The 132,817-nt window shown below is 34.7% G+C and overlaps 4 protein-coding genes and 1 long non-coding RNA gene across 7 annotated transcripts; 3 read left to right on the top strand and 2 right to left on the bottom strand.

Annotated features, from left to right (window-relative positions):
- Positions 1 to 1,550: 1,550 nt before the first annotated feature.
- LOC138134576 (uncharacterized) lies at positions 1,551 to 6,047 on the bottom strand. Of its 2 annotated transcripts, none has more exons than XR_011160772.1 (4): positions 5,909 to 6,047; positions 2,429 to 5,806; positions 2,151 to 2,382; positions 1,551 to 2,100 (listed from the first exon to the last, which is right to left on the bottom strand). It is a non-coding gene; the product is annotated as an uncharacterized lncRNA (long non-coding RNA). The 2 variants fall into 2 exon arrangements; XR_011160771.1 differs by having other exon boundaries at positions 5,905 to 6,026.
- Positions 5,953 to 10,499, top strand: LOC138134572 (probable peptidoglycan muropeptide transporter SLC46). The gene is made up of 8 exons (XM_069052915.1): positions 5,953 to 6,267; positions 6,523 to 6,600; positions 8,625 to 8,719; positions 8,769 to 9,029; positions 9,079 to 9,434; positions 9,477 to 9,855; positions 9,911 to 10,151; positions 10,216 to 10,499. The coding sequence occupies exons 3-8, from the start codon at positions 8,638 to 8,640 to the stop codon at positions 10,328 to 10,330; spliced, it is 1,434 nt and encodes a 477-aa protein (XP_068909016.1). The 5' UTR covers positions 5,953 to 6,267; positions 6,523 to 6,600; positions 8,625 to 8,637; the 3' UTR covers positions 10,331 to 10,499.
- Positions 10,500 to 24,348: 13,849 nt separating this feature from the next.
- Positions 24,349 to 41,078, top strand: LOC138135013 (DNA damage-regulated autophagy modulator protein 2). The gene is made up of 5 exons (XM_069053641.1): positions 24,349 to 24,806; positions 24,868 to 24,989; positions 34,265 to 34,494; positions 34,543 to 34,681; positions 40,526 to 41,078. Exons 1-5 carry the CDS (start codon positions 24,736 to 24,738, stop codon positions 40,702 to 40,704), a joined length of 741 nt encoding a protein of 246 aa, XP_068909742.1. The 5' UTR covers positions 24,349 to 24,735; the 3' UTR covers positions 40,705 to 41,078.
- A 2,343-nt stretch (positions 41,079 to 43,421) lies between these two features.
- On the bottom strand, positions 43,422 to 44,496 carry LOC138135415 (DNA damage-regulated autophagy modulator protein 2-like). Its single transcript, XM_069054138.1, has 5 exons — positions 44,338 to 44,496; positions 44,151 to 44,272; positions 43,877 to 44,097; positions 43,664 to 43,793; positions 43,422 to 43,607 (listed from the first exon to the last, which is right to left on the bottom strand). Exons 1-5 carry the CDS (start codon positions 44,409 to 44,411, stop codon positions 43,438 to 43,440), a joined length of 717 nt encoding a protein of 238 aa, XP_068910239.1. The 5' UTR covers positions 44,412 to 44,496; the 3' UTR covers positions 43,422 to 43,437.
- A 15,133-nt stretch (positions 44,497 to 59,629) lies between these two features.
- Positions 59,630 to 68,043, top strand: LOC138134921 (phenoloxidase-activating factor 3-like). Of its 2 annotated transcripts, none has more exons than XM_069053516.1 (5): positions 59,630 to 59,766; positions 64,375 to 64,610; positions 65,059 to 65,243; positions 66,379 to 67,052; positions 67,734 to 68,043. In XM_069053516.1, the coding sequence occupies exons 2-5, from the start codon at positions 64,383 to 64,385 to the stop codon at positions 67,928 to 67,930; spliced, it is 1,284 nt and encodes a 427-aa protein (XP_068909617.1). In that variant the 5' UTR covers positions 59,630 to 59,766; positions 64,375 to 64,382; the 3' UTR covers positions 67,931 to 68,043. The 2 variants fall into 2 exon arrangements, with proteins under 2 accessions (XP_068909617.1, XP_068909616.1); XM_069053515.1 differs by lacking the exon at positions 59,630 to 59,766 and adding an exon at positions 61,405 to 61,486.
- The last annotated feature ends 64,774 nt before the right edge of the window (positions 68,044 to 132,817 follow it).

A 132,817-nucleotide genomic window follows, 5' to 3' on the forward strand; every position in this document is an offset into this window, starting at 1 on the left:
ATTTTTGAAATCCCTACCTGGGCAAATATTTAAACTTTCTGAAGCCAATTCATTGAATGTTTTTGTCTTTTTATAATCCTTACACGTCTCCAAATAGCATTTTATATGTCATCTTTTTGACATTTATTGTTTCGCGCCAATTTCGGCGCCTGCAAAGTAGTGCCAAACGGCGAACGCCGAAAACTGGCAAATGAACAGGCCGGAGAGAGTCAAGCGTCTCGACTATTTAGAAGGTCGTGCTCACGATCTTATGTCGCGAAATGTAAATATGTAAGCCGTGTACACATCGATTCTTAAATTTAACCGTTCTCGATATGAAAATTATCGGCGTCCGTCGTCGGTCAATCCGACCGTCGACCGTCGACCGTCGACCGAACATTATTCCCGTCCCGTGCCGGGCAATATTGCAAAGAAGTTTGGGTGTGAGAAATTAACCGGATTCTTAAACCATAAACCGGACCAAATTTGACCGGAAAGTGTGTGGCCGGCCTAGAACATTTTGAAATTCCCAAGCAAGTTATTAAAATTTTAGAAAACGATGCGAAATGAAGATGACACGTTTGAGGTTATGTCTCGGTCGTCTCGGTGCGTACGAATGATGAGCAATTTAACCCGGAAAATAATAAATAGAAAGAGTTTGCGGCGTCTCTGTAAGTACAGTTGCGGCCGTTGAAAACTCAGACACTTTGACAACGCCAAACTTTTAGCTTTGTAAATGGTATTGAAAGTGACGTTTCTCAAAATGTCACTCAAACATTATCCACATTAATTTCTCTCGCGTGGATCTTATACTCACACCGTCCCTCAGTCAAACACATTTTTGCAAATCAGATAATTGCGGCATTTCAAAAGTTACGCGCGATTCTGACCTAATATGTCAAATAATGACACTGACTTTATAATCCTTGATGAAAATCCTGTTTACGCTAGTCAAATTTCGGAATTTATACAGAGTGTTTAAATCTTTCCTGTCTGAGATTTCAACGGCCGCAACTGTACATTATTGTAATATTTGAATATTTTTCAACAACTACCAACGCACTTTTCCATTGGAACTTTCAAAGATCCCTAAATTCAACTTGACGGCTGAAAATTTCCCAAAGACCACTCACCAAGATAAAGAATGGATTATAGGTATAGTTTTCCAATGTATAATTTGGTTTTATGACAGTGCATTTGTAATTATTAGGGGCTGGGGTTGTGGTTTTGGCAATAGACGTGAAGATGTTGTAGCCTGGTCAGACAACAGACAACAGACCTTTTACAGTCCTAGGATTTGTGGCGGTAGTTGCCCATTGTCGCGGTATTTAAGTCCCTGACAACAGGGCTGGTAGTAAAACCAAATTAGAAATGGGAACACTATACTGTTGCCTTAAAAGTTGAAAATTGTAATTTTAATATAACTGCAGGAAAAAAAAATTAAGTGAGTTCATGTCCGATTTTTTTTGTGTGATCTGTTTGAAAATAAAATAGTATACAGGTATACGCGCACGCGAGAAATCGCGTAAAATTGTTGAAATTTTTCATACTTACCTGGGTATTGGTAAGGTACAATGGCCGGCAAAAAATTGACCTGTCCAAAGACTTTTTTGAAAAAAATTTTGTTTAATTTTTAAGAAATTTATTCCATACTTTTGCCGCTCACTGTATACTAATTGACCCGACAGACAATACCTAAATTTGTTTGTGATCGTTTTGTGAAAAGCTATTGAAAATGTGTAAATACAGTAAAAATGAGGAATTTTACATCGGAGATGAATTCTATCGGCAGTATTCTACACTGTTGCATTCTACATCGTTTAAGTTATAAAATTTGATCTTAAATTTTTACTAATAATGATGCTAAAATAAATAGGTTAATTCAATCCAGTTTTGTCTTCTTTCTTTCAGAACTGCCACTATGCTTGATCTGTTGTTCAAAACCTACGTCTAACTCCAGCTTTTTTGCAATGTCAAGAATGTTCCTAAAAGTGTTTTCTTTCATTTCGACGATGAGTCGATGAGTCCCGCTCGTGTAACTGCGCTAATACGTTGCAGATGCAGAGTGTATGCACAGGAATCAGGATAAATTTCTTATGATTCCGATTCACTTCACAGGCCCTGCATATTTCACTTTTTACTAAGATTTTTAAGGTAGTAATATTACTCACTTGACGCTACGTCGCCATTTTACCTTCCATCAACAAAGGTTCAATTCATCATATCCCTCCCGTCAATTTCCCATACCCCTCAAGGTTAATATTGCTCTGGAAATTTTCACTCATAACAAACCATATTTCATTCATTGCCGGAAGAAAAAACTTCTTGCGTTCCCAATTTTCTCATAAAGGGAAAATTAGATCGAGCTCTATTGGTCAATTTGATTAATTCATAACTAAAAAGCTGTTTCACCCTGAATATTTTTCTAAACGTTTTTTACCTTCATTACCATCAAGGAATATACAGTTTAAATTTGATCTGCGAGTTCTGGGACATCCTGTATAGATGTCAATAAATTTTCATTTCTACATTTTGTTATAATTATCTTTAATTTTATTTTTATTATAGCGAGGTCTTGAGTAAGTTTGTTGTTATTCACCCTCTCCTTCGGTTTGCGTTCCAGCGGTGGCGTCTTCAGTCAATTCCTGGTCATGACGCTAACGCCTAAATCGTTATTTTATTCAGCCATTGGGCCAGAGTAAAAATAAATAACGTAACACTACCCAGATTCACTTCCTATAATTATTTACGAAATCAGCGGAAAAAAATACCAAATAGATTTTGAATTAAACGCAATTTTACATTTTAACTTGTGCTGTTGCAAATTTAGCTGACAATGGGAATTGCCAATTTTATGGCAAGAGGCTCAAAACGGTCGGGTAGTAGTGGATGGTTCTTTTGTTGACAAATTATAGCATTTGGGCCATAAATCACGCGTTTGGTTTGCGTTTAAATAAAAAAGGGAATTATTTAGCTAACCAAGTCAAAATTTGTAATTGTGCCACCAGGGTTTGGTACGCTAGCAGATACAGATTCATTTAGTGTAAAAATTTTATAGGTAAATTAACAGTTAATTTCAGAAAACTAATAAATCTGTTACGGCCTTATTTATTAACAAAAAAAAAATTAAAAAAATTCTCAAATATACCTTATCAATAATTAGTTAGGTATATAAAATTTCGACAATTTTATTTAATTAGAAGTCACGATTTCTCGCGTGCGCGTGTACGACGCCAGACCCGTATATCATTCAGAGTAGAAGGTCTTTTTGTGCTTCGCCCAGTTGCCGATCTCGCTTCACCTCGGTCTTCAGGGTGGCATGAAACTCCGCACAGGTCCCTAACCAGCGGGGTGTCATAAAATTATGGTTGATAATCCCAAAACGAAACTCCGCACCGGTCGGGCACAGCTAATCTAGACGTGCGGCGCGGCGCCCGGTAAGTAACCCTTAGAAGGACTTTTGGAAAAATGATAAGATTTTAAGTTTATTAAATGTTTTTGAATTATTTTAAACTTCTTCCTTAGTTTTTAGTGAGCCGTTTGTTTTAAAAGATGTATCTCATAGTGAAACCACTAGTCAACGAGGTATAACTCAAATTGCGTGTGATAATTATCGTTGTTGGGTTCGTGTCGAAATGTTGATGATGGGTTTAGACAAGTACGACTGGGATGTTTATACTGGTAAATATACAGCCTGTGCAGCCTCAAACTCGAACATAGGCAATTAACATTGTATTGAACGTTTTTGCTGATTCCTGCTCGCCAATTGAACTTACAGGTAAGGTAATGGTATCAATAGAAAGTACTTACATTTATTTTCACCGTATTCCGTGTCATCGAGTCGTTTATGGATGGCACGGTGGAAGAACAGGAACAGTGGCTTCCTACGAAAAAGGTTAACGCAAAAAAAGTAAATACGCCAAAAACCCAGGCGGATAGGTCTTGCAAAAACTTACTGACACAATTTAGTCACGTCCTTCACCTGCATGCGGCCGTGTTTACAATTTATTGGAAAGTGAATTTCCCGTAATTATCGGTACTTTTAGTCGTGTCAACCGAAATCGAGGCCGTTCAAGATCTCGGCGTGTCTTGGACTTGCATTACGAATGGGCGTTTCCAGTTTCACAATTTGGAGAACGCTGCACTAACAAGGATTACATTCTTATCATCTTCAACGTCTCCAACACTTAAAACCAGAAGATCCACCACGTCGAATTGCTTTTTGTCAATGGCTTCTTCAAAAAATCGACGAAGAACCCAATTTTTTAAGCATCGTCTTAACCACAGATAAAGCAAGATTTACTCGAGATGGAGTTTTCAATTCTCATAATACCCACATCTGGTCAGAAGAAAATCCACACCAAATCCGAGAACGTGGTTTCCAACAAAGATTTTCGATTAACGTGTGGGCAGATATAATTGGGAATCGTTTGATCGGGCCACATGTCTTACCTCCACATTTAAATGGTGAAGGATATTTAAATGTTTTACAAAATGAGCTGAGTGACCTTTTGGATGACGTGCCGTTGCAAGTTCGGAGGGATATGTGGTACTTACATGACGGAGCGCCCGCTCACAGTGCACGAGGTGTTAAAAATTGGTTGGACGCTAATTTAGAAAATCGGTGGATAGGGCTAAACATGTAACAGTAATTCAAAGAAATAAAACGATCAATAAAAAGGACTAATGGACTAAAATGGACTAGTTTTATGGCCAGCTCGTTCACCGGACTTAAATCCTTGTGACTTTTTTCTATGGGGCCATTTAAAACAGATTCTGTATGAGACTCCAGTTAACACCGTCGAAGAATTAACTGTTCGTGTGAATAATGCTGCCGAGTGAATTCGACGAAATTCCGACATGTTGGTGAGAACTCAAGCTTCTATGGCTCGAAGGGCACAAGCGTACATCGATAACGGAGGGCGTCATTTTGAAGATTTAATTTGAAGGTTAGTGCCCTTGATCAAGTGTGGTGCGTAACTTGAATGTCACTCTCACTAACTACGAATAAAGAATTGGGTTTTGCTTGACTATCTAAGTTTTTATCTTCTTTCGCTTTTAATGTACGCACGGAGATTGGCGGGTACTAGAATTTACGATCAAACTAATTAAAATTTTATCTGGGTTTAGAAAGATTTTTCGAAAAAATGGTAAATAGAAAAGTAATTTGTTTTGATGAGTTCTATCACCGTTTAAATTTTCTTAACTCATTTCAATAACATACTGTATAAACTGTATGCACAGTGTTAATTGCCTATGTTCGACTTTGAGAGTGGACACCCAGTATATTGGATGTTTTTCTAAATTTCACCTCAAAGTTTTGACCAGCAACGTATGATCGCCCGGTCAAGGTGCCCCACCCGGACATCCGGTGCTCAGGAATCATACCATGGTATAGGGAGGTTTTACGCATTAAGGTACTGATTTATAGCCCAGGTTGCCCAAACCTGCTATCACCCAATTACCAACACACCTGATAACTGTATCTCTATTACCGGTTATCACTAGCCTAATTCACTACACCACTTCCGGGCCACAATTATTTCACCTGCCGTCATTCTCGTACTCGTACCTTCGACAGCCCGTCGGTTCTAGCTGCCAAGCCACACTGCCCCTGTCTCGCCTGTGGGACTCTTAAAAATCACTCCCGAGTCAAGGACCTTTCAGAACATAATTTATGAGCCACATGTTTGGGGTGGAAGAGGTAGTTTTTCTGTTGCGTTTTTTAAATTCTCTTACACTAGTCAGTAGTACTTTATCTCACTTGTGAATAATATTTGATTTCTATCACCGAAAACAATGGTCTAAGGTAGCTCAAAAACTCCACCTGTAAGATAAAAATGCTTATCTTTAGATTATGCATAAATAAAGAATGTAATCAGTAAATTGTATCTAATAAATCTGTTTGTTTTTTTTTCGATTTACCGACTTGATTGATTGAAGCCTTCGGCAATATGCGATGAGCAGCGGAGCGTATAACACATATAATGTGGCGGCGAGTGAAGTACTGAATCTTGCAGAGAAAATTTTTGTGTTCAGATATTTTGCCAGCGATGCGTGCGGCGCGTCCTTGCGAATTCCCCTCACCAAAGATATTGTGAGTTCGAGCTGCGCTATTAGATGAAAAAGAGAATTAGTAGGTACGAACTACAGTGAATGGATTTTTTGATATACCTAGATATGTGCATAATTTACTTACAATCAGCGAAGAAACAAAAGAGGAATCATATTTAATACGACGCAATACATATGTCATATGTTTGGATAAGTGCTTATTTTTGTTGCAAGGTAAGTCAGTTGATAACCACAATATTGTTGTATAAATATATATTGTAAATATTTATTCGGAAGTTTATTATTAATTATTACATAATTATAAAAAGTTGCTCGGTGATGACCTTGCACATGTGAATGTGTTACATTTTTTTAATTTTGATCCCAATATGTAACGTACATCATTATCATATTAACTTCAACAACGGAATTAGTATGATTAGAGGAAAGCATTATCTGTTTCTATTTTGTCAATGCCATCTGTTTTAGGTCAGTAATCGAAGTAATACCAATGGAAAAACTACACACAATTTGCATTTAAAAGTGTTTTTATCGACTTTATGATAGGTAGGTACGTATACCGGATTCTCGCGCGAAAAGTTCCGGTGGGTTTACAACGTTACAAATTTGAAATTTTAGGATGAGTCAGCGCAGTCAACTTAGTGTAACTAATACGTCACTACTATGCCCCCAGTCGTCCTCAGTCACTTCCACATCAAAATTTTAAATGACACCCTACATTTTTAATGATGGATTATTATTAAAAAGTAATAAATTAGAAACAAAGTTTTTGAAATATTTGAAAAAATACAGGTTGGAAAATAGTCTTGTACAGTTGTTTAAATAATAAACGGTGACCAATTTGAACATTTAATTTGATTAAAATTAGGACATTTATTACCTAACTAGCTTTTACCCGCAGTTCCGCCCGCATTTTTTTTTGTGAAAATACAATCGGCAACGTTGTACGTATAAATATCATGCGTTCAAATGAAAACTTGGACTGAGTAGGCATTGAAAAAGTAAACCGTTTGAAATAATGTTAATGTTTGAATTTCCCACCGTTAGACACGAATGACATTTGTTTATGTTTAATCAGCACATAATTGAACATGTTTATTTATAGCAAAGGGTGTTCTTAGATATTTGTTTCGAGAATAGGAATCGTTGGTTAATCTATTTTTAATGTAAAACATTGCAAAGAAAAAAACAGAAAGACTTTTTGTTTATAAATTTTAGGTTAGCTGTCAACATGATCTAATTACAAATGTCAATTTACATTTTAAAATAGCAAAACAATTGACGGAGTCCAATGCCTTCCCAGACCAGGATTTCATTTGAACACCCGTTACATTCGACGTTTAACATGGAGAAAATAAAATGTTAGGTTAGGCCTTGTGCTGTTCTTTGTATTTGTGTGATTAAAAGATAAGCGACTTCTAAGAAAGTTTTTACTGAAGTAGTTTACAATATAACCAAAAACAGTTAAAAACAACACGTTTTGAGTTATTCAAATTATTTCTTCGTTTGCGCGGTGTTTCAAATAATCAGCACTTGACAACTTTTTGACAGTTTTTAAATTTATAGCTACAGCCATTCTAAGAACGTTAACATAACCATTAGGGTTTTTTCATTGCCAACTTAATTTAAGAGATGGTGGTTTTATAATTTCGGCGAAGATTTTATAAATGAATGTTACTTTTTTTTTAAGTTGGGAACATTTAGCAGACGAAGAATTGGGGGTGAAGTGGCAAAAGTGGGATTTCCAACTTGAAATAACTGTTTTTTCGCTTAACAGGGTTGAAAATGATAGTAGAGGTTGGTGTCTGTGGGGGTGAAAAGCGAAGGTGAGTACCTACACACTCAGATGAAGGAGTGGGGGTGTACCGGCGATGGTGAGGGGATTTCTAACTCTAAAAAACTGTTTCTTTGTCCAGCACGGTTGAAAATGGTAGTAGGGGTTGGTTTTTGTGGGGGTGAAACAGCGAAGCTCAGGATATACTCAGACGAAGAAGTAGAGGTGTAGAGGCAAAGGTGAGGGTATTTCCAAATCGAAAAAACTCTTTTTTTGTGAGGAGGTTTGAAAATACTTGTAGGGGTTGGTTTTTGTAAAATTAAAGAAACAGTAATTTCCCCCCTGTTTTGAAGGTCAAGTGTGCAAAATTTCATCAAGATTTGCATACAAAACAAACAAATATACAACCAGATATTCAATTTTATATATTGGGTGATTCAAAATGATTGTGGATAAATATGGCAACTATGTACGAAAATTTATGTAGCAACTGTGTGGGTGGGGTAGAGTTGATATTTCTTTGCAGTTCATAGGCGTGCCATTTTGAAAATTGTCATGTCAATGTGCAATGGTATAAAAATGCATAATGTCAATTTTGAAACGGAGATCGCTGGAGGCCAAGTAATAACGGGTCATATGGAATAAATTATGTCTCGCCAGCGTTTCAAATTTGTGACGTTAAAGACAAGAGAAGTAAAAGCATACGAACTTTTTGCCCGGACACTCGGTATATCTAATCTAAAATTCATTGTTATATTTTATCTATGTAAATATTAACAGAGTCGTTTGTTGTTAGTCTCTGAAACAACATGCCCGAGTGCGTATTTCGCAATGTCAAAATTCATGTGGAAGTATCCCTTCTCTTGCTATTTTTTGCTTTCCTGCTTTCTGGTAAGTTCAAACTGAAACTTGGACGTAATTATTATAATGAAGTTCGTAGATCCTGTTCAGACAAATTTAATCATCTTTAGAACATGCTATGTAACTTTAGGCTACGCCAAAGATGAATGTGCCTTACTGGGTAGTAAAAACCCCGACAATCAAACAGCCAACTTGGAAAAAATAGTTGAACCCCATGCCGTGCTTATAAACATGGCGAGCACCGTGGCAGAAAGTTGTACTTCGTCAATTGCTTGCCTATTCCTGGGACCCTGGTCAGATCGTTTTGGCAGAAAACCCGTCCTCATAATTTCTACCATAGGTTGGAGTTTATGTAAACTTTGAGTCGTCGATAAGCTGTTAATTTTTAGGATACATGCTGTACTACGTGTTCATCACAATTTTTGCGTCATTGGAGAATTTGTCTCCGTGGTACTCACTGATTTGTTTGTTTCCTGTCCATTTCAGTGGAGGCATCTCTTCGTATCTCGCTGTTGTTTCGTGTTACATCTCTGACTTAACTCGGGATAACAGTCGAGGCATGAGGATGGGCATAGCGGAAGCTGCCCTTTTTATGGGTGTTTTTCTGGGAACTGTGTCAAGCTCGTACTTACTGGCCGCGACTAATTATGCAACTGTTTTCTTATTTTCAGCCATTTGTTGCTTCTTGAGTGTCGCTTTTATTGCTTGTTTTGTACCAGAATCGTTGCCTCATCCAGAATCTGAGGTGAGGCTTTTTTGTAGTTACATAAAACAGTTCATCTGTTAGGGTCGTTTCAAAGGGTTGTTCCAATTATCCAACTTGGATGAAATGCTGAAGATTACATTTAAAAAGAGACAAAATTACGAGAGATGTACGATTATTTGTTGCGTGTTGATGGTGATTGTATCAGTAGTAGCCAGAAACGGAAATAGTGCTGTGATATTTTTATTCCTACGAGAAAAATTCCACTGGTCCTTGCAGACGTATACTTTGTTCAGCGCCGCCGGCAGTGTTACTTCTGTTTTTGGTACTTTAATAGGTCTTTATTTTCTCCACAAATTAATGAAAATTCCAGAAACTGTACTAATACTAGTTGCATTTATATCCTCACTTAACGGTGCATTGGTATTAGGTTGGGCGCAAAATAATACGTCGGTGTATAGCGGTAATTGTTTTGTTTTTTAATTGTCAATCTCATTTTCTCGATAAAAATATTCCAGTTCCATTTATACAGTTGCTAGGAGGTATGTTTGGACCTATGGTCCGTTCGTTGGTTTCAAAAATAATTCCAAATGAAGAGGTTGGGAAGATACTTGCTTTGGTGAGCGCCGCTCAATTTTTCTTCGGAATGGCAGGTTCTCCTATATACTCTGCTATTTATAATAAAACGATCTCTACACATTCAGAAATATTTAATTTTGTGACCGCTGGCTTTTACGTCTTCGAGATTTTAATCACCATGTACGTATTAAACAACATTAAACTAGATCAGAAAGGATTATATTATACGAGAAAATTATTTTAGATGTATTATTTATGTGAGGACTGTTTATGTAACAACAAGTGTTACTTACACTCGAATCATAAATGAAGAAAGTGAAAATTGTGGAACGGTGACCACGGATGAGATGGTTGCTTAGCATTCGCGTCAAGAAAGAAAAGTAATATGGATAATAATAATGAAATACAATAAACAGAAAGAAGGTACCTACTTATAATGATACCGTTCAGATGAAATATTAATTTATTGGAAAAAAATTTTTTATAAAGAAATTGTTCTAAATAATAAATGTTAGTTGCACTAGTTGACATCTTTTTTTCCTTTTCGTAATAATATGGAGCCCCATTCATAAGTTCGTATTTGTCAAGTACCTACATTGATAAGAGAAGTGACATAACAGGTGACTATTAAAATTTTTACTTGAAGTTGGCTTTGAACGAGTTTATAACTGATTATAACTACTTATACCGAGCGATCCAAAAGAATTTCTATCAAGTGAGCCATGACATTATTATAATTTCACCATAAAATAAAAAAAACGTGAAATTAAAAATAAAGGACACGGACAGATTAATAAAACATATTTTTAATTTTCATTTAAATGTGCGCCAAATATGCTGCAGACCAACGACATTCGTTTCCACTGTCATGGCCCAATTGATAGACAGACTTTTGAATCGCTTGGTATTATAACTTATTTGACTTATTATAACTTATTTTCAAAATAAATTGTGCTTATTTGAACGAGTTTATAACTGATTATAACTGATCCATAGCCAACCCTAAGTGAAAATTTTAATAGTCACCAGTTATTTTGTGTCCGGGGTCCGGGGATTTGGGGGGGCTTTTAATTTTTGGAGGTCATGGGGCTCCTGCCCCGGCTGCCCCGTGGTATATCCGGCTCTGGCTATAGAGACAAGAAATGAATTGCAGGAAGTCCGCAATATGTACCAACGTACCACCCCTTATTGGGAGGGGATTTCTGTCATTTTTGTTAGATTTAAGTTAGTTGATAGGGAAATATTGAATCAATCCACATTGTGCGAACGCCTTACGCGTTAAAAGAAAACAATTCGGACACGTAAGTGGCGTGTCATAGTTGGAACTCCCGGATGTGGAACATCCGTCAAACTTCGTAGGAAGCAACGTCGAACAAAACAACTGGTAAGCAGATTTTTCGGTGAAATGTTAAAGAAACATCAGTTCTCTTTCGGATAGGCCTTCCTACTACCTAAACGATGAATGAAAAAATGTGTTACCTTACATATCAATTTTTTTGAAAAAATGACAAATTTTGCTTCTAAAATTTAATTTAATTTTTAATACACGCTCCGGAAAACCTCAGAGGAAAAACTGCGCACTCCTAGCCTTCCGTATTTTCGGATTCGGCCTGAATACCTTCTCCGCCATACATGATCCAGAAATTCTCTGAGGAAAAACTATGCAGCCCTCTGGTCCTCGGGAATGGCAGAATGAAACCTCCGTCACAGATTTTTCTAACTAAGTGAAAACGATTTTAGTTATTTTCTACGATTTAACAAAAATTTGAGAATGATAAAAAAAGTTCATTAATGCACAGTGCTTTATTGACAGTAAATTCCCTAAAACATATCTGAAATCATATTTAAAGCAAGAACAGTCAACTTGATACCATATCTATTTTCAATCGTTTTTATTTACTGACTACAACGGGTGTTTTTTAAAATTTGGCGTTGAAGTAGGCGTTGAACTGTCGATTGTGAACGGACAATACAGGTTACGGATCACGGATCAGCTGTTTAAATCTTACGCTTTTACACGAGTGGTGCGATCTCAATCGACTCTCCAACGCCTACTTCGAGGCCAAATTTAAAAAAACACCCTTTACATATCTACAGTACGAGTCAATTGTGGGGTATTTCTGAAATGGTCTTTGATGCAACCAAAAATACTAATTCCAGCATTCACTAGATCTGTAATTAAAAAAAAATTAAAACATTAATCCATGATTGCATTGCTTTGAGAATTGTCAACTTGGTCTTGACAGTTTTGCTAAAACTTGGTTATGAACTCTTATGACTCAAACAATGAGGAAGTGGACATGGTTTCTCATGTACGGGGTACCTATGTCATAAAAATGCCATGGTCGCTGCAGATCTGTGTCTACAGAAGTATCCAAATTGCAGGCACATTTTTATTTATTTAAATTTTTTACAAAATGAGTTAGCCCTTATTGTTGGAACAGTTGGATGTGAATAAATGAACAAGACAACAACGTAAAGGGGTTCTAGCAGCGCCTTTAGATTTTTTTCTTGTGGGAAAGAGTCTACCAAACACCTGTACTTACGATTGATGAACTCAAAGAATTCGTGATGAGTACATGGCCATAACGCTAGAGACATTACACAACGTTTAAAGGTCCTTTTAAACAGGGTTCACAAGTGTCTACTCCAAAATGGAATGCATGTTGAACAATTTTTACGTTGTCATTTTGCTGATTAAATTTCCCACATTGTCATTTTGACGTTTGTAGCCAAAAATGCAAATTTGATTTAATTTATTATTTATATTAAACACAGTAGGTATCAAGCGGTAAGTGGAATTAGTATTTTTGGTTGCTTCTAAGAAAATTTCAGAAATACCCCATAGTTGATTCATACTGTATTGAGTTCTGATGTCACTGTGCTCTGAGGCTCTGACAGATGCATTTAAATCGGGTAATTTGGTTGATTTTGTTGTGCCATAAGTACCTACTGGTGAACATTAATTTGGTGTTTCTAGTATATGCACCTCGGTGCTTAATCTATGTACTATATTTTTATAGCAAATATTTAAAATCTTGTCCTTCAGTGTGAATGCACGAACGAACTCGACCCTTGACTCGACGCTTCATGTTGTCAAATGCGTTTTCCAATTATTGTGGGGTTATGTTACAGTCAGTTGCAAAAAAATCGAGTACATAAAATTTTCTATATCCTTCTTGTTGTCAATTTTAAGGTTTACCTAGATAAGCAAAATGTCAAAACTTTTCATTTCTCACGTCATTTCTTGTGATAGTAAAAAGCATGCCATTAAAAGTCAGAAAAGCCTGATTTACATGTGTTAAAAATAGGAAAATTCAGTGCTCTTGATTTTTATGGTGTACTCGATTTTTTTGCAACCGACTGTAGCACGAATATCTCTAATAAATAATTTCATAATGTTCTTCGATAGCGCGACGTGTGCTTCTAAAAACTGTGTTTTTGAGATGTGGATAAATAAAGTAATCCATTATTGTAAGATCTAGAGACCTTGCAGGAAATTCCACCACTCGGGTGTCAAAGAATTTCAACAAAAGTTTCCGGACTTCCAAGGCACTTAACCAACAACTTGCCCAGAAAGTTTACAAATGCGTAAACATGTTTTTGGAAACAGGTTGTGTTCTGCGGAAAAAAGGCAGTAGACGACCGACAAAAAGATCAGCAGAAAATATTGAAGAGAGTGAACAAAGAATTATTGCAGATATTAACCCAAGAAACTTGACTCCTTGACAATAAGAGCCCCCACAACCGACAACAAACTCTCTGGATAATATTGATTGATCGATGAGCGTTGGATCGATTCGAATGTAGGTAGAATACCACGTTTTTTTTCTTCATGGCTTTATATGACATGAGCGGACCACAGCGGTCAATCTTTAGGTAAACGGTTTTCTCTGATGGTCCCAGTTGATCCATATCCACGATTATCTAGTAATTTAGTTCGTCTTTGCAGGCAGTGTCTCCAACTTTTCGGTTTTAATTTTTTTCGGATTAAATTTGATGCATTGTAGTATGAAGATTGCTATTGTATTGGGTGATTCAAAATGATTGTGGATAAGTATGACAACTATGTACGAAAATTTATGTGGCAACTGTGTGGATGGGATAGAGTTGACATTCGTATGACATTTAATTAAATTTCATAATTCACATAAGTCAAAATTTACAAATTTGCATGGTTTAAATACAGCTTTATCACAAATAGGTTAACTTTGGTGTGACATATTAATCATATTATATAGACACTGACAAATATATTAACAATTCAATGGTCTGATTTACATAGATTAAATTTTAAGTGTCCCAGTTTTATTTGTCCAGCGACCGTACATACTATCGACTAGCAAAAAAAACTGCTACTCGATAGTACGCTGACTTGACAATTTTCAAAATTGCGCGACTATGAACTGTTAAGGAAGTGTCAACTCTATCCTACCCACACAGTTGCCACATAAATTTTCGTGCACAGTTGCCATAGTTATCCACAATCATTTTGAATCACCCAATAGCATTTGTAGCAACTGAAGAATATAACATCAATTCGTCACCGCCTGTTTCGAGTTAAGTATTTAAAGATCGAAACGACCAATAAAACCGTAAAGCTACACTATTTTTAAAGGTTATGTTGCTGCCAGTATCGGAACTGTCAGATGCTTTGATCAATTCCTCCTCATCGCGCATGAATCTGCGCATTTTTCACACAAAATTCTCATAATACATATTTAGAATAAAAATTATTCAGCACGAAACTTTCGTGGATTTTTTTGTTGAAAATGTGTATGATTCGATGCAAGAAATTTTCTACAAAATTTCGAAATACATTTTCTATTAAATTTAGCACCGTGTGAGACAGCCTTAAAGTGTCGTTTTTTCACTCATGGCATTGACGCATCGCCTGCGTAAAGTATAACTTTTTGTGCGATCGGTCGTTTTCACGTGCTTACCCATTTAATTAACCGACTAGTAAATCATGTTTATTGCCTTCTGATCGGTAAGTGAAGCTTACTAGTAAAAAGTTTTGTAAAATCTACAAAAAAAAAAAATTCCAATCATTCATTTTTTAAAATTTGTAAATTATCAGAATTTTTAATATTAGAAAAAAATTTCAAAATCAAAATACAGGGTGATTTTTAAAATTTCCAAAACGCTGTAGCACCTTTATTTATTGTCCAATTTCAATAAATAAAGTATCAAATAAAATGGCTTCTAAAAGACTATAAATTGTCATATTTCATTTGAAATAGAATCGTTAATCTAAAATATCTGTTATAGTATATTTATTCCTAATAGACTAAAATCATAAATCACACTAAAAAAGAAACAGTTTACAAACCACTTACAGTCTTCCCAGAATTACTTTGCCTGCTTTCGTCGTCAAATACCTCGATAGGGTCCAAAGATAGATAGAGTACGTCCACTGATAGAATGCAGTATTTTAAATATCCTTAGATAACAAAATCCCCAAACTATAACATCAAAATATTAACAAAGGATCATAGATTGTGTTGGTAATATCTTGAAACATTCGCGCCACTGATTCTTATTGGTTGTTTGAAACCCACGCGAAAAATAAATTATATGACATTTCAAATTTGAAATTGTCAATGCTGTCAAGTGATTTAAGCATTTAGATTTCCGATTTTTCATCTTTAGAGCTTTGTTTTGCGCTTCTCTGGTTTTAAAAGTTATTAGTTTTGATCGTGTTGCTGTTTTGATCTGTTCCGTTGCGACTTTTTATTGATTTTTTTAAATTTGTTAAGTGAGTGCGTGCCTCAAGAACATTGTATAATGAACACTTTAAGTGACATTACAAACATCGCAAATGATAGAGGTAATTTTTGTTCATGCATTAAATATTAAATAATCTCTTGTTTGTGTTTAGCCATTTCCGAAAAAAGCTGGATATCTTAATTTCAGTAGCCAGCTTTCTTCAGAAATTCGAAAATGTATTGTGCGTTGCATTTTTAATTCCGTCGGGGACATTCTCACTCGTGAAATACCCTGTATTAATAAAACCTAATATATATTCCTACTATATTGAAGTTTTCTTTCGTCTTTCCTATATAAGTGCAAACATGCAGAATAATAATAAAACATCACGTGTAAACCTGCTCTTTCCATCTACTTGTTGTTGCGTAGAGTGAACATTTTTAGTAACATTTATGTCAAGCAATCTATGAGTGGACAGAGTTTATTAAAAATATTTTTCTGAGGTTATTTAACACCCTGCCATAATTTGCCGGGGTGGAGTGCTTCAAGATCTGTTTCTTTGTTGGTGTGAATTATGATTTTAGTCATATCTTTTAATTTGATTATCTGTATCTGATTTCAAAAGAATTCTGATCTGTTTACTGTATTCAGGTTTTATAGTATTTATAAAATTTTCAGTTTTTAAATTTGTCTTACGACTTCACCTGTGGTTTGATAAGATTTTGTTTTTAGGATATCAGTTTGATGTTTTACTTCATGAGCGTCTTTGACTAGTGCTCCATACGTTTCGCGAATTTCTGGTTTTATAATACATAGTGATACGCTTCAAAACTTTCCCGCCTTCACCATCCCGCGGAAGACACTCGCACCTTCCGGAGCGAGGTTTTTTTTGGAGGGCACGACCATCGCAGAAGGATAGAGAGGAGTCAGTGGTGGACGGGCAGTTCCAGTGTGAAGTGTGACGACGTGATGGGGTCCCAGAAGTAGGGTCGGTGCATGTGTGGACCGACGCCTAGCGCCGGGGGCGGATTAAGGGGCCCCTCAATGTAAAGGTCCACATTTGTTGCGACCGACGCCGGAGTTGCGGAGATATTCTTCCCCTGATCGCTGGGACGCCGTCCCCACTCACCGAGGAAGCGCCTCCACTACCCCGCACCGAAGGGAGGACCTCCGTCTCCGACACTAACATTCATTTTTTGACCATGTGTTGTTCGTTCCGACGAGAGCGTGACCTCGTCAGGAAACGACCCGTTATCGGGACGGACAACTTTTTGTGTCCTCCTTATCTTGCTTCGCCTCTGCTGTTTTTTGTTTTTGTAACAGGGTGGCGGCGGCGAAGGCCGGGGCCGGGGCCGGAAGAAGTTCTCCCGGAGTAGTTCGGTTGGATCCTCCGCGGCCGCGGTCACAGTCAGAGCCGGCGGGCCAAGGAGCAGGATCCAGCTCGGCAGGTGGTGCGGTGGTGGTCCCCCTTTCCAGAACTTACTTCGAAGACGACGACGAGGGGTGACCAGTGGAGAGACGCGAGTGTAAAAGGACCACCGTGAGGTGCAGTGTAGTTTTAAGGGTAGTGTAAGGTTTAGGTTAAGGCTAGGTGTAAGTCTAGGGTAAGTTTTAGTTTTAAGTTTAGTTGATTAAGTCGTTGTAAATAGCTCTCGACGAGAGAAATGTAACCTGGAGGTTAATAAAGAATTTTATTAACGGAACAATACTTACAATAATTGCTTTAACCGTTGAAAATTTAGACCAGAGCGTGGAACTAGACATTTTCTTAGACTATAACGAGACTGACTAATATTTCACCAAAGAATTCGAAAAAATAAACTTACCAAATCGAATAGCTACGCCAACATTACTTCCTCGGTGACTTCATTAACTGCATTCTCCTTCTTCCATTATCCAACACCTGTTTATTGTACGGTTTTGTCGCGGACGAAATAATCCGATGAGAATACTGCGTAAGGTGGGTAGTAAGAGACAGTGGACACGGAGACCGTTGCCAAACACGGGGATGACGGAGCGAGAATGGAAGCTTGCTGTGCTTCTGGAGAAGAAGCGCCAGATGGACTCGGAGATCGAAGTGCTCCAGGGGGATCGACCCGAGACCGAGCCCGATTCAGGCTCATCTACCGTCGAAGAGTCGGCTGGAGAAGTGGAAGACCCGGAGACCAGGGACTGGAGGAAGATCACCTTGGCCCTCGCCGACAAGGAGAAACCGGCACCCGTGCCCGTCGCTACGATACAGCTTCCCTCGCTGGAAAAACCTAAGTTTTGCAGTTTTTCACTCGGCAGTACGGCCAGTTGAAGATGCTGTTCCCGGAGCAGGATGAGGAGAAAGCGATCGACCTGATGAGGCGCTCCCTATGGCCGAGAAAGATGCTTGGACCGCGGTCTCGACGGAAGGGGTAAATCTCCGGAGGACGCTCGAGTTCCTCACCAAACATTCGCGATTACGTCCGGCAAAACGGAGTAGCGGTTGGTAATCATCGGCGAAAAGGAGTAGCAGGTGTGACCTTCGAGACAGGTAAACGCAGGTGGCGTCCTCTTCCGCGCAGGCGCAAGGGTCGCGGTTATCTGGCCCACCTCCGAAAGTCTCGGTACCGCAGGTTGGATTTAACCCTTTTTCGTTTCCGCCACCGAATTTCAATTCGGGAAACGGGAAACGAACATGCTAGGCGGGCAAACATGTTCATCCGGTTGTTCAAGACCTTCAAAGATAACTTGCCCCCTCACTGCGTTTGTGCCTGCTGGTTTCGAGTCCGCTGATTCTGATCATGGAAGTTCAGTCGTCCGTTCTGGACGATGTTGTCCCGTTTATCCAGGAGAACTCTGGAGAAGTCGTACGACAGGGGTTTCCGTCAGATTCGAAGCATGGTGTGGAAGGGCCACGGGTTTGGAGTATCAGGTAACGGTTCGCGCGAGCCTCTGGGCGTGATCCTGGGACCGGGGATTCCAGTGTCGCGCCGGGATCTTCTTCGTAACAACAGCCGAGACCTAGATGTCACCATCCTTCACTGATCCAGAAAAGGTAAAGGCCATCCAGGAATTCCCTGTTCCAAAAACGGCAAAACATCTTCGGGCATCTTTGGGCTTGCGTAGATACTATAGACGGTTCAGTGACCGCTATAGCGATGCCGTCGTGCCTCTCACTAGGTTGCTGCGGAAGGACGCCAGGTGGCAGTGGATTCCTGTTGAGAACCTTAGTTGAGCAGGGGGCGTTTAACAAGACCAGGGAACTCTTCTTAGACACCGTATCATTGAAATTCCTGTATTTTAGTAAAACCTTCTATTTGCAAACAGATGGTTCCGGGGTCGCTTTAGGTGTAGAAATTTATCAACTTCCAGATGACGGAGAATATGGTGTGATTGGGTTTGCGAGTCGTATTCTGAGGGGACCAAAACTTTTGTACACGGTGACAGAGAAGGAACTTTTTTTATGCCCTCAAGTTCCTCAAGCAGTGTCGTCTTCTAAACGATCGTCTCACTCGGTGGTCGTTACTGCTGAACAAATTCGATTATGACATTGAACATATTCCAGGGAAACAAAATGTCGTGGCGGACACACTTTCCAGGTACCCACCGGGGTCTAGTGGCCTTTCCGGGCGTTCCCAAAATTGTCCCGTTGTTGCTCCGGTTCTGACAGCTGGGGGCGAGGCCATTTCGGCCGTCTTCGAGGCTTCCGGTTTGCGGTTTGCGAGACCTGAGTGATCATTTCACCAATTTGACACAGTTCCAACTGGACGATATTTTTCTCGGACCCATGTTCTGGGCGAAGTTGGGCGGAAGGGTCGCATTCGAGGGAAATCGATTCTATGACAATTTGAGGGTCCTTCAAGACATACTCATTTTTATACAGCCGGGTGACAGCACTCCCAAACTTGCTCTTCCCCAGGTGCTGACCGGGGAAGTCATCCAAGCTTTCCATGAACAGTATGGCCACTTTGGAGTTTCTAAGGTCTATTCCATAGTAAGACGTTATTTCTTCTTTCCAAACATGCGGCGCCAAATCGAACGCTTGGTGAAATCTTGTGATCTCTGTCAAAAGACCAAGTATCCGAACCGCGGCCTGTGTGGCGAGATGAATGCCATCATTGCAGAAAATCCTGGTGACTTGGTGACTGTGGATTATTATGGACCCCTTCCTCCAAGCCGATCCCGGGTCTTTCAAGCCGATCCCGGGTCTTTTATATTCTGGTCGTCATTGATGCTTTCTCGACATTTGTCAAGTTATACCCGCTCCGTCGGGCACAGGTAAGGACCTCGATGAGAAGGGTCATGGAAGATTTTCATCGTGTTGTTCCCATCAAGGTTATTTTAAGTGACCATGGAACCCAATTTCAGTCTCGACTCTGGCAGGACACCTTACGCCAGTCGGGCATCACATCCACGATGTCGTCTATTCGCCATCCTCAGTCTAATCCCACGGAACGGGTGATGAAAGAGTTAGGTCGTCTTTTCCGGGCTTATTGTCACAATGCTCATGCAAATTGGGCTTCGGTTTTGTCCAACATTGAGTTGCTTTTCAACACCACAACCCATTCCAGCACGGGGTTTCACCCTATGAGGTCATCTTTGGGAGGAATCCGACCAATCCTTTACTTCCTTTACTTCCAGTGCTGCAAAGCAACGGAGGAATTTCAGGAGGGGTGGTAACGATACTTTTCAGGGTGGAGATCTGGTTCTTCTCCGGGAAGATCCTGTGTCTGATTCAGCTGGTAGTGTATTTGCCAAATTCTGTCTTCTCTATTCCGGACGGTACCTAATATCCGAAAGACTTTATCCTAATGTCTATACCCTAAGTGATCCTACCACAGATACTGTAAAAGGTAAATACAGGGTCTTTCACAACTCGCGTCCTAGGACAAATGAGGAAACGCGAGACGGCATTAAGATTTGTAATTGTAAAGAAAATAAAATCTAACTTGAAAGGTATTCGAGAAAAGACAACTTAAAATTAACAAATCAGAGACAGGCGACCTCAAGTTGTATGTCGTACTTTTGCGCTACTAGGTTTTAATAAAAAAGCAAATCTTTAAACGGGGGTGCCTGGGTTTTTTGAAAAATGTCACTGTCAAATTAAATTTGGTAGAGTGAAGTCAAAACGTTTTAATGTGCCCATAATCATGTATTCAGCCGCTGATTATCTCGAAATGATTATAATTTTTGGAGAATGTGGACGTTACGCCACGGAGGCAGCGAGGGTCTTTTCCGAACGTTTTCCGGACAGAAATCACCCTGATCACAAGGTAATACTGTGAGTGATTGCAAGGACGCACGAGACAGGTCAAGTTCTACCACATCGAAAAGAGTCTCGTGGTCCTCCCATGACTGCGCGTACATTTGAGAATGAAGAAGCCATTCTAAATACTGTTAAAGAAGATGGTACCAGAAGCCTTGCCGAAATTGCTCGCCCATTGGGTATTTCTAGTTGTTGGGTATCATTACATTCGTGTACAACATCTACAGCCAGAGGATTACCCTACTAGAAGAGAGTTCTGCACAGGAGATCGTATGGTATGGCAACAGAATCAATTAATTTAGAAATTTCAATCCTTCCTCTTTAGGTTGGACCTTTTGAGTTTCCTGCACGCTTAACAGGAGACATTTATGCTAATTTTTTAAATATGGAATTTAAACATTTACTGGATGATACACCACTCGTTTTTAGAGTTAACGATTGGTTTCAACACAACGGGGCACCACCACATTTTAGTCGGGAAGTGCGCGGAATTTTGGACCAACAATATCCTGACCGTTGGATAGGACGAGGTGGTCCACGACATTGGCTTCCGCGATCTCCCGATCTAAATGCCTTTGATTTTTTTTCTTTGGGGGCATGTAAAAAATGTTATCTACAGAGAGCCCGTTAACAGAGGAGGAGCTTCGAGATCGAATCCAAGACTAATTTGCTACAATTATCTCACAAATGATTATGGACTCGAAATTAAGCCTCTTAAGAAGGGCACGTTTATGCTTAGAAATGAATGGTGGACATTTTGAGCATCTGGTCTAATTTGTTTTTTTTTTTGTTTCTTTCCATAGTTCCTTTTGACGGTGTTTTTTGGCTGTTATTATAATTTTGAATTGGTTCTTTTCAGAACCGCCAATTGTTGTTTTAATTTTAAAGAATTTAAAGACAAAACCTTGCTAACCTAAAATTGTTGACAGTGACAACTCGGATCTGTCAGACCGACAGACAGACTTGTAATATTTTTGAAACCTAGCAACCAGTTTTATTTTTAGTAACACCTGGTGTTGCCCTTCCGGGATTGGTGGATTTAAAATCCTATTAACTCTGTTATGCAAGCAGCAGTAATTGGGTGGGGTAAATCCCAGCTGCGGAGGCAGGGTTCAACAGCAAAAGATCAACATAGTCGCGGTTTAGACAACCTTCAGAAGCAAGTAAGACGATTCTATATTTATCAAAAACTGAAGGTGCTATATTTTTGACAAGAATAATTTGAAATTGTCATGTATATTGACATTAATACTTGATTTACATTTGAAGTGTCAAAAAGTGACGACCAAAGTATTTTGGCCGCGATAGTATATGATTTAACAATAAATTAAATCTGCTGACGAATTATGTTTGTGAAAATGTGTCACAAATCTGACACATTAACGCACGCCTATGATTGATGTTTCAACATACACTAGGAAAATTTGGCGTTCACATTTCGATGGCGCCGATAGTACTATGGCGGCCAAAAAATTTTGGCCGTCACTTTCTTGACATTCAAGTAAAGTGTAAATAAACCTTTAGGAATCGTAACCCCACTTTCGATTCTTGTCATTTTGACAATCAATTTAAACTGTTTGAAGCTCAGATATTCCAAAAATCCGACATGAATAAACAAAATTAGAGCAATTGTACATAGATAACCTGAGGTAAACGTTCTGTGTAGTAGAAATGACAAAATAATTTTGAGTTTTGAAATTTACCACCCAAAAAATAACGTTCGTAATCAAGATGGTAATCATGATGACAATAAAGTACCGATTACAATTTTTTTTTTGAATTGACAGACAATGACGGCCAAAATTTTTTGGCCGGCATAGTACCGCCTTTCTTTCTTTCATGTTACATGTCGATGCTCCGATTATTTTATTATTATTATTGGTGACGGCTAACAGGCTAGACGCCCAATTAGAAGCCCTGCCAAAAAAAAACGATACAAAAACATATTTATTTTTCACTTTAGTTTAATTGAATGATAACTCCTAGGATACGAAATACATAAACATGTCCATAACAACCGGGGCGTAATAAAAGGGCAAAATGAATTCATTACACCCTCAAAAAAGTTGATTTCAAAAGTGAATATTTAGTTCATAGCAATGAATGAGTGTATTTTCCAGACTAAACACAAAATTAGAAAATAATTTTACTGTGAAACTTACCAGTTGTTGAAAGTACGCCAATAGTACAGTCGCAATTTCATATTTTGACTGCCATATCCTAAAGGTTTCGTACTCTTTTTTATGTTTATCTTGCGATTTAAAAGGTAGCAAACCTTCCATTGTTTTTTGAGTTTTTTCTTGTACACATTCTGGTAGCGTAGGTATTCATAATTGCAACTTAAAAGCAAATTTGACAATTCAAAAGAAAATTTGACAATTAAAAGTAAACAATCTGTTTTTGTTTTATAGGCTACCAGATATTGTATTTATGTAGGTAAAGCGTACACAAAGATGCCAATTCTTTCTTTTTTTTAAAGAACACGAAGTGAAAAATAAAATCTTGTATGCACCACGGCGTCACCGAATGATTACGCCCATCGAACGATATCCATCTCTCGGGCTATAGCCCTCGAGTTGGATTTCATCGTTCTTCAGGCGTAATCATCGTTGTAACGCCCTTGGTGCATAAATAGCTATTTTTGTTCGACACTGTCAGAATTTGAGAATTTTCTCCTGTGTGAATGGATTTTGATAAATGTCACAACTTGTCAAAACGAAACGTCAAGCTAATTTTGAAGATTTTAAGCGATTTGGAGCCTTTAAGGGGCTCGTCGAACAAAAAAACGTTGTATTCAACTCGTTCATGTGTAAATTGGACCTTTTTTGGCATTCGTGAGCCTTTAAAACGCTCGTTTCACTCGCGTTTAATTTACACTCAAACTCGTTAAATAAACTACTATTTCATGTTAGGAGTTTTATTCTTGTTTAATCGTTAGCAGGCTTTTATAATATTGATATTTTTTAAATTTTCTTTCATTGTCATTTTATTAATATTTACGCCCAGAGTATCTCTTTGTGTAGTGAACTGTATAGTAAAAAAAGGTTATTTTTTCATAAAATTCGAAAAAATATTTACTGCGATGACATAGTATATCAATTTTACTTAAAAAAGTTAATGCTAAAATTTAAGAATGCATTTGTTGAATATTTATTTTAAATACTCGTAATGTACGATATAAATGTAAATTTTTCTATGTTGTCAATATTAACACAAATAAACGTGTCTTTATCGTTGTTTTTAATTTAATTTTTATTTTGTTCCATTTTCCATAAGTCATTTAAAGTTAATCATCCTTTATTTATATCCTATTGTTCTATAGCGTTGAAGTTTAATGAACTCATTTTGATTTTTGTTAGTTTGGATGTCAATCAATAGTTAATAAATTTATTATGAATCGTAAATTGTAAGGTAGAGGTGAAAATATCTTTGGCTACTGGTAATAGAATAAGTTTTATGTAGCACTTGTAAAAAACCTTTAAAATTTTTTTAACCACGTAAGTGTTTTATACGCTTAAGCTGATGTGTAATTATTGAATTAATAATGAAGCAGAACAGTGTTTTGACTTGATGTAATTAACCGACTGAATTGTCAGAAATTGATTGTACAAATTGATCAGAATTGTAATAATGCGTATAGATTTCTAATTAGGTCGTAGGTATGACATACTTGACATTTCAGAGATCCCGAGCCGATACCTGTTGTCCATCAGCAAATGTTCGTTACCATTGCCCAGAAGCTACATAATTATTTACCTCAGTACGATACAAACTAGTCACAAATGTAGTCACACATGCAACAGAAAGGAAATTTACAAAATGCCATTCAAATATGCTTACATGTTGCCAATTTTGTGCACAGTTTGGTTTTTCCTGACTTTCATTCTAACGTGAGTATTTATCCATTCCCACTGATTAGATATCGATTGAGAACTGAATAAATTATTCTAGGTATTTCATTGCTATTTATAATAAGGATGTCGCACCTGTTTTTCCTTACATTAGTGATACCGGAACTTGGTCCCCGGAAAGCTGTTTTTTTGGATTAATGTTAAACATCGGTGCGATAATACGTAAGTAACATGAAAACATATCTAAAACTAAACCAGCTAAATAATATTTATTCCTTTATTGAATTTACGCGGAGATAAGTTCAGCACGAAGTGTGCCACAAAAGCTTTAAAAATGCAAAAACGCAAAAGGTCCCGGTTGTAAGTATTATTTTTCGTCCAGGATATTGAATATATGTTTTCACTAACTTTTTAACTTTATGGTCGTAAATTCGAATTCGAATTAATGATTTAAATTATTTTCCGGAAATAGTCTTGGAAACAACATTTTCCTCCTTATTTACGCGCAGGAAAATTAAATTTTCCGGACTAGTACTGTAAAGACTTTACAATACGCAAAATAAATTTTTTCGATGTTTTTTACTTTGTAACTATAGTTACCAACAAAATTGACAAACTTGATTATTCGATCAAAGTTGTCAAACTGATCATTAATTTGTTTACTTCATGATTTCGCCTTATACCGTGCGATGATTTAAATTATAAATTAGAGCAAGCTGTGAATTTTAAATTAAGTTGGCACTACTGACTGTTGACAATTTGATTTAAAATTTGAATTTTCAAAGTGACGTTTCAAAATGTTTGATTTAGAACATAAAATTTTTCTTGCTGAGAATTATTTTAAAAACGGTGGACAACAATAGAATGGCGTATGGAAGGATTCTGTAGAGTACTGCCATTGCCATCTAGAACACAAAACCATTGTTTTTGATCCTGACGTCGCATCGAAAAACGAATGAAACTTCCAGAATTTAATAAAAATAGTAAGATTTTTGGTTAGCACTCTTTTTTTTAGTAGAACCATGTGTTTAGGCTTTAGAATTACTGTCTCGTGGAGTAAAATGACATTAATGAATGACACGAAAATGTATCATTTACAAGTGAGGTTAAGTTTGTGTATTTATTGTTTTTGCGTAATTTTTACTTTGTGAATCATTTAAATATCACCAAATCACAACAAATGCTTGTAATTTCACTTACAACGATTACAATCACGAAAATGTTGATAGAATATAATAGCTATTTATGTAACAAGGCAATAAGGTGACACTTTATCGAACGAGTTTGCAAATTGCGAGGCAAGGCGGAACCGAGTCGAGCAAGCAAACGAGTTCGATAGACAATTTACTGCCGTGTTGCATACAAGATTTTATCGACTACCACTAAAAATGTAAACAAATTTTGACGTTTGGCCTTCTTAATGACGTCACACGCTGCCTGTGTTAAAGCCTTACGTTCTAGATGGCAATGGTACTGCGTTAATGATTTTCAAAATGCATTCCTTAATTTTCCTAAAAAATTATTGATGACGTCATAATTAGGAGACGAAAAGTTGTCAGCATAAGTAAAGTACTTAGGAATATGCATTTCTTAAAAACAAAGTTGAAATTAGTACTTACAGTTTTATCGAATTTATTCCGAACTTTATGAACGCACTGTATAATTTCTTTTGTCTTTTCTAGCTTGCTTCTTTGCTTATTTATCTTTTCCCTTGTATTTCTTGTCTAGGGTTTTTGTTTCTTCGTTTCCTTCTTTTTGTAGCATTTTTTCCTTGATATGTTTCCTTTCTGATATCAGCATTCAGCTGTAGCGTTTCTTTTGTTACACACATTTTCCCGTTTCCTTTTTTTTTCCTATTGTATCGTTTGCAGCCTTTGTTAGTAAGTCTTTCAGAGAATTCCGCAGTCCTTCTATTGATGTAGCTTATTGTCTGCCTGTAGCTGACCAGTTTGTCTTAAATTCAGCCGATAGATAAGGTAATACAGGTGACCTGAATTGTCGTCTTTCTGACTTGTTTCTTTACAATTTTATGTCACATACCTAATAATTGCGTAAACACGTGAAATACTGACAATTTACTACTCTGATCAGCGGGATAATCTTTCACTTATAAAACACTGAAATTTTCAAATTGAGAAAATGCTGTGAGTCAAGAAATGAATGCGTCAAAGTCCAATCAATTAGTGGTACAATATTTTTAAAAGGATTCAATCTTTTACATTTGAAGATGCAGTAATCTCCAGCAAAACAAACATTTATCGACAGTTTTAAAAATACAGGGTTATTCTAAATTATTGTAGTCGAAGCAGGCTATGCCCATGTTATGACATTTTTGCCGTGAACTGTCAATTTTTGTCGCTGTACCTGTCATTTTTTAGGTGAAAAGTGCGGTGATGAGGATTTTATTTATTATTTTTAAATTAACGATTGAATCCAAAAAATATTGAGTTGTTTTGCACCCAGTTTAACTCCTTATTCACATCATTTTGATGTATTTTATGTGGAGCGGCAACAATAGATTTTATATTCAGTTTTCACGCCTGCTTGGACTACAATCATTTGTATTACTACGAGTATTGTGTATTAAAAGTGAATTAAAAGGTAATGTTCGGATGGACGGCCCCAAGGAAAAATCGCCCTTCGTTGTATCTTCAATGTTTTTTTATAGATTCGCTACTTGATTTCGGTACATATTGCTGCAGTTCGTTATGTACAGTCGAATGACAAATAAAACTGGGACAAAAATGACAATCACATAAGTCAAAATTTACAGATTTGCATCGTTAATTACGGCTTTATCACAAATAGGTTAACTTTGGTATGACATATTATACAGCGTATTTTCGAAGTTGAGGCGTTCCTTTTAGCATGTGATTGTATGCGTTGTTCTAAAGAGTTTTAGCCAAAATCACCTTAGTAAAATGTGTACGGCAAGGAAGATACAATAAGTTAATTTTTTTGAAATTTTTGAATCCGGTCCTGCTCAAATTTGCACTGATTTGTTAGAAATTAGAATTGACACAAAAAAAAAATCAAATCTAATTAGTCGGAATGGCTTTACTATTACGAAAATAATGAGCTCACAGATATGTTGCTAATGTATGGGCAATGTTATCACGTTATCAGAATGCAGCTGCGGCATTCAGAGAGTACGCAGATCGATTTCCGGAAAGACGTCATCCTGGGCCATGCCAGTTATTAATCTAGTATAATTGTCCGTTTACTCTAAGGTTATATTGGGGCCGTAAAAGTAGTTACCTCCTAATAAGCTGCCCCTTTGTGTGGGTTTCAGAAGCCACGCGCCCCTGCAATAAATCAAATTTTAAAAGCTGTTGGGTGGATGTACAAGGTCCGGTTTAAGGGAGAATGTTTAGTTTTATTATTTTCTGAACCGAAGTATATGGTACCCTGATTAATTCACTGGTCTCCTTAATAGGATTAGAACACCCCTTGTGACTAGACCTTCATAGCTTATTTTTCAACATAATCTCCAAAAACGAAAATTTATAAATTGCAATTCATATTTCGACAAATTTGCCTCAGTCCCACTCTGAACGAAACAACCAGCCGGGTTTACCTGCTGTTTACAATCACAAAATGTTTTCTATTGTAGACAAATCAACTTTTACACAATGGAATAATTCTACGGCCCCAGTATAACCTTAGAGTAAACGGACAATTATACATATAGCCAAAGATTAAGAATTGGTAAGATGCGACAGTAAGACGAAGAAGTGCTTTCGTGGAGTGAGATGCACGAGATTCCAATTTAAAGGGCCGTTCGGTATTTTCTCCGATTGCGCTGCCGAATTAATACGACTGACTGGTGAAAATTTAACAACTGTTCGTTATGCTGACGAAGTGACGCGTGTCGATCAGTTTGGGTCAGTTAAATTGTTTTAAAATAATAAAATAATTGTTGTGTGAGACTACCGTTTTCACTTGAGTTTGTTCATCCATGTAAACATTTCCCATTAGACTACTTGGTTAAATTATTTATAAGGTTCAGATTATTTTATGTAATGAAATTTAGTAATTTTGATTTGAGTAGCGACAAAAAAATTGAAAACTTAATATTTTGATGAATTTGTAATGATCTCTCTATTATGTATGTACAGTGGGGAGCACGGAATTTCGCACACCAATTTGTATGTCATTAAAAAAAACTATCTAGTCTAAGCTTTATGGTCATTATAATCAATCATGATTGATATATATATCATGGATATATGTTATCATGACTGATGTTTCACCTAAACTGTCACGAAACTGCCGCCAGTATCTCATTTTAATAAAATTATGTCAGTGAAATGTCCAATGTGTGCGAAATTCCGTGCTCGCCACTGTACATATTCTCCTACTGATTATATATTATACAGGGTATTAGGGAATGGTCTCCCAAGAATTTCAGGGTGAGTTTATCAGGGAAAATTTGGTCGAAAACCTTTATACGGTTTTTGGATAAATTAAACCGTTTTCTGAAGATAAAATTGTTCCCTGCTGTTTTGGGACTGCTGAAATATTGCTTTGTGCACGAAAAATCTTATAAATTTCGATTTCGACTTATAAATGATTGCTTGGTAACGATTTGAAATTTACTACTGTCAAAGTTTACATTTTAATTTGATCTATCTTTTATCCGTCGCCTGCGAAGACTACAATCGTTTACAATGCCCTAATATTCTATCAAGGAGTATGCAGATATGTACATATTTTGTGTATGGGAATATAGCGGAAAGGCAACTGCTGCTGTCCGAAGGTACGCTAATGCTTGTATTAGGACAAACGGAGGACATTTTGAACATTTATTATGATTTTTTTCAATGCAAATACAAATAAATAAAGTTACAACAAAATTAACGAATCTTATTAGTAGTATTAGGTGGTTAGTGCCATTGCCATCTCGAACTCCAGGCCTTAAGCCAGACAGCGTGTGACGTCACGAGGAAGGCCAAACGTCAAAATTTGACATTTCTTTACATTTTCAGAAAGTATCAAATACGGTGTTTTAATCATTCTTGGAAAATTATGAGATAAGCAAAAGCTTGGTGGCAAGTGTATATAATAGTTTCAGTTGATACCAGTTGATACTATTCATCGAACGTCGCAAGAGACGTTGAAACCTGGGAAGTATTTTTATACCCTATCAACATTTTCGTGATTACAAGTCGTTGTAAGGGCAATTTAGTTGAAACTATATTTGCTACACATATAATTAAGACGTAAGAAGCATTTGTTGTGATTTGGTGTTATTTAAATGATTCACAAGGTAAAAATTACACAAAAACAATAAATACACAAACTTAACCTCACTTGTAAATGACAATTTTCGCGTTATTAATGGCATTTTACTCCACGAGGCAGTAATTGTAAAGCCTAAACACATCGTTCTACTAAAAAAAAAGAGTGCTAACCAAAAATTTTACTGTTTTTATTAAATTCTGGAGGTTTAATGCGTTTTTCGACGAAGCCTTTACTGTGACGTCACGATCAAAAACAATAAAACAATTGCTGCCTTAAGGCTTTGTGTTCTAGATGGCAATGTTAGTGCTCGATTTCAAATCCCTTTAGAGGTTGATCGAGATGTGGTATCACAAATAAAGCTGCGGAAATAATTTCAGTTTATTGGAGCAATAAAAAAGGACTTACTTCAAGGTTGCAGTGAATCTAGATAAATATTTCGAATGAATTATTGAATTTGACCTTAAAAAAATGCAATCCTGGTAGTTTTTGATGAGATATTATCCAAGGGAAGTATTCAAAACTGAAACGTCATTGTGACAATAGGTACATACTCGATAAAATCTGACAAAGGCATTGTTGTCTCTTAGTTGCTAAGCAATTACCTTTCATTTCAGAACTTTAACTATTTATTTAATTATCACAACAATAAAATGGTGCAAGAGCTCCCAAACAGTGGGGCACCATTTTAAATTTTTACCTTTGAGAAAACCATTCATGTTGGGAAAAAATAGTTTTCGACCATATTTTCCCTCAGAAATTCACCCTGACATTCTTGGGAGACCATTCCCTAACACCCTGTATAGTTATATTAATATTTTCTTATAAAATCGGGTTTTATTTTTGACTTAAACAACCTTATTAAATTTTCTGTAAAAAAACAATCGAATAATGACGTGAAAGTGTATTTCCACTGGTCCTTATGCGTTTTTGCCCTATTCAAATTTCCCGGTTGCATTCCAATTTGAAGGGCCTATGCATTCAAGGTCACTGAGGAACGGCTGGAAACATCAAAGGCACCGCTCGGAGTGACGTATCTTGCCAGTCCTTAATCTTTGGTATAGCGGAGAAATAGACACGACCGGACTCAATATTTTATAAAACAATGAAAATATACAATCAATTATCTCCGTTAATACAAACATTTTACTAAGAAGGTTTAGGCTAAAATTTTTAAGAATAATATATAGTAAGTACCTCATATTACAAGGAACGCCTCAACTTCGAAAACACCCTGTGTAGACACTGACAAATATATTGACAATTCAATGGTCTGATTTACATAGATTAAATTTTAAGTGTCCCAGTTTTATTTGTCCACCGACCGTATTATGGCGGCCAAAAAATTTCAGCCGTCACATAAAGTGTAAATAAATCTACATTTAAATGTGTAAAAAAAGTTGACACTTACATCAGAAAAAAATCGAGAAAAATAATAAAATATGATTTCATTTATTCGAAAGCGTTATTTTCTAAAAAGAGCAAGTTAGCCAAATTCGCATTATGTTGGTTCCCTGCATGTCACTATTTACAAGACAACCACGTAGCCAAAAAATAAAATTATTCGACCTTGTTTGTTTCAAGCCTCGGGTGCGCCTCGGCCAGAAAACGAAGACTTGGACGAAACACCAAATCCATACTGAATTTACTATGCTAAATTCGCGTTATATTGGTTCCCTGCATCTCACTATTTTAAGAATTACATAGCCAAAAAATAAAATAATTTGACCGTGAAATACCCGATCCATCCTGAATTTACTTAATTCGAATATTAGAATTTACATAGTCAGCTATTCAAATATTCGAATAATTCGAATACGATTCCCAAGACTCATCATGTCATTCATGCACTATCAAAATTCAACTACATATTTTCATCGTGTATGCATTCAAAGCGGTATAGTCAGGAAGAAGTTGACGCTATTAATGTCAAAATTCAATTGTCTCCATGGCTAACTAGCTCTTTTTAGAAAATAACACTTTCGAATAAAGTAAATCATATTTTTTTTTCTCGATTTTTTCCCATTGCAAGTGTCAACTTTTTTTTACACATTCAAATGTAGAAAAAAAAGCTTTATAAGAATAGACTAAGAAATGTATAATGTACTATTTAAAAAAAAAAAGTTGACTGTCTTAACTTTGACATATGTCATCGTGGAGAAGATTTGACAGTGTCATCTATTGTAGTTTCATAAGCGATTTACAAATATATATGATTTGCTATACTTTTTTTCTTAAAATAAAAAATATAGGGGCGCAAATACCAATCTGAATCACCCGGTATAGGGTGTGTCAGAATTCCACCGACAAACTCTCAGGGCTGATTCTGTGATCAAAAATAGGCATAAAACTCTTAAGGTATATGGCTAAAAAATGCTTAGTTTGCGTGATAACAGATAAAAATCGCAAAAACAATTAGACTACGTCCACTGATAGAATGCCCTTTTTTAAATATCTTTAGATAACAAAATCTCCAAACCACAACATTAAAATATTAACAAAGTATCATAGATTGTATTGGTAATATCTTGAAACATTCGCGCCACTGATTCTCATTGGTTGTTATGAAACCCACGCGAAATAGTTATTTAATAAACTAATTTGTTAATGAAGGCGATTAATAATCGAAACTGTTTAAAGCACGAACGAGTGTGAGTTGATTACAAAAATTTTTCGTTGACCGCAAACTTTTTTTTTTGTGACAAAATTTCAAATTAAAGCCAAATCAAAACCAATTTCATCTTTTTCGATAAAGATGAGACCTTATAAAATACCTTCATCCTTTTTTTTGTCCTCAGGGTAGGCCATTTTTAAATTTTTCAACACTTTCTATTCACTTTTCCACAAAGAACGTAGGAAGACGTCAATTCCATTTACATTCAATTTCACGTAAAAATCACGGTTGCTAAGAAAACCTAGTTACCTTTGAAAAATATGACATGCGAATTATAACCAAAAAGGTCTACTTTTGAAAAAGTGAATTCGTAATTGTGCAGTTATAGATCTATAAAATATATAGAAAACCCTGCTGCACTACCTCCTGCAGTGTTGGTAAGTGCAAACAATGCATGTTCGAGGTTGTTTATACATCAAAATATCATCAAAACGTCAAAATCGCAAGAATCGTTGATTAATGAAAAATAGTGTATTAATGAGGTCCATTAATATACTATATTTTAGACAAAATAATTCATTAATATTGAAATTAACAAGCGGTCAACGGAAAAATAAATTATATGACATTTCAAATTTGAAATTGTCAGTGCTGTCAAGTAGTTTAAGCATTTAGATTTGCGGTATTTCATCTTTAGAGCTTTGTTTTGCATTTCTCTGGTTTTAAAAGTTATTAGTTTTGACCGTGTTGCTGTTTTGATCTAAGTATTCCGTTGTGATTTCTTGTTGATTTTTTTGAATTTGTGAAGTGAGTGCGTGCCTCAAGAATCTAGCATAATGAACATTTTAAGTGACATTACAAACATCGAAAATGATACAGAGATAATGTTTGTTCATGCATTAAATATTAAATAATCTCTTGTTTGTGTTTAGCCATTTCCGAAAAAACCTGGATATTTTAATTTCAGTAGCCAGCTTTTTTCGGAAATTCGAAAATGTATTGTGGGTTGCATTTTAAATTCCGTCGGGCACATTATCACTCATGAAATACCCTGTATTAATAAAACTTAATATATTATTCCTACTATACTGAAGTTTTCTTTCGTCTTTCCTAAGTGCAAACATCACGTGTAAACCTGCTCTTTCCATTTTTTAAATTTCGCTCAGGATCTATGTGTTGTAGCGTAGAGTGAACATTTTTAGTAACATTTATGCCAAGCAATCTATGAGTGGACTGAGTTTACAATCTGAATCCCTTGGATTTTTTTTATTTATCTGTGCATTGAACAAGGGGGCGATATTTTTACAATTTGTGTACATAGCTCCTTTTTGTGTTTATACGTTTCATCAATAAATTCCCCTCTTTTGTTGTTGGTAAAATGTTTAGTCGATTATTTCGCAAATTAAGCGTTTTTGACTCTATACGTGTACGATCTGTGAATCGACAATTTTCAACCTTAACATTTATATTTCAACGTTGAAAATATAATTTGTGATTCCGCTAGAAATAATAAATATCGAATTTTCATCAGGGTTATTGTATCTTGTATTCTTCGATTACGACTTAGTCCATATCAGTTAGCCTTAACGATCAATTTTGTCATTTAACTGAAACCAAAACATTTCAAAAAACGTTATTGTAGAAGCCTTGGTCACCTATATCCGTTATCGACAAGTAAACCATTTATTGGACAAAGAAACATCATTGCCACCATCAATGAGGAAATATAATTGGATATGTGTAATCTTGAGCACAGTTGCTGCTTTTGGAATCTGTTTAGTGGGTAACTTTCAGGAAACGAATGTCTTATCAATACATATGGTGGGGGCTTTCGCAGCTTTTGGTTTAGGTTCAATTTATCAGTGCATTCAGGTAAAGTCTCCTTTAATGTTTCTGTTTTAATAATATTTGTTTTTGTAGACTCGAGCTTCTTTCCAGCTATACCCTCATCTAGGGAGCAAAAAAATAAACATTGCTAGAATTTGCCTTTCAGCAATTAGTTGTACTGCTTTTATCGTTACCGCTATTTTTGGAGGAATTTCTCTTTTGCAGTTTAGAGGTAAATGAAAGGATTGAATAATACGAGTAATTTATGAATTTTTTCTGTTCTTTCTGTAAAATGTTCGTTACAGTGGGGACTCAACGTCTACTGATTTTGATGTCAATCAGGTCACCCGTTTTGGAAATATAAACAATTTTGCACACCTTTCTACTGAAAATTTTCATATTAAAAATTATTTTGATAAATGATCTTGAAATATGGTCATATACGAGTATGATTTTCTATTTCGATATTTTACAATTAGTAGATCATTATTTGAAACAGTATCAGTCCAAAATTATTATCAGGTAAAAATACTCGGTTGTAGTAATAATAGTAATTCCACGAGAGCTCTGAAATGATCGATTTTTAACACGAAAGCTCTCCTAGGTAACAACGAGTGTCACTTTGACAGTATTAATTTCCCGACACCGAAGGTGGAGGGAAATTATGTCAAAGTGACACGAGTGGTTACCTTTTGAGAGCTTGAGTGTTAAAATAGATCATTTCAAGAGCTAGAGTGTAATTCGGTTGATTATTTCATGAATTAAATAGTACCATTTCACAACAGTATTTATTTTATTGCTTTAGCAATAGGATTGAAAACATCTGTGAAACGTACTTGACGAATTATCGAATTATCACTATAATCCAAAAAATAAAGCCTTACGATTGGTCGAAAACAATGATGAATGAAATAATCATTCTAAATTTCTTTTTGTAATTTGCCTCCATTTGGATTCTCTAATAGACATATTAACGAACGCGACGTCATCATCTGGGATGTCCTTATAGCCATTATTTCACGGAACATTTTACGAAAATTTTTAGGTTGGCATAGCTTGATCCGTCATGCGTGTCAGTTTAAATTACAAAATGTGCAAAGAATCATTTATCAGAATTTATCAGGCAACAAATTCGCGGCCGTATTTTTGGCAATTTCACGTATTTCAGCGGGCGTAAATGAAAGATTATCTTCCATATTCGTGTTTTGTGACAGAATTTGGATACAACAAAAGGCGACTTTGAACACTTGATCAAATTTTTACTTTTAAAATTAAGACATTACCAACCGCCACAAAAATCCCTAAATCGAGGAAAGTAAACATTTTTGTTTAAAAACGGCTTAAAAAGGGCAAATTACAAAAAATAGTATAAAAAACCCGTTTCATAAGACCTTGAAGCACTCATCCTTTAAAATAACTCGTGGCTACGCCACGCATTTAATGCTTTCAACATAAAAAACACATCCAACCTAAAATTTTACATCGCTGCGACTCTCGTCAAATTAAAAGGTTTTGTATATCCTGTTTACGTTGGATTGAACATCAGTGGTGCAAATCGCACACATTTGGCATTAATTTTCATATGAGTTGTCATAGTAACAGGTCAGGTCATTTACACCACTGATGTTCATTCCAACGTGAACAGATATTATTCAATGTTACCAAAAATGTAGCCAGAGACATGTCCTGCTCTATTTATATAAAATAAATTAGTCAAAAATGTTACTTCTTAACTTTTGTCACTGATCTTGTATTAGTCGTTCCGGATTGTTTTAAACACGCAGCAGGCCAAGATATATATATTTTTTTTTTATTAGGTTGGCGTAAGGTCCTGTCATAATGACGTTACGTTTTTAAATATTCGCCTTGTTGTCAATTCCGTCATTAATTTGGTTAATAATAATTTACTCATTTTAATATAAACTAGGCAAAAATGAATAGGGAATTCCACAATTTTTCTTGGAAAGCAAAATAATTGCTCCAATCCTCCCACGTATTCTTAAACACAAGATAAATCTAAAATGTTACAAGTACTTGAAACCTTATATTTAATGTGTATATTAATATATTTGTAACACATTTCATTACAAATTTTAAACGGTATTTATAAAAAATTCAAAAAAAGAAAAATTCCCTATTCATTTTTACCTAGTTTATTAGGAATGTTCTTAAACAAGAACTGCGCTACAAATATCTATGTTTCATTTCAATTAAAGTTTTAGATTATTATTGTTCCTATTGCGTTCACTTATTTAAAAAATGTAGCGAACTGGCAGCAGTGTTCGGTTCAATTATAACCTAAAATAGATTTATTATGACAAATCACAATACCTACTGCCAACTAAAATGTCAGATTTTCATAGATAGTTCGAATTTGAAATAATCGTGAATGCTGTACAAGACATATGTACTTCACAATGTTGTGAAAAATTCAAAAACTACTTGATGAACTTTTCATTGAAGACTCGATATGTTGAACACTTCGGAAAAGGAAATACCACCTATTAAAGATAAAAGAAAGATTGTCACTTCTTCCGAAGAGTAATGAATGATCTAAGTGTCTGCTACTTTGCAAATGGTACTGTACAAAAACAAATTGAAGAATTGGCTGAGAAACTGTTGCTCACTTATCAGACTTGATACTGCGGCTGCCACTTGATTCAGTAGATTTTGTTTTGTATTGGTAAATATATTTTACACGAAACTCAGATAATAAATTGCAAATCGTTAACGAAACGACAAATACACTGTTTCAGCAATATCAGTTGTCATGGTTTTGAATTTGCACCGTCATATCGAGCCTTATCCCTATCAGGTTTCGTGGATGACTCCCTAAGTCAACGATGTAGAAAGTAACTTAAAGGCACTGAAGTTCTACTAGGTACTACAGAATTGACAAATTTCCTGAAAGATGGTAAAAGGTCGTTGTTCCTGAGGGGAACTAATTTGATAGTTGTCGTAGATTGTTGAAATTAAAATAAATCGAAAACAAAGAAAATGTAGTTGCCAGCTTAATGCATGATATTTACCAAATGTCAAATAAAATACCCATTTGTTACGTCCAACTCGTTGTAGTTAGTTGTCTTTCAGTCTCTATATGAAAGAGAAGTAGTTAAGTTCTATAGCCTCCATGTGTTCTGTAGTAATTATTTAAGAATTTGTTTGCTATACTCGTACAATGCACGCCAAAATTGTGAAAACAATGTTTTAAATCTTTTTACGATCATTTTCATTTTCTCGTTTTTTACGTTTTCTTGCAGTGACACCATCACCAATTAATTTTCCAGATGTGGATAGATTATTAAATTTTGATAAATAAGTTTCATTATTAAAAAAACTGAAACTGACGTTTTAAAATTATTATTACTTTGCATATTTGATAACCATTGCATTAAAATTTGGGATTGGACCTCATAAACTAAAGTCCATTCAAAAATCAAAAAACCACCACCTGTTGCTTTAGGTTGGTAAAATTTAAAAAACCCTAGGTAGATATTTTTTTATACTATGTTGGTAACTACAAATTATGACATTTATTTGATTTAAAATAAAATTCACTTGCTTTGAATTTCGTTCATATTGTTTTATTAGCAGCACGTTTCATTTATTTATTGATTCTTATTATTTTTACTTAAACATGCCCAGAAAAACAAGACACTTCATAAACATTTAACCTCAAAATTACAAGTCTCACCAAATTTTACACTAGACAGCGTTGCCGATAGTAATTATCGGGGAAAATGCGACGTTGGTGGTTTTTTGATTTTTGAATGGACTTTAGTTGTTATGATTTTTGCCGTGAATTTTGAAATTATCATTCAACAGGCCGTGGGTAATGGACTCTGTTATCTAATAAAAAAAACACTTTAATAATTACAGTATTATACAATTATTGGAGTCGAAATGAGGAATTGATAATGATTATTCTTTTCGAATAGCAACAGGAATCAACATTTTTCTTAATTGCAATTTTTACAAATACATAATATGACGAAATGGTTTTTGTAGAAAATTGCGAAAAACTCCCAATCGCCAACCGGAACAATTCTTTTTTTAATTGAATTTTGCAATTGCGTATTATGACAAATACCGGGATATCAAAAATTATCTTGGTCAAAGGCAGTAAGGCAGTCATGGATTGGAAAACCTCCGTCTAAACTTATTTCGTGTGACGATTTCTTCGGTGCGAACGATTGCGTCACAGAGTCAGTTTCGCGAAACACAATTTGAAAGGCATGCATAAAAATCCTTCGGCATTACTGCGAAGTGTGGGAAGTGCTCTCAAAAACTGATTTTGACATTCAAAAAATAATTGACACAAGGCTTGGACAATTATTTGAAATGTTTAAAATAAATGAGATCAAAGCTGCATCTTTTGAACTCCCATATCTTCAAATCTACGAGGTATAATTTTTTAATTATTTTTCTCATTATTTTCTAACATGAGTTAACAATGCCCCATTGAGTTGTTCCACGAATTTTGGGGCACCCAATAGTTTTATCCCCGCACCCAATCAAAATTAAAATTTCTATACGTTGTGTTTCTGTTAAATGAGTCATTTTCGAAAACGTTTTGTAAAACAAATAACACATACGAATGAAATTGACAGTAACATTTGACCGTTTGATTTACCTACTTGATTTTTTTACTTGTTTTTGTTTGTTATAAAATTTATTTTTTCCAACTTTTTTTTTTGTCAAAAATTTCCTTATGTAAGATAACAACATTTTTATTATTATGAAATTGACAGTAACATTTGACTGTTTGATCTACCTACTTGATTTTTTGACTTGTTTTTGTTCGTTATAATAGTATTATTATGTTATGAGGAGCAAAAATGAAGTTTTATGTGCTGCGCCTGGTAGATTGGCTGCCGAACGCAGTGAGGCAGACAAACCAGCCAAAGCACATAAAACCATTTTTGCTCCGAATAACATATACTATTTTTTCTTTAAACCTTCATAACAAATTATTTAAGACATGTTAAGAAACCAGGTAGGAATTTCAAATGATTTAGCTAGTTTACTTTACTGCCGCTCATCAGCGTAGATAATAACTTCACGGACGCCCTCAGCGGAGATAATAACTTTATCTGCCGCTCGTCAGCTGGTTAGATGCCATGACAATGAAGTGACACTTTAGCATTATCAATGCAGCAGGATAATGTCATAATTTACGGACATTTGAAGAAAAAAATTTTTTTTTTCCAACTTTATTATTTTTTTGTCAAAAATTTCCTTATGTAAGATAACAAAATTTTTGTACTGTCGTTTAGACAATTAAAAGGGCTATCAGAATTAATAAAAAAATAGGGCCTTTCCATTAAAAAAAATATCCATGACGTGATCACTCGAAAACAAATGACTGCTTGTAATTTTATTTGGAATTAAAATATGTATTTTTATAAACTAAAATTAACCTGTCCAAAGATTTTTTTTTAAATTTTGTTTAATTTTTAAGGAATTTATTTTATACTTTTGCCGCTCACGGTAGAATATAAAATAATGTACAAAATTTAAAATTGCAAGTATTTGTAAGGATATGAAAGAAAGGTGGAAACAGGTTCTGTTTCTAATCCGAACAAATTACATTTTTCCGGTTTATAAGAGGGTTTAACGATGTGTTGCCTGCAGAAGTTTCAAGGCATAAATCAATACATTAAAGCGATTAGAAGAATGGGACTAGAAAATTGTTTATTCATTTTACAAATACCTCGTGCCAGGGAAGTTTTGGAACCTGTGCCAGTAGTTCCTTCTCTTAAAAATTTGAAACATACTTTTAGACTTTATTAGTTGAACTAACTATAAGCTGAAAAAACTATCCCATTTCGTCATACTCATAATAATTTAATAAAAGCTCTTTCTTGCCACCTTTTGGTGGACAATGAAAGTATTACATAAGAAATCCTTAAAAGGATCTCATCATTGTTAGAGTTAAGCGTCATCTGTCAATGGTTAGAGTAAGTACGCATCGGAGAAATTGTTTAATAGAAATCGCTTGAAATCACTGACTTACTGACTAAATAAATTCTGTTACAGTAGGAGGCAACGAAACTAACTGTTTAATTATTTATAGGAGACGATCCCACCAAGTGGACAAAAAATGATGGAGGGTATATGCCTCACTGCATAAGTGTTGCGGCCGAATGGATTTTGGCCATTACAACGATGCTTTATTTGCTTTTGTTTACGAATGAATTTAAGAAGATTTCTTTTTCTGAACCTTTGCTCATCGAGACTGTGCAGCAAACTTGAGTCAGTTCCTGTGATATCTGTGTTTAGTTGATATATTTGTTGTTGTAATAGAATTGTTATTATTTACACCTAGTAATTAATATTATTCCAATCAAGTCTAAAACTTAGTTTGGATTTTTTTTGTTAAAGCATTAATAAAATTTTGTGTTCTTTATTTATAATAACAATGAAGTAATAAATCAAAAGCTTACAATGGTGATTGTGCAACATCTATCTGAATTTTTATTATTTTAATATCTATTTGGCTTTTTATTTTATTTTTTGCATTTTTAATGAATTACACAGATATTAATTTTTTGGTAAACATGAATTCAATTAAAATGACATGAACATTATAAAGATAATACAGATAATACAATTACATGATAAAATATTAACGACACGTCTGGGACACACCTGGGCAGCAATTGAAAAAACGTCAGTCGCTTCGGAACTTTCAACACGTTGAGGAAATCCTTCTGGATGAATGAGAAGAAATGGCTCCTCAGGTTATTTGAAATTTAATTGAAAGTAGGTATGCCTCATCGTTGTGCGGGAGTTTTGCGGATTAGAGGAGACCATACTCATTATTAATTTTGCACTTCTGCTTCTTTTTCAGAATGTTTTTATTTGAACAATAAAGAATTTCAATACACATTTTTGCATTTAATTTTTTTCCTGGAAGCATGACAAATAGATTGTTAGTAATTTTTAGTAAACAGTCTCCTATATTGCGATAACAACAAATTATCATAATAAATTATTCCAGTAAAAAAACCTTCGTAAAAGTGACTCATTTTTCGTTTTGATTAGTGTAGGTATTTAAGCAAATCGAATTTTTGAAATAAGCCTTAGATTAATTGAGAAGAAAATTTCAAACTAAAAATATAAGTTAGCGAACTGTTGTTATTTGTTTTTAAAATTTCATTAAACATAACTTTTGTTTGACTTTTTATTAATCCGAACAGAGTTCACTGTAAGTTAGGTTTTTACGTGCATTTAAAATACCGAGTGATCAAAAAGAAAATAAATCGAGAGCGCTACCTCATCTTTTGTTTTATCGAAACGTTTGTCTGAGGTTGGCTGATACGCATACCGGATGTAGACATAGCATTTTCCATGGAAAAATAAGGACATTCAATTATTTGCTCTCCTAACAATTTTGCGACAAAATAGTTAAGATGAAAGTTAGAGAGAATTAAAATTACTGTCAAATTTGGGTCTTAGTTTTTTTCTAACATCTTGTGGTACTGAAAGAAAAGCAAGAAAGGAATTAAGAGAAAAATTTTGATTTGCCCTTCAAATGAACTACAGGACTACAGGACGAATGAAAAGGTCTCTTTTATTTAATGTTCAAACTTCTCTACAATTCTTCGAATTGTTTCTATGGCCGGAATTGGTCCGTCTGAGAAATCTGAGGCAAACGTTGCTTGGAAGTTTCTTAAAGAAGATCCTCCATAATACCATTTAATAAAAGATGCCTTTTCATTCGTCCTGTAAGTACGAGTTCACTTGAAAGGCAAAACGAAAAGAAAATTAAATAATAGTGATACCATCTGACAAATAATTTTTGAAGTCAAATTACAAGGCTAGTAGGTACTGTTTTTTAGTATTGTTTGTGTTAACTCCTTTCTTACCTTTCCTTCAGCACCACAAGATGTTAGAAAAAAACTAAGATTGAAATTAGACAGTAATTTTAATTCTCTCTAACTTTCATCTTAACTACTTTGCCGTAAAACTGTTAGGAGAGCAAATAATTGAAATTATTTATTTTCACATGTAAAATGCTGTCTCGTAAAACAATTCTACACCTGGTATGTATACTTGCTACGCACAGTCGTTTTATTGGTTGCCTACTTCTCGAAACATCTATTAATAATTAATGCTTTATCTTCAATGATAAAACCCATTTTACCACTTATTCTGGAATAATTGTTGCTTACAATTACAGGAAACGTCTGTAAACGTTGCCGAAATCGAAAATTTGTTTTCTAGGTTAACGTTGACAACCTTTGGCATTATGGAATTTCACCGAAAAATCTGCTTACCAGTGGCGTCGCCTTTGGTAATAAAGTTGGTCAATTAACCATTCTTACGAAGGTAAATTGTTGCTTTTATTTATTTTCTAAATTTTCTCCATTATCATATATTTAATAATAATAAAATGCACAATTATAATTCCAACGTGAGGTATGATTTCTTATACAGTGCCGTTGAGACCACAAATTATCTACGCCCATGACCGATAATTTGCAACGCCTGCTCTGATTTGTTTTCTTTTTGATCACATTGTATGTTATGTCATGTGGAAGACAGTAACGTTTTTTGGGTGAACACTATCATTGATCGTTCTTCATAAAATTGCGTCTGCGTACGTATTCGTATTTATTTTTGACAATCGCGTAAATTCCTTAAATAACAATTATTTGAAACCATTAGCGCGTTGACTCCATTTTTCAAATTCAAATTTCAAACATTACTTTGGAGGTTCTCTGTTCGATCTATTATCTGAAAATGTTTAGAAATCCGGATAAGTTCGGTAACTTTAGATAAAAGTTAATTAATAGGTGTAGAGGAGTATTTCAAGCAGATAACAAATACGGGTAGTGCCAGTTTGTTATCAGTGTTAACTCGTATGTACTAAGTTTGTAAATACACCATTACACATTTTATTTAGATTCTAAGAACTACTCAATAGGCAGAATTTTAATTCTGTATAAACAGATATATCGTTTAAAAAAATACTTATTTTATTTATTCAGTTGTTATAAAAGAGATTTCTCGGAATTTAATTAATCTGAATTCTACGTAGTACGATCCTATATACAAGGTCATAAGTATTGCCATAATCCATTCGGCAAAAGTTGCAACTAGATGTAACTCATACCCTGAATTTTTGTAATTCCATTTAAACTGACTGTTGCCTACAACAAAGAAAGGTATTATTACCGTTAAATATTTACAAAGCTATTAATACAACCGTCAAATTTATTAAACGACAGCATGCTACAGGCAGTTGTGATAATGTAGAAAGGTATCAGCAGACCACTCAACAGTATTCTTAAACATTTTAAAGCTTTGCTCGAATACGACAACCAAGTTAGATATGCCTGAAATAAAAACCAATGTTTTGCGAGTGTCCAAGAATCCTTTTAAACTTTTGTTCATCTGTTTAGAGATACCTATTTTTTACCTGAATAAGGCAGTAGATCGCTCCAACTCCAAATGCCAAAAACGCTCCAACAAAATGAACATTTATTTCTGATGTTTCTTGAAAGTTTGCCACCAGACTTATGCCTAAACAGGAAAGAGCTCCGAAAAGAGTCGACCAATTGTTCAACGTTTTACACTTTTTTATATTTTTATGATCTATCAATTCCACTACTTTGTATCTAACGTACATGGTAATCAGCACTGAAATAAGCTTATAAATTGATGGAAGTTTATTACTGATTTTTGTTAATTACTGAAAACCGCTGCAATGTTTAGCATTTCACCAAAAATACAACTTTCCGGTGGGTAAGCGCCCGTGTCACTGATGTAAGGAAAAAATTCGTAGACATGGTTATTGAATACTGCCACTAAATAACTGAAAATAGGTTTTGAAAGATTATGCACATTTAGTGTTAAGAGAATACATAATATAAAACTTACGAGATTATAAAGGTGCATAAAAGCCAAAGTGCGGTAAAAATTGGCAAAAAATGGAGACGAAATTTTAAATCCATCGTCTACATCGTTGCCGTTGAGAGATTCGACAAATATGAGTTGTTACTTGTTGTTATCACTTGTTATCAAACTTATCTAGTATTTGTTGGTGAGATAATAAAGTGGTTATGACATTTAGATATTTACTCCTAAAAATGTAATATGTGATACCTAGATTAATTTTATGAAATTGTACTTACGTGTTATTAAATAATATTACTCAAATTTATATTTGTAGATATGTATAAAGAGCGATCAAATTAATTTGTAATCGAGTTATCCATGAATCCGAAATCGTATGTCGTTACTTGAACCTCACGCTAGCTTGAAACACAGCTTAGATCTCGACATATCAATCGTAAAAGACATACGGATTCAAATTCATGGATGACTCGATTACAAATAAATTTGATCGCTTGATATAATACAGGTGTCCCAGAACTCGCTCCTCGGAGAAAAGAGGAGAAATCGTCATAAAAGTACAAATAAATAATCCCAGAGAATTTTTTTTCTATCTTGAACGGTATTCAAGAAAAGAACATTTTAATTCGACCAATCAAAGCGTTTTAAGCCATCCAGGTGTATTTTCCGTAATTGTTGCTAGGTTGCATATTTTATTACGTTTTCAATAAATTGACAGACTATGAAACTTTTGAGTAACGTCAGTGTCAAAATTTCATTCAAATCCCTTCAAATCGCTTTAGTACCGCCGTCGTAGTCAACCGTGCTTTTTCATCATGTATTCTGCAAAAAATTATGTGGAAATGTTGATAATTTACGGAGAATGTGGACGGAATGCTAGAGAGCCAGCAAGGGTTTATGCCCAACGTTTTCCTAACAGGAATCATCCCGGTCACAAAACGATCCTCAGTGTTATCGCACGAACAGTCGAGACAGATCAAATTCTCATGACTGTACGCACTGTTGAGAACGAAGAGGCTATTTTAGATGCCTTTTAAGAAGGTAGCGAAAGCATTAGAGAAGTTGCTCAGGAATTGAATATTTCGAAAACTTCTGTAGATCGAGTGATGAAGACTGAACGACGATTTTATATAAATTTGTGGGCTGGTCTTTTAGGGAATCGTGTGGTACATCTTCAATAGAAATTAGTTTACATGTCAGCTAACTTCCCTCTTTAGGTAGGACCTTTTGAAATTCCTGCACGGAGACATTTACGCAGAATTTTTGAACGCAGAACTTCCCAATTTGCTTGAAGACATTCTATTTCTATTTTGTGCTAACGGCTGGTTTCAACACGCCAACGCACCAACACATATCAGTCGACAAGTTCGAGAAATTTTGGATCAACAGTATCCTCATCGATGGATAGGACACTGGCCCGCGCAGTCCCCCGATTTAAATCCTCTGGATTTCTTTCTTTGGGGCCACATTAAAAATATTGTATGTGAGCCCTACAGAAGAAGAACTCAGGGGTAGCGTTCAGGAAATGGTTACGAATTCTAAACTGAGTCTTTTGCGGCACCATTTGTTGTTTTATTTTAAAAAATAAAAATAGATTCATATGATCGATGGCGAATGTGACATCTTGAATAACATTTGCCTTAACCTAACATGTTGATGTTGACACTTTGGCAGGAATTAAATATACGCTTAGTAACCGATTCTATTCATATTAACATCTGGAGTTCCCTTTCTGAAATTGGTGGATCTTAGACGTCTCACAACTTTGTTATGCAGGACATCAATTTTCCTTCGTTGGCATTCTTAGGATCAAGACTGTCGTCAGCATTGGTAAGTTTTCTCTGGGGAGCGAGTTTTGGGATACGCTGTATACTTTTTTTGTTCGACGCTGTCAGATTTTGAGAATTTTTTCCTGTGTGAACGGATTTTGACAAATGTCACAACTTGTCAAAACGAAATGTCAAGCTAATTTTAAAGATTTTAAGCGATTTGGAGCCTTTAAGGGGCTCGCCGGACAAAAAAACGTAGGTGGTATTCAACGAGTTCGTGTCTAAATTGGGCTCTTTATGGCATGAGGGCCAATTTAAAAGTCCACGACAAAATTTTACCACGAATGGTATTCGGAGGACTATTTCATGAATAAAAACGTTTCTGTTCATTCATTTTATACAAATTTTTGACTTTTTATTTGATTGTCATATTAAACCTGTTGCTATGACAAAAATTTTACCATTTGAAAACCCTCTAGCTTCGCAATTTCATTGGATCATACCTCTCGCTTCGCGATTTCATTGGACCATAGGGTCTGGCAAAACTTTGATGAGATTAATTTTTCCAGTTGAGATTTTGTATTCATTGCTGAGTGACGGAATATGATTGGTTGAAAAACAACTATGAATGAAATAGTCAGACAAAAAAATCAATTATTGCAATTAACGATAATGTAAACAAAAATATACTCGTACCTTGCAATGTTGCCGTAGTGGATTTAAGATAATTTTTACTATTTCCAAAGGTTCTAAATTCTCTATTATGCAGGACTAGATATTGGTAGTGAGTGATCTTGTACTTTGTGATAATATGTACGATTCGAGGTAGTTTTCATGACTATTTCCTTCGAAAAATTTAAGCCAATCAAAAAGATCGAATATTTGAATTTTAGCCAATAGCGATCGAATTACAGCGATAATACTGCATTAGTGCAATTATCGATAATTTGCACTAGTGCCAAATTTTCGAACATAAAAATTTAAAGAATAACCAATTTTTAAACAAAGAATTACGTTTATTTGTACTTACTTATCATGTAAATTTTTCTCAGGAAATAGTCTGCCAAAATATCCTCTCGTGTATGTCAAATTGTCGATAATTTGACATGCACTCGGGATATTACTAGTGACAATTTAATACATATAATTGACTTGTTAAGTTAAGTCAAAGACCGCCAATCAGCAAGTAAGTCCAATAGAATGTTGTTAAACATTTTTCTGACGTTAACGGCAATCTCTTCTACACCGTAGTGCACCGTTAGTGCGCCATTTTTGGGACACTCCACATCTATTAATTAATTATATTTTATTATAATACATATTTTTATTATAATAGATTGATTCTTTATACATACAGGTTATTCACGAGAGAGGTATTTCTGAATTTCTTTTTGCCGCAACCCATTATACACATTACAACAATATCTTGATTTCAAATTTTAAAAATAATTATAACTGAATCCACGACGGCTCTTAGTCCTGTCTCTTTGACGTTAAAGCAAAAAATCTTTGTCAATTCGAAAAAATTGTTTTTACAATAACGACGAAAAGACTGATATGATCCTCATTTATGGAGAGCGTGGAAGGAATTCTGTCGCCGCTGCGGATGTTTCCAAGCCGATAGTAGACACACTTCGAACACCTTTTACATTAACTTAATTTGTTAATTTATTTGTTGAGTTTTGATTAAATACAGGTTATCTGCCAATCTGACATTTCTGATAAATCTATTCAACTTACTTTGATTTCTAATTTAAAAGAAATATTACATTTGATTTAGTAGTCACTGCCATTGTATTGTTGGTTGCGGCAAAATAAAAATTCAGAAGTACCCATCTCGTGAATAACCCTGTATAAATAGATAAAATTAAAGCAAATAAAATAATTCTTTAAAAGTAGAAGATAAAGGCACCGTCCCAATAACACTGGCTGCATTACCCCTCTGAATCATTATTATTATTATTATTATTATTATTATTATTATTATTATTATTCTTTACAATGTCCAACAGGTGAAGCCCATTTAAAGGACAAGGTACAAGACAGCAGCTATGATCTGTTCGCCAATGTTCGTTTCAAGCAACTCCTAATACTTGGAATTGAGCAGACAAAAATATCTAACAACTCCTCAACTTCCGAGTAGTTCCTGAGCACCTGAATCAGTGGAGAGCTCTCTCCTACATTAGTTCTGACAGTCGGAATGTAAAATACACTTTTAGTTCTGGAATTAGGTCGAGCAACTCGTAGAGAGATCTTAGATAGTATATAAGGGCAATCATATAAATTATGCAGAACTTTATACAGGAAAATTATTGAATGCTCCACACGTCTTGAAACCAACAACACAAGATTAAATCTTTAAGAAGGAGTTCCTGGGGATAACCTCTAGGAGGATAAACTCCATCTACAGAACAAGCAACAGCCTTGAGAAACCTTCGCTGTACCCTTTCAAGCGTAGAAATGTGACTATTGTAGATGGGTGACCAAACTAGCGAAGAATACTCAAGACGCGATCGAACGTACGTCACATACCTACAGGGTTTTGAGCGTATCAGCGTCAGATATTTCTCGACTATTCCTCATTATAAACCCCAGAGACTTAAATGCTGATTGGGCCACAAGATCAATGTGATCATTAAACGAAAGCTTTGAATTAAAAGTTACACCCAAATCACGAATGGAGTCCGGTTTCTCAAGCATTGATCCATTTATCTTATACACCGTGTAGAGTGGGTTCATTTTTCTCGCGTAGGTCATCACATTACATTTAGAAATATTTAGCAGAAGCCGATTTCTCACACACCATTCATATACTGCATCCAAATTCTTTTGCAAGCGCATAGAGTCTTCAATTGAATTAACCATATTATAGATTTTTAAATCATCAGCAAACAGAAGAAATGGTGTGTCGAGGTGATCTGCAATGTCATCTATAAATATATTGAAGAGAAAGGGTCCCAATACTGAACCCTGAGGAACCCCAGTGCCCTGCCTGAAAAGTCCTGACTTGAACCCATTCACTCGTACAAAGAGATATCTATCGCACAGATAGGAACAGATTAATTTTATCAACTGATCGAAGAAGCCAAACCGATCTAACTTATGTAATAGTAGCTGATGGTCAATCCTGTCAAAAGCTTTGGAAAAATCAGTATACAGGGTGTCCCAGAACTGGCTCCCCAGAGAAAAAAGGGAGCCTTAGGGCAAATATATTAACGTGTATTTTGAAGAAAAAAAGTCCTATCTCAAATGATAACCGAGAAAAGACATTCTGAAGTTGACCAATTAGAGTTGACCATCATTAAAGTGGAATAATCGCAATTTTGCGTTGCCTAGGTTTCCTTTTTATCCGTAAACCTCTATAATTCTGTCCATTTGATTTGGTCCACTACATTTATTAGAATGGTTGTTTACGTCAGTTTGACATTTGTTATAGAATTTCGCTGCAATATTTAATTCAAGTGTATCATTTAATATGTATTCTTCCTCTGAGTACGTAGATATGATTCTTTTGCACGATGTGGGAACAATGCACGTGAAGCCGTAAGGTTGTACCGTGAACAATTTCCGCAAAGACAAAATCATCCGGATCATAAAACAATCGCTCGGAGTCGAGAATCGGGTCAAATGCAGCCAGTTCGAAGAAAAGTTGGGGGTGCTCCAAGAAATGTAAGGACTGTCGAGCACGAGGAAGCCGTATTGAATGTCTTTGAGGAAGACGGCACCCGGAGTATTCGAACAGTTTCTCGTGAAATGGGTTTATCCAAAAGTTCGGTGCAGAGAGTTCTAGCTGATAATAGGAGGCATCCGTACCACTATACACGAGTACAACATCTTCTGCCAGAGGATTATCCAATTAGGCGAGACTTTTATCTATGGTTAATAAACCAAAACGATGCTTCACACTTCTTGTCACGGATACTGTTTTCTGATGAGTCGCTATTTTGCCAGTAAGGTTGTTCCAATTATCACAACCTTCATATCTGGGCAGAGGAAAATCCAAGAGAATAATTCCTCAGAGGTTTTCAACATAGGTTTTCTGTTAATTTGTGGACTGGGCTATTGGGCGATCGTTTGGCAAGTATAAGCGTGGTGGATCCTTCCATTTGTTAAAATTCCGAATCCCCGGCTCTCGATTGGACCGTTTGAATTCCCCGCAAGATTAACGGGGGCAAGATATGCTCAGTTCATTGGAACGGAGCTACCTGATTTACTTGAAATTGTACCTCTTGCTTATCGCATAAATGACTGGTTCCAACATTTTAGCAGAAACGTTCGGGAAATTTTGGATAACCAATATCCACAGCCCTGGATCGGTCGAGGAGGACCGCATCATTGGCCTGCCAGGTCTCCAGATCTGAATCATTGATCGGCGGCCCATAAATTCAGAGGCTGATCTGAGAGTTTGAATTCGGGAGGCTTTGTTTCAGTTACTGAAGAAATGATAACTAACGCTACTACAAGAAGTTTGTTACGTAGAGCACAATTGTGCATATAAATGAATGGTGGTCATTTCGAACATCTGCTTTAACATTGTTACCTATTTAAATAAATGGTTCTTTTTAGAATCGCCGTTTTTATTGTTTTATTTCGAATTTTGCAATTGTCAAGTCTTGACGTTGATGACAGATAAACGTCAACGAATTTTTATATCGGAAAACGTCAAAATTCCAGTTGCCCAAACATTTTATTGATTTGTGCGATATCAGAGATTTTTTGTTGTTGTTTAGCAACCGATCGGATTTTTTAGTAATACCTGAGGACGAGCTTCCGGGATTGGTGAAATTAAAAACTTTGTAACTCGGTAATTTGAGCTAGCAGAAAATTTATTTTAGTCAATTTAGAGTCTCTTTTGTTGGCGGCACATGCCTGTTTTCTCTGGGGAGCCAGTTCTGTGACACCCTGTATATTACATCGACCTGTTTATTTTCATTCAAAGCTTCAGCCAAAAACTGCGTGAGTGAGACAAGATTCGTTTCAACAGAGCGCCCTTTCATAAATCCATGCTGGTGTGGGGATAATGTCCGAGAGACATGCCTATGAAAGAAAGTATGTAGCAGTAGTTCAAAAATTTTGGCAAAATTACAAATGATCGCAATCGGTCTATAATTATTAATATCAGATTTCTCACCTTTTTTATAGACTGTACAAATTCTTGAAGTTTTCCATTGACTAGGAAATTTACCTGAATTGAGAATGAGATTGAATATCCTTGTTAGTGGTCTAACGAAAACATACATACAGTCACGCACTATAAAGGCAGGAATTTTGTCTGGACCTGTTGTTAATTTCGGTTTCAATTGCTTAAAGGCTTTAATTACATCATCTTCAGTTACCGAGGTGATACTTATAATATTAGCATTTAAACTAAGATTAAGACCATCCTGAATATAAGATCGACTGTTGCTATTGTTATTAATAAAAGACTGAGCGAAGTAATCAGCAAAGGCATCAGCAATTTCATTCGGATCACTAAGATTTTTATTACCATAGCGCATTTCTGACGGAATAGCGTTGGAATCTCTTTTCGATTTTACAAAGGACCAAAAACTTTTAGGATTCTGCTTCAATGACTTATTAACATGCTGTAGATACTGAGAATAAGCGATCTTAATTTCAGATTTTATTGAAGATCTAAGAGATCTAAAGTGGTTGTAGTCATCAGCCGATTTCGTTGCGAGCTGCATCTTTCTTTCTCAAACCTTTTATGATGCTCATCGTAAACCAAGTGGGATATTCACGAGATAAGGAAGGTGATTTCTTGGGTACATACATTTGGAAAGTTTGATACAGCACCGAATAAAACTGGGAGACAGCACGTTCAACATTCGACTCAGAATCAAGAAACGACCAATCAACATTTAACAGTGATTCATAGAGTAGGTTAAAATTGCACTTACGGAAATTATAATCGAGGTCACTGGCAGATGAAAGCCTTCTTAAACGTGCCTTAGAAGCAACAAGTTCAATTTCAAGAGCCGGGTGATGAAGATCCTCAGATACAAAGGGCTCATGACTTCTGGACACCCAACATTCATTGCATGCATTCGAAAACACCAAATCCAAAAGTCTGTTGTTGTGGTTAGTAACATCGTTTAACTGTTTTAGACAGTAGAAATTCATAAGGTTATCTATATAATTATAAAGCGCGGTTAGTTTCAAATCACCCGATGAGCAGGTCGCAAATTCAGTGATATTAAAATTACCCAGAATAAGCATGTCAGACCCATACAAGCAAGACAATGAGATCAAAAAATCAACAAACGCACAATAATCAGTATTACTGCAAGATGGTGGTATATAGACCACTGAAATAAAAATTGGACGGAATTTCATACTCAATTTAACAACCAACGAGTCAATACTATGTAAAATATCACATACAATACTAATGCGCTGCTTCAGGTATATTTTCGCCTGAGGAATACCTGTGGTATTAGATAAAAGTTTTCCCAATTCATCCAGCAAAGAAAGTGCATCATTGCTCCAAGGACCCAAAGTCTCCACAGCAAACGCAACAAAAAAGTAATTATCGTATAAGGATTTATACAGGGTGACTGACGAAAAACCTTTGATGCTGTATTTTGCTTATTTTTTATCCGATTTGAATAAATTACACATCAAATGAAATAATTTTGAAAACACTTCAATACCAACTAAATAAAAAAAATATATTGCGTCCAGTTTTTGACAGATGAACATCAGCTTCTTTTTTTCAAATAGCACTGTACATTTTGTTTTATTCAGTATTGTAGAGATTTGTCTTCTGAATATAAAATGCAAAGAACTATACCCATTCATTAACATTAAACAAAAGTCAAGAAATTAAAGAGTAAATGTACAAAATTTAAAAATCAAGTGACCAAAATAAACAAGAGATAAGTTTGTTCTAAATGCTCGAAATGACTAAGTGAGCTCTGAGTATTCATTTGTCAAGACAGTTTGAAATTTGTTACACAGTCTAGGACTGGTTTACAAATCTATGAGGGGCATGATGACCAACTCAATAGACCGGGACCAATGGCTTAACGTGACTTCCGAATCACGAGACAGAATATAGCCTTTTTTTTTAATTTCGCCCTGGGTCGGAATCGAACCCGCGACCCTCGCGTCCCTGAACCGAAACGGACTCCCTTAGGCTATATTCTGCCTAATAATGTTGCTGTGAAAGAAAATTTCCAAAGACGATTTAGTGTTAACCTGTGGTGTGGCATTTTTGGAGATAGAAGGGACTAGTGGGTCCCTTTTTTATTGATAGCAGTCTCAATCAAAAAAATATCATATTATTTATTATAAAATGAAATAAGCAATTTTCTGGATGAGATACCATTAGCAGTGTTGAATAGAGTCGTGTTTCATCAGGACGGCGCCATACCACATAATGCATGCATGAATTTTGTATTTTTAAATCATTTAAATCATTTTGGTGAACGACGAATGGGTGCTCATAGAAGCTATTCGATGGCCCGCTAGATCTCCAGATTTGAAGCCATTTATATTCATTCGAAACTTTCGAGACAATGTTTGTTTGACCCCACCAGGTACCCAAAAAGAGTTAAGAAAAAAGATAGTGCGAGTATGTCAGGAAAAACCCCGAAATTTTTTACAGAATGCAAAGGTGGGCATTTCTAGAAGGTATCGACAGTGTCTGTAACAGCATTGAGGAAATTTTGAGCAACTAGAATAGATTTTGTATTGTTTACAAATTTGATTACTTCATTTTTTATTTTCAATTTTTTTCATTTAAAATAAATTTTTTGTTTTTTCTTTTAATGTAAGAATATTCAGAAGAAGATTCTTTATAAAAATGAATAAAAAAATATGTAGAGTGTAATTTGAAAAAAAAAAGTTGGCTATCGTCTGTCAAAAAATAGATGTCGAAAAAAATATCGAATAGGATAATAATGAAGTGTTTTTCGAACTATTTCATTTGATGTGTCATTTATTCAAATCGGATAAAGAATAAGTACGATACAGCGTCAAAGGTTTTTCGTCAGTCACCCTGTATTTCCTTTTTTTAAGAACTGCTGCTAAGTTTGCAGCTGATTTAGGTGAAATGGACGACTCAGATAAATGGGAACACCAGTCGGTTCGAGAATGCAAGGGATATTGGCAGAAGAAAAAGCACGTTTTAAAATGTCATTAAGGCAACTGTGTCTTGAAATTCTTCCTGCACTTTTTATGCAAGACAATCCATGATGACTCAAAGTATCAACAAGTGAACCGCAAGTACAGATATGAGGTTGACAAATACTGATACCTAGTCTAAGGCAAATGGCAATTTGTAATGTGGTTTTTATTATTTAAATTCTTATTTATTTTCATCATGTGATGATAATTACCATTTTTATTATCTAGTATACATTGTATAGTTCATTTTTCCAGTCCTTAATTCATGGATTATGCAGAGTTAAAAAAATTTCCAGGATTTCCAGAGAGTGATCAAAAGCTTGATTAACATCGTCTGGCGTGGCAGACTGCCAGTCTGCTCATAACAGTACAACAGATTTAAACTGTTTTTAAGTTTGATAATTTTTAGGGCAGGGAAATTTGATTAAAACTAAATAATTTCGATTCGAAGGAAATACAGGTGTCCCAGAACTGGCTCCCCAGAGAAAACAGGCATGTGCCGACAACAAAAGAGACTCCAAATTGACTAAAATTAATTTTCTGCTAGCTCAAATTACCGAGTTATAAAGTTTTTAATTTCACGAATCCCGGAAGCTCGTCCTCAGGTGTTACTAAAAAATCCGATCGGTTGCTAAACAACAACAAAAAATCTCTGATATCGCACAAATCAATAAAATGTTTGGGCAACTGGAATTTTGACGTTTTCCGATATAAAAATTCGTTGACGTTTATCTGTCATCAACATCAAGACTTGACAATTGCAAAATTCGAAATAAAACAATAAAAATGGCGATTCTAAAAAGAACCATTTATTTAAATAGGTAACAATTTTAAAGCAGATGTTCGAAATGACCACCATTCATTTGTATGCACAATTGTGCTCTACGTAACAAACTTCTTGTAGTAGCGTTAGTTACACAAGCCTGCACTGATTTCGATGTTTGCATAAAATTGACAGTTTTTGAACAATTTCGACCCCCTGATTACGAAAATGATTTTGGTTTTGCGCTATCACGTCTAGTTTTTTCACAAATCGTTTTTTCTTAAAATTGAAATGTTCACCTAGAATGAATGAATTATTTCAAAATTTCGATACTGTAATATCGGACAACAATATGGATATTCTAAATTTCCTTGTTTTATTTGCGAGTGGGACTGCCGGGCACGAGACAAGCACTGGACTCAATAGAAGTGGCCTTTAAGAACTAGACTTGTACCGGGAAGCAATAATAAAAAATAATTTAGTTGTATCCTAAAAAAGTAGTATTAGGTACCACCAATGCATATCAAACTTTGTTTGATGAAGCAATTTGTAAAGCCTCTTGATAAAAATGGACAATGTTTCAAGTATTAATGTACAAAGTTACCAGATCTCTCCAATGCCAAATGAAAAGCGGTTAAGACCTCAAATAAGATCTTTGTACAAAGGTAATGATTTTTAAAATTCTATGAATGTTGTTGAAAGGAATGCCTGGACGGCATTTAAGAATGTCATAGAAAAATTGCTTGGAAATCACAAAGATGAAGACTACGAAAATATTGTAAGAATCATGTTTAAAAATTTTCACATCTTGGGATGTAATATGAGTTTGAAAGTGAATTTCCTCTTTTCGCACTTAAATCTTTTTCCTAAAAATCTTGGTGCTGTCAGCGAGGAACAAGGGGAACGTCTTGACCAAGATATAAAACAAATGGAGAGGTGATATCAAGGAAGATGGAGCGTATCAATGATGGTAGACTTTTGCTGGATGTTACAGCGCGATGTACCCAAAAAAAATATACAGCAGGCAATCAATTAAAAGAAGTTTCCTCACAAAGCGTTAAAGATGCCATTCTCATAAGGAATAAAAAAATTAGTTAGATTATTAACCAAGAATTATTATAAACATCTTATTTTCCTAAATAAATTGCTTAATTTTTTTTTGTTAATTGTGAAAAAACCTGACGTGATACAAAAAAAATGAATTGTATTTTTGTAATCAGGGCTCCAATGTTATACAAAATCAGTTATCAAAATCAAAACATCGATTAAAAAGTTTTGTTTTGCAGGCCTGTGTTATCATTTCTTCAGTAACTGAAACAAAGCCTCCTGAATTCGAACTCTCAGATCAGCCTCTGAATTTATGGGCCGCCGATAAATGATTCAGATCTGGAGACCTGGCAGGCCAATGATGCGGTCCTCCTCGACCGATCCAGCGCTGTGGATATTGGTTATCCAAAATTTCCCGAACGTTTCTACTAAAATGTTGGAACCAGTCATTTATGCGATAAGCAAGAGGTACAATTTCAAGTAAATCAGGTAGCTCCGTGCCAATGAACTGAGCATATCTTGCCCCCTTTAATCTTGCAGAGAATTGAAGCGGTCCAATCTAGAGCCGGGGATTCGGAATTTTAACAAATGGAAGGATCCACCACGCTTATACTTGCCAAACGATCGCCCAATAGCCCAGTCCACAGAAAACCTGTGTTGAAAACCTCTGGGAGATAATTCTCTTGGATTTTCCTCTGCCCAGATATGAAGGTTGTGATAATTGGAACAACCTTACCGGTAAAATAGCGACTCATCAGAAAACAGTATCCGTGACAAGAAGTGTGGAGCATCATTTTGGTTTATTAACCACAGATAAAACTCTCGCCTAATTGGATAATCCTCTGACAGAAGATGTTGTACTCCTGTATAGTGGTACGGGTGCCTCCTATTATCAGCTGGAACTCTTTGCACCGAACTCTTGAATAAACCCATTTCACGAGAAACTGTTCGAATACTCCGGGTGCCGTCTTCCTCAAAGACATTCAATACGGCTTCCTCGTGTTCGACAGTCCTTACATTTCTTGGAGCACCCCCAACTTCTTCTTCGAACTGGCTGCATCTGACCCGTTTCTCGACCCCGAGCGATTAATTTCAGGATTGTTTTATGATCCGGATGACTTTGTCTTTGTGGAAATTGTTCACGGTACAACCTTACTGCTTCACGTGCATTGTTCCCACATCGCGCAAAAGTAAGAATCATATCTACGTACTCAGAGGAAAAATACATGTTAAATGATAAACTTGAATTAAATATCGCAGCGAAATTGTGTAACAAATGTCAAACTGACGTAAACAATCATTCTAATAAATGTAGTGGACCAAATCTAATCGACAGAATTATAGAGGTTTACGGATAAAAAGGAAACCTAGGCAACGCAAAATTGCGATTATTCCACCTTAATGATGCTCAACTCTAATTGGTCAACTTCAGAATGTCTTTTCTCGGTTATCATTTGAGATAGGACTTTTTTTCTTCAAAATACACGTTAATATATTCGCCCTAAGGCTCCCTTTTTTCTTTGGGGAGCCAGTTCTGGGACATCCTGTATATAGTGTGATCAAATAAGTTTTAGATCACGAATCCTTTGAAATGTCATTTGCTCATTTAAATACACGGGTTAAATAATAGTTATGTCGTGAATTTTTATATTATGTACATACTTATATCGGGTGTTCATTTAAATTTATCCTCAAAGTAGGAGTTGATTGTGAACGCAGCACGGATTATACAGATCACTGATCAGCTGTTTAAAGCTAACTTCACTTTTTGCGTTGTTTGTGTTTTTACTCTGCAAATGGTCGAGTGGTGCGTTCACAATCGACTCTTCAACGCCGATATAAGTACATACCGGGACATTTTTTTAACATTGAACATAGCCCATACTTATTCCCTATGTTCAGTTTTAAAAAACACAGGTCAATGCATGTATATAATCACGTAACCAAGGTAACGAAAATAAGTACTTGACAGTTTAACAAAATGGTCATGTTGTTTGAAGAAGAAATACATATAATGCAGTTACTCTATGCCAATCAGAGCATTAGAAATGTGCGTGACATTTCCAATGCAACACATGATAGACCAATTCCATCAATCGGAACAATTTTTAACATTATTTCAAAATCTCTCGTGTTCGGTATAGTTGGTTGCAAAGCAACTCACAATGCATTGATCTGTGTTTCTTAAAATTGAACATAGTCCATACTTAGACTATGTTCAGAGTTAAAAAAATGTCCCGGTATATGTATTTCGATATTTTCTTAAATTAAGAAGACAATTCTCTAAAACTACAATAATATCGTGCGTTCATTTAAATTTATCCTCAAAGTTGGCGTTGGAGCGTCGATTGAGACCGCACCACTCCTGTAAAAGCGTAAAATTTAAACAGCTATCGGTGATGCATTATCCGTGTAGTGCGTTCACAATCGAGGCTTCAACGTCAACTTTGGGGATAAATTTAAATGAACGCACGATATAATAAGTAACACTCTGAATGGTAGCTTAATGATTTTTGTCCTGAAAAAACTGTTGTCATCTGTTATTATGTGCTTAGCACCACTTGACGGGATATGAATTTGACGAGTGCGTTGGCACGAGTCGAATTCGAAAGCGCCGTTGACATGAGTAACACCACCGCAAAAATGATCTGCATAACATTGACTACGAGTCGTATTTGGAAGACTATTTAATGAATCAAATTCCTCAAATTTCTTTCAGTTTTTCAAAATGTACACTTCAATTTTTAGAAAATAATAATTTTGTGTTCGTTTTTCGCTGCAAAAAAAAATTTTAATGAAGATTTTCATTTGTTTAAAATATTCACTTCGATTACTAGTACAATAGTCGCTGATATTTGTACTAGTCCAATATCCCTTGCAATTCTTTTGTAACCATGGAAATCACTAAAATTAAGTTTGTTTCATTGGTTGATGAACATTAAGTGACAGATGTATTAAATAGTCATGCAAGTTGTTCTTAATGGCTGCTTTTCTAACGCCCAAGTCATTTTCTATAATTCTCTAGAGGCCGGTTGCACCAATGTGAGTTAAATTTAACTACAGACTAAAATATATGAAAACATTGTTATAACAATAGGTAACTAAGGTAACGAAGCATTTTAACCTACAGTTAACTTTAACTGGCGTTGGTGCAATCGGCCCTAAATTGCTTGATTATCATCCATCATTTATCGTTCCTAGCTATGTTTTCTTCAGTAACAACAAAAGTATATCTTACTTCATGTACTTTAGTTCACTGTGTTAGTTGTAAACAAGTCTTTGGTGTTTCGTTGTCGAAAGAACAGAGGTTTTAGATAATTTGTCTTAGTATGAAAGCTTTTAAATCATGATCAACTAGCTCCATAAATAATTTTTTTAAAGATATTAACGATGATAGTTATTGAACCCAAATTAACTGTCAGTGAGCAAAAGAATAAGTAATAAACTCATATGAATTACTCATTTTAAATCACGTAATCGTAATTATTAAAAAAAAAAATAAATACGTCATACCTTCGCATTACATAACCTTGGAGACTTTTGTTTATCTTTCCTGCTGCAATAATATTTTTTCTGGGTTTCCCTTTTCACATGTTTTTAAGAGTTATTGAAATTAACCTTGATAGTTCAATGCCAGTTGAAGACCAGTTCTTAAGATACCTTTTTAAATTGTTTTTTAACGCACCTCTAGAAAATCATTAGTTCACATCTGTTTCATTCATAGTGTGCACGTTACAGATTATGGTAAGCAATTTCATTAATAATTTATAGAGTGATTTCGGAGTGTTTGTTACACATTAACTGGCGTGTATATATTTCGATTTAGGATAGATTTAATAAGCAATTTAGTTGGATCAGCTTTGGCTAATGGAATTCGTGCAGAGTCGAGAAGCGACATTGAGATGGGCGATTTAAATGGCATTAATGGCTATAATTGAATTTCAGAGATTATGACTTAGAAGAAAATATTTAATATTATTTCATTCAAGCGGTGTCATTTCTTTAAATAAAACTAGGATGTAGATAATACAACACGATAAATAGTTAATTATTTTTAATTTCCTGTTAAGGATTTTATTTTTTATTTATTGCAATAATTTCTTTTTAACGTACTGAGAGAAAAATTGTCACCGAGGCTGCTTGCGGCCGAGGCAGACAATCTCAAGGATGTTAAAGGATTTCGCGGCCAAGATGTACACATTTTTTGTGCAACCGAAAATTTGTAATTATTATAAAATGAACAAGTAAAATTTATTTCACTGTCAATAAATACATATAAATTCGCTATTCACGGTTGCACAAAAATTCTATTATTTTGTGACTTTTACTATCTAAATTAGGGAAGTATACCTAATTGGACACAATAAATACATATTAACATGCTTTAAAAACGTAATTTTAAAAGCAATATTTTTAGTTGCAGAAAGAAAAATTTTCTAGTTAACTTTGCAGAATAAATGCACCTTTAATTCAGTTTTCTGGTTTAAATTTACAAAAGTGTATTAATAACCTTATCATTCTACACAGCTCAACGCTTCGATGCTGCTATCGTCGCTACACATATGCTGTTGGGTATAAACAGAAAATCGATAAATAGTTATTTGAAGGAACCACTTTAACCTCCCAATTTCTTTCGGGATTTTACGATTATGATTGAGTTTTCGAACGTTTAATACGTTTTCTTGAAAAGCAGCTTCTATTGAACTTGCTTTCACCTATTTTCTTCTCCTCGAGGGAATGATTGTAATTTCTTCAAGATTACCAAATGCGCCCGTTGACCAACTTTTAAATGTTTTTTACTCTCACTCTTAGATGGAGTTTTACTACAAATTCACTCAGGAAAAGTCCAACATTGGTGCCTGAGGAGCCACAAATTACAACCGAATTGCCAAGAATCATCTCGAAACTTTGGCAATTTTGTTGGTGTATTATTTGTCACATTTTTTTAATCATCGTTATTTTTAATTCTTTTTTCGATCAACCGTGAATATTAATGTTTATTTAAACGAATAAAAAATATTGCAACAATAATAGTTATATACATTACCAGATGCGTAAGTGAACTTTTTTGGCAAGGAGGTAATTCAAGACCCGAGGCGGTAACCGAGGGCCGTGAAACCTCCGAGGTTAAAGAAGAAACTTACGCAGCGTGTATTGTTTTAAATTTTTCCTACTACGAAGCACCAACATTTTATAAAGTTAAAAGAATAGCAAAAATCGTGCCGTATCACGACCGTCCTTGGATCTTGGAAGTAAAAACCAAAGCAACAGCTTTTACAAACATTTTATTTTTCGTCTTCAAACGGCGTGATTTGTGTAAGTGCGTGTAATCCGTAATAATGTTAGTTTGATAGTTTGTGGTTATTGGTATTTATGCAATAAGCCTTCCCGCAAAATATGGAATGTGACGGAATTGAAAGAGCCGCTGGAATTACGTTAGGCTCATTGTTGCCTGTCAAGTCGGGTGAGCGATAAACCTAACTTTCCAACAATTAATAAATCATAATGAATGTGAATAAGTAGATTAATTTTCCTTTGTTGTATTCAATTGGACTAATTAAACTACATATTATTATAAAATGTGTTGCTGTTTTCCATTTGATGATTTGAGTACCTCAATCGAAGTTGTCACAAAATAAAATAAACCCTCCTCGTGCCGTAAGGAATCTCCTAGTCGCGTAAGTATTTTACTTTCGTAGCTAGCAACCACACGCAAGATAGGTTTCACTTTCGATTACAAGTGTGTTGCTAGGACAGTAGATGAAACTTTTTAGATACGTAGTAGGAAATAGTTATTTACATTACAAGCTGCGAAAGTTTACTTTTATGTGCGAGGTCTTTTTAAATGGTCGAGGCGAGGCGTAAACGTAACCGAGGTTATTTAAAAACTCCAAGCACGTGTAATCTATTAAACTTTTCATTCTCCCATCGACATTTAATAAAATACAATGATTCAGTGATTATAATAAAATTAGTATAAGCTGGCTTGTTGTTAACGTTACTTTAGTAACAATACAAAAACATTATTTTTTATTATACCTGAATCATAATCCCTGTTTTTGACATTAAAATTCGTACGCAAAAGGGCCTTTAAAACACTAAAGCTTTAAGGGTTGCTTAGGTAATAACAACAAATTGACGTACAGTTGCGGAATTAAAATTTCGGGCACTATTTTTCTGTCACTTCAACAAAATCTCTGTAAAGCACCTTCTACTGTCATCATGACTGACATTAAATCATCGCTTTGGTATGTTGCCGACCCGTTATCATGCCACAAATGACAATTTTTGAATGCCAAAAAGACAAAAACATGACAAGAGTAAGAAATAAGGTTATTAACGTAAAGGTTGTTTTAGAGTTTATATCATGACATTGACAATAGTGCCCGAAATTTTAATTCCGCAACTGTACATTTCTATATCAACGATTAATGACACAGATTACTTCGGAAAAGGTATTTCAATTTACTTTTTTTGTTATAATTTTCAGATTGTAATGCGGATATAATAAAAAATATCGTACGATTCACCTTTGTAAGGGTCGCGCGTGCTTTAAAGGCTTCCTTATAAACTTGCATCATAATATACTATTATGGCATTTATCAAATATGTTGTCGTTGGTCATAATTTAGTTTAAAATGCATTTCATTGAAGAAGCTGTATATACTCGTATTGCGTGCAGAAGTGTGTTGCCGGACAATTCCAAAGACCGGTAGGTACAGTCAAGCTTATGAAAATTTCATTCAATGGTGTGCAACGAATCGCCTCAGACTCGTATTAAACCGTAAAGGACCTGAGGGCGGAGCTTAGCTGCGCGGCCTTTAACACGTCAGTAGCGTAGGGAAAATGAGAATCGCTGGGAGCCACAACAGTGGCGCATCATGCAATGGGAAATTTTCACCGTAAAAAAAAGTTTGAGCAGTTTGGGACTTTTGACATATTTGAGATCGAAGTCTAGCATTGTTATTTTATAACTAATGTAATTTATGCGTGCAGAATTGTGGATAAAAGTATTAACACGTAAAATCAACTTTTTATTAAATTGAATAATTTATTGATACATATTTTAACTGGCAACTGATTTCTTTGCACATTTGCCACTTCTATCAGTCCAAGAGTGATTTGATAAATGTGTAGTGTGGACATAGCTCTCATCTGTGTAGAAAATTGGTCGACCTTCGTCTCTGTATTTTAAAATCTGCTTCAAATACTTTATCCTGAGCAGTCGAATGTCATAGGACTCCAATAGTACTTTTCTGTTGTCCTCAGTTTTGCGCCATCTAGAAAAAGTTAATTTTTATAGACTTTCTTAACTGTAAAAGTACATGCTTAAATCCCAGCTTAATTAATCCTAGCAAAGTGGATTCGCTACCAGAGAATGGAATTTCCATATCTTGCATTCGATATAAAATCCTTTTCACGGTAGTTTGCTTTTCCGTAACTGATAGATTATTTCTCTAACAGCATGTCTCTCAGCTTCCACTAATTCATGTCGTTTTTGCTGTGGTCGCTTCTTGCTTGGGGTTGAAAAAGAAATGAAAGCTCCAGCAGGTTTTGATTCTTTTACAATCGTTTTGTACATCTTCTCAGATATACCAGTGGACGCTATAATTCGCTGTTTGTGACGATTGGAATAGTCAATTCCTGATGATTGCTAACACACTGATTCATGTCTTATGAATGCGATAACGTGGGCGATAATTTCGCGAGCTTGACTGTAAAATTTTCCCACGCTGGCCAAAAGTAAGATGGGAAGCCATGTCAATCAGCTACTAAAAAAACCTGCAAAAGTCCGGTGGTGTTAGTTACGTTTTCATTTCATTTCATTTGCTAGTCAACTGTTATTGAAAGTGAAGTTATGGAATTATTTTTCCTTTTAATTTTTTTGTACTTACGAAAACACTGTAAAGATATCTTCAGTTGTCTCGAGAAACACAGATTTAAAGCCTTGGGTGAACTTGGTAAGCGTAAAAAGTAAAGTCGTAAATAAAGTTGCAGTACATGAACATGTAAACAACTCTCTGACAAATCTACCCTATTTTCGGCCGAATGGACTCGACCACACAAATTGGTTTTGCGCGCAGGTCACGTGACCGTCCCTTTACACTTTACGGCAACTCTATTAAAATAGAAATTTACACTTTCGTAAGGGGGAGAAGGAAAAAATGTTTACACAAATTACTAATTTTTCTTATTATCTCAAAAAAGAAAATATTTGGCTTACGCTTTTTTGCCACAAACAATTTTGGTGTTTTTTTATTACCGTATACGTCCTGATAATTATTTTCAAGTTGCAATCGATAAAAATTCCTCGAATTTATTTGCCGAGCAATGATTAAACTGATGTTTCAGTGTTTCAGATGTCCATCACGGGAGCCCTGTTGGTATTCGGTTTGGTGGCGTTGCCGCCGGGATCGATCACGTTAGCTTTAAAATTTAACTCGCCATGTCCTGATCTATTCCATTACGATTCTGCAGATCAGCCGAACCAATGGACCGGAACTGTAACGTTGCTGTCAGATGCTGAACTTCATGGTGTCTGGATTCGACTTATCTTTGATGAAAAGTTAACAGAACTCGATGTTCCTGTAAGTTTAATAGGCCTCTGGAACTTAGGGATTTGGGATTTCACTGTTTAAATAGCTTAACCTCTTAACACTTTCTCTCTGGTTATCCATTAATGACTGCAATCAGGCCAAGAGCAAACGTTCCATTTTTGTTATTATTAAATCAAATCTTTTTTCAAATTACAAAGTATTTTTCTCTTGATGATATTTTTTGTAGTAGAGTGTACACTTAAACTGAACACTTGCACATAAAACGGAACTTGGAATGCGTAGGATTTGACGTTTGCTTTTCATTGTCCTGCTGTCAAATGGAGTGTGTGCTTGTGTTAATTAAATCCGACGCTGTTTTATTTCGCTTTTAATGAAGCAGACAACTGGACAATGTTACACATGATAATTTGCGACACATTTAAAAAACAAAATCATGATTCATGGTATTTTGAGTCTGAAAGTGAATTATCAATTTTAGGGAGGTTTCGGGGAGGTGATTACGCATTCAGATGAGCGTGAATATTTAATTAAAAACAGGAACTTTAAATTAGAAGGTGGCATCCCAAAAAAAATTCAGATAGTTGTTAAATACGATGGTGAAAAAATTCCAACCCTCACTGGATTTCGCTTAAATGCCGAAATGGTTTGTTCTTCGAAACTGACGTAAGTGTTTTCTTACAATTATGTTTTTATTGCAATAGTTATAGTTAACAAGATATTACAATTTATATGAGTAATTAGTAATTTGTATATAACCTGTAGTATTTTTAGTAAAGTTTATTTTACTGGCCCTGGAATCCACCTCTAAAAGATTGATTTCAGCGAGAGATAGAATTAGATTTTATGCAAATTCTAGTCAAATATGCCAAGGTTCCATTTCAGATTGCTAAGTCAAATTTATGAGATTACAAACAGCAACTATTCTGCCGTATTCTCAAATTTAAACTAAAACTTTTAATTTTCAAATTTTGCAGTGAATTTTACAATTATTACCATAATTGTAAACATTTTTACTGTTATTAAATTTAGATGAATTTGAAATTTGTTAACAAGCTATACTGCAAGATTTTCTGAGGAAATTATTTTGATGTAGTAGGTAAATATGGGATGAGGTGTTCATTTAAATTTCTTCTCAAAGTTAGCGTTGAAGAGTCGATTGTGAACGCACCACTCATCAGTCTGCAGAGTAAAAACACAAACAATACAAAAAGTGAGGTTAGATTTAAACAGCTTATCCGTGATCTGTAATCCGTGGTGGGTTCACAATCGACAAATTTAAATGAACAGCCGATACAGGTTATATAGGGTGTTTCTGAAATACGTGTGTTAATTTTAACCAGTGGAAGAACACGCCAAATCATGGAACTTTTCTCTATAACATTTTTACGAAAAAGCAATACAAATTGATTTAAAATTTGGAATAAATTAACCATCAAAGTGTATACCCGCCTATGGGTAATGGCGAAAATTTTCTGTTGTGATAGAAACAGAGCTTTGTTAAAAAGTTCCATTGTTATAGAAAAAAATAAATAATCAAAATTTAGATTCTCATGGTTACAAAAAATAGAAACTAGTTAATCACACAAAACGACTCGTTTGGTAAAAATTGTGGGGCAAAAAATCTTGGAATACTTTTACGAATTTTACAAAATGTTATAGAGAAAAGTTTCATAAATTGGCGAGTTCTTTCACTGGTTAAAATTAACACACGTATTTCAGAAACACCCTGTATACAGGTTATTATAAAGTGACAAAAATGTTTAAAGAGTAAACGGTATAAAAAGGCGTAATGTTTCAGCAATTCCCACCAGTTGTTCCCGGGAGACTTAAACAATAAAGATTTTTTGGCTTACATTACGTCGAGCCTTCCCGCTTCTGAATACAAAGAATTCGAAGGTTGCGGAACTGCTCCCCTGTCGGAAAATCCCAAACCTGCGAATGAAAAGGTGCCAAATGGACAATGGCCCTGGCAAGGAGCTATTTACATTCAGAGAAACGATGGGGAAAAATACGCGTGCGAAGCCACTCTCGTATCACCCAGACACGTTTTAACTCCTGCTCATTGTGTTACTTATCAGAAATCTGAATTAGCTGTGCCCATTCGTCAGTTGAAAGTTTATCTCGGGAAATATAGCCACAATCACGACGAAGAGAACAGAGAAACACAGAAACTGGGGGTGGAAAAAGTTGTTTTGTATCCTGGATACCGTTCGAGAGGGTTATTAAACGATTTATCCGTTATTCAGTTGGATAAACCTGTTATTATCAGTGATTATGTTAGGCCAATTTGTTTGAGTCGATCTTTAGACAAAAAGGAGGGGTTCTTGGTGGGCTACGGGATTAGTCAAGATAAAGTTGAAGACCTTGGTCAGGCGAGAGTCAAGATTATCGGCGACGAGGAGTGTCAGGAGAGACATTCAGATTTGAAGGGTTTATTGACCGACAACGTCTTTTGTACCAGTTACGTCGAAGGTAAGATAAATTTGATTGATAAGGAAGTCGATCTAATCCAATTTCAATTTGAAATGTCTTGAAGTAAACTCACAGCAAAATTTAATTAACGCAATCGAAGGGGAGGAGATCGCTGCAAAAATTATGTACTCGTAACAGTAACAAAAATATAGAAAATAATGAAAAAGGATCGCTCACAATATAAATCATCATTCTAGTTATGTAAAATAGGTTTTATTTACTTTCATCAATAGATAATATCGTAACGACATACTTTACCGCACTTGTGTGATCAAGTGACACCCCGGTGACGAACTGAAGTGCCAATGTTTCTTTTCTTTTGTCGTGATTTCATTCTTATCAAAGTTGTATTTTCGCGATGGTAACAGAACCGTGACATAAATAATAGTTATTTAAGCATCAAGGACGGTAAGTGCGTTTTACCGATCGAGGGTAATAGTGTGAAGACCGACGCGCAGCGACCCATGGTTTGGGTTATCCCATTGTCTGTTTTACTAATAATTTTTGACAATAATAATTGATAACATGTTGTATGATATTCGCATCATAACTGATGCTGTAAAATTCTGTTGCAAGTAACTGTTATAGTTTTAGGTAAATACAAAGATTCTCTAAGTTACACAATTTTGAAAAGTTGTACACTGTTTCACGAGGAAAAAATAAAATGTAAAACATTTCTAGATAATTCAGTCTGCGTTGGAGACTCAGGGAGCAGCTTGGCGTCTTTACGGGATGGACTGAAGCCGGTTTGGGAGTTGAAAGGCGTCGTTACTGTCGGCGTCGTTCTGCAAAATAAATATGTATGTAATCGTTCGAGCACCGTTTTGCTTGTAGACGTTGCCAACTACTTGAAATGGATCCAAGCCGTCATTTCATAAAAATGTTTAATAGACTAACTTTTATGATGCTGTTTTATCTTATGATTTTTTAACCTATGTAGTTTGTCTGAATTTTGAAAAAATAAATAAAGACCAGAATAAAACCAGAAAAATTCAATATCCATTTACATTACGATAACACATTGTCATTAATCATATATTTGAAAGAAACATTTTCCAAAGTTTAAATAGCAAGGTTTTTTCGAAATTGTAAATTAGAAATAACTGTATTAGACTATACTAGATTCTTTTCATCAGTGTCACTGACCAGTTTTGTAGACATCAACCATCTAATGAAAAAAATATAAATATAGTTAATAACAATCTTTCTGTTCATTTTTCTGTCTTTCATGATATAATTGAAATCGCTATACCTCACCTTTATGATTCGTTCTATTTATAAAAATGTTATTTATTGAAAAAAATTCTTGACGGTTCGGATAATTATTAATATCATCTAGCTGCGAGGGCGCTCCCATAATGAATTAGCCTAACCTATTAAGAAACTTAGTTCAGTTAAAATACATATTTTTAGGCACCCTTAATGCAAAAGGTAATTTTACGTGCTCTCATGCGGACAAGAAGTAACTCTTTCTTGCACGCACTTTTTCGGACACACTTTCCAAGGCATCGACCGTGGCGCCTTCAGTTGGTCTATTTAGTAAGTTAACAACAAAACCGACAAAACCGAGTAAACCGACTGAAAATCAACGAATATTTGATAGTTAAATTTACCTAACCAAATTGTTTTATATACAAGTGTTGTATCGTTTACTTTTGGTAGTGGTTATTTGGAGAAAAAGTAAGAAAATAAACGTTGACGGAGTCGATAGCGACAGTGAAATTGACGAACCGATGACTGATACGCCGGCGGACATTGCAGACGCTGCAAAACAAGACTTGCTTCCGAAAAAATCTGGAGACCTGTATAACATTGAAAATGTCGACCATAAAGTCGAAGATTTATATTTCTTCGCTTTTGTGAAAAGAAAGCAAGTAAGACATTTTCACTGTATTTAGTTATTTTCTTCTTGTTGCACCATTGTAGTTAAAATGTATTACTATAATGAATTTGTAATTTTTTCAAGGATGTCCTTTGCTTTAAGTTCGTACGGTTGCCTAAAAAATTTAATGTGCACCTCGGCCAAAAAGATGCACTTTTTGGCATTGATACACAAATAACTATTATCTACAATCATCAGATAATAGTTATTGTAATGATCTAATACATTACTTCTTTCCGGCAAATATTCGAACCTGCGCAAAACTGATACAATTGTGGTGGTGATTGTTATCGAAGCGGAGGGGCCCTACGTTGTGTTTTTCTTTTGGCGAAAAAGGTTCGGAATGCAAACGATGAGGGTTCGAGTTGGAAGAATACCGCAAAATAAAACACACATGTGAGGGACGCAAAATACCTTTTATTGAAAAATGCCTGTAATACTAATAACTTTGATTAAAAATGAAACGAATCCAAAATAACAGAAATTAAGTTTAACGAAGTAAAGTAAATTAACTAGCTGAGACCATTGCAAAGACAAACAACAAGATTAAGGCGGCCACACTTAAAACAAACAGAAAACAGGTAAATGACAGACAAAATGACAAGTTAAAGTTTGCAAAACCAGTAAACAAATTATAATGCAGTTATCACAGACAGGAACGGATAAAAACCCTTTTTAAAACCGCATCCCAGGTATTACTCATATTTTACAATTCGATTAAAAATGGCAAAACTATGCTTAATTAGGAAATACGCAATCAAGGTACACCAACAGGAGCTTACGAGCTGGAGGTAACAAACTCTCGGTCGCGAGGGGACTCAGAAGAATAATCTGAATCGTCTTGAGATCAAGCGACGTTTATAGATACTCGGGGTAAAGCGCGTCGGGCCATGTTACCGACCAATAACGAGTGATAAAAGCGTCTCGGAGTTGTACGATTAGCATTCCTAAACCACATAAAGCAAGGACTAGGTCCGCCGTCCCTAACCAACCGCTTACCGACAAACATCGAGGTCTCTATAACCGCCGCGGGGCTTCACGTCAGCATCCCAGAGCCGCATACAGCAAGGCTTAGGTCCGCCTTCACTAACTAACCGTTGACCCAACAGAAATTTACTAGAAAACCCCACGACATCCTGAACGTCGCCTACCACCCATAGGGTCGTACCTAGAACATTCTAAACTCTGACTCATCCGAAACCTAGCGACACATTGTAAAAACGATTTTTAATGCAACAAACAACAAAAGTTACAATATCATAAATATCAGTAACAACATAAGTAACGCCACCCTCTCTCCGTGACTACGAATGCTACAATCGCTAAATTAAAATGGCGGGTAAACTGCCGTTAGAAAATGTTGGCGAAAGAAAAAAAAAACAAAATGGACGCACGTGAGTCAGACAACCGCTACTAATTTGCAAACTTAACTGATTGCCTGAAAATGACATCTTCCAGGAGAAACTTACGGGGTGAGGCTTAAAATTAACAACTGGGTGCTTCTCGAGAGAAACAGCATTCAACAAAATAATATCTACAAACATATCCTCTACCACGTGGTGCTGGTACCAAAACAAAGACCACGAACGCGGGATAATTTACCCTGTGCGGATTGAAACGTCTAGCTGCTCACGGGGACACAAAATATCTACCCAGGACGGTAGAAAAAATGGATCACTTTCCACACGGTGTGTTATTTTAGAAAACTCCAAAACAGAACTAACTACCCTTACACCCATCCGTCCTCATTAAAGCAACAACAACATAACAGAACCAATTTTTGGGATTGCGAGGGTATTCTCCTTATTGATTTTAAAGAGCGTAGGTAAAACTGCGGTTTCACAGAAATTGACCAAACACCTTATACAAGATGTTAGGGAGTGGTCTCCCAAGAATTTCAGGGTGAGTTTATCAGGGAAAATAAAATTGGTCCCTGCAGTTTGGGACTGCTGAAATATTGCTTCGTGAACGAAAAAATCTTATATGTTTCGGTATCAGTGCGGTAGTTATCAAAGACTACCATTACGTTTTAGTTTTAAATAGCTCCCTCAATATCTCTAATGAGATATTATCCGAAGGAGCTATTTAAAACTAAAACGTCATTGTGGCAGTAGGTATTCCATAAAATCTGACATAAAGGTATTGTTGTCTTTTGGTTTGCTAAGCAATTAACTTTCATTACAAAACGTTAACCATTTATTTAATTATTAAAAGAATAAAATGGTGCAGAAACTCTGAAACAGTGGGGTACCATTTAATATTTTTATTTTTGAGAAAACCATTCATGTTGGGAAAAATGATATTTAACGTTTTCAACCACATTCTCCCTCACACACTCACTTTGAAATTCTTGGGAAAACATTCCTTAACACCCTGTGTATTGGTATATGGAGCATATTCATCAGATTTTTTCCAAATTTAAAATCGCTGCACTAATTTTCAACCATATACGAAAGGAACAAACTCATTTACTCTCGTATTTCCACTTTAACGCACTAGTGTAAAAAAAATATGAGATACATAATCGATTTAAAATTTATTGAAAGCATGGAAACATTTTAGTAATTACTAATTAAGTAATGAAAAGTAGTAAGGAATTAGTAATTAAGAAGTATTTAAGTATGTTTTAATATGTAAAGGTTCGCATAGAGATAAAATCTTGTACGATACGTGAAACGTGTTTTTTGTTCGACACTGTCAGAATTTGAGAATTTTCTCCTGTGTGAACGGATTTTGATAAATGTCACAACTTGTGAATGGCTGGAGATTTTTCAATGAATTTTTTTCAAAAATTTACGTCAGTTTTATTTTGTCTGTTGAGATGCCTGAAATGCAACACTGCAATCCACTGATAACTCCATGTTAGCTGAAAACCGAACACGCACCCCAGTTATAAATTAGTTTGAACACCAGAGCGAACACGACAAATGGGTAATTTATTTTGGTCCGATCGCGTGCGATTAGCCTTCACACTAATACTGTTAGCGTTAATTTTGAGCAGAACTACTTTTATGTCGACTATCGGCGGTCGCTATCCAATTTAATTAACCGATGGTCAGTAATTACAGTTCAGGTGCATAATCAATTAATTAGACGAAACCCAATTGCGCATAATTAAATCAGAATTATAATTATCTACTAGTGCTTCGCTTCGTTTGCAGTTGGTGAACTTTCAGTATTGACGTTGAAAACTTCGAACGGTTCTGCCCATCAAAGTGAAACAAACCAAAACAATTTAATTTTCACGAATGTTTCGCAAGTTTAACTTCAAATAAAAGTGGAGAATTATTATTCTATTTCGAAACAAATGGCGAAATCTGAAAGAAACTTTTGATGAGTTTGTGAACTTTTGAACTGTATATGACTATTATGTTTAAATGGAATTCAGGAAAGTTTTGCGAATATCTATTATTCAGCATTACAATATCTCATCCCTTGGCGAAGCGAGAAACAATGTCGTTTTTAATAAAAAGTGAATTAATGTGTAGCAAGGATCATTATGCAATGCGGTCTGAGAGTGATATTTTCAACAATTTAAGGGTTAAAAATTATATTCTCGTGTGGTTAGAACGTGTTAAAAAATCATCAACCACCGATTTATCATGAATTATGTAGGCAACAATTATTTTTGGTAGTATAATGGCGTTAATTAAATTTTAATATTTTATAAAAGTAACATTTCACAGAATTTAGCTTTTAAAATTTTAGCTTAACACAAAAATGGTTTTTGTGCTTTGCAACATTTTATTTATTTTTATAATAATTGTAATAATGTTTCTGTAATTCAAATCTTCAGTTGTAGGGTTACATTTACGCACATACGCTTTTATGTCATGTCTTTGTTAATTAGAGAAGGCTTTATTGAAACTAAAACAGAAAACACGGCCTCTTTTCAAACAAAAGGAATATTTAGAATCGTTATCATTTATAAGGAGCTATGAACCGAGGATGAAAGAACTTAAAAATTATTTTTAGTTTGTATGTTAACTAAAAGTATTATCTGTTTCAAAATCAAAAATCCACCACCTGTTGAATTATGTTGGCAGAAAAAATAAATCCCTAGAAAAAGTTTATTTTTTTTTGGGTTGGCTCAAGCTCCTGCCAAAATTTGACACTGAACTGTTGAAACGAAACACAAAATAATTATTATGTACAAAAGGGTTTTAGCTACCAGTACCATATCATACTTTTTGAGTGAAATAATAAAATGAGAATAAAAAACACGATGAACTACGACCAAAACAACTGACCAACAGTTTTCTTTCATAACCCCACTTTTTTCTGACACTTGCAGACACACTAAAAACAAAAGTCGGCGACGTTGTCGGTTGTATTTTCGAGGTAGAATGCACTGTTGGTGGATTTTTGATTTTGAAACAGATTATACGTAGTAGTTTAAAAAAATAGTAGTTTATTTGACGAGTTTGTGTATAAATAAAATACACGAACGAGTTGAATACAACGTTTTTTTGTTCGACGAGCCCCTTAAAGGCTCCAAATCGCTTAAAACCTTTAAAATTAGCTTGACGTTTCGTTTTGACAAGTTGTGACATTTATCAAAATCCGTTCACATAGGAGAAAATCAGGGCGAACTCTATTTACCAGGCGAGAATATGGTCGTGGGGGTGTGACGTCAGCCGTCCAACGTTCGCACGTGCGATCACAAAAAATGCAAGTGCATCAATTAGCATTTTACGTCTAGCCAGTTTATTTTTATTGTTGTGATAGGCTGTTTACTGCTAATTAATTTGGTTTTGAAAAATCTTAGTAATGGTATGTTCTTTTACCCTTACAAATATGAGACATAATTGCTAGTTAATTTTTTTATTAGGTATAAAATGCCCGATAGATGCTGTGTTCCGTGTTGCGAAAGCAATTATTGTTCTACCAAAGAAACTCAAGGTTACATTTCTGTTTTTCGCTTTCCAAGTAACCCCCAGTTATTTAATAAATGGGTAAAGTCGATTCCGAGAGAGAATTGGGCGCCATCTAAACGATCTGTGGTGTGCATAAAACATTTTGAGCCACACTTTATTTTGACCAGTTACCATTATCCAACCGCGTCAGGACAAACTCAAACTTACCACTGTGATCGGCCCAAATTAAAACCTGAAGCATATCCAACGATTTTTTTGGGTGCGCCTAAGTATCTAACTAAGCTGGTAAAGCCACCCAGGAAATCACCGGACGAACGAAGAAATCAAATAAAAGATCGAGAAATTCATAGTCAAAATGAGTTTCAAGACTCAAGAGACACGGAGAAAAGATGTTATTTTAAATTTTGATTTTTTAAAGCAAGATTTAGCGTCATGCATTAATAAATTTAATACGGACAATAATTTACACATCGAATTTAAAATAAAACCAACCGGCGGAGTAGTCATTTACAAAATGAATTATGAATTGATGAAGTGTGATTTCTACGTAGAAATTTCTGAAGACTTGGTACCAAAGATTTATGTACAATATACAATTATGAGTATTGAAGAAGTTCAACTTATTATTGGAGCCAAAGTTCTCTCTAAATGGTCTAAATTAAAAGAAGTTTTGGAGCACATTTGCCTAAAAAATTACGCCCTAACCATAGATTCTGCTTTAGAAACTTTAAAAAAGCATTTTCAAAAATTGATAAATATTATATCAAAAACAACAGCCAGTGAGATACAAATTGCACAACTGAACTTTCTGGAAGAGCAGATATTTCTTTTATTTAAACAACAGAAACGTTATTCCTCAAAAATACTAATGATTTCTCTACTAATTTCCCTCCAGTCAAAAAAATATTACGAAGCTTTGAGGGCCAACAGTATTCTTCAGCCACCTCATCCTAAATATCTTCAACAACTTACTTCGTCTCTTAAGGTTTCACCAGACAAGTCACTGCACAATAATCATTTTCTTAAGGTTATTAGCAGCAAATTGAGTGACTTAGAAAAGTGGGTAGTTTTAGAAGCTGACGAAATACAGTCGCTACAAAGTATGGCAACAGTTAAATATTTCGAGAATACTTTCTTGGGAATCTTTGAGATTTGGTATGGAGTTAAGAGCATTTAAATTCTATTCTTTGCAATTTTTTCAGTTTTATACCATCATTTATTTTCGAGATAGAAAGCTAACTAGAATTTTTTTAAATGGCAACAAGGGTTAATTTTATGATTTTTGAAGAGATTTTTTTTCTGAATTCAATGATGTATTACATGTAATAATAGTTTACATAACAACCCTAAAAAAATTTTTTAAAATTTAATTCAAAAATAAATAAACGTAGCTACCGTTTGAGGCTCTTTTTATTAAACCTATCAAACCGTTTGTTGGAATTCTTTGAAATTTGCTACGGAGTTAAGAGCATTTAAATTCTATAATTTGTAATTTTTTTTAGTTTAATACCTTCATTTGTTTTCGAGATACAAAGCTAACTTGAATTTTTTGAAATGGCAACATGGGTTAATTTCATGATAAAGAGTGTTTTTTTTTTTTAATTCAACACTGTATCACATAATGACCGTTTAATTTTTTGTGTGGCATCAAAAGTGTCATCACTTCAGCACAGCTTCGTTTCCTATCACCATATCCAATCATCATTAGAACTTCTATCTGCTCGGTTTCACTTAAATGAGGCATTTTTATAATAAATAAATAAGTAATAAATAAATTAATAATAGAAACTGTTTTCAAAGATAACTGTTTATTTACTTTTGAATTAAAATTAAAAAAAAAATTTTGACCATTCTTATGTAAACTATTATTACATGTGATACATCGTTGAATTCAGAAAAAAAAAAACCTCTTTTCAAAAATCATAAAATTAACCCCTATTGCCATTTAAAAAAATTCAAGTTAGCCTTGTATCTCGAAAATAAATGAAGGTATAAAACTGAAAAAATTGAAAAGAATAGAACTTAAATGCTCTTAACTCCTTACCAAATCTCAAGGATTTCCGAGAAACCATTCTCGAGATATTTAACTGTTGCCATACTTTGTAGCGACCCTGTATATGTTAAAGAAGCCGTTGAATATAAGTCTGGAGCACTTACAGGTTTCGCTAAAAATTCAAACGAAATTATTCAAGCAAAAACCATTCAAGCTTTTTTAATTTCTTCATGTTTCTCCAGTTATGAACACGTGGTTAATTTGACGCCAGTAAAGAGTATTTCTGGTTCCCAATTGGCCGAAATTACCAAGCAAGTTGTTTTTCTTCTTGAACAAGCAGGATTTAAAGTTTTATGCGTTATATCTGACAACAATCGTATCGATCAAAACATGTTTTCAATTTTACACCAAAGTGCGAAAGATGATGCCACTCTATATTTTCCAACTCTTGAACATCCAGTTTTTTATATGTTTGACACAGTTCATATAATAAAGTGCGTTCGAAACAACTGGATTAATGCAAAAGATACTGAGAAAACATTGATAACACCTATATTTGGTAATTATTTTGAAACGATTGATACAAACAAGGAAAATGTTGCCAAAGTCAAATTTACAGATTTGAGAACAATATATAAAAATGAATCTAGTCTTTTGCTCAAAAAGGCATTTCGATTAAATCACAAGACTGTATATTCTAGTAGTTTCGATAAACAAAAGGTGATTTTAGCGTTAAATGTTTTTCATGAGAGTACTTTGCCGCATTACTGTCACATGGATTTGAAAAAACTGCAGAATTTGTAAATATTATCTGGAAGTGGTGGTCGATTGTAAATATTCAAAACTGTTTGTTTGGACAAAAAAAAAGGAACCATCTTAGTGAACCATTTACAACAGTAAATGACCAACGATTCGATTTTTTGTCAAACTTTGTTACGTGGATTGAAAAATGGCAAAAACTTTCACATAAATTTAAGGGGCATTATATTAAGTCCAGATACCAGTAAAGCCCTTATTCAAAGCACAAACGCTTTAAGTTGTATTATTAGATATTGTTTGGAGACAATAAAAGTACCATATGTCTTACTGGGAAAGTTTCAGACTGATAAGTTAGAAAAACGATTTAGTATGTATCGACAGTTTAATGGAGGCAATTATAATGTAAGCGTTACACAAGTAATGGAAACTGAAAAAAAAACTCAGAATAAAAAGTGTGCTAGGCATTAAATCCGCCAGATATGGAATGGTTCCTTTGGATGTTAGTAATTTAGAAGTATCTAATGATGAACCAGATAAGGACACGCAATTTAGCATTGAATACATTCAACGGTTATATGAATCCGATATGCTTCATTTAAACTGCAAACTAAAGTTGCTTGCAAAAATTGTGTTGAATTATTATTGGGAACTGAATTTGACAGCACATATGTGCAAATTATCAACCGAGGCGGTCTAACTGTTCCCTCAAATTTGGTGTTAGGTATTGGAAAACACTCTTTAAATATTATGCAACTCCTAGTTTCCTCAAATTTTGAAAACAGTTTTATAATGCAAGAAATAAATCATTTTAAAATTTTGAAAACACTAATCCAGAAAAGAATTAATGATGACGAAGAATTGAAATTTGCATTTTCTGTATCTTGTGTCTGTAACAACACGTTTAATATTGTGCAACAAGTTATCAGCATGATGTGCAATATCTTATTATCCAATTATAAAAAAATTAGAAACAATCGATCAGCAGCGCAAAAAATGGGTGTTGATAACCGTAAAAGAAAACTACAGACTTTAAAATAGATTTTTCTAATTTTGACATATAAAGTGACACTTTTCAAAATTAATTGAGGTTGGGAAACGTCACACTTTTCGTAACTGGTTACGAAAAGTAAAATCTTTCCTAACTGGTTAGGAAAAATTTATTGTATCATCAATTTGACACTGTCATATTTTTTGTTTTTAAGCAAAATAACCGTGCCTACTTACCTACTTGATATTTTAACACAATAATAATTTATTATTAATGAAATTCATTACTTCGTTTAACGTTTGAAGAAACTTTTTTTTTGTCAAAATTAGAAAAAATCTTGTATGTAACACTTTAGGAAATGCAATTTTGTGTAACTCGTGTGATTTTGCGGGATCTCGCTGCGCTCGTCCCGCAAATATTCCACTCGTTACACAAAATAACGCATTTCCTAACTGGTTACATAAATAGCTATTATTTATTAATTTAAATTGTATGCACATATTATATATTTTTTTCTTATTCTGTCTGAATCACTTATTATTTTTTAATATATGTTTACTAGTTTCCTCTTAATATGCCTTGTTTTGTTTTAAATTAATCCATTTTTTACTTTGGTACATACCTACTGTAGGTGGGAACTCAGAATAACCTGTTTGACTTCTTGTAACAACCATTATTTTTTGAAAAATGCTATAATAATTACTTCTTCATTTACTCTATTTTTTGATCAATCGTACAAAGTTTTTAAAGTTCTAAAACATCAGAAAATAGCAAAATCTGGGAAATTTGCGCGCCAACCTATGTTAAAGTCGGACGGCTGACGTCACGCGGACCTTGCGAAGTGGGGGTTACACTCTCGTCTGGTAAATAGAGTTCGCCGTGAGAAAATTCTTAAATTCTGACAGTGTCGAACAAAAAATTTATATAAGAGATCACGGAAGAAATGCTACAAAAAAAAAACGAACCGAATAAACAAAAACCCTAGAAAAGAAATACAAGTAAAAAGGTAAAGGAGTGAAGAAACAAGCTAAAAGAGACAAAAAAATTATATAAATAGAAAATTGGAAATGTGTGAGAAAGCAGCAAGAAAAAACGATCTGCAGACACAGTACAACCTAATACGCAGCCTGAAAAGAAGTAACTACATAAGAAATAGAGAAGTGAGAGATAAGCAAGGAAACAAACTCAAAGCCGATAAAGAAATACTAAATAGATGGAAAGAATTATTTGAAGAAATCTATGCACAACAGGAAATTAATCAAGGGGTCAAAGACGAAAACAACATAGAGATTCTAAACATAGACACGGAAAAAATTGGTAAAGACGAAATCAGAGCGGCATTGAAGCGAATGAAGGATGAGAGAGCACCAAGAGGAGATAATATACCAACAGAATTACTAAAATCAGACACCGAACAAACAGTAGAAATCTTACAGAGATTGTCCAATATGATATGGGAAAAGGAAGAAATACCGAACGAATGGAAGGAGGGAGTAATAATAAAAATACCAAAAAAAGGTCATCTCACCAAGTGCGACAACTGGAGAGCAATAACATTACTACCCCCAGTGTCAATCGTAATAGCAAGAATACTACTAGAAACAATCAAACCAGAGATATGGAAAAAGCTGAGGAAAAATCAAGCAGGATTCCAAGCAAGATGCTCCACGATAGACCACATAATGCACATTGAGAATAATAAATTCTGGAACACTGACCGGCACAAAAAACGACTCATTTTGATTTCTTTAATAAATGATCTTGAAATTATATTTGTGTTTATTTTTCTTTAATATAGGTAAATTAGGATATTTTCAATGATCGGAAGTGCTATGGACACCATTGTAACCGAATTGTTTTGTTTAAATAAATTATTACTTAGAAAATTTGCGCTACTTCCATGTTGTGTTTTTGTCGGTTGATTTACGTGTTAAAAGATTTAATTTGACAATACGAGATACTAATTCAAAATGCTGTTTTTTCATAACATTATTTTTTTTCTAAAAAATTACTTTTATTTTTTTTTATTAAAATTTTACTTGCTGTGTTTAATGTTTTGTTTGTCGGATATTCTTTGGCAAAGAATAATTTAAATAACACTTATCAATACAACATGATATCAAAAAGTTTTTCTAAGACAATGAATTACTTGATTATGATTATATTAATAAAATCAAAGTGAGTCGTTTTTTGTGCCGGTCCGTGTATTAAAGGCACTCACTCGCTACACTCGTTCGTGCTTTAAACAGTTTCGATTATTAATCGCCTTCATTAACAAACTAGTTTATTAAATAACTATTTTTTAATTCCATTAAAATAAGTTAATTTTTTTCATTGATTTTAGTGTTAGAAGTGTCACTTAGTGGAAAAAAGTTATGACGTCATCAACTTTTTTAACTGTTTGGTTTTAATCCATAAATGAACGATATACATTTTCTACAAATGTACAAATTATAACATTATTACACCCATTCCTAAAATTTTTCATTTTAGTGTCTATACTCGTCTAAATGTGGTGTACGAATTTTTTGACAAATTGTCTTAAAGTCTTTCCTTGTTGAAATTGTTGAAAAATCAACTGGAGAGGAAGACATTGTAGGTTTATTACGCATATACACTAATGGGGTTGTAGGTATGTACTGTTATATGATGTCTATCCAATTGTTGATTGCAAAAATATGAAAAATAGGGGTCTGTAGGTACAAAGGAAAATTAAAAATTATTTGAACGTGGATAAGATGTTGTTGATAACAGTATGGTTATGGTTGAGGATATTGTGATTAACGACAACAATGATGAGAGCGATGATTTTATTATTTTGTATAATGAATCTGGGATTAGCAACCATTTAGATGTTATACCTTTACACAGACACACTCCATGGGGAAGAGGTCAAATTGGGTTTTGGTCAAGAAAGTAACCAAGCCCCGGGTGACGGAGGTGAAGGTTTCCCATTCCTTCGGATCAGTCTCCATGTTAACCGGTTCGGAGAGCTCACGGAGGGGGGGGGGGTCGATTTTGACCGGGAAGACGGGGGTTTCGTCGGTCACTTCGGCTTGCTTGAGTTTGGGGCACGAACAGGACCATGGCAAGAGGGCTCCTTGCCGGAGTACTTGTTGGGAGGGTGACATACGGGACATTTGGGGTTTGTTGGTGGTTTCGGCTAGCTCGTGGCCGAATTGGAAGCACCTGGGACACTGCAAGGGTGTTGGGGTCGGAAGGTGGGACGTCTCGCACACGAAGGTGCAGCCATACAGGTCGACGCCGTTGAAGAGCGTGTCATCAACGGTTTCTTCACCAGTGCTCAGCACCCGAATAAAAGACGTGGACTTGTTTGTTTCACTATCGACAGTGAGGGACAGAGGGTGGAAATCTCTTCTGCGGTGATGTTCTCGGAGACGTCGCGGATGACAATCGAGAAGGTGGGTTTTTTGGGGACTGACTTTAGTCCGGGACTTCTCCGGTTGATGGGGGTGATAATTGTCGAGGGACAATTTGTGGCGATCTGAATGGTCTTCAGGAAGTTGGGGGAGAGAGGGGCGTTGGTGATTAGCAGGGTTGTCCTGTTGTGGTTCACCTTCAGCACTGAAATTGATTTCAGGCCGAGCACGGTGATCAGAAGGGTGTAGAATGCTTTTTGGGTGGAGAATTTCTCCGGGATTTTCCTAATGGTGAACTTGTATTTAGGGGCGGCTTGGCTTGATGGGGATGATGATGGATACTTGCTCGTCGTTGACAAGGCAGGTGATGGGGCTCTTGATGAGCAGGGCGAGACCTTCGGGGTTGGGGAGCGTTTTGTTGGGCTTTGGTTGAGTTTTTTTTTATTGGTTTGGACATTTTGATCTTTGTTGGTTATGGTAGATCAGGAAATAACGTGTGTGGCTCCAAGAAAAGAATAACTGCACAACGTATAATGTATAACTAGAGAAAGGTTTACTAAATAATGTATTCGATACAATGCAGAATCGTTGCTTTAATATTCCAACAATCTTCGACCTGGTTAATGGTGTGGATGGGGTCCCTTGTCTGGTGGCTGGAATGGTTGGGGCTCCTTCTTCGTTCTGATGGTTGGGGTGGTTGGAACCTCTGCTTCGGCTCGCTGCTGCTTGATGGGATGGTTGTGGCCTCCTCTGCGGCCATGGTTAACTCCATTGTTACTGTACGCCTTCGGCGGTGCGCCGAGTTTCGAGCATACATGCTTACTTGGCTGCCCTTTGCGAGGGGAGGAATTTGTATGGGACACACTTGAGACACACAGGTAGTGTTATTTTTTTTATTTTTTTCTTATTTGAGGTTATACTTGTGACACATTGTTGTTTTCAGAATAAAAATCTCTGTCATAATTAATGTGTTCGCAGTTGAAAAAAATATTTTGACGGTTTAGCCTTGAAGCCCTTGGGGCTATACGTGAATTTATTAGGCCCTTTTATAGCTTATTCAATTTAGTTTAGTGTATAAATAATTGAAATCCTGCTATAAATAAGGGAGTTATGGACTCGTCTTTTTTTTTAGGGACACCTGTATAAACCTTGGTCCCACGGCTGGTTACTAATTTTAAATATAGATAAGTACACCGTCTTGCATATTGGGAACAAAAACTCAAGCCGATTCGATTGGGAACAGGAAGCTGTGAATCATTGGTTCTTACGACGATTTTTCTTGATTATACTATGCCTCACGTCATTTGACGCTTTTTCGTCTAAGCACACAGTTTGCCAAAGCAAGCCTTACAGTTTTATATAAAATTTACAACACGTAAAATTCTTGTTAGGAAAAACGGAACATTCTGCTTTTGGAGTCAATACAACGTAGAGCAACCAGAATTGCTTTTGATAGAAATCAACCCTTATACCATGAATTAATTGCTCTCTTTTTTGACAGACGCAAACGAAGATACCTGATAATAACTTATCACTATCAGGTTCTGCGCAGTGTTCACTCGCCGATTAGACATCCCATTTTTCTTAACACACCAGACCATACCAGAGGATATTCTTTCAAATTACTTATAGAAAACTTTGCATTTCTGCTAGACAAAACGTTTTTATTTCTAGGCTCCAGAATTGGAGATTGAACCTGAAATAAGCGCACCATATTTCTAATGAATAGCGTTTCTGATAACTGGAGCACTGAATTTTCTTATTTTCATTATTTATTTTAGAACTCTTAACCTAAAAAGCGAAACAACAGACAACTCTTTGACAAATGACTAGGCGTACCAATTATTCGGGAGTGCCAACCCACTAAATTTGTCTCAATCATTAAAAGTTACCCAGTATGTATCACGACAAGGACAATATTATCTTCTGGCCTAATGTGACAATATGTCAATACTCGAGTGCAGTAACTGCGTTTTTGCAGTCTCAAAAAATTAAGTTTGTTAAAAAAAGATTAATGTACCGAGCGAGAGAAAGAACTTCAAAATTTGTTAGAGTTCGAAAATAGGTGCACCTTAATTAATGAAAAGAATGTTTGAAATAGCTGTAACGTGCAAAGCGACAGTAAATTTACAAAAAATAGCGTGTTTAAAAGTTTTCAAAGTCAATTTCGTATGATTTGAATGAAGTATGGTTAGGTACATATGTCAAAAAATTAATAAATCGATAAAAGGAAAAGATAATTTAAACATATAATTCAAAAAATGTTGTGTTTTTTTATAGATACAGAAATTGTTATTTTAACATTAAATGTTTGTGTTCTAGTGTTTTTACTATGTGTAGAATTAAATATAAACGTAATGTATTGAACGTCATCCGAGTTAATAAAATGTATTCTACCCTGGTGCTTTGAATAGACTTTCACTAGTAACTTAACGTTGTTACTTTAAATTATGTCGAGAAAATCTAAGGTGATGATTTAAATGAAATATGACTACAGATTTTGCATTTTCAGCTGGACTGTCAGGCGTAAAAAGCAGACACTTTCAAAGTGTTAAAAGCAAGAAAGATTACATAAAAGCTGTCAGCTGCCGAGTTACTACCGAAATTCGATAAAAGCTGGTTTTCCACGGCTTCACACGATAATAAAATTATTCACCACAATAAATTTCCATACGCACAATCACCACCACGTTTCCCCTGCAAAATCGACGAAATTGAATTTTAAATTGTTTGCACGCATATTATAAAAGTAATTCTGCCAGTAAAGATTTGCGTTAAAATTCACAACGAAAGCCACTCACGCACCGGGTAGAACGTTGCGAACTGTCAGTAACGCATAATTAAAGACACCATATCATGAAATATGAGGAAGTAATGAAAAGCCCGGTTGGTCATTAATCTTCATTGAAAATCGAACCGGATTTTGCTCACATATTGGCAAAATGCGGAAAGAAAGGATTGCAACGGACGTACATATACAGCGTATCAAAGACAAGCAATTTGTATATTTCGTATATTATGTATATACACATAAAATATTGGGTTATTCAAAATGATTGTGGATAAATATGGTAACTCTGTAGGAAAATTTATGTGGTAATTGTGTGGGTGGAATATACTATTGTGTGATTTAACTATAGCAGCTCTATGTACGAAAGGTTATGTGGTTCTCTGTAGGTAGGATCGAGTTGGCATTTGTATGACATTTCATATGCTTTTTTATAAAATTGTGAGCCTATGAACTGTCAAAGAAATGTCAACTCGATCCTACCTACAGAGAACCACATAACCTTTCGTACATAGAGCTGCTATAGTTAAATCACACAATAGTTCGAAAAACACTTCCATATTTTTCTGGACCTCTATTTTTTAACAAACGATCATCAACCTTTTTTTTCAAAATACACTGTATAGGTGTCCTCGAAATGCATGTCAAAAAAATTGGTTGGTGACGATGAATAGAAGTTAAATACAATTTTTTTTCTAGTAAAAGTCTTGGTTTTTGAGATATAAATACCTTAAGCATTAAAAATTTGCTCGAAATTTCTAGTATCTTTTTCCTTTTTTATCAATTACTTCAACTCAGTAGCGTATTCATATTGGTGTCTTCAAAATTATCTCATTTGATGAATTTGATGTGTCATTTATTCAAATCGAATAAAAAATAAGCAAGATACAGCATCAAAGGTTTTTCGTCACGCGATATACCGGGTGTCCACTCTCGAAGTCGAACATAGGCAATTAACCTTGTGTATTCAGTTTATAGGTATTATGCCATTATGTCTATAGATTATTAAAGAATTAATAATAATAATATTGAAGTAATTAACAATTTAAGCAGTTTTTATTATAAAAATTACATTAGTAAAGAAAGATAAAATTACAATAAATGCTCAAATAAATAAACAATACCCCAGTTTGTTGTAAAAACCATTTCTTACACTGGCCAACTGAATCTCAGTAATTAACGCGGACTCGGCAGGTATTGCTTCTCTCAAAGAATTAATATCTGGGTGGCGTCTTTTGTAAATTTTGCCCCACAAGCAAAAGTCGCAAGCTGCTAAATCAGGAGATCTTGCTGGCCAATTTATAGCACCAGCTCTACCAGTCCAACAATTTGGAAATGAATCGTTGAAAAAATTTCTAACTTCTAAACTGAAATGCGCGGGACAGCCATTTTGTTGGAACCAGATTTCCTGATTTTCTCTTGCAACTGCAGGTTCTACCTTAGTTATTAATAAATCTAAATAAGTTGCTGAATTTAAATTTCCCTCTATTTCAAATGGACCAATAACATTGTTATTAAAAATTCCAGCCCAGGTATGATTTTTTTTGAGTTTTAGTAGGAATATTAACTCGACGGTTTTCCTGAGCTCAATATCGCGTGTTTTGAGCATTTGGTTCGTTATTTAGTGAAAAAGTACATGCGTCTGTGAAGCAAATTGCCGATAGAAAACAATGATCCTTGTTAGCACGCTCCTACATTTCATAACAGAATGCATTCCTACTTTCTTCATCAACAGCAAAAATCTCTTGATGACACTGTACCTTGTAGGAATGATATTTGCATTTCGTGAGGATATTCCATATCCGCGATTTACATAAACCTACATTAAAAGAAAAAGAAATGTATCTTAAACTGTATATTGGTCCAAATTTACCATCACCAAAATACGTTGTTGAATTTAGCAATAAAAATATTATTCCTTACCTTACCTTACCTTCTGATTCTACAGAAATATTTGCACATTTTTGTACAAATTTCTGAATAGTACTAACAGAAGGTCTGGTATTAAACTTAACGGCAAACAAATCTCTAACTCTCCGCAAACTAACACCACTGTAATAGTTATTTAGGTACCTAACGTATGCGGGAAGTGAATTTTCCTGCGTGAGCATTCCCTGCGGTCGTGCCGCATTAGTGCGAACGCGGGAAATTTCTTCCCGCAAAAGTTAGGTACAATATTGTTTGTAACGAATAATTAAAAAATATTTAAAAACAAAATTAAAAATGTAAATCATTTAACAATGGTAAATTTTTGCTATTGGGTTTATAGCACCTTCCGCGCTGATTGCTAGATTATTAAAATTTAAAGCGTCGCGTCGGTGCCGTCTACTACGATCACACAACACGCTGAACAAATTCTTTCCGTGTTATTACTCTTACCTTTTTAAATTGCTTATTTTTTATGTTGATAGGAATTAATTTTATCCATTTTGCTCAAAGTGAATTTCCGTCTGTCTAGGTTATTATACCTAAATGCTAACCTTACACTGCAATTTCCTCTAGTTTCTGCTTGCAAAATAAAAAACACGGCGTGCGGGAAATCGTTGTTTCCGCACTCCGAGGACAACCGGGAAATACCGATTTTGAGGCTGAGTACAAAAAAGGTTTTTATCCAAAAAAATCATTCTTCGTTAGAGTGACTATTGATTTTTCTGTAAATAATCTTGACAGTAATTTACCAAATTACAGGCTGGGTGCACATAAATATACAGAGTATTTATAAATGATTGTTTGGTCCAGGTTTCTATGAAAACTTGTCAAAATATGTAGAATAAATTCCGCAAATACTAAATGTCACATTTTCAGGTTAGATTGTTGGATTTTAATCAGAGACAAGTTTCCATTGTGTTTTGCTCCCGCTAACATTAATATAACGGGTGTTTTTTTAAATTTGGCGTCAAAGTAGGCGTTGAACTGTCGATTGTGAACGCACTATACAGGTTACGGATCACGGATCAGCTGTTTAAATCTTACGCTTTTACACGAGTGGTGCGATCTCAATCGACTTTCCAACGCCTACTTCGATGTCAAATTATAAAAAACACCCCTTATTTAATATCAATACCATCAACAGGGGAACACTCATCTCCCCATCACACCGCAACGCAGTATATCTACAGTGTGAAGGTAATTTAAGTTCACACAGTTCACGCTGTATATTCAGGAATTGGTTTGATAACAAATCCTAACGGATAAATGTTGAGAGCACCTTGTACCTCTATGCCATTATACTGTAGTGCCTTTTTGTTTACTTTCACATTTCTTGTTTTTTGCTAGTGATAAATACGACCTAGACTGGACTGTTGAATATGTTACTGATTCCATCTTTTCTTTCAATATAAATAACAGCGTTTTTCAGGAGAAATAAGTCTTAGGCACAGGTTTTTCGATAAAATCTGAAATTTATTCAACAACATACCCAAAACAGATTATCCAGAAGATTGTTGAGATAATCGATCTATGGATATTTGTGGAGTCCTTTCCACCCTTCCTCTCAAGTTCTCGATAATTTCATCAGATACTGGTGGCCGTCCTGATGATTTACCTTTTCTAACTGTTCCAGTTGTTAAAAACCTGTTCACAATTCGCCCAAAGTGAGTTAACAAACAATCATCCTGAACGTTATATTTTGCCCGGAAATTAGTTTTACAATCAGATAATGAATATGTCCATTCACCATCCTTCTATTTCGAAAGAAAGAAACAATAATGAATGTGTTCTGTTCAACAGAATAAACCATAGTCAAAAAATAAAGCTAAAATAAAACATAAACATTAGAAGTTTCAGTTGCAGATGTTTCCATTTTCATAAAATGTTATTCCTTTGGCATTTTTTATAAAATAAAAAAGGCTTTAGTTAATTTTAATTGAAGATTTATCCATTTTGAATTAAGCAATATTCATTTTTTGCATATCGTAATGAAAGTGGCACTTTTTCACACGAAAAATCGTAATGAAAGCAGTACTTTTTTGCATCATTTTATTCCATCTCCTTAGAGATGATTGTCAAAGCGTACCTATTTTTTTTTTTTGTAATTTTTCGTAAATCCTTTTAGACTAAATTGCTCAATTTACATCGATATGCAAAAAAATAGTGTGTACAACACGTTATGAAAGTTTCTTTTTTTCACCTACATATTTGCAAATTCGTGAAAAAGTATGACTTTCATAACTAGTACAAATAACTATTGTCATTTTTTGTAAAATTTGAATTTTTTTTTCCTCTTGTGCACTCAATCCTGGGACATGCTGAATAGTGACTGTTCTATTGAAATGAAAATACATTTTTAGATAATGAAAACTTCAATAATTGAATCTTCACCCATAATCGTATTTGTGAATTTCTAAATTAGAACTTTTTTGTTTGGAAGCATTTTATTTACACAAGATAGAACATTTGATAAAGTTGAAAAGTTGATAAAGGAAAGAGGCTGCAAAAAGATGTTTTTTTTCGGAATTTTAATTAATACTTGAATTATGGCCATTTGCACCGACGTTCCTTATTTTTAAACCAAGCTTAAAAACAATTGTTGCTACGATTTTAATAATTGTAACCAAGGTTTTAAGCTCTTCTTAATTTTAAACTACGACGGTAAAAACGGCTATTAGTGAATCAATTTATTTGATAATTAACTGATGAAATATTACATTAATTAACATTTTTAACAAACACATTTACATTTACTGCTTGTAATTCCTTAAGATGTGATTTGTAATTAAGATACGTTTTTTAAGGTTTCGTCACGTCTTGTGTTTTATTGGACTGTTTCCTTATAAATAAATTTGGACTCATTTTAATAACTAACGTTTAAAATTGCAGCAAACATTAATATTGACTATTAGTGAATATCATGTTAAAAGTGTGATTTTTTAACTTATTTTATGGCAGTAATAATTTGAAATCAATCACACCCCCAAGGTGTGTTCATCGATCTGAAAGCATCGCAGGCGACCTCTTTTCGCATTTTCATCTTGTAAAAAATCGTCTTCTGAGTGTGCACAGTCATAAAATTCCGACGCGTTTGAAACTATGCATAAATTATCCTGAAAGCTTTAAGCTTGCCCGTTTCATTTACGTAAGGCTATTCAAAGCGGTTCTTGTGGTTGGTTCTCAGCCTAGACACAAACTGGTGCATTTGCTAATGGACACTGTTAGAAACACTTCATTTATTTAGTTTCCGCAAATTCGCTAAACTGTAAAAACTAATGCGAATGTTTCGTGATCTGAGTAGAGGTTTTGGGTCGAACAACGTAATAGAAAATAAAGTTTATTTGTAAAACATCAAACCGGTTTTACGATTTATTTTCACAAAAAAGTAAAAGGTTGTTGTTGAATATGCAACACAACTAGTACTTATGTAATAGTTATCAGGAATTTTAATAACATTTGTGTAAAAAATTTCTTAGGGATATTTATAGAAGACAAAGGAATAAACTTGTAAAAGGTAACTGCTCGATTCGAAGAGTATTCGACTTCTGTGGCAATTTTACCCAACTCATGACTGTATTTATTGAATGATTTCTAACGATTAATAAATGTATCACTTTTATGGAGAGTCAAAACATTCAGAAGTCAGTAGTACAAAAGTAAGGATTACTCTATTACTTTGAAAATTCTCCGCAACCACCGTTTCAGAAAAACTGGGTAATGTTATGTAAAATCTTCAAAATACGAGTATGCCACCAAGGCAACAAGGAAAGAAAAATTGAGAGGGAGTGTGATTTTCCATCATGTATTTTATAAGTGTTGTCATAATGCCATTTCAAAATACTATTCCAGAAATATTTTTAGAATGTATTGTTAGAATATATTTCGTAATTTAATTTTTTATTTGATGCGTCATATACATATTTTTTTAACGTCCGTCAAAAAAGCGCAAGTTTTTTCATTCGTTTGCGTTCATAAAATATGTGATTTTTGAATCGGTCAAGAAGCGTTAAAAAAAGTACCACAGCGGTTCATTTTTGCACGCATTTTGTGTTAAAAAAAGTACCGTAGCGTGTCATTTTTTAACGCAATTCTAAAATTTTTCATTCATAATTAGTAGTTTTTTTAACGAGTTTGTATGTAAATTGGGATTTTTTTTGGCATGAGTGGACGAGTAAAACGAGGGTTTTAAAGGTCCACGGGTTCACACAGGAGAAAATTTTCGAATTTTGAGTGTCGAAAAAATTGTTCCCATCTAAACTTACGGGCGCCAAAAAATTTTTGTATGCAACTCGTTAGTAAAGTATCTTTTTTTACTCGGCCGATTTGCGTACTCGCTTCGCTCGAGCGGCAAATTTTCCTTCTCGTAACAAAAAGTATTACTTTACTCACTTGTTGCAGAATATAGCCTAAGGGAGTCCGTTTCGGCTCAGGGCGAAATTTAAAAAAAAGGCTATATTCTGTCTCGTGATTCGGAAGTCACGTTAAGCCATTGGTCTCGGTCTATTGAGTTGGTCATCATGCCCGTCTTTTCCCATTTCGTGCGTTCCCGTTTCGTGCGTTTTTGGGTTCCTACCTGTTTTAGTGCCAGTTCGTGCGTCGTCCTTTATAGGGCTTTCTCTGCAATGGTACTAAAGGGGTCCAATTTATATCTGTACCTGAACAGGTACTAGCTGAGGGAATAGTTATTATAAAATCTCTTCACGTCTAATGTGAAAAGTGAAAAACACATTTATTTTGAACTTAAATGAACTCAGAGAGGTAGGTATAAAATAAGTAGAAGTTTGTCATAAAGCCTTTACAAGGCTAAGTGTACCTTATTCTATGCTAAATCTATAGTCAAATGAACGAAATCAATCCCAACTTGAAGAGTTTTGGAGAACATTATTTGACAGCGAAACATAGTAAATACGAGTATGTAGTAAGGTATAATGTATCCGGCGTTTTATTTTTTCACCCCATCCCATAGTAGGCGTTGAAGTGCCGATTGTGAACGCACTGTACCTACTGGTTACGGATCACGGATCAGTTGTTTGAATCTTAATTTTTACACGAGTGGTGCGTTCACAATGTAGTGTTCAAGGTCTACTACAAGGTGAAATTTTAAAAAACACCCAATATAATGTCTTCGATTAAAAATATTGGGTGGGTATTCCGTACATGACCCTATCCCGCATTGTCAGCGGACCAACGCACGAAACGGCACTCGCCGCAGGTAAAGACTTGGGACGACGCCCGAATCGGGAATATTTTCAGTAACGCACGAAATGGGAACGCACGAAACGGCACTAATTCATCATGCCCCTCATACATTTGTAAACCAGTCCCAGACTGTGTAACAAATTTTTATTATTTGAGCACTTTTCAAAAATCCACAGTTGGTGTTATTTTGAGTTAAGTAGTCACCTTTTTGAAAAATGTCAACGTGCTACGTCGAGACAAAACCGAATTTTATCATCTTGGTGCTTAACTTTTTTATAATGCTTTATTTGCCCTCTGGGCTTTCGGATTCCTGATTACAAACATAAAAATAACAATTCCAAAAATTAACATTTTTCCCTATCCCCCACCCCTTTCTTTTATTGTTCTTTTCCTCTTGTTTCATATCTCTTTCATCCATATTATTTTCCTTACCTCTCTCTCATTTCGGTACATCCATTCAGTTGTCTATCTCTCTCTCTCTCCTCATAGCACATTCTGAACCTTCTTTCCTCTCCTTCCATCCAATACCTGTTTTCTCTCTCCTCGTTCCCACATCTAAATCTCGTCATTGTTTTTCTTTCTGTTGCACTCTCTCTCCCCAGGGACTGCGGAATTTTCTCTGTCAGACACATCTCATACTGCCTGTTGTATCTGGATTCTTTGATTCTTTCCCTTCTTTCTTGCTTGTCTGTGTCTTTGTCCCTTTCACTCAGTTCTACATTAATCCATCTTCCTTTTGCTCTTAATCTTTCCACTTCTTCACTGGCATACCCGTTTCTCTGACAGTATTTCTTTGTCTCCTTGTTTACTGTATTTTCTTTCTTTTCTCTCCAGCATTCCCTTAGTATCCTGCACTATTCTCTTTCATCCATTTTGTCTTCAAACTTTGGCGCTCTTTTTCCCTCTTTCACTCTCAGTCTTTTGATGGTTATTATTTGAGAAAAATATTGAGAAATGTATATTTAAGCATTGATTGCAGCGTCAGGAACTTGACTGTTATAAGAAGCAGACTCAATTTTTTTAAATCACTATTTTCGGTACAATTTTTTGTCGCACCTCTTTGGACCTCTTGTTTTTTGTATAATATTCAATATTGGACTCAAAATGTACCACTCCCAGAAGGGAAGTAGTTTCCATCGTCCAATATCAAAACTTTCTGGAACACTTCTACGATGAACAAGACACAAGCGAATGTTACATTCTAGGGCGAAAAAGCATCAATACAGGGAAACCTTCCGTTCTCCTTTTTCAAAAAAAAGCAAGAACATTTTCATCTATCACAATAGCCTTGGCGTAAGTTTTCGAGGACTTTAAACCAATAATAAAGTTTGTTTATTTCCCAGGACATCAGTTTATTACAGGCGAATATTACCTGAAACCTGAAACCTAGAATGGTCAGTAAAAAAAAGTATTCCCGAAAAATGACAACGTATCTCCAAAATGACTCCAACCTGGTACGAATTGTCCTATATACATGCAATCTGTTCTCTACATGTGCTGTTCAGACTTGCTTGTATTTTTTAAATAACTAGAAAAATTTCTTGACTGTAAAAAATTAGATAAATGCAGAAGTAATTGCAGCAATAGTTTTTTTTTTAATTTCCTGTAAATAGAGTATAACTGCATTGCTGAATGCTTATTAGTTGTGGAAGAAGATTATACTAAGTATAAATAAAACTATTGATAAATTAAGCGAATATTTGTACTGTATTGATCATTAAATGGACGAATTAATTCATTATTATTTGTTAGCAAAATATTGTTCATCTCAGATTTAATAATAGATTTGTGAAACTTGGTCGACAAGGTGAGGTCAACTAATAATTATGAACTTTAATTGATTCCCTCGACGAGTGTATGACGAGGGAGTGGCTCCCAACACTCCCAACACAACTTCCTTACATAATCGTTCTGAACTTCCGGGCCATTAATCTTATAAAGCCATAAACGATCTTTCTGTTCTGTCTGCACGTGAGCCTCACTTAGGGATAAAAATGTTGCTGCAAAGAAATATTAAATTTGAGACAAACACAACGAAAGAAACGAAGAAGCGGATGTTGCTTTAACTAAATTAAAGTTCCCATTTAATTCGAAATTGGAATAAAATGACAGCGCCGTTAATTTAAATTTAAATTTCAAATATTCTGCGGGTTTTTTAAGGCAAATTAGCAACTGAAAGGAAATTGGAGGGCGTGTAGCTTTGAACTGGTAGAAGCATAAAATATCTGATTAGTATACATTAGTCTGAACACAAAACAAGACTGTTAAGGCGCAGAGCAGACGTAATTTCCAGTAACTCGTTTTCACTACCACCTGCAGGTTTTTGCTTCAGGAAAACCTATAATTGCATTACCACATTGTCGTGCAAATTTTATTGCAAGCTTACAACCACCTGCACAAAATTTGGTTCAAGTTCTAGGTATTTTACATTGGAATAAATTACTGTAACTTGTAACGGAAACGGATGCACACGTTAAGTTACAATAAAATATTTATTTATACTTGGAACAAGTGTACACTGTATTCAAACAGACAAAGCAATGTTAGTTGTTAGTTTCGGGAACTCTGTTTCACTCGAGACCGACAGCTAGTGCAAGAGAAAGGTGAGTTGGAGTTGCTATAACGAACTCTTGCTCCGAAAGAAAAAAAAGGAGACGACTTTCAGAAAATGTAACAAAACTTCGTCGTTGCTGGTAAAACGGTTCTAATTTATCATACACATGTAAATTAAAAAGGAAAATGTGGTTAATATTGGTTTGTTTTAATTATTATAAATTCTAATCGTTTATCCAAGGAACTAAAATTGTAAATCTTAAGTGTAATAAATTTTGGTGTACTTTTGATTAATTTGCAAAGTTTGAAAATAAACTTCAATTTGAGAGGAAAGTGAGGTGTTTACCTACTTAGGAAAACTGAAATTTAAACATTAAGCACCTACATCGAGTATTCAGCTGTTAGTTTCCAAATCAGATAACTAGATTTATCATTTGAAATGTCCACAGGTGGCTCGTCCGAGTCAAATGTAAAATCATTTCAAGCATGTCTCAAGATTTATCTATCAGTAATTGTTATAGGACATGTTTAATAATGAAATTATCCCTATTAAAAAAGCCTCTAAAAAGCAAAATAACGAAATTATTACCCAATATTTAACCGGTGCCAGTGTGATGTAACACGAGTCGCCTGTGTGCATGGATGACAGATGTCAAAATCAAAAATAGCAAGATGGCCGTTCAACGTTAAAAAGTAAACTTTAGACTTTAGAAGACTTTACTAATATTATTGAACCTTCAAGTAATAATATTGCAACAAGAGAACTAGGAATTACTGGTACCTTAAAATTTGAAAACTGTCATGTTTCTGTAACTGCAGCAAAAGAAAATAAATGACTTCATGATTCGCTTGAAGATAAAATAGTATACATATATCATTCAGAGTAGAAGGGCTTTTTGTGCTTCGCCCAGTTGGCGACCTCGACTTCGCCTCGGTCTTCAATCTCTGGGCTTAGCGGAAAAAGTCTCACTTCCACTCTTAATGATATAATCTACCATTAATTCATTATGAGACAATATTCGTTACATTAGACAATTAGTTCAAACAAATGGACAATAAAATAAAAACAAAAATTTGTTAACTTTACACTAGTTACTAGAGAAAACTATTTATCTGTAAACTTAAAATATTGAAATATATTTATGACATTATTTATACAGGGTCATTATAAATGATTGTCCCATTGAAGTTGGCGTTGAAAACCCACACAAATTTGGGATGTGCCGCTATCTTCGCAACGTTAGACAAACTAGTAGACAAATTTACACTACCGCGAGCAGCGCTACCTATCGGCGATGCTAGTCTCACTCATGTTATAAAGCTTGCGGCACATTCAACGACGTCACCAACACCTACTGCGATGAGACAATCATTTATAATGACCCGTAGAAGCTGAACATTACATTCTCGAATTTATGCTGAGAATTAGTTTAACAATCCCGATAATTTAATTTTTACAAGGAAATAATTTATTTGTTGGGTCAAAATCCTTTAAACGCACGCAAATACATACATTTAGTGCGATTCTGTTTCAAAATTTCACAAGATTGTTATTGAACAATATTGATTTTGCATAGATCCAACCAATCAACAGCTTCATATCATAGCAACTAGAACATTGTTATATAGCAATATCGGTAAATTTTAGAACAGAATCGCACCAATAATATGCCTTTGTACTTTCTTACAAAAATATACGAGAAATTCACTTTTAATTCCCCGCTGCCGACTGCCAGTTTAGTGCTTGGAGTTTTGGTGAAAACATTTTTCTTGCCATGTTCGCACTTGACTAAACAATTATTTGAGATTTACGGTTGCGTCAATATTTTCTTAAGAATATATTTGTAGATTATAAAATATAAGAAATCTCCGCGAATTGTCTGCCCGGTGCAGATATGAAAGACTTAATGTTTTTATATACGACCGGAAGAGAACAATGAAATGAAATAGGAAAACGGTCGTAAAACAACATGTGGGGAAAATGTGGTTCTGCCTGTTTTGCTGAACAAGAAGAATAAAATCAAAATTATTTTGAGCCATAATTATGGCAGTATGTCGTAACGATGTTAGGATAGACCATGTCACTCGATCTATCCCTAACTACATCGGAAGTTAGCTAATCATCGCCGATGCTATAAACTTACGATAATTAATGTGCTGGTATAGTTCAAAAAGATGATTAATGGTGAGGAACCTTTATAAACTTGTAACGTGATCGTGATTTATTATTAATCGAGAAATCTTGTAATTTGTCTGCTAGGTTGGATTTAATGTTGTTTAAAAGCTTTTTTTTCGATAATTCAATTTTATCGCCAACTTAGTGTGTTAACTCTATTCTGATATAGTACGTGCATATTCCATTTTAAAGTAATGACTTGTTTGCCAACAGCACAAGGAAAAGCAAAAACATTATAAGTAAACACTTTTAGCGTTCATTGTGTACATAGTACGTGTAATACTATACACCGGCCTTCCTATATAAAATAATGTGATTATTGTTGTTGTTTTATTTTTGTTTTAAGAAACTGTATTGTTAAACACGAAATGTGTTATAAAAAGTTTCGAGTATTTTTAAATTACGAATAACTTAAAAAAAAATAAATACTGATCGAAAAAAGTTAGGGATATTGATATTATAATTTATGACGTATCCCAAGAAGAGAAAAAGTTTGACATAAGTCAAAACTTGTTATATGTGTGAAAACGTTTATTAAAAAAACATTTCAATAATTCTTTTTAAAAAAACTTACTAATGCATTTTACCAAAGTTAACTTAAATATTTAGCAATATCCTTAACGTTTTTCGATCAGTTTATATGTATTCGTTGGTGTTAATTAGTACTTTCCAAGCTCTTCTGCTGCGCAGATTTGTAAAGCAACTTTCCATATTCGTTGAGATGAAAATTTAATTAAACGTGTCAAAACGCAATTAAGAAAAGTAATCACTCAACAACATACAAAACTACAAAGCAATTAAAATTGCAAAAGAAAAATAATTAAAAGAAAGCTTCTCGTAATTATTCCTTGGGCGCCCCGGGAAATGTAAAATACTCGGTTTGTGTCTTATACAGGTGTCCCCAAAAAAGAAGACGAGTTCATAACTCCCTTATTTATAAGAGGATTTCAACTATTTATACAGCAAATTAAATGGTTCTGAATAGGCTATAAAAGGACCTAATAAATTCATGTATAATCCCAAAGGGTTCAATGGTAAACTGTCAAAATTTTTTTTTCAAATACGAACATATACTTTTTTTAGAAATTCTGATAGATATTTTTATTCTGAAAACAACAATGTATCACAAGTATACACTTACATACCAAAAATACAAAAAAAAAAAAATTGTTAAAAAACGCTACTATCGTCTATGTGCTCCATTTTGCGCTAAACATTGTCGGCATCTCTGCGCAATCCCATAACCCATATGTTACTATTTGTCATTTATTTTTCCAGGTAACTTAATTTGGTTATTACAGAGTAATGCAGTGTCTTTTGATAGCTTCTCACTTGGTGCTTGTCATTTTTTCAAAAGTTAGTGTTATTTTCTTATGTGAGGTTATACATTATACATTATATACAGGTGTCCCCAAAAAAGAAGACGAGTCCATAACTCCGTTATTTATCGGAAGATTTTAATTATCTGTACACCAAATTAAATGATTGTTAATAGGCTACAAAATGGCCTAATAAATTCAAGTATAGCCCCATGGACTTCAAGGGTAAACTGTCAAAAAAAAAATTTTCAAATGGGATTACATATTATTTTTTAATAATTATGATAGAGATTTTTATTCTGAAAATAACAGTGTATCACAAGTATACACTTAAATACCAAAAATTCACAAAAAAAAATGTAAAAAAACGCTACTATCGTCATGTTCCATTTTGCGCTAAACATTGGGGGCATATCTGCGCGATCCCACATATTATTATTTGTCATTTGTTTTTCTAGCTACCTTAATTTGGTTATTACATTGTAACGCAATGCATTTTGACAGCTTTTCGCTTGGTGCTCGTCATTTGTTTCAAAAGTTAGTGTTATTTTTTTTTATGTCAAGTTATACTTGTGATACATTGTTATTTTTAGAATTAAAATCTCTATCAGAATTACTAAAAAAAAGTATGTAATCCCATTTGAAAAAAAATATTTTGACAGTTTAGTCTTGAAGCCCTTGGAACTATACGTCAATTTATTAAGCCGTTTTGTAGCCTATTAAAAACCATTTAATTTGGTGTATATATAATTAAAATCCTCCGATAAATAAGGGAGTTATGGACTCCTCTTTTTTTTTGGGACACTCTGTATATCAGAATTACAAAAACAAGTATGTGTTCGTATTTGAAAAAATTGTAGTGACACAGTTTAAAATTTAAATTTGAATTCCCGGTACCGCCACAATAACGCGCCAAAAACGAAAGTACTACCGGACAGACGAGGAACTAAGGGAGGGGTTGGCAACACGGCAGGTAGAGGGTAAATAGGGGGAGAGACGGAGAGAGGCCACTTTTTGGCGGGTTCCGACGTGTGAAGGTGTGTTTTTTTTGTTTTGAAAAGAATCCAGGGTGTTAAGAGAGATCCAAGATTTTGAATACGCGAGCTTAAAGGGAATCAACCCCGCTGTCGTCCCGGGTAGATATTTTGTGTTCGATTCGAATATTAAACCGTTTAACCCGCGTGTGTGGTATTTAGCATGCCAGAACCACGTGGTAGAAGGTATGTTTGTAGATATTATTTTGTTGCATGTTGTTTCTCTCGAGAAGCACCCAGTTATTAATTTTAAGTCTTTCTCCCGGGAGGTGCTATTTTCAGGCAATTAGTTAGTTTCGCAAATTAGTAACTATCGGCTGATTCACATGCGTCCATTTTTTTGCCACCATTTTCTAGCGGCACTTTACCCGCCATTTTGTTTAGCCCAGCCCGCGATTGTAACATTCGTAGTCACGGAAAGAAGGTGTCGTTACTTACGTTGCTACTTACCTTTGTGATATTGTAATCTTTGTTTTGTTGAATTAAACTCGGTTTTCAATGTGTCGCTAGGTTTCGGATGAGGCAGAGTTAGAATGTTGTAGGTACGACCCTATGGGAGCTAGGTGACTTTCAGGAAGTCGTGGGGTTAGCTGGTAAAGTAACGTGGGGTCAACGGTTAGTTAGCGGAGACGGACCTAAACCTTGCTTTATGCGGCTCTAGGATGTTGACGTGAAGCCCCGCGACAGTTCTCGACCTCGTGGTTTGTCGGTAAACGGTTGGTTGGGGAAGGTGGATCTAGGCCTTGCTTTATGCAGCTCTGGGATGCTCATCGTACAACCCCGAGACGTAGTCCGACGAGCGTTAACACGAGTGGATCTACGTCAACTGGACGCGGTAAACTAGTCGCGCGAAAACTGGTCGCCGCAACCTGGACGCGCGACAATTGGACGCGACGAAAATTGGACTCGAGAGAATAATTATAATATGTAATAATTATAATAATTAATTGTGCTATTACATATTAAAAATGTTCACACCCGTCAACAAAAGAAATGAAATAAAATAGAATAATAAGTAAATTTAAGTAATAAACCGAAATATTTACAAAGTACCGAAAGCCGAAAACCTGTAGCATTTGAGCACCGGCTTAAATAATCTTACCAGCAACTGTTTTCTTATTTCCCTAATTGTTTCTTAAGAAAGGAACCACCCCACTGATAAGAATAATACCTACTCTGGACGGAAGGGTTAGATAGGTAAATATTACATCCCTAACAAGTATTATAAAATTCTAAAGAAAAAGAGAATGTTTCCTAAAAGCTGTAACATATCTTAAAAATTAAAAAAAAGCTATATTCTGTCTCGTGATTCGGAAGTCACGTTAAGCCGTTGGTTCCGGTCTATTGAGTTGGTCATCATGCCCCTCATAGATTTGTAAACCAGTCCTAGGCTGTGCAACAATTTTTTTTTGATACCCTTAATAAGGAATTTATGAAGTTAATTACTTCAAATATTGTGAAATAATTTCAAAGCATGCCGCATGCGTCCACCGTCCAATTGTCGCGCGTCCAGGTTGCGGCGAACAGTTTTCGCGCGTCCAGTTTTCGGCGTCCAATTGACGTGACACCGACGAGCGTTAACACGAGTATATACCTAGAAATGTGACTTGATCTCAGACGATTCAGATTATTCTTCTGAGTCCCCTCGCGGCCGAGAGTTTGTTACTTCCAGCTCTTAAGCTCTTGTTGGCGTACCTTGACCGCGTATTTACTAATTAAGTATAGGTTTGGCATTAATCGAGTTGTAAAATATGAGTAATACCTGGGATACGGTTTGAAGAGGGTTTTTATCCGTCCCTGTCTGTGATAACTGCATTGTAATTCGGTTACTTGTTTTTTGCAAACTTTAACTTGTATATTTTGTTGTCATTTACCCGTTTCTGTTCATTTTTAAGTGTTACCACATTAATATTATTGACTGGCTTTGCAACGGCCCCTACCTAGTTAATTTACTTTAATTCGTTAAACTTAATTCCAATTATTTTCGCTTCGTTTCATTTGTTCGTCGGAAATCAAAGTTATTACAGGCATTTTTCAATAAAAGGTATTTTGCGTCCCTCACTCAGGTGTTGTATTTGCGGTACTCTTCCAACTGGAACCCTCATCGTTTGCGTTCCGAACCTTTTCCGCTAAAAATAAAAACACAACGTAAGGCCCTTCGCTTCGATGACGATCACTACCACACTTGTATCAGTTTTGCGCAGGCTCGAATATTAGATCATTACAATATTTTGACAGTTTAGCCTTGAAGCCCTTGGGGCTATACGTAATTTTATTAGGCCCTTTTGTAGCCTATTCGCAACCATTTTATTTGGTGTATAGATAATTAAAATCCTCCGATAAATAAGAGAGCTATTGACTCGTATTTTTTTGGGACACCTGTATATTTAAATTTAGTGTGGAACTGTTCTGATAATGTCAAATTAAACTAGGAAAAGTGCCAACCTTTGATAAAAATAATTTCAAAAATTATAATAACTTCATTTAAGAATTAAGAAATAGAAATGTATCATTTATTATTTATTAACAACCTCACAACTGTTAACTATTTGAATAAAACTCGATACTTCCACACAAGAAGTTGTAACAAATTTATTAACTAATGAAAGTTAAACAATATTTTTAAGCAAAAGCTTATTCAAGAAAAATGCCCGACTTATTCCGCAGTCAGGGTAAGAGTCCCTTTGTTTTTCCCGTTGCGTGCGCTCCCCTTACTCGACCTCATTCGTCCCGGGTCGCGGCTAATCGTTCACCCCCTTGAGTCCAAGCTAACACAACCTGACACATTTTCCGACAAACCACACTAGTCTAAAAAAAAAAAATAATAAGAAGTTCAAATTCAATAGGAGATAATTTTTTACGTAATGAATTGCACTTATTTACAAAATTTCACTTTTTGTCTGTTGCCGCAATTTTAATGTCTAAATACAGGCTGTTTGAAAATTGCTAGTACAAAAAAAACCTGGTAATTGGTGATGGTGAGTTGAAGTCATCGGCAAAAGAAAATTCTAATAAAAATCCTCTAGTTTTCGAGATAAAAATTACTAAAAATTGGGTTAAAATTGTTAGTGCACCACTGAGTTAAGGTATTTTAAAAAGACACTTCACGCTGTTAAGCAATAACGAAATAAAAAATTTGATGTTCTTAAACTGTCAATCTGTGGTTGCCAAGATCTTGCAAAAAAATATAAATTTTTCATATTGTTGTCTAGTCCTTCATTATCACTACGATCATCACGCTTGGTTACCAAGGTTTAAAAAATATTGCCCCGCCTGAGGCGTAGAATATGCAGGAATAGGGTTACTTTATCTCTTTTGTTTTAAAAAATTAAAAATTGGTTTCTTGGATTTCTTAGGGCTTCCAGATGCCACAGTTTTTTTTGTACTAGCAATTTTCAAACACCCTGTATAAATGTTTTTATGCGTTTTTTTTATATCTGCCGTTAGAATCTTATCAACAGTCAGTTAACGGTGTCATGAATATTTTCAAAGCCTACGTACTAAAAAATAAAAACCAATTTTATAAATTGAATTTTATTTAATGCAACAAATGCTCAGTAGTAACATGCATCTCTTGCGTTTTGTAACATTTCCGGTGTGATTTGCCTAATTTCATCTCTAATACGTTCCCTAAGATGTTCAATACTCTTCGGTTTTAGGCATGAAATTAAGCAAATCACACCGGAAATGTTATAAAACGTAAGGGACGCATGTTACTATCGATTTGCAATTGGCCAAGAAACAAACGGTGCCCATTTTGAACATTTGTTGCATATTTTTTAGCACGCAGCCTTTGAAAATATTCAGGAAACAAAAAGTGCATTACAATCTTTGTGAAGTGGGCTTTCAAACGAGGTGTCACTTACATACCCTTCCATTTGAAAAAAAATGTTAGAGGTGGTTGCGAGCTTCCGGGAGCAGATATGCAAAAACCATATGCGCCAAAATGTGGACAAGGAAAAACAAAGATCGACCTTGTAGTGACCCAGTTTAAAATTTAAATTTTAATTCCCGGTACCGCCACGAGAGCGCGCCAAATGTGAAGGTACTGGCGGCTAGACTAGGAACTAAGGGATGGGGTTGGTAATCTTGGCGAGTTGGCAAGGTTGAGAGCGGAAATATAGCGGGGGTAAAACGGGCTCTCGCGCGGGTGGTTGAAGGGGGGAAGGTCACTTTGGTTTGGTTTTTCGAAACGAACACACCATACGCAGAGCGATCGATATTCCAAAAATTTGTAAGTTAAATCTAAATCAATTCCACTACCGTCTCGAGTAGATATTTTGTGTCCCCCTGAGGAATCCGACATTTTAATCCTCCTGGGTAATTTATCCCCCGTTCGTTGCCTTTTTGTTTTTGGTTATTGGGACCAGGACCACGTGGTAAAGGTATGTTGTAGATTTCATTTTGTTGCATGCTGTTTCTTTAAGAAGCGCCCATTTGTTAATTTTAAGCGTTATCCCTAAGTTTTTCCCGGGAGGTTCATTTTTTTTGCAATCTTGTAATTTCGGAAATTAGGAGCCGTCGTCCGAACCGCGTGCGTCCATTTTGTTTTTTGTCACTAGCATTTTCTATCGGAACTCGACCCGCCGTTTTCTTTTTGTTTAACATTACTAGCGATTATTGTATTCGTTATTTATGCTGTTTACCGATATTTGTGCCAGTTAAAGCGTTTTTTTTATTTTATCGTTATTTAATTTCGCGTTTTGTCCCCTTTTATTTGCGCATGGTTGAATGTTGCGTTTTGTTTTGCTTATTTATCATTGTTTAATGTTGCGCTTTGTTTTGCTGAATTTTCTAATCGTTTAATGTTACGCTTTGTTCGATTGAATTAAACTCGGGTTTTTCTTTGTGTTGTTGCTAGATTTCGGAAAAGTTAAAGTAAAATGTTGTAAGTGCGCCCCTATGGGAGCTAGGTGACAATCAGGAAGTCGTGGGGTTGTTTAGTAAATTTCTGTGGAAGCTACGGTTATTTAGAGCCGTTAGCGGGGACGGACCTAAGTCTTCGCTTATGCGGCGGCGGGATGTTTTCGTGAAGCTTCCGTCGAGGTTATAGGGACTTCGGGGTCTTGTCGGGAAACGGTGGATCTAAATATTCGCTTATGCTGTTTAGTGATGCTAATCGTACGACCCCGAGACGTTCTGTCACTCTTGCTTGGTCGGCGAAATAGTCTGACGTTCATTAATACCCCGAATATCTATAAACGTCGCTTGCTCTCAAGATGATTCAGACTATTCTTCTGAGTCTCCTCGCGGCCGAAAGTTTGTTACCTCCAGCTCTAAGCTCCCGTTGGCGTACCTTGACCGCGTAGTTCCTAATTTAACTTGAAATTGTCATAACTTGAATTGTAAAACATGAGTAATACCTGGGATACGGTTTTTGAAGAGGGTTTTTCATCCGTCCCTGTCTGTAATAACTGCACCATAATTTGTTCACTTGTTTTGCAAGCTTTAACCTGTCATTTTGTCTGTTATGTACCCGTTTTCTGTTGTTTTAAATATTGTTGCATTCATCTTGTCGTTTATCTTTGTGATGTACCTACTCAACTAGTTAATTTCTTGTGCTTCGTTAAACTTAGTTTTGTCTTTTTGGATTCGTTTAATTTTTTTCATCGAAGTTATTACAGGCATTTTTAATAAAAGGTATTTTGCGTCCCTCACATGTGTGTCTTATTTGCGGCACTCTTCCAACTGGAACCCTCATCGTTTGCATTCCGAACCTTTTTCCGCCAAAAGAAAAACACAACGTAGGGCTCCTCCGATTCGATGACGATCACGACCACATTTGTTACCGTTTTGCGCAGGTTCGAATATTTGGAGGAAAGAGTAATGTATTCAGATCATTACAACCTGTTTCGGGATTTTGTACAAAAATCACCTGTGTCCAAGTTATGAATTTTATTTCAGTTAAAGTTTCCACACTGTATTTTGTCATCCCTCTGTAAGACTAACTAACTAACTAACGGAAGTGCAATTATTGGTAAGAAAATTTTGTTTGAACGATCCGCAACATTTCTGCTACATATGTGGCCAGTATACTTTTGAAGAATCTAGGAAAACAATGTCTGATTTTGTCATAATTATGTACCTATTTGTTGTACTTTGGCATGCCTTGGTCGTGGGCTCCTAATTGTGTGTTCAAATCGTGTATGGAATACTTAAGACTGTGGAATGGTGGTAAAAGAAGTGCCTTTAAAGTTGGAATTCCAACAATTTGGCGAGAAACCAAAAATCATCTGGAAGATTGTTATTTTTGCAGTTGCAATGTGAAGGGTATAAATAAAAAAAAATCGACATAAATCGGAACATCCAAGTTCAACCTACGTCTGTAAAGCTTCCTATACAACATTCAGATGATGTTCCAGTTCCGTCTATTCTTTTCACTGCTGAGAAAATTTTACAAACTTCAGTAGATGATGATTTTTCAGAAACAAGATCAAAAAACGATTCTGAATTTAACTTTTCCCGATCAACACCTCAACGATTCTCACAAAACGAGTTCGATGATCTCGCAAGAGACTTGAACCTCTCAAAACAAGCCTCTGAATTGTTAGCTTCACGATTGAAAGAGAAAAATCTGCTTGCACAAACAAAAATATGGGTTATTTTATTTGTAACTCAAAAACTAGAGCTGATAGAAAAAAACTAGAGGTAAAGTAAAAACGTTTTGGATGTAAATTGTCAAACTCAAGGTCGCTTAAAACTTAAGATTGAACTGTACATTACTCAGATTTGTCATAAAGTCTCTTACTGGCGCGCCTAGTTACTTTCGCTGGTAGTGCCAACCTAACGACAAGTCTCCAATTCACATCTATAACGTTCCTACAGTATTTTCGGCAACAGCAAACAAAAATTATTCGGAAACGGCAAAAAACAGATACTGTGTGTACTAGTGTTATTATTAGATAGCTTAATGAAGTTTAGAACAAACTACTAAAAATTGAAAAACGCATAAAGTGTGACAGTAAGTAAAAGAAAGCGTTTTCTTTTCGAACGAGCAAATCCCTAAAAAAACCTTACAAAAAGAAAAAATATTGTAACCGTTTATTGTATTGTAAAAAGTATTATTGAATAGGGAAGTTAGACAAAAACACCTGTTATAGGGTACAAGGATTTGTCTTGAAATTTCCTGTAACTGTAGAACCATATAAAAGATGTAATCAATTATAAATATTGTCATTTTATTTTAAAATTATTTATTAAGAAGAGGTTTTTAAGAGGTTTCAATTTTATTATTGTAGGAACAGCCATTGTAATTTGTGACCAATTACCACAATAACATATTTAAACCGTTTCAGGTTTTACAATAGCTACTTGTCAACATATTTTTGCAAAGTGTACCGCTTACTTGAATGTTAATGAACTACTATTTTCCTTAATATCCTCCAGATAACCAATTAATAGCAATAGACTAACCAAACCAAAAAGTCACTTTTATGAAGATAAATATACTACTTATCATGGAAAATGCAACACCCAGGAATAGTATTTGATGAAACTTTGTACAATAACTAAGATAAAACGGTGAAAGTTTCAGTAACATTGGTCTTCAAACCAGCCACGACAACACCGTAACACAGTGGCTACATTTCGTCCCACACGATGAGCGATTGCCCCATTGGAAAGACCTGCTTCTGGCATTCCGATAATGAGATCTCTTTCAAATTGAGTTACGTGCTATAGTATAGCATTAACATTAGCATTAATTGTGCGATATACTAACGTTATTGATGATAATTAATAACTGATCGTCAAGAATAAAAAGAAATGCATCTTCCGATAAGAATAATCTAAAAGATACGGGTATTTTCTGCAGGTATTTCTTCAGATATTTCTTTCAAATTATCATTATTCATCATTTTATCTTTAGTTAACACCTAATTACTGTACCAGGTTTCATCAAAATATATTTACTTTTCCATGATAAGTAGTACCGGGATATCAAAAATTATCTTGGTCAAAGGGGGTCATGGATTGGAAAACGTCCGTCTCAACTTATTTCGTGTGACGATTTCTTCGGTACGAAAGATTGGCCTACCATCACCTTTCTTATGAGTCACATAGCCAGTTTCGCAAAGTACACCAACACAATTTGTAAGGCATGCATAAAAATCCTTTGGCATTACTGCAAAGTGTGACAAGTGCTCTCGAAAATTGATTTTGACATTCAAAAAATGATTTGGCACAAAGCTTCGACAATTATTTGAAAATTCATGACCACCTTTAGCCAAGATAATTTTTGATATCCCGGTATAATTTTTTGATGGAATAATTTTGTTTGAATTTGTACAGAGTTGATCTTTTTTCCTTTTCTTTCTTTACTTTTTCCATTGTTGTGTCCGTACATTTTAGTTAGTTTAGTTCTTTATCTATTAGATCTTAGCATTTAGTTTCATTGAAAGTGGTTGCACTCTACTTTCGTGTGCCATTGGCGCGTTTTTCGATTCACGATTCGTCTGTTCGAAAACGACAATAAAACCCTCCCTCTCGGGGAGGCCAAAAAAGAAGAAAATAGTTCGTCTAAAAGAGTTCGTCGGTAACTACCAAACAAGTAACATCTCAAACACGAAGTGAGTTCCACTGCGTACAGAGACACGAACAAAATTCGGACGTCCAGCCCCAACGGTAAGTCGTTTTTGAATTTATTGAATCGCGAATCCCGTAACATAGCTCTTCGCTTAGGTAGGCTTATAATCAACAATCGGTTGATGTAAGTGCCCTGGAGACACACAAATTTATTATGACAAATTATTGTTACTGCAATATAGGGGACTGTTTTCTAAAAATTACTAACAATTTATTGTAATCTGTTTGTGATGCTTCCAGGAAAAAAATTAAATGCAAAAATATGTATTGAAATTCTTTATTGTTCAAATGAAAACATTCTGAAAAAGAAGCAAAGGTGCAAAATTAATAATGGGTAGGGTCTCTTCTAACCCGCAAAACTTCCGCACAACGACGAAGCACACTTTCAATTAAATTTGGAATAATCGAGGAGCAATTTCCATTTCTTCCCATTCTTCCAGAAGGATTTCCTTAACGTGTTCGATTACATTGAAGTCTGGACTGCGGGGGGGAGCAATTCATTACCTGAAGAATATTGTGGGTATTGAGGAAATTTTCCACTACTCTGGCTACGTGGGAACGGGCATTATCCCACCCCAAACCATTATGGACCCTCCTTCAAATGGAAACTTTTCTTCTAGGATATCGTCTAAATACCGTTCCCCTGGGCGTTTCCACACTCGAACTCATCTATCAATGTGATGCAAACAGAATCTGAATTCGTCAGCGAAAAGCAGGTTGCTCCATTATTCCAAGTTCCAAATAACATATTCTTGAACAAATAACCTTCTTGCGCTACGCTGCTCAGGGCTAAAAGGGAGTACTTTAGTTGGTCTTCTCGCGTTAAACTCACGGTGTTGCCCTTGCACGAGGCGTATAAAGTTGTCTTCTAACAATACCATGGATTTGATACCTTATCCAGGCCCTATTTATGGTACCACGATTAACATTCAAGATTAGTGCCACTTGTCGTCTTGAGTGGCTCTCTTCAATTAGAGTGACAGCTGTAGCAAACTGAATCTCTGATAGGTAGGTACATTCCACGCCTTCGTGGTTTGCCAAACACATCAACATTCATGTTGCTTCTTTCATCTTTCACAGTTGCAACGAAATAAAAGGGAAAATGGATAAACGCATTTTATGCCTTCAATATACCAACTAGTTTTTTTTTTCTCCAAACCTCTATTCTCGACATTCTTTACTAAGTGGACACAAACCTTTATTGGTGTCTTTCGTATCAGAAATAAAATTTAACACAGCAAAGAAGTGGCTCTTTCTTCCTTTGATTAGTGTAATAATAACACAATCATTTGTAAATAGTATCGGGTGTTTTTTTTAAATTCACCTCATAGTAGGCGTTGAAGAGTCTATTGTGAACGCACTATACAGGTTCCGGATCACGGATCAGTTGTTTAAATCTTACCTTTTACACGAGTGGTGCGTTCACAATCGACTCTTCAACACCTACTACGAGGTGAAATTTAAAAAAACACCCGATATATTGTTATACGAGTTTAATAAGATGCTTTATTATCACATGAGTGTGTTTCAATGGAAGGAATGTTTTAATGGAAGGAATGTAATAATAAATCTTATTAAACGAGTGTAATATACTATTTTATCTACTTTGCTTTACTAATTCCTGAAGTTTCTGCTGCTCAAGTTTTCATATTAGAGTAGGGACTTTCGCGTGGGTTGGTAACAGACATTTTTCATAAAAATGTAAGGTTATATTTACTAAATTTACTTTGTGGCCTCACTCGTTACCTTGACGCTTGACGTCAAGCAGCTGATGTTGCCAATATAACAAAAACTACGAACAAAAGTTGTCAAAAACAGTTTAATAATATGATTCATTATTAAACTGTTTAATAATAATATAATAACTGTTTAATGAGCCCATTTGTAGCGCAAAGTCAAGGATTAGTTTAACTCTAATTTTTTATTCTACGTTTTTATATTATACATTTGAACCATAGTCTTAAAAATATTACACTTTATGATTCGATATTTTGATATACTCGTACAGAGACAAGCTGTTGCGGAAACATTACAGTATACCGTGCTTGCTAGAGCAACATTATCAGTGCCGGCGCTACACAACAACATCAACAATATCTCCTAACTCAGTGTTTGTAAAGGCGAGTATATTTCTGGCAAATATCAAGTTCGACTTAGGCAATAAATTGATATAAAATCATAATAGTTTTATGTAATTTGTTTAACTGAAACTACACCTTGTTGCAAAAAATACTAAATTGTAATGCCCATTGATTTCCTCATAAAAAAAATTAAAAGCGCACACAGAAAAATAAACTTAAATCATTGCGCCAAAAGATTTCTGTATTCGCCTGAGTCAGAAAACTGTGTGAAGTAATTGAGCGTACTTAATTTTTTGGTCGTTCTAATAACGATGGAAATTTGGTTGGGTAAAAGACGAGTGTATAAAGTGCAAATGCAAAAGCTTAAAGGATTCTTTAGTGAATAGGACGTGTCTCAACGTGCCTGGCTTTACTCTTGCGTGCCTACTTCGTAATGATCTGCTGAAAGTGCCCCAGGCACCAGCATAATAATCTCCCAGTATACGCTTCTCTCTCGTTCAATAGTTGGTCCGGGTTTAAAGGTTATTGAAGTCGAATTTTTCAAACGGTCATTTGCTACTACATGCCAAAATGAAACTTTCATACGGTGAGGAATACAGTTGGGAATAACCAGTGGAAACGGATAGCGTTCTATAAAGTAGAAAAAAGATCTCTCAGATTCTCTAATATGATTAATGATGATGAGTATCAAAGGACCGGGGAAAAACTGTTTGGCGAGACAAGATTGAGTTGAGAGCTATCAGTTCAAGTTGTTACTGACTGAAAATTAGATCGTGATGACGTTAAAAAATGAAGGGTCTCCGATAATTCGATTTATTTTTAGTGATAAAGAAGAGAAGCGTCTTCAGTAGCGCTCTCCGTAATAATAAATTTAATAAATTTTTATTGGCAAGTTAAGAAAGTTTAATTCAATCCTGTTGTGAAATTTAATAAAAATCTCAAGGCAGAATTTTTAAATTACTACGATCAGAATTGTAACAAAAAACGACGTTTATTTAGTAATATATTTTTGGAGAACAATAGTTTAGCTTTAAATGTGGTGTAAAAAATAAAAATAAAACATCTCGATTCGTTGTCTTTTTAATATTTTTCAAATGTTATCTACTGACATATGACTCAAAAAGTTAAAAACGTGATCGTACTTCACACAACTTTTATTCGTAGTTTGTAAGTTGGAACAACAGATCCAGGTATTCCCGTTCCTGAAATTCTTAAGAAAAGGAGAGAAATATAATAGAAATGTGACCAGAATTTCAAGTAAAGCAATAAACGCGTGTTCCATAAAAATAAGACAGTGATGTTTTCTTGGCATTTTGACAATAGACATAGGGAAAGTAACAGCATACTAAAATAAATTAGTTGATATGATGATTGTTTTTAATACAACAAAACAAAGAATGATATCTTCTTTACTAATGTTGCTGTGCCACACTCCAATAAGTTGAGTATGTAATATTAAAATTGCAAAATACATGCAACTTGCATTAATAATAAAAATTCAGTGGAATTTAGATGAATTACAATTTTATTTCAGCGACTGGTATTATACTGGACAACTTAAAACAAAATTTAAAAGTTTGTCTATTAATCAAAATGTTTTAAGTGAATTAATAAAGTTATCGTTATGTTTATACAACTGCGATTACATTAAATTGGATGTATTTTAGGATAATTTTACTTGCACATTTTTTATAATAAATTTTTATAATAAATTTTATCATTATTTGATAATAATATACGTAATGATAAACTATTAACAAATAATAATAGTAATAGTGTATGTACTCCGGCAAAATTTCCGTGCCGCCGGGTGGTGGAGGGAAATAAATATTATAACGCGCCAACATTTTAAATTCAAAAGAAATACCTCCGCCGTCCCCGGAACTATAATTTAGTTTTATCGGAATTCCAGTGTTCATTGAAATAGTTTAAAGACAGTTTGTAAACTTTGCATCAGGAGTTCTAATGAACTAGATTCCTTTATCTAAACCGTAAAGCGTAAACTATTTTATGAAGGGCATAGGTGTCTGACGTTCAATAAAATCACACAACTTTGTAAAGTGCTTGATAGGAAAGTCCTGTATCCTCAAAAAAAAAACACCACGTGCTAATAAAAACGCACGACCTGGAAGGGATAAAGTTACAAGGTTGGAATTTTTACCAAATAGCTATCCACATCTTAGGAGTTGATGATAAAAACGACAGAACAAAAAATGTAAAACTTCGGTTGTTGTGAGAGTCGGCCCGAAAAAGATGTCTGTATTTTTTGCGGAAGCATTAAGTATCAGTCTCCAACAATGCCTGGAATTGGCAAAGACACTGTTTTCAACCACTGTCCGACTTTGAAAGGGGATAAATTTTCGACATGCACGAAACGGGTTTCTCATTCCGTGAAATAGAGCATCGTTTGAACGGAAGTCATTCTGCGGTTCTTCGAGCATGGTCATCGTGATCTGAAGAAGGCATCCAACACCGTCGACCAGAAAGTAGACGTTCTAGAAGAACGAACCAATTGAAGATCGGCGTGTTCGTCAATTGGCTGTAAGAGACAGGTTTCGCCCTTCAGCTACAATTGGAGTGGATTGGGCAAGGGACCTAAGACAAAGGGTGGCAAGTCGAACCATTTATCGACACACACACAGGCAACAGTTGGTCAATGAATGGGATCAAGTCATGTTTAGTGACGAATCTCCATCTTGTTGTTTGGAAAGAGACGCAATTTGGAGTTTGCTGTACAAGGCCATGGCGGCGTAACACTAGATGTTATGGTATGGGGTTCCATAGACATTGGGTACAGTTCCACTTTAGTCTTTATCAGAGCAGATTAAATGCGCATCGATATATCATATATCAATCAGATCTTAAGACCGGTTCTGTTACCTTTGATAAATAAACACGCTGGAGTAGTTTTCCAGCAAGATAATGACCGACCCCATATCGTACAAATTAGTAGGACCTTTCTGCAACAAGCAGAGTTAGAAATTCTTCCTTGGCCAGCTCCTCCGAATTTAAACCCCCATAGATGGCATAGAACATGTGTGGGATATCATTGGTGGACGTTTAAGATGTTTTCCTCAAGAAGCAAACAGTTTGAAGGTGATGCGTCGTCACCTAGAGCAAGCTTAGAATGAGAAAACTCAAGAAGAGATCGATCATCTTATCTGGGGTATACCCAGCGAATTAGGAAATGTATTGCTAACCATGGTGACGTTACAAATTATTATTTTTTTCCTTAATTTCTGTTTTTTTTTTTTTTTCAAAGTGAAATCAATTATAATATGTACATATTAGACTTTTCGGCTGACCAAATGTTTTATTTTGCACTTTTGCAGATTTTTATAAAATAACAAATGTCAAACTTTTTGGCATACCTACAGAGCTGCCAACCCGATAGGTTGTATTTTCCCTATTATGATTATTTAGTAATTAATAAAAATTAAAAAAAACTGTTTATCGGAAAAATAATACATGTAAATGTGTTTTTACACTAAATTAAAGTAACGTTTGAGCATTTTAATTTTAAAGTAACTGTAAAATGAGAAAATTAACCGAGCGCGCTGCCCATGTTGTAAATATTCCCCAGATATTTACAACATCCTTCAGTAAAACGCAGCTACCTTAACCTAAATTGAAAGCTGAAAAATATGTTACCAAATAACAAAATTATGTTTTTCGTGCCTCCGGCCGGAATTTGGTAAATTACAGATCTCGAAATCGTCCAGAAACACATGCATTGCCGGCCTAGTCCGGCTAAAAGTAGGAATTTTTAGTTGTCATCGGTTTCGGTTGGCATTTGTTATCAGAATTCTATCAAACGTCAATGTTTGTTCTGTGGATGGCTCGTTAAAAATGTTTTTCTATTTATAACAACGTACAAACTACAAAGAAGCAATATTTAACTAAAATTAATTAATTAAAATTACGTTTCGAGCCACTTCTTGGATATGGGCTGGTGTATTTATTACAACAAATGTTTCAGGAAAATGTCAAAAACAAAACAAATTAATTAAATTTAATAAATGTCAGGAAACAAGAGCGATGTTGATTTTAAAATTTAAATGTTTAAATGTAAGTGTTGCCAACACAAAAAAAATCCCTAATACCAATTATTAAAACAAGTGCTTTAACTTCCATTTAACAAAAATCCGCAGAAGTCGGCATGAAAAATTTTGTGTATCACACGTCCAGAAACTGTTTTGCGAGCATTCGTACTTACAATACTCATCTATCGACTCGTATTTGCAAACCGTACTCATGCTCGCAAACGTGCAGTTTCTGGCCTTGTGATGCAAATAACTATTACTTTATACCTACTTACAATATTTCTAGAATTAAATGAGATCGTGAGTAAAACCTAATAAACATACAAATCTTGTCGCCATCATAAGAATAATTACACAAGTCTAGTTTTAACCAAAATGTAACTAAACGTTAACAACAAACTGATTAATAATTAATAAATTCATCAATTTTTTGTGCTCGCTTTATTAAAGTAGAGAAACCTGTCATAGCATTTCTGTTCAAATTGTGTTATTTGAAATAAAGTTTCAGTTAAATCCCCCGATTGTAATGGTTTTTCAAAACCTCTGTGCAAGATCAGAACCCTGCAATATCGTCACACAGTTTATCGAAACAGTAGCCGAGTTACGCCAAAATCCCAATGTGTAGGCTTGCCATATATTTTTTTTATCGATCCGACTGCAAAAAGTACACATTTACAGGGCTACGTAATTTATAAGCCTGGTAAATCGGGGCAAATCCTTTTAAAGCATCAAATTTATGTATATTTTTCCAGTGGGTCTAAACAAGTACGAATATTGAATAAAATGCTAACGTCGATAAAATGAATACGGTTGAAAAAATTCAACTAATCACCGAGAACCGATTTCACTTTCGTATAATTAAAACCCCACCGGGATAATTGAGGGTGAGTTGCAGATTGATTATTATCGACTGTGTACCTTTAATACATCGCAGTTGACAAAGTTGGTTAATAAAAAATAAAACCAGGCCACGCCGAGCGATAGCCGACAAGTAATTTTTAGTTTATTCATGTTGGAGAGTAATTTTACGCTGTGTGGGGATTTTTATGTTTGCAAAATAAATTTTTCATGGCTCTGTTCTATTGCAATTCAGAAAGTGGCCTTTTGTTTAGTAATTTAATAAAGGCAAACAATAACCTCCATCAGCGAGTATCCAGTCGGAGAATTTCCATTAAATCTATCGAAACATCACTCCAGTTCCTCTTTTTACGACATATTTTGAATCACACCAAGTCTGAAATTAATTCCAAAGGATATCGAATAGTTAGTGAACATTTGTCATTAATTATCTTCAGTCACAGGTACAATTTGGATAAACTAAGGTTGATTAATATATCGTGTGTTCCAATAAAAACTCACTCGCAGTAAGCCATGACTATAGAGATAGATAGACTGGTCATGTCGATTTTAGGATCATTGGAAGTAGTTCATTTGTTACTTACAAATTTTCATCATATTGTGAGTTGTGACAGATAACCTATAAATTTACTTTAGTAGTTCATTTCACATCTGGTACTAAGACATACTTCACTTTTGTCATGGCTTGCTGCGAGTGAGTTTTTTGTGGAACACACGATATCTAAAGTACTAGTCTAACGAGACTCTTACTACACAAGTCCTTGTCATTAATGATTGGTAAGTACTGAACTTGGAGCAGATGTTACAGGAAAATGTGTGTCAGGGATTGAGATTCTTAAATTCTAGAGGGTTTTTATACAGAAACTAAATGATGAATTGGGAGATTTGTTAATATTTAATTTAGAAATTATCATGTCATTTAACTACAAGATTATTTTGTACATAGTAATAAAGTGGTGTGATTTTCGGGGGATGGTTTCCTATTGGAAAAAGGGCGCGCGTTAAGAAGTTTAGTGCAGCTCAATGCACGCAGCCGAAATTTCAATCAATTCTTAAAGTAGTAAGATTTAAATTTCCCGCATAAAACTCAAATTTGGCGAGGCAGTGTAAATCAGGCTTTTCATGACGTCGCTATACTTCGTCCAGCGAGAGATTGGGAGTTTTTAAATTGTAGGCTTGTAACCCAACACTACAAAACGCACTAGAATATATTAATTAGAGCCTAATTTCAAGGCAAAAATGTTACTGCTTGAAGGATATATTTCAAATTTTACATGCGCTAAGTACGGTTAATGGACAAAAAAACTGGGACAAGCAAAATTTCTTACATTTGTATGAAGGTCTTAATTGTCAAAATAAAGTCAAAATAAAACTGACTTTTACAATCACTGTTGACAGTTATGTTGTCAGCTGTAATGCCGAATCTAACTGAATTCCAAAAACACCTAATTAAACAACCCCTTGGGGAGGGTATTATCATACGAGTCATCGCTAACGAGCTAAACGTAAGTAAAAATACTGTTTTGCTCGCCAAAGAAATGTTTGTAAGTATCACACGTGGCATTTTTGTCTTATGTGATGATACCATAGTTAACCTATTTGTTAGCAAGCCTGACTTAAACGGTGCAAATTTGCCAAATTTGAATTTGAACAGTTGTCATTTTTGTCCCAGTTTTTTTTTGTTCACCGACCGTACTACTTTCTCTACGTAGAATTTAGTGATTTTTATATCAACCAATCTCTCACTGGAACTATACCAACTATCACATGAACATCTCGTGATTGCTCCAGTGGTTCGCCGCGCCAACTATAGGTTATTTATGTATGCATTTAAAAAAATCTTTTGAATTTTTTGATTTTTCGTCAGTTATTTTATTTGTAATCTGCTGTGTTGAGGAATTGGTCCAAAGTTGTTTCTTGCAATTGTAAATTTTGTGATAATACAATTATCGCATCAAATGAAACTAATTTTTAAATGTTTTTGGTTTTAAAAAAATCCTGGTTCTGATATCTCATTAACAGTAAAGAACTACTTAATGACGCAAGATCTGAATTTATATCTGGAGTCCAATTTGCTTGCTAATTCAATATTTTTCGCTGACGAGCGAAATTTGGACAATCTCTGTAAATTTAGAGCTCTCTGCGCCATTCATCTGAAACATCTTCATTATGTCGTCTCTTATCCTTTTCATTAAAAGTCTCAAAGAGAATAAGCACATGAATATTTTACATTTTAAAGAACACCAATGGTCCGCAATCAAATCCTTTTCGACATTCTACTTATTCAACAGATATAAGAGGTGATACATTGAGAATAGTTGATGAAGATCTAAATTAAAATTTAATTTAAACACAAAATTTGGGGGAACTATTTCATTACGCACAAGCACGATAATATTACAGAATTCTGTAATTAAACGCCTTGGACTAATGCTAGCAAAAACATTGTGCGTGACCCTTCTGCCTCATAATCCTTATTAATAGCTAGATGTACACGCTTACGAAATTACGTTTTCATTTTAATTTAATATACAAATCATTTTAAATCTAATAATAATACTATGATACTCACCAAGCGTAGGAAATGCAAGTGAAATATATTTTTAAACTGGATCTGTTTCGTTGCGAATTCCATCTTTTGTGATGTGCGGACATTATAAAGTATAATGTTATGATCCTTTGATGGAAAAGTAGCGACGAACCCGGCATCAAAAATGTTTCCATTTTGCCCTCTAAAATCAAACGTGGACATTTTGATCTGCTTTTGTAAATGTATTTACTAAAAGCCGCTCTCAGGTTTATTTTCCCAGCTCGTGTAATGTTGATCAAAGTTTTATAGAATATTTAATAGGATGCTGTGGTGGTTCAACTGGTAATAGAATAGAAAACAAATTTTCATTATGTCTGACAAAAAGTAAAATAATGTGTTATAATTAAAAGTCTCAAAATTAAACTTCTTGTGCTATCCGACAACATGCTTGCGTGTAGGTAGTTTATGAATAGTTTTCTCCTAAAAGCAGAGAGACGACTGCAACTGATATACACGTGATAAGTACAAAGTGGTCAAAAAGAAAACAAATCAGAGCAGGCGTTGCACTTGCAAGTTATCGGTCATGTCGTAACGGAATTCTATGTAAATGAGCGTTCAATGCATGGGCGTACACAATTTGTGGTCGCAAACGCTACTTTATAATAAATCATACTTCATGAATTTTAAACGTTGGAATTATAATTGTGCATTTTATTATTATTATCAGATAATGGAGAAAATTTATAAAATTAACAAGAGCAACATTCCTAAGAATGGGTAATTTACCATGTTTATTGCCAAACGTGACGCCACTGGTAAGCAGATTTTGCGGTGAACCGTCAAACAAACGTCAATTTTAAAGCAACAGTGTAGTCGTTAACCTTGAAGAAAAATTTTCGATTTCGGCAAAGTTTACGGACGTTTCCCGTAGTTGTAAGCAACAATTATTCCAGAATAAGTGGTAAAATGGATTTTATCATTGAAGATAATGCATTAATTTATCAATCATTAATTATGTAATTAATAATAGATTTTTCGAGATGTAGGCAACCAATAAAACGACTGTGTATAGCAACTATACATATGTGTGCGATCAAGCTAAGACAGACGTTTCGATAAAAAGATAAGATACCACTCTTGATTTGTTTTCTTGTTGATCACCTTGCAATAGACAGCACACGCTGTCGTAAATTAAATGTTATACAGCGTTACTATAGCAACGTTATGTTCAGACAGTCAAATTATGCAACATCGAATCACATTTAGTGTATTTTTTAGACGAAATATAAGAGGTCGAGACTTAGCCTTGTTTAAAGTTCGCGAAGAAGTTGAAGAACGTTGAATTCTAATAAATAAATTAATAATTTAGTAAATACATTTCTTGAAATATAAATACCATACATGGATTATAGAAAACCTTATGAAGACAAAATAACTGCAAAGGCACTAGGAAGGCGCAAAAAAACACTAGTGGTAAAACACGACAATTTAATAGATATAGTAAATTCAAAAAACTCCTGGACTGTCAAAATAGTTATTTAAATAAAATGCTTGTTTTGACTGTACTTGGGTATAAAAAAATTTCGCTAGAATGTACCCACGTCAAAATCTAGTTACAAAATATATTTCGGTTATGTTTCTTTATAATCATTGAACTAAAAATGTTTTGAACACTTGAAGCGAAATGCAACAACTAAAAAACTGGAGCAATTTGATAAAGTTTATTAAAAAAAACACAAAGACAAAAAGAAGGTGACACACGATAAACTAAAAACAGGTAACAAACTAAACAACAATCAAAATTGAAAATCGCTTTCCATACCTACCTATTTGAGTCAAATTCCGCCAAGATATTATGGGTGAAACATCTCTAATACTCATCATGGTTAATCAATCAGCTTTAATTAGGTGTTCACAATAAAGAAACGTTTTTTATTGAAAATATGGCTTTATAATATAATCATTTGTGATGGCCCTCTTCTCTCGCGCCAATAAAATCACCCTAGTTCGTTTTGAACTTTCCATTTTAACCTTTTTACAAAATATACTTAAATAATTTTGCAGTTTATTTGACAATGTCAATTTAAACAAATGAATAGTTTGAAATATCAAAAAATCATAGATACCGACCGGGTAATATGAAAATAACTAGTCATTTAACCAACCTAACAACTGCAATTTTGATTTTGACAGTCCAGATGTTTTTTGAATGGACTTTAATTTATTATCGCGTTTAGGATTTTATAATTTGTTCGACTGTTAAAGTTGCAGTTTTGTTGTAAGGCGCGTGATTTCAATAATTTTTTAATTACATAATTTAATTAATTTTAAAATGAAAAATTCATTAAGAAGTTATGTATAGGTGGGTTATCTAAGTGGTGCATAAATTAACAGGAGCCACTTCGTCTTTAGGTCCCGCTCCCTACTATTCTGTAGTCTGTTCAAGTCAGTTTCCTGTTTTGTTAAATTGGATTAAAAATGTGTGAGTATTGTTCTATTGGAAAATAGTAAAACTGACAACAATGCACTAGACATTGACGCAGTTTATAACCTCAAACTTAGAAAAACATAACCTAATTCAACAGACAGTTTTACTGCCAACTTAAATGCACTTTTTCCATGGCCTCCCCTTATGCCAAAACATCGTATATTGTCCATTTACTAAACTCCCGCACTGTCAAAGTGTTTGCAAGTTGCCGCACTGTCGTTCAGAGACTAGTAATTTTTACGTTAACGTTGGTGCAAAAATTAGAAATTTCAAATTTGAAGTTAAGTTTAATAAATTCTGTTTCTTTCATTCAAAATATTACTTACACCAAGTGGCTGCACAAGAAGAAGATATGGAATGTAAAAGAATACTGTTAACGGCCAGAGAGAAGCATAATATTGTTAATTATTGTTTGGAAAGAGGAGAATTAACTCCATTAATATAACCACACTTTTGTTGTTGAAGTTCTTATAACTAGATTTTGTGTACAGGCAACTGAAAAGGCATGTCACCATAGGTACACTCCAAAGAAAATTCAAAATTTTGACACTGACAGTGCGGGAGTTTAATAAACGGATAGTACACATATTCTTGGAGAGATCGTTTATAGTAAAGTTTCGTTAATGTGACGAACCAAACAAAAGTGTTTTATTTTATCTGTCTCCTTAGCAATAATTTTAAGATTATCGCTGTGTATCACGCAAGGTGTATTAGTTATTTACATTAGAGTACGGGAGGTGAATTTTCCGGGCTAAGCTGTTCCGCCAATTTTGAGGCACCTGATTGCATTATTATTGTTTAGTGTTTTGTACAGTCATAAAAACATAAAAACAGACATGTATCATATGTATCTTAAATATTCTATCTCTAAAGAAAAACTGTCAGTTAGCAATTATCAAGTGTTTTTGTGAAAAATAACGAAAGAATTAACGAAATAAAATGTTATTAAGCATTTAATAAATTTAAAAAAAAATTGTAATCCGTACTTATTGTCATCATGATTACCGTCTTGATTATGAATGTTATTTTTTGGGTGGTAAATTTCAAAACTCAAAATTATTTTGTCATTTCTACTACACAGAACGTTTACCTCAGGTTATCTATGTACGATTGCTCTAATTTTGTTCATTCATGTCCGATTTTTGGAGTATCTGAGCTTCGAACAGTTTAAATTGATTGTCAAACTGACAAGAATCGAAAGTGGGGTTACGATTCCTAAAGATTTATTTACACTTTACTTGAATGTCAAGAAAGTGACGGCCAAAATTTTTTGGCCCCCATAGTACATTCTAAAACTCAATAAAGATGTAGTTATTTAAGATATAAGTGTAAGAAGGTATCCTTTATTGCACAAAGGGGTTAAAATACGACCGAGGTACGAGGGAGTATTTTAAAGGATGTGAGTGCAACAAAGGAACTTTTTACACGTATGTCTTACAAAATTTTATCTACGATAAAATAATTATTATTGATTCAATATTTTATGAAGAAACAATGTTTCCAACAAATTGTATTGTTGTATTCTGACAGTTCTGTGCCATAAAAGCGTGTACTAAAAGTTTTATGGTACGATTCCGTCAGTTTACTAAACGTCAACTTTGACAACGATCGTAGATAAAAACAGTAAAAGTCAGTTTTAATATCAATTATTAAATTCTGATAAGTTTTTTTTGTTTAGAATTGTAAAGTGTTAACATATCGGGTTAACAGTCAAGACTATTTAATCTAATTTGTAGTCAGTAGTCAAAAATATGTATTTTTTTATTACGAAACGGTGGATATATTAAAAAAAAATACAAAACATCGAATGATCTATTTATAATCTGAAGGCGGAAATATTGATAAGTAACAATAATTTTCAGATTGTATAGATACACTCACACTGTAGATACATATTTTTACCCAATTAAATTCTTTAAAATTACATAGGTATGTTTTAATAAATTTTTATTTAGGAATATCGTAAGGGTCGTTCATAGTGTCAAATTTCCGACTGCCATGACTTTATATTATAATTTGTTTGTATTAAGAAAATTGCTAATTTTCGTACAAATTAAATGCATATCGGAAACTTTTCTTTACAAAATCAAACCGACAAATGTTAATTAACTGAATTTATTACCGTTTCGAAACGAAATGAGGCGATCGAAATTGCGGTCGCTTCACAAGGTTATAATTAAAGAATGTCGCGGTTTCCTGCTGGTAAAGCAAAATCAAGAAACCACAGGATCTCCAAGAGGAACAGGGGAAACAGAAATGGGTTACAGGTTATTTATAGTGCATTTCGGGTAGAGTTGCGCACGAAATTCTGCGCCCCAGAGATCCGTATTGATCATACGCACGCAGCCACATTACTATTTACTAAAATATCACCTTAGTGGTGGTAATAAAATTCATATTGTTTCCACCCCGACAGACAAAAGAGATGCTAAAGGTCACGGAGATCAAGATGAATTGGATGCAGTTTAGTTGAGATGAAAATGACAAAATAAATGTTACAAATGTGGACGGTGATCTCTCATTTTCTTATGGACTATCAACAAGTAGACGGAAAAAAGGGGCTGAGGTGAAGTGGAGAGGTTTTACAGTTGATTTTACAGGCAGTGAAGAGGATAAATCGCGGCTTCTGGGAAAGGGAAAAAATGAATTAATAGTCGAGAATACTTACTTTTCATACTGCTATATCACATACTTATTACAATAAAATACCAGTGAAGGGTACAAATTATTAATGTCCGCAACAAAACAAAAAAACCAACAGAAATAAATTATTTTTTCTTTAAGAATAAAAATTTGGTGATTTCGTGTAGAAAACTTAACTAACTTTTTATGAAATATGTAACCAAATGCACGTATATAGATATTTATTATAAAAAACTTAAAAGAACAACGTGAGCTATTTGCACAGAACGACACAATGAAAAAAGTAAAAAACGTCTTCAAGGAAAATACTACTTGCTTAGGCAAGTGCTACTACTGTGACACGTGCGCATGATAAAAGGATTTATTCAAAGTGCCTAGTCATTTACAACAGTATATTGCGATATTTCAATATGCCTAACTGCCATCAGGAATTTTGCAAAATGACTGAAAACTGCAGGTCATTTTGAATAATTGAAAGTTATTATTCAAAGTGACGCTGTTTTACAAAACGTCTAGGTTTTTTGCAAAAAGCTTCTATAAGCCTGCAACATAGATGCGTCGCCCCGTACAATCAATTTTCACATTACTTTTTGTTTGTTTTTGGATTAGGCCGTAATATTTTCAAAATCAATTTATACAACAAAATTTAGCTAAGTTATAGAAAAACAATTCCTTTTCGAAAGTAATTTTTCATCTGAATTAAAACAATTGATCAAATTAATTTGTCAAATAAAAATGTCAGAACATTTTTCAACGATATTTTGGAAGTGTTGGATAAAGTTAAGTATAGCACACGTGTGTTAGCGGCTAGAAGTCACTTGAAAAAAACTAAACCACTAGATTTCAACTCGTACCAACTAGTACCATAAATAACTATTATTTGTTACATGTTAATGTATGAAAAGTAAGTTCATGTTTTAGACAAATATTTTATATCAACTTGGGTATAAGGATTCACTTTTTTTTAAATTTGATTTAATTAATTTAAAGCCGATATATCTACAGTATGTCCCCGGATTGAGTTTACAAGAGGAAAAAAAATTTTGATTTTACGTACAAACTTTAGAGGAATAACATTTTTTCCTTCATCTGAAACCCCCATTTCCGTTATTAAAATCTCAGTATTGATACACTGTATTCTTAAATTAACATTTTTTGTTAAAATCTGGACTTAGAATTAATTTTTATGTTATAAATTTTATTACAATTGGCCTGGTTTTTTGACAAACAAGTAATAAGTTGTTTGTCAAAAAACCAGGCCAATTTCCAGTCCAGTTTCAAAATGTTGTCTTTAGAACAAAGAATTTATTTAATCCTATGTTGGACCGGTTTTTGTCACATAATTACAAAATTTAATGAAAAATTTCCCAACAGTTATCTATCAGGCATGGATGTTCAGAAGCGTAAACTTCGATACAGGGTTGAATTATGTACCTACAGAAAACGGTGCATAGTTAATAGAATAGTTTTATATTCAATTATCATTTAATTTTTTCAAAAAAAAAAGAAAATATTTTTTCTGCATTTTCTTTGATTTTAATGTTAAGTCTTCCTCTGTGTTGAAATAGTTATTTTTATATTAAGTGCGCGAAGAGAGTGTTTTTTGTGCATGAAAAGGTCTTTTACGCCGAGACGAAGGTCGAGGCAGTATAAGCCTTTGAATGCACAAAAACATCTTCGCGCACGAAATATAAACAATATTTTTTCTATAATTGATTCAAAAAATTGAAATTAAAAATTCAAATTTTTGAAGGAACTCTGAAGTTTCAATGCAGTGACCATGTTGCTAGGTAACTAATAAAAAACAGTGCGTGAAATGAAAAACAGAAATAGTCGTATGCGTGAAATTGCATTTCACACACTGTTTTGTATGGTTTCTATGGTTTCGATCTTACTAACAATGCAAAAAAAAATACACGTCAGAAAATGACCCACTTCAGGCACATATAACTATGCGTGAATTTCAATTTTTTGAACAAATTATAGAAAAAAAACTTTTTAATAACAGAAATCGGGGTTTCAGATGAAAAAAAAATGAAGTTCTGAAGTTTTTGCGTAAAATCAAAAATAATTTTTTTTTCTCTCTTGTAAACTCAATCCGGGGACATACCGTATATTGTTAACTTAAAACACTTAGTAATTGACTACACTATATTTTTAATTTTAACAAGTTTTGCAACAAACGTTTCGTGATGTCGCTATTGTCAAGAAATTTTTTCCCGAAGTCGGTTTTCGATCAATACCTGTTTGAAAGCAATTTATTTCTTGACAGGTTTTAAATTTAATTATTTTCGCTATTATGTTTTGATAGATTTCTCTCGCTGCATCTATACGATATTTTTTCCGACACAGATACGTATTTGCTAATACTTACATTATGAATTAATTTTTACAAGACACGTAAGTAATTACCTAACAATGAATAACAGCAAAATAATTTCAAAAATTAATCATTTACAAAATACACCTATTTTTCAATTTGCTACCTACTCAGTAATATTACAGTAAGCTTGTTACTGTGAAAGATACGTAATGTTTTATGTGGCTCTATTTCTACATTCTACATTCATTGTGAATAATGCGATAGATTGGCTCTTTTATTTCATTCCCGTATCTTAATAAATAAGAAAGGAACCCCGGAGCTTTCAGTTACAATTCGTAAAGCAGGAAAGTTTAATTTCTGGAGTTTTTGTCCAGCGCTATTGACCTATAAAGTTTGTCAGACTTTCCGTGTTAAGAAGAAATATTGTGCTTTTATTAAGACGATGTGCGAATAACATTTTATTCTCCTGAACAAAGACCAAAATAACTATAAAATGATCGCTAGAACTTTATTTTCTTTCCTGAGAGCTGTCTTGAACTTTGCCGTGATCTTTTCGCTTGAAAAATTGATTTTAAAATGAATTTTACATTATGTGTTAGATTTACAACCTAAAATTGATTTTTTTTGTCAAATCAATGTTGTTCCCTGAAGAAATAAATGTAACTCATTTGATTCAATACCATATTTTCCCTATTGCATTTCTCGCACCTTATTTAACATCAAATTTGATTAGTGTTATGTTTGAAAAAGCGCTCCTGTGAGGATTGAATCCTTCAAACGTATTTCCTTTTCCCTTCGCTTAAATAATAAATATTAATAGTTAATTTAATTGACGCAATTAGATTTATTACTAAAAAACCTAGGTAGCAATATAATATGGAATATGATTTGTTCAAAAAATATGACGGAAAGAAATGCCAAAAAAGCTACAGAAATTATAGAATGTCATTTTTCAATCAAGTTGAAAAGATTAAAATCATATTCCATATTAAAGATAACGTTGACAATAAAAAAAAAAATTGAAATAGTTTTAATAACGTTGTCTCATTAACATTAACAAATATCAGGTGTTCATTTAAATTTCTTGTCAAAGTTGGCGTTGAAAAGTCGATTGTGAACGCACCACGGATTACGAATCGCGGATCAGCCATATAACTAGTTATATGGGATCAGCTCTTTAAATGTAACCTCACTTTTGCGTTTGTTTGTGTTTTTACTCTGCAGACTGACGAGTGGTGCGTTCACAATCGACTCTTCAACGCCAACTGTGACGGGAAATTTAAATGAACACTCGATACATTGTGACTTTTTATTAATGTTATTACAGATTACTCAGGGTTGCTAATCATATTCAAATTAACCGTACAATATGTAAAAGCAATTTGATTAAAAATTTTAAAAGCGGTGCACCGAATTAATTTGTGTGGCTAAATTCTTAACAATTTTTTGTGCCTTTTACATGACAAGTTTTAATCATCAGAATAGGATATTATAATTACATAATTGTCTAAGGGCCGGTTTCCCCAACGTGAGTTAAATTTAACTACAGATTAAAATAGACGAAAGCATTGTTACAACAATAGGTAACTAAAGTAACGAAACATTTTAACCTACAGTTAACTTTAACTCAGGTTGGTGAAACCGGCCCTAAAACGTGAAACCTTATTATTAAACATTAATTTGGCAAGACTGTTTCCCTTAATTGTCCAATCTATATTTAATCCAATTATTCCTATGTTACTCTTGTGCGATACCACTATGGCCATTACGAACATTCGATTTTACGTTATTGGAGGAATTAATTCGAAATCACCTTAAGTTCAGTTAATAGTTATACAGGGTGTTTGGGGTATAAGGTAACAAACTTCTCCTGTGTAAGGAAATAGACAAAATAAAACTTTTATTCCAGTAACATTTTTTAGTAAGATGTGTTATAATTTTCTAGTAATCATTTTTTCAATTTGAAGAACTGTTGTGTGAGATCCACCGGATTTCTAAATTATAAAGGCGGTAGCTAAGGCATTTTCCTTTACAAATCTTTATTAGCTTGGTATTAATAATTACAGATACGAACACTGGCTCTCAAACAGTGGAAACAGAGTTTAGTCAGTTTAGTTCAGCATAATAAAAAAAGCAAATTGAAAAAATGTCACTAAGAAAAGTTGTTCATTTAACCTAGCTGTGCATCTCGGAAAATTTTGTTACCTTAAACACCAAACACCCTGTATTACATGTTTTACAAGAAAGAATACTAGGAATATAAAGTAATTTCATTTTTTTTGCTTAAGGATTCAAGTTTTTAATAGGTACTTACTTTAACATACTAGAGTAGACTCAACCTTGATATACGTCTCTTAAAAGTCCTCCCCTAGATTATTATTTACGACCTTATTTCACGTTTTATTGTAAAGTCAAGATCTGGAAGTTGAACCAAATGTTTTAGGTTTTATATGAATCTTATAGAGACAACATATTAGCGCACTTAGACAACTTGTAGAGAAAACTACTGTAAATTTTATTGGTTGATTCTGAATTCAAGCCTTGTTCCAATATGTAAATACTAGCTGCAGGCGTCAAATATCATACTCCTATAAAATTAAAATGAGAAGCGTTCACTGTTTTAAAATGTTTAAGATGGCATAATTTCGTCGTACTAAACCTATTACACTAAGGAAATTTAACAAGTTAAGGATTACACATGCACATCGGCTGTGGTTTTATACAGTAAAATGTATTCTAAATTATCAACACAATTTCCAAGTACACCACGATTTTTAAACGGGAAAAAATGTAGTTACTGATTAAACTGTCAATGATTGCTAGGTCAATCTACTCCAAGAATAGAATAAACTACGATGTCCTGACGTTGTAAAAACATTATTGAGGCACAGTTTAAAACTACGTCAAAATAATGAACTTCAACACATCCGACTATCTTTCGATCGCATACAGATACAAATATGTAGAACTGTATAAGGAAATTAATTCTGAATTGAATTCTAGAATTCATGCTGTATCTGACTTATGACTTTGTTGTAACAACTGAGTCGTAGTTGTGTGATTCTATTTTTAATAATGAGCTTTTTCCCCAATTTTGCAATGTAGTACGTTGTGATCGATGTTGTGCATTCGTGAGTTGCTCTACTGGAGGTATTCTCTTTGTATACATAAGCAAATATAATGTTGAAGATATTGATATAGTTCATTTCAGAAATATATGCAGTGACGTCACGTTTGAATCAAGAAGTCGACATGCCGTTCGTCCGTATTTGACATTTGACAGCAAGACATAATGAGTTGTTTATGTTACCGCCATTGTCAAGAAATTATAGTATTTTCTAGTGTTGGGCATAATCGATATATTTTGATAATCGAATAAATCGAAATAATCGCTTTGAATAATCAAAATATCATTCGACTCTCCTATTATGGATGATGCGCGTGCACAGTTGTGCATTTATTTCGAATTTCTTACGCCGCGTCGAGTCAGACGCACGTCAATAGTTCTATGTTACTCAAATCATACGGTTGGAAGTGAGATACATAGAGCGACCATCTTAATAGCGCACGTAGCAGAGCCAACGAACTTGTTTGACATGCGTTGAAAGGAGATAGCTGCATACACGTAGTTCGTGTTATAAACTGATACAACTGCATATATTTTAAAAATAGACTATAGGACTACACACATTAATGCTATAACATTATTGATATTATTATTTGTAGGTAAATGTACAACTGGCAGAAATACCATCATTCATTTTCTTAGAGTATACTTTCCTTCAAACGTCTGGTTAGCAGATTGATCTGCTTTCACTGACACTCTTGTGCCGCCGTTACTATACCTATAATCTGTTTCAAAATCAAAAATCCACCACCTGTTGAATTATGTTGGCAGAAAAAAAGAAATCCCTAGAATAAGTTTCATTTTTTTGGGTTGGCCCTGCCTCCCTCCATAATTTGACATTGAACTGTTGAGTTTATTTACGTAACACAAAATAATTATTATGTACAAAAAGGTGGTAGCTACCATATCATACCTTTTGAATGAAATAATAAAATAAGAATAAAAAAACGCGATGAACTACGACCAAAACGACTGTCTAACAGTTTTCTTTCATAACCCCACTTTTTTCTGACACCTGCAGACACACTAAAAACAAAATTTGGCGACGTTGTCGGTTGTATTTTCGAGGTAGAATGCAGTGTTGGTGGATTTTTGATTTTGAAACAGATTATATGTATCGGATCTTCATTTAAATTTATCCTCAAAGTAGGCCGTTGAAGAATTGATTGTGAACACAGCACGGATTACAGATGACGGATCAGCTGTTTAAATCTAACTTCACTTTTTACGTTTTTTGTGTTTTTACTCTGCAGACTGACGAGTGGTGTGTTCACAACCGACTCTTCAACGCGAACTTTGAGGATAAATTTAAATGAACACCCGATACCTATAAGTCAGTTATTATGACAAGTGATTTCAATTGATTTGAATCTGTTCCAGCAAAATGAAGTAAAAGTAGCAAGGTTAAAATTTTAGATCTTGTCTTGACAGATATAAATTTCACTAGTAAAGTTGATCAAGAAAGACTTCCACTAGTTCCAGAAGACTTACAGCCTCCTGTACTTTCTGTACCAGCAGTTTTTACTAATCTAAGAATCTAAGTAACGTTTCCCGTCAGCTAATGCTATCAAGTACAATTTTCGAAGGGAAAATTTTGTGAAATTGTACAGGGAACTTTATGATGTGTGGTACTATTGGGGATAAAATACTTTGGTCGTCATTCTTCTGTCACTTCAAAACAAATCAATGTAAACCAAGCATTAACGTCAAGTCAATAGTGATGACAATTTCAAATTATTGACTTTTCTCTTGCCAAAAATATGGCACCTTCCACCATTCAAAAATTTAGAATCATCTCCCTTGTTTCTGGGGGATTGTCCATGGGCCAAATTGCCTTGTGGAAACCTTTTCAATTTTTCCTCCTAGGAATATCTCCTTCAGTTGTCCATTTTTCGGTATTTAACATTTTGCAATGATGAGTTTGACAGTGACAGTGGTTGACAGTAGTAAAAAATAAGGTTAACCGTCCTAATGCTTGCTTTACAACTTTATGTCAGCCAACTGACTTTAACGACCAAAGTAATTTGTCCTCAATAGTAAATATTTGAATCTGTGTTAGAATGAATAAATGGCACATAAAAAAGAACAAAAACCTCTCACACTGAACTACCAGTACTACCACCTACGTAGCGTGTCAGTTGTCTAAACGAAACGAAAGTACTATGGCGGCCAAAAAATTTTGGCCGTCACTTTCTTGACATTCAAGTAAAGTGTAAATAAATCTTTAGGAATCGTAACCCCACTTTCGATTCTTGTCAGTTTGACAATCAATTTAAACTGTTTGAAGCTCAGATACTCCAAAAATCGGACATGAATGAACAAAATTAGAGCAATCGTACATAGATAACCTGAGGTAAACGTTCTGTGTAGTAGAAATGACAAAATAATTTTGAGTTTTGAAATTTACCACCCAAAAAATAACGTTCATAATCAAGACGGTAATCATGATGACAATAAAGTACGGATTACAATTATTTTTTTTTGAATTGACAGACAATGACGGCCAAAATTTTTTGGCCGGCATAGTATAATGTATTCCAACTTTAAAAAAACGATGCTTTGCCATGACAATCTGACAGATTTCATCCTGTATATCTGAATAAAAGTTTGGTTAGGAATTTTGAAAATTTTGAAGTCACAGTGTTGCCATACTTATGTTCCGCTATTTTGCAAAACTGTGTTAAAAGAAATTAATAAAGAACCAAGCATTTTTTATTAAAAATAGCAATTGAAAAAAAAAATCAAAAAGTACACATCTGGTGGAGGCTTTAGTCATTGAATGAGTTTCAAGAACGCTTTCTTTAGTTTAACAAGCAGAAAACGGATAAGTTTTTCTCCAAAATGGAATCACTTTTTTTAAAAGACATCTAAACTTTAACCTCCTTCACTATTTCATCTTCATCATTAGATTCCGAATCATCTTCTACTGTAGCTGTAGCTTCAACTGTAGCTTTGAAATTTTGACGTGTTTTTGTTCACAAAGAACTTTTCTATTATTAACAATTTTGTGTTTAAAAACCCTATTGATTTTAATACTTTATACAGAAGTATAAAGTAGTTCGGTCCCCTGTAAATTCTAATAAATTCTTTGCTGTTTCCAGTAGAGTGTCTAAAGAAAAAAACTCGTTTTTGCTGTTTAGCGCACGAATAATTTCGGTCAGATCTCTTTTAAAAAAATCATCCCACTTTTCTGATTTTCCTCTTTTTGTAGTCTTAGTATCCGCCAGACTCTTTTTTGTAATTATGCAATATATAACAGATCTTCCCACCTATAAATACAGTTTAGGATTTAATCGAATACAAATTCATTGTTCTCACATTAAAGATGTCCATCACTCTATTAAAAATCGCATCGTTAGATCGGGCCTATCTCGTTTAAAATGTGTGTAGCACTTCAACACACTACGTTGTCTCGAAAGACACAACTTTTGACATTATGCACTTGTAGTAAACTCTTCAAATTATTAGTTTGTGTTGTTTAATTTAAAATACATTAGAAAAACGTCAAAATGACATTTATTGATATCTTTTTGTTTTAGAATCATCTTGCAACATAGCATTTCAAATTTAGTGAAAAAAGGTTCACAACCAAAATGAAATGAAATATAACTACTACTTTCCTCAGTACTGCCAATTTAACAAAATTAAAGCATGGCAACCTATCGTTTTTTTAAAGATGGAATAGATTATACAAACAACATCGTTACATTTATAAAAATTGTTTAGAATGGCGTCTTTCAATATCGATATAAGCACTAGTTTGACGAATAGAAAATCACGCACTTTATTAAAGACACCGCGAATTTGACAATTTGTTCTTGCGTCATTTTCGACACATGAACCTACATGATACGGATGCAAACATTGGTTATGTAAAATTCTGCAAATCATAAACTGAGAAAGTACTGTCTACAGAGCACCCGTTTCTAATCTACGATCACTTTGTGAGGGACTGATATCATTAGCATGACTAGGATCACTAGATTACGTAGACTTTGCAGTGTTCCTGAAAATGTACAAGTGTAGTGTAACGGGTGTTTCTTTAAATTTGGCGTCGAAGTAGGCGTTGAAGTGTCGATTGTGAACGCACTATACAGGTTACGGATCACGGATCAGCTGTTTAAATCTTACGCTGAGTGGTGCGATCTCAATCGACTCTCCAACGCCTACTTCGACGCCAAATTTAAAAAAACACCCTTTACTATGCCGGCCAAAAAATTTTGGCCGTCATTGTCTGTCAATTCAAAAAAAAAAAATGTAATCCGTACTTTATTGTCATCATGATTACCGTCTTGATTATGAACGTTATTTTTTGGGTGGTAAATTTCAAAATTCAAAATTATTTTGTCATTTCTACTACACAGAACGTTTATCTGAGATTATCTCTGTACTATTGCTCTAATTTTGTTTATTCATGTCGGACTTTTGGAATACCTGAGCTTCAAACAGTTTAAATTGATTGTCAAAATGACAAGAATCGAAAGTGGGGTTACGATTCCTAAAGGTTTATTTACACTTTACTTGAATGTCAAGAAAGTGACGGCCAAAATTTTTTGGCCGCCATAGTACACATAGTCCTATTTTTTTTACGCATCACTACACAAGTTCAAATGGCTTTGTCCTTTTCTGGATTTTCGTGTAGGTAAAGCCTTTCTTCGTGTTTCTATCCAAACCTTTTGATTTGTTCTTTGATTTTTGTAATGCCAAGATCTCTGTGAATATCCGCGTTTCTGATAAAGTTACCATGGTGTATTTACCACAGCACGCAGGATTTTGTTTTGTATTATCTTGATATTAAAGTTCTGTTAGGGACTGAAGAGCATTTGGTGGGGGAAACTTGCGCGGTCCAAATATCCAACCAATAGCAACCACTCTTATTTAGAAATAAAGTTGTCTCTACTAATAATGGAATGAACGAACGAAGTAGCGTAGCTGCATATCCCCACCTAATGCCCTTCACGAAGCGACTGGAGTCTGCTATCTTTCGCGCACTCCCAGAGTTGTATTCCATACAGCCACGTAGATTTAAGAATCTGATTATACAGGGTCATTATAAAATATTGTACCATCGTAGTTGGCGTTGAAAACCCGCACAAATTTTGGATGTGCCACCTGCTTTGCAACGTTTAGACAAACTAGTAGAGAGATTTGCACTATAAGGTACTATATCACAAAGGTATCGCCAACGGTGCAGAGATATATCTCCCTCTCTTTTAATTTCGAGCAATGTTAAGTTAATCTGTTTGACACGATACAAACATCCCTTAAAATTGTGTATACTTCTATCTTTGTCACACTCACGGAATTTATCGATAATGTCCTCTCTTTTAAGTTTGAGGCGAAAAATTGTGGAGCGGAATGGCGCTACCTTCTAAAGATATAGTACCTTATTGCACTACCGCCAGTAGAGCCACCTATCGGCAATACTAGTCTCACTCATGTTATCAAGCTTGCCACCAACGCCTACTAGGCTGGTACAATATTTCTTTTTTCTTTTTTGTGTGTTCTTTCCATCTTAGATTGGTGTCCAATGTAATCCCAAGCTTTTTGATTTTCTTTTCATAGGGAGTTACTATTTCGTGTATGACCAGTGTTGGGACATTATTCAATTTTTTATTGGTGAAGTTGATATGTACTATTGCGGGCAAAAAATGTGGGCCATCACATTTCTGTCAGTTTAGAAAAATTCGATGTAGTTCAAGCTTTATTGTCATTTTTTGACACTATTCTAGCTGACAGTTTAAACATTTATTTTATACTCCTATTTTCCTTCTCCAAATACCCTCTTCTTTTGATAAAGGTAGATTTTGATTGGGACTTTGCATTAAATAAATATCGTGCTTACTTACAATCATTCCCTACAACCAACAATACTTAATAACAACGTCAATCAATTCAAAGTAGGGTTAGAATCAAATAAGGGTTATTTCACATTGAAAGTCAAGACAATGACGTTGATGTCCCACTTTTTTTGCCCGCAATAGTATGTACTTAATTGTCCTCGTTTAATTTAATTTTCCATTTTTAGATTCAATCGTATATGGTATTGCTAGTTTCCTGTAGAAGGCGTGTAGAAATGATCTCATCTTTCCCTCTTGCCCTATTGTGAGCAAAGTTGTGTCATCAGTAAAAGTACCCAGTTTCACTTGTTCAAAATTAGGTATGTATGTCACTACATTTAAGACAGGCCCAAGAACACTGCCTCGTGGAAT

The sequence above is a fragment of the Tenebrio molitor genome, chromosome 7, assembly GCF_963966145.1.
Source record: "Tenebrio molitor chromosome 7, icTenMoli1.1, whole genome shotgun sequence".
NCBI lineage: Eukaryota > Metazoa > Arthropoda > Insecta > Coleoptera > Tenebrionidae > Tenebrio > Tenebrio molitor.

Excerpts from the sequence above, each read along its gene's own strand:
- LOC138135013 (XM_069053641.1), top strand. The coding sequence starts at position 24,736 with ATGCCATTCAAATATGCTTACATGTTGCCAATTTTGTGCACAGTTTGG. Across the intron at positions 24,990-34,264 it reads AAACATCGGTGCGATAATAC|AAGCCTTGGTCACCTATATC; the intron begins GTAAGTAACATG and ends ACGTTATTGTAG. Across the intron at positions 34,682-40,525 it reads TTCTCTTTTGCAGTTTAGAG|GAGACGATCCCACCAAGTGG; the intron begins GTAAATGAAAGG and ends AATTATTTATAG.
- LOC138134572 (XM_069052915.1), top strand. The coding sequence starts at position 8,638 with ATGCCCGAGTGCGTATTTCGCAATGTCAAAATTCATGTGGAAGTATCC. Across the intron at positions 8,720-8,768 it reads TTTTGCTTTCCTGCTTTCTG|ATCCTGTTCAGACAAATTTA; the intron begins GTAAGTTCAAAC and ends TGAAGTTCGTAG. Across the intron at positions 9,030-9,078 it reads CCTCATAATTTCTACCATAG|GATACATGCTGTACTACGTG; the intron begins GTTGGAGTTTAT and ends GTTAATTTTTAG.
- LOC138135415 (XM_069054138.1), bottom strand. The coding sequence starts at position 44,411 with ATGGATTTAAAATTTCGTCTCCATTTTTTGCCAATTTTTACCGCACTT. Across the intron at positions 44,273-44,337 it reads TTATGCACCTTTATAATCTC|TTATTTAGTGGCAGTATTCA; the intron begins GTAAGTTTTATA and ends ACCTATTTTCAG. Across the intron at positions 43,794-43,876 it reads CGATCTACTGCCTTATTCAG|GCATATCTAACTTGGTTGTC; the intron begins GTAAAAAATAGG and ends TTTTTATTTCAG.
- LOC138134921 (XM_069053515.1), top strand. The coding sequence starts at position 61,420 with ATGGAATGTGACGGAATTGAAAGAGCCGCTGGAATTACGTTAGGCTCA. Across the intron at positions 64,611-65,058 it reads TAACAGAACTCGATGTTCCT|GGAGGTTTCGGGGAGGTGAT; the intron begins GTAAGTTTAATA and ends TATCAATTTTAG. Across the intron at positions 65,244-66,378 it reads GTTTGTTCTTCGAAACTGAC|CAATTCCCACCAGTTGTTCC; the intron begins GTAAGTGTTTTC and ends GTAATGTTTCAG.